General features: G+C 40.5%; 1 protein-coding gene and 1 long non-coding RNA gene across 2 annotated transcripts; both read right to left on the minus strand.

Moving 5' to 3' along the window:
- Positions 1-7,059: 7,059 nt before the first annotated feature.
- ST8SIA6 (ST8 alpha-N-acetyl-neuraminide alpha-2,8-sialyltransferase 6) lies at positions 7,060-68,666 on the minus strand. Its single transcript, XM_037060779.1, has 6 exons — positions 68,578-68,666; positions 48,729-48,815; positions 16,620-16,764; positions 13,076-13,188; positions 10,506-10,598; positions 7,060-9,298 (listed from the first exon to the last, which is right to left on the minus strand). The coding sequence occupies exons 3-6, from the start codon at positions 16,686-16,688 to the stop codon at positions 8,830-8,832; spliced, it is 744 nt and encodes a 247-aa protein (XP_036916674.1). The 5' UTR covers positions 16,689-16,764; positions 48,729-48,815; positions 68,578-68,666; the 3' UTR covers positions 7,060-8,829.
- A 35,550-nt stretch (positions 68,667-104,216) lies between these two features.
- On the minus strand, positions 104,217-123,484 carry LOC118997143 (uncharacterized). Its single transcript, XR_005068621.1, has 3 exons — positions 123,413-123,484; positions 111,319-111,324; positions 104,217-104,227 (listed from the first exon to the last, which is right to left on the minus strand). It is a non-coding gene; the product is annotated as an uncharacterized LOC118997143 (long non-coding RNA).
- Positions 123,485-144,179: the final 20,695 nt, after the last annotated feature.

Genomic DNA, 144,179 nt, shown 5'->3' on the forward strand with positions numbered 1-144,179 from the left:
TATAAGGAAGACACCAAATGTCAGAAAGTATTTTGAACTGAATGAAAATGAATACATGAATACATGAAATTTGTAGGAAGCTGCTCAAGTTTTTATAGGAAAATTTACAGCATGAAAATCTCTGTTAAAAATGAAAAGAAGTCTCCCATTAATTTCCTTAAAGAACTATAAGAAGAAAGGTAAATGAAACCCCAAGAAAGAAGAAGGGAATAATAAAAAGCAGTGCAGAAACTAAAGAAGCTCAACAGCTGCTTCTTTTAGACCAAGAAAATTGATAAGCCTCTAAGCATTCATCTAAGGGATAAAAGAGAGATAACAAACACAAATAACTGAAATGAGAAATGAGATGGGAGGCATCACCGCAGACTCGGCTATATTGAAAAGATAAGAGAATATTAGGAACAACTTTATGACACTGAAACCCAGACCTTCGATGACTAGGATAAACTCTAAAAGGCACAAACTACCAAATCTCAGAAAGAAACAGACAACCTGAAGGGCTTCGTATCTGTTAAAGAAATTGTTCATAATTTAAAATCTTCCCTCAAGGGAAATTGCAGAGCCAGATAGCTTCGCTGCTGAATTTTACCAAACATGTAAGAAAAAAAATGATTAACAATTTTATACAAAGTCTGCCAGAGTAGCCCCTTTCCTTTCCCCCCAGAAACACTTAGTAAAAGAATAAAATTGGAGGAGTCACACTGTCTTAGTTCAAGTCTTCTGATAAAGTTCCATTAATTAAGATAGTATAGTGCTATGAGACATGAGGACATATAAATCAAGGGAGCAGCATAGAGAGTCCACAAATAAGTAAATATAAATCCGTTGATTTTCAATGTAGATGCCAAACCATTACAAAGGGGAAATTTTCTTCAACAAATTGTACTTGAACAATTGGATGCAAAACATAAATTTTGACCTCTGTCCCACATCATAAACACGCATACAGAGTAACTCAAAATGACTCATAGGACTGAATGTTAAGGGCCAAACTATAAACATTTTAGAACAAAGCGTAGGAGAAAATCTTAAGTGACCATGGGTTTGGCAAAGATTTCTTCAATTTGACACACACAAAATTTAAACATCAATAAACTAGACTTCAAGAAAATTGAAAACTTTTGCTATTCAAGAGATGCTATTAAGGAAATAAAAAGGCAAACCACAAAGAGAACATAGTTGTAAAACATATACCTGACAAAAGACTTGTATCGAGAATGTACAAAGACCTCTCATAACTCAATTATGAAAAGACAATCCAATTAAAAGTGGTCAAAGTAGTTGAACAGGCCACAAAAAAAGATATGCAAAAGGCAAATAAACATATGAAATAATCATAAGGGAAATTTGAGTTAAAATCATGAGACATACATATGTCCCACGCAATTTAAAGACTGCCCATAACAAAAAGACTGCAGTTACAAAATAAGGGTGTCAGTACAGCACAGTGAATGCAGTCAATAACATTGTAATAACTGTGTATGGTGTCAGGTGAGTACTAGACTTATCATGGGGATCACTTGGTAAGTTACATAAATGTCTCACCACTGGGCTGTACTCCTGAAACTAATGTACTGTATTAGTGACTGTCAACTCTAATTAAAATATTTTTAATTTAATTTTTATTTTCAGAGAGAGAGTGAGGGAGGGAGAAAGAGGAAGAGAAACATTGGTTTGAGAGAAGAACATTGTTTGGCTGCCTTCCATATGCTCCCCAACTGGGGACCAAACCTGTAACACAGGCATGTGCCCTGACCAGGAATCGAACCAGCAGCCTTTTGGTTTGCAGGACAACACTCAACCAACTGATCCACACCAACTGAGGCTATAACCAAAAATTTTTTAAACAATTTTTTAATATGTAAAACACTGACCATACCAAATTTTATGCAAGATATGACAGCTGTAGTAGGTATGCACTGTTGATAGAAACGTGAAATGTCACAAACACTTTGGAAAACTGTTGGTAGTTTTTAAAAAGTGTTAGACATATGTTGACCATGTGCCCTAGGCATTTCAATGCTAGATATTTGCCCCCAAAGAAATGAAAATAGGTGTCCACACAAACATTTGTACATAAATGTCCATGATAGCTGTATTTGTAATAGCCAATACCTGGAGACAACTGGAATGTACATCAACAGGTACATGGACAAATTGTGGTCCATTCGTATGACAGAATTCTACTCAGCAAATAAAATAATAAACTAATGATATACAAACATGGATCTTATGCTGAGTGAAAGCAGCACATGAAAACATTTTTGGGGCAATGGAATGCACATTGTTTATATAAAGCTGGTTTCATGGGTGTGCACGTTTCAGTAGAGCCAGACAAATGTGAGTGTGAATGCCAGTTCTGGTCCTATAATGTAACCTTACAGAAGTGACTCACCCACCTAAATCTCAGCTTCCATATTTTTGTGGTAGTAAGACTATTTTATATATGGATAACAATATGAGGTCTGTCCAGAAAAAGTCCAATCATAATTAACACAATAAGAACATTTGTGTGACATTGGTATAACCTGGCAGCCAAGGACAGTGGGCTGGATGCACATGCATGAACAATGATGACTTCACTGTACTAGTCAGTGGGGGTGGTAGATGCCATTGAGTGAGCATGAGTACTGTGTGGCTGCCACATTCAAAATGACTGAGTGAGTAGAGCAATGAATCTGCATCACATTTTGCATTAATCTTGAATGTTTCTCTATGGAAATTATTTGGATGACTCAGAAGGTCACAGCTATGGGCAACTGGTGATTGGCAGCTTTATCACAACACTGTGCCCCCTCATGCATCATGTCTCAATGCAGAGTTTTTGGTGAAACATCAAATCACCCAGGTGACTCAGCCCCATTACAGTCCACATTTGGTGCCCTGCGACTTCTGTCTTTTCCAGAAACTAAAATCACCTTTGAAAGGGAAGAGATTTCAGACCACTGATGAGATTCAGAAAAATACGATGGGGCAGCTGATGGCAACTGGGAGAACTGTGTGAGGTCCCAAGGTGCCCACTTTGAATGGGACTGAGGTGTCATTGTCCTATGTACAATGTTTCTCATGTCTTGTATCTTCTTCAGTAAATGTCTCTATTTTTCATATTGCATGGCTGGCTACATTCTGGACGGAACTCTTACATCCAAAGGCTTCCTCTATTAAACATAACGACACATACAAAGTACCCTACATAGTACTGGCATAACACAAATGTTCATGCCACATAGTATGTATCTTCTCCTCTTGCTCATTGGCAGCACCTCTCCGCCCTTCTATCACTGACCTCCTCAGCACCACCACCGCATGACATCTGTCCTATCCCCTTGGAAAACAGAAACTTTACTTTGATGTGGTTTTAAAACGTCTGCTCCTTTCAAACTAACTTATGTCACCTTATTTTATTTTATTTTTGCCTCATTTTGAGAGGTGACTTCATCATTAGGGTCTTTGTTCATGGTATACTCAGTAGCCATCATCTCCATAGGCCCTTTTCTTGTGCTACTATTTATCTTTCCCTTTATCCCTAAAATCACTTCCCCCTCCCTCTCCTAAACGGGCACTCTTCTAGTGTTTAACATATGTTCTCAAATATGCATATGTATGTATGGACATATGCCTGTATAGACTTTAATGTATTTAAGTGGCATTATGCTCGGGCTTATTTTCCCCTTTCTGCTATATGTGGAGGACCTGTCCAAGCTGCTCTACACACACCCAGTAAGTCCCTTCTAACTGTAGGTATTCCACACTACATCTTTGTCTGAGCGAACTCATTCACTCCCTCAGAGATGGACACCAGTGCACCCAACTTCCTGCCACCGCTAACAGCAATGAAATCAGCATCTCAGCGTCAGTCTCCTGTGGACCTCTGCCAGAAGTCCCCCGGGGCATGTATGTAAAACGTGGATGGCTGGGCCACAGGACAGACACATAATTCACTTGACTCAGTACTTCCAGACTGAGGTTCAATGGTTCAGTCAGTTTATACTTCCACCAGCATCTCGAATTAATGATCTTACTAATTCTTGCCAATATAATATCTCCTCTTAATTTTTATTTCTTAGCTACTAGTAAGCTGAAACATCACTCTCTATCTTTTTAGCTACTTAACATTTCCTTTTGTAGACCACATTCTCGCTCTCTGTTCATTTTTATATTAAGATTCCTGTTTTCTACTTCTTGATTTGCAGTTTCTAATATTGTTTCTATATTAATGTCATCAATTTCACACACTGTTAAAAGCTACTTCAGTCTGTCATCAGCTTATTCCCTTGTTTAAGGTGCTGTTCATTGACTAGAAAATATAGTCATGGACATAATTTCTTAAGTGATGTTTTAAAAAATTATTTTAGGGTTATATTTAACAAGTACAGTCTCTCACTAACATTTAGTTCTATTAGCCTTACAGTTTACCCTTGAATCCATCTTTAATCTACCTCTCGTCCAACTTTTTCTATCAGGCACTGTAGGAATTTTTTTCATATACTGAGCTAATGTTCCAATACCACCAGCCAACGAGTTTGTCTTTTCTCCATTATATGAGCAATGCATCTTTATCATATATCACTCACTTCTTTGTGTTGTTAAGAGCAGAATAGTATTGGAAAGGTGATGACCCAGATAAGAAAGGGAACATGTATAAAGGACCCAGGGACAAGTACAGGGAAGGGACTGTCTTTGGGAGCAGGGGGTGGAAAGGGCAGGGGAGAGCAACAACAACAAAAATGGGGACAACTGTAACTGAACAACAACAAAATGTTTTTTAAAGGTACAATGGACAAGAGAAATTTCCCCGCCCATATGTCTTCAGGAGGGTCACGGTGACCCCACCATGGAGTCAGCCTTTTGAAGCCTGGAGCAAACAGGAAACCTGTGTTCACCCAGCAGCTCTAAATGCCTTTTTAAAAGTAAAGATTAAGAAAGAAATAGTCTCATTTAGGTCAAATGCTTCAGATATTTTATTTGAATTCCTGCAATTCCTATAGTGTTTAATAACATAACAATGGGTTTTCGTGTCATGTGAAATAAATAAAATGTTTTGTTGTAACTATCATTCTATAGTAGCTATTTAGGATGTGAACGGACACATCATCCACAAAATTTTCCAATTTCCCAAAGCTTCCTGAGATTCATGGAATGATTTAGGGTACTTGACATGATATAGTATCTAACTGGTAAATTTTTTGTAAGCAAGGGAAAAAAATCTAGCCCCAAACAGGTCTGATTTATGGCTTAATTCAGCATTCTATACATAGAAAGTCCTCAAAAAATGTCCTTGGCTGATTAACTGGCTGAGAGCCCACAAATTTACAGGGGTGGAATTTACATGCAGAAGGAAATCTTCTCTCATGAAAGTGACAATCTGTTTGCCTTTTCCTTTTGTTAGGAGAGAAACCCTAGAGACTTCAAGGACTATTCTATCAGGTAAAACTTAAATCTCTACAGTTGTTTATGGAGTCCTTTCCAGGGACCACACAGCAGTTTGCAAGCATGTATGCTCCACTGGCCATTTCTGCTTACCTTTGTATTTGGATGGAAATCCTTTTAGATTCTTGTTATTCAGTTACATTGACCAGTGATGCTGCACAATAAACAGAAAATAGAATCCAGAAAAAACAGTATTTTCCTTAGAAACTGGTGGCATGTGGTGTGAGGAGCGGGAGTATGAACTAAAGATTTAGTACTCTCCTGCACCTCAGACTCAGACTTTTCTGAGTCTCAGTACTCAGACTTTCTGTTTTCAATGCCCATGGATGCACTTGAGGTTTAAGAGCAGAAGATCAAACCCAACCCACCTAACTACATTTAAGGAATGTTCATTATGCCCAGAGATTTCTTGAGAATATCACAGTCAGACTTGGCAGTGGTTCATCTATAATTATAAGAGGTGGAGTAGGTTTTTCTTTTTGTTTTTATCTTAGTGACAAAACTTGTAATAATTCACCAACAGAGAACAAAAAGAACCGTGACTTATGACTTACAATTTTCATAGCCGACATGTTACATTATAAAAAATCATGTTCTATTTTATTTAAAAAAATTTTTTTAAAAATTCTGTTCCTAAACAGGAAGACATTATTGGCACATCACAATGGGACCTGGGGAAGGTCACCCTTTGTCAGGGAGGAAATGCTACAATGTGAACTAGGCCACCCACTCCTGTTACTTCTCCACAACCTACTGACTACACTAGAGAGTGAAGCAGAGTGTCAGCTCATAGCAGATAAATACGAGTTGTTGAGGTTTCACAACAGCTACAGACCCACTTGGGAAACAGAGACAAAGAATGCACACGTGCTTTTTGACAAAAGACTTTGGCAAATGTGAATCTAGCTGGGCTTGTTGTGTAATTTCAACAAGATTTTAGGATGGCAATGCAAATGTTAATGTAAATGTTAAACAAGAAACCAACTTCAGTTGTTTTCATGTGGATAGGTCTACAATTTTCTCTACAACTGAAAAATTTGGTTTCTACTGAATTTTTATTGGAATGTGGGTGTTGTAGGGCATTGCTTCTTAGTCTCATGCCATTTTGAATGTTCCTGAAATTGATCAGTGATATTGAAGATTTCGTTTTTATATTCTAGAGGAAATTTCCAAGTTAAAATAGGAAGTTATATGGGAAAAACTTAAGTAAGTGCTAAATGTCCTAATCATATGCAATTTTTATTAAAATAACTAATAAAGTCTCCATATTGTATATTTAATTATTTCACTATATTACTTTTACTCATCAATTATAAATTTCTAATACCATTAAAGAGAAAAGTTTAACTTCTTATGCATAAGGAAGTATTTTGAAAGAAACATTTGACTAATTGTAAAATATTGGAATGCTGTGATCTATTTTTGATAATCCATTGCTAGTAACATGATAGAGACATTACCAATACTGCTAGCAGATTTTTAAAAGCTAATAAAACTCATCAGAAGTAGTAGAAATCAGCTACTTATTCATCACCATAAAATGAAGGATAAATGAATTAGACTTTATATAACTAAAAGCATGCTTCCTTTGGAAAATATTTACATATGAGCTTTTAATCAATTTATGGAGCTAATAGGTTTCATTTGTTACAGAGGAACAAATGTAAAAGTGAACTGAGAATAGCATCACAAATGTCATCTACTATCAAACTAAAGATGTACTTAATCAAAATAAGCAATTTACAGCAGAGTGTTCTCACAAGTGAACGTTTAGTAAAACAATAATCTGAGGTAAGAATTTAGAATTAAGAGTTGTAATTAATTTGGCATGCTTCCTAATCTATTCCACTCATATTTCTGCTCACCTTGTGATGGCACAAAGACAAACAGGAAAGTATGCACATAATTAGTTAAGTCAAATAACTTATTCAGTAGATGCAGGGACAAATTTTTTATTGTTGTTTGCTTGTTTTGTTTTGCTTAATCTCTCGCCTTCTCCACCCAGCCCTGCCAGGGCTGACCTATATTAACAGGTATCAGCACAGTGTAAGAGAGTGTGGTGAAAATGCTGAGATTCAATATCTACTCAGGCTTCATTTTAGATTGATGTTTAACTGATCAGTATTATTTCTCACGTAAGTACACACCTTTCCTTATGAGAAAGAAGATTTAGTGTTTTAATCCTTACAACTTTCCTATGAAAACTGCCAGGTTGGTATTATTCCCATTTCTCAGATGTGGCCCCCGCTAGCACCCTCAGACTCTGGAACCTACCCTCATGGGGCAGTTTTGGGGGGCAAAGACAGTGACCTACCTTCCAACGTACTAGTTTTGACGAATCAGAATCCAGTGGACAGCTCGCTCCCCTGTCACAGTTCCTCTCCCTCGAGTTGTCTTCATCTGATTAAACCTAACTCAGCTGGGTCCAATCCAGAAATCACCTCTTCTCTCAAATAGATTCTGCTGGGGTAGATTTAATTATTCCTGCACAGTGCTTTGTTCATAACTCCTGAAATAACATGTATCGCACCACATCACAGTGATGCCATGAACGTGTTTCCTCCTGCAGGACTCTCGGTCACCTTTGTATTCTACTCCCAGAGCTTGTTAGGCAGAAGCAGCTCTCCGGTGATTTTTTTAACAAGAAGTCGAGTGAGCCCACAGACAAGTCAACAAACAGGAAGAACTGGATACTGTAACCATTCATATTCTTGAAGTACATAGACTCTGTCAGTGGGAGAGGAAAGGGCTTAAGAGTGAGGCAGGAAGTTAATAAAAAAGTGATTTTAAAATGTTTTCTCCTTTAAATGATAAAGGAGAAAACAAATTGGCCTAAAATCTAAACAACACAAGTCATTGCAGGGAATGACACAAGTGAATGTAATCAGTAGCAGGCACATTACTATACAGAAAGAAGGATGTCAGTCCTGAATAATCAGGGCTCCTGCTTAAGTACCTAATGTTCTGGTTCGCACTCTGAGAGGCCTGCCAGAGAAAGGCCCCCAGTGAGTGCTGGCAATTCAGCTGCTCTCTCCAGAAAGGGTTTCCAAGACAAAACACTTTTTATTATCAGTCTGTTGAGGGTGGAAATTATCAACAAGGAGAAGGACTTTGAGTCCCTGCCTCAGGCAAATACTTTGCCAAGAGTTTTCACTGAGGCTCACATTTTCCTAATATGAGTTAGGTATCCTGGTCCCCATTTTACAGGCAGGGAAATTGAAGATCGGAACAATTGAATGGGTTGCCAAGGTTCCACACTTAGTGGGGAGCTTTGATCAAACTAAGTTTTGTGGGCTGCTCCTATTATACCCTACCACCACCAGTTTTTGTGTTCGGAAACATTGTTATTCACCCATGGGCATGACATTAAAACTGTTCTCTCATTTTCAGTCATTTTGCTTAGGCTATTTCACATTTGTTAAACTGTAACTGGAGGATTCCTTTCACGTGAAGTTGGAGGATCTGGCTGTATTCTTTGGGCATCTCATGGAAACCACGTTTGGGTAAGTTGTTGTCATAGTAGTGGTGGCTGACGGGGGTGTCCTGCACAGTTTTGGAGAAGGGCCAGAACCCATACAGTTTCACGTTCTCACACAGCTCAACAGCCGCACTAGCGATCATGAAGCCGGAGGACAGGCGATACTCAATCAGACCTTTAGTTCTCCAGAAGAGGGCGAGATTCTTCAGGTACCTGGGATGGAAGTAGATAACCTTTTGCCTTGCGTTAGATTCTTTCAGTGTGTTGTACACTTTAAAAGAGGCACCGGTGTTCGCCCTGAAGGAAAACGCTGGCAGGAGAAGGAATGCGTCTCCATAGGTTGCGATGTCCTCCAGAAATTCTGCTTTCTTTTCCTTTAAGTTCCTGTATCTGCCAATTAAAAATATGCATCATAATAATAATAATAATAATAATAATTATAAGAATCAAAGCAGTGGTTTTGGAAACACAGGCTAAACTTACCACTGGCCAAAAAAACTGAATCACGCATATCACTGCATATGAAAAAAGAAACACGATGGATTCGGAGGAAACTCAAATCTTGTAAATATCAAGGGCTAGGCCTTCATCTCTCTTGGTATTTCTAGAACCTCATTGCTACTTTCTTACTGGCCCATACCCTAACTGGACATACATTTCTTAGCGTCCTCGATCTTCAAACTCAGTAATTTTTTTCTATGCTTGCTTTTTGGTGATGAAACACCTTCCAAGTTTATAATGATGAAATGTTTTTCTCAAACATAGGACACTCTTAAAATATCTGTACATCTAAAAATTCATTGAGCTGTAGACTTGTGATTTTGTACACCTTTGGTACATGTGTGCTTATAATAGTTTTCTTTAGAAAAGCCCAAAATATATATACATACACACACACTTTTTAAATTTCCTCCATGTATTGTGATAGTTCTCTACACTTTTGACTTAAATAATAACTACACAATTTGTGAATTTTGAAAGTAAGCTTTTGGGAGGCAGATATGATCTTTTATATTCTCTTAATGGATACTAGAATTACCTGAAGAGTGTATGCTATTAATGACTTTTGATTAAAATAATACAGTAAAACTATGTACAGGACTTTCATTATCCAGCAAACATTTCATAGCAATTACATAATGGAATATAAAGCGTGGCAATTATGCTTTAGTAATGCACTAGCCAAAGTGAAAATCAAATATTGCTAGGTTCTCCTAAGGTTTGCTCTCTGAAGTCTCCCAATGGATTAGGTTTTATTAAGAAAGTATTACCAAGATGAAAGAGCAACATTAAAATTCTGAAAGAAAATTGAAAAAAGTAACTTCACTATTGTAAAAGAAGATGAAGAAATGGTAAGTTCTCCTTTGATGAGCAACGTTCAGCTTGTGTCATTAGAAGTACAACTGGTCATACCACTTATGAGCCACACCTTGATAGAAATTTAAAAATTACAGCTATATTCTTATATCTTCTCCCAGAAAGTCATTCCCGCTGTATGTCAAGTGAGCCTCAGCAGTGACACCGAGTGCTCCAACTAAGAAACTTGGTGAGCAATGGACGGGTCTCCCAAACTGCTGTGTGACTTGGACGCACTTACTTGAGTCTTATGATACTGGGGTTTACGGTCACAAGATTGGTTTTACTGCCAACGTCTTCACTGACATTCCCTGTCGTGGGGGGCAGGTTACACCTGAAAGTTGGAAAACAACTATTTTCAACATACAGCTTAAAAAAAGAGACCATACCCACAAATACATACATACACATGGGATCATTGTCATTTTTTTGAGGCAATCATTGCTGTTTGAGAGTGCCTCAGAATTCATCCGATTTCCATTTAAAACTGTTTGCTAAGTACTGACCTCTCAGCAGGTTCAGTGTTGCCCAAAACATACAAATTTGATAAGTGGTCTCGACATTGATTTACACGCATAAGTAATAAAACTAGAAATGACACAGCTTGCCTAGCTTTTGAAGAGTTCATACTCCTCTTATTAGAATTATTACTTATACTGATTCTATTCCTACAGTGGGGGGTATGATCACCAATTTATAGATTTCAAAACATGGGGGCATTGTGACGAAGGTGACAGAGTATGCCAGAGACAAGGACTACATGAAAAAAGCAAAAATCTCCTGATTCCCTTATAGATAGTTTTCCCAGCAATTTCTGCTGTTAACTAAAATGCTTATGTTCTTATAATGATGTTTTTATATTGACATTTCCATCCCCTTTTGAGTACTGATTTGTTTATAAATTGGAAAACAAGTTAACAATTGTAATTCTGAGCAATTATATTCCTGTCACACAAAAAGGGAAACTTGGTTAGGACTCCATAATCATCACTTACAGATTTTCAAGTCGACCAATTCTTTAAAACCATACACAGAAAAGAAGCACCCCTGAGTATTTCCTTAAGGAAGGCTGCTTCAAGTTCATGTGTTGTGAAGTATGAATGAAGTTGAACTAGTTTATTCCGTGTTCTGGTAAACATGCAAACAAATAAAATACATACTTCCCACCTTGATACAAAAGAGACATCTGAAAGTAATTAAATACAGCCCTTTGAAGAAAATACTAATCATAGATGACAGACCAGAAATGCCCTCATTAGTGGCCTTATTATAACAGATCTACATTCTAGCACAGTCCCATATTCTGTGGAAGAACAAAGGTTATTTTCACGTAGTATCAAAGAGAAGGAAATATTGGGTGTTGTAGATACACAGTAGCATAGGAAAGCCGCTCATTGCCTATTTTTGGTCCTTACACTCTTAACTGACAGCTCCCAATCGTTTGAAAGGAAATAATAACAAGAATAATAAGCACTTTCCACATTGTTTTATAAAATATGAACATGTACAGCAAAAATAGGTACAGACTTAAAAATTAAAGTTTAATGACACCAATCATGTCTAGCTCTCATTTGCCTTTCACTTTGAAAGGCAAACTTCAAAGGGAACTCTATATGCAGAAGGATACCTGGTATCAGCAAATGTAGAATCCACAGATGCATGCATTTAGTTTAAAGTTATAAATTAAATAGCTTGTGAGATTTTAAAAATTTTTTTGAAATCTAAACTCGTTGGATTTCCTACATCACATAGTTGCATAAAGTAAAATGGATGTGTAGGCACCATACTAGAGATGTTTTGGGAATTTTTAAGTTTATAAAAGGCCCATTAAAAGAATGATTTACCTTGATGATTGCTTTTTAGTACTAAGTGCTTTAACCAAATGGCTAAATATTCAGGTTTTAGCCATTTTGACACTCATTGTGAGGAACACATCCAGTAATTGTTGGGCTGATGGTCTGTTGTTCTGTCATTGCCTTCAGCAGAAACATTTTAAGTGACATTAAAGTGAGAGGGGAACGACTGATTCAAAAAATTTTTATTTGCTGAAAAGAGCAACATTGAGTAGATAAGGATCAAAGGACCTCCTCTGGTGTATAAAATCAGTGTTCCTGAAATAGGAAGAAACAGATTTCAATTTACTTCTTAAAAAGGTGCATTTCAATTGAGCTCCATCCTTGCGGGGACGAATCACCTCTCCTTTAGATTCTGAAAGCGGAGATGCCCTAGACCATGTCATGCGAGTACAGGCACACCGGGAAACTGTTTCCGTTTCTATTTTCCCAAGCTGGCTGGTATCAACACAGAAATATTTTAAAAGATCATAATTTAGAAGCCTCACAATTTTTTTTTTTAATTTAAGTGATGCTGCATGGCTGTGTAGCGCTGAGCTCAGCAGCTCTCAAGTATTAACTGAGAACAAAACTTCCTTGAAATACTCTTTTAAAAAACCAAAGTTTTCAAGGCCAGGTGAACCCAGGCGATGTTGCTTCGGAGAGTCCTCCCAGGGAGGCGTGCTGTCCTCCTCAGTGCACCGCGGGCTCTCGCGGCCCTGCACGCACTGCGGACCCTCTCTCGCCATGACTTCACCCAGAGCTTCTGGAAATTAAATGATCACAGCGCATTTTCCTCCTGGTGTCCACATTCAGAGGAACTAACGATCCATTTAACACTGCAGGAAAGCCTACCAAAATAATTTGTTGACTTTAACGACACAGCTCAAAGGTCGAAATTTACAGAATATCTTTACACCAACCCTGTAAAATATCCAGCTGGTCTTTGGTTCAGAGAAGCCAGATGAACAGGCCTTACCTAAAAACGAAGTCGGATTTATCTATTTCAGCTCCACAGAGAGACTTACTCAGAATCCCCCCATTTCCAACCACTGCACACTGATTGTAGCGGTGCTCCACGAAAGGCTGAGACTAGCAGGAAAGAGTGGGAAACTACCATGAGATATCTTTAGTTTTAGAACCGTAAGCATCATTAACTAAATTCAAGTACCCTAACTTTTACACATACTAAGGAGAGAAAAAGAGAAGTAGCAATACCATACCATGTTGATCAACTTACGACATAATAAAAAAATCTTCTAAACCCGTTATTTTCCTAGAAAGAAATACACTGCACATCACACACAATATAATGCAATAATACAAAATATAATATACTTGTGTATAAAATATAATGCAGTTCACATCACATAATTAAATAGAGAATGGCAAAATCCCACATTGTGCCTTACCAACAGGAATGTTTTCAACAAAAAAGAGAAAAAGCCATTGGAAAGTACCATAAAATCCTCTATTCTGGGGATTAAAATTAATAGCCAATTTAGCAAACTTTCCCAAGCTTCTTAAATAGTTAGACCTTCAGGCTCAGTGATGATAGATTTATGCCTGCCATCTCTGCAAATGACCATCCAGGCATTTCAGGGAGGCCCACTCACTCTGTGGTGACATATTTCAAATTAATTTCCCAGGCCTGGATCTTTTACATTTTTTCCAAGGACCCATCTTGCCTACTCTGGACGATTCCCACTTTCACCGACCCCTCCCCATTCTGAAACATAACTCTTCAGTTCAACACTACACTTTTCTTTCGCTGATCACTTTCCCCGAAAGAATGACATGACCTTCCCCAGCAACACCGGTGCCAGCTCACATTCTACAGTGACAGGGTCCTGATTCAGCTATTTTTTTCTCTCTCTACAATTGGAGTGTAAGTCCTCAAGGCAGAGAGCGTGTTTATCACTTTTAGTTGTTCCTCATCTTTCACTGCAAACCTAGCACAGTGCTTTGTATGCAGTGACTGCTAAATAAATGCTTGGTGGCTCAACGTCCCATGCTGGTGCAGCCCCAGCACTGTGCTGAAACCCACCTGGGAAGAGTTTGGAAGAGTCAACCGGTAAACATTTAGGAATTTTGTAAGGGGGTTGTTAAATCACTGGTAAATTAGAATCGGCTGTGGTGGGGTATTTGCACCACTAAAATTGGCAAATGCTGCAAGCTGGGCACCCAACTCCCCAAAGCCCGTTTACCAGCACTACTAGCAACACCCAGGGCCAATGTGGTTGTGGGCAGCCCAGCAGACCCCTGAAGCACCGTGATGCCATCTGCTCCTGATGGTGCACATGAAAGATGCCTAACGAGCAAAGGAGAGCTCTATTTCAGCACTTTTAGGTTTGTCTTTAAAAATTAAAAATCATATAGTCCATATTATGCAAGGTGACCAAGTGTACAACTTACAAAGGCATTTAGTTCACACAGGAACCTCGCAAGCATTTTACAGATGGGAAGCTGGAGGCATGAGTTAAATGTGGCAGAGCTGGGACTCAAACCCAGGCAATCATTGCACCAGAGTCCATGCTCTTAATTCCTACACATTATGCAGCTCCTCGTGTTCAATGCATAAAATGTGAAGTACCTGCCTTATTTCTCTTTATATCTGCAATGCATAGCAGATTGCCTGGCTCATAAAATGAATGGTTCTCAGATAGCTTGAGACATCTTCAGACAGTGCTTACTAACCAGTATCACAGTGAATTCTGAGTTTTATAGATAGGGTAGAATGCAAATACGCTCTTTGTGACACAATAGAAAAGATTATGGAGGGAAGCATATCTCCAATTAAGCAGTCAAAATAATGTATGTTTTTCTGTGGCTTTTTGGTCAACTGGGGAAATACATCTATATGCTTTGGGATCTCAGTGTTCAGTAAGAGTTTCAATAAATTATAAACATCAAAATTCCCTAAAATAAACCTCGAAGAAAATGTAAATTTGTGCAATTCAACTGTCTGTACATTGCTCAGTCTGGTTCAAAACCAACTTTGTTCTTTTCCTTTGCAATTTACTTAGTAAAGTTTTTGGAGAAACTGGCTTCACGATGTTTAATCAAAAGCATCTATTGAGACCTCTTGCTGTGTAGCCAGCAGATCTGAGCTGAGCTCAGCAGAGCAGAACTGAGCAGGGTGGGCATGTAGGAAAGCAAGATGGGAAAGAGGTCATCTCTCTCATAAGCCACATGCATGGAACTGGCAATGTTTAAGCAACATTACCTAGCTTTGCAAATATTACTGGATTGACTTCATAATTTTCTCCTCCCAAATTTTAAAAATCAGTGTAAATTTGGGAAGTGAACGTTGTTAATTACATACAGCATTATCCAGCCTCTGGTAAGATATTCTTTTCAAGGTGTCAGTTAGAAGCAGAAAAATATCTGATACTCCTCTGTTCTAGTCAGTCTTAAAGCAAGAAAAACACTAGCAAAAACTGCACGGGTGAAAGACTTGCTCATTGTGGAACCCTTCAGAGCTGTCCTTGGTAGGAAATATAAGTATTTTTCAGTTATCTTCCCAACTACTGACATTTCAGTGCATCAGGGGGGCATTTTAGAATGCTGAGTGTGAGTTATTTTTTGCCCTCCTTTTCTTTCAGAAAGTGTGTAATATTTTCTTCTATTGTTCTCTGTTTTTCATGCCTTCCCAGAAAATTATTCTTTCTTTTAGTTGTAATGTTCTTTAAAAATTGGAGCAACTGACTAAAAATAAATTAGTTGTAAGAAGTCAAAAGTTCACAGAAATTAATTCTAAGAATCTAATAGTTTACAGTCGGTAAATTACGTATAGCAAGTGATCCCATTTTGACCATAGTGACTCGGCCTAATTGCATTTATTCAAATCAGTTACAAAAGATTCATGAGAGTGTATGTTTCTAAGCAACAAGATGTTCTGCATGACAAAAATTTCCCCTGACTTTGGATTTCTATTAAGGGACATGTTTCTTCTTGTAATGATACTGAATCATTAATCACTAGTTTATTTAACAAATATGAGATGAGTGCATGCATGTACTAGGAAGTGTCCCAGGATCTTGGGGCATATTGGTAAATACATGAGATTAAAAATCTGTCTATGGGAGTTATGTCTATTGACCAAAATTTCTTAGATATTTACTTCCCAAAGATTAATCACACAAACCTACAGTTCTTTGTAAAGGAATGGACTCAATTACCCAAACTGGTAACTGGAACAATCTTATTCCAGGTGAAAAATGGTCATCTCCCATGCCCCAGTAATTCCTATGCAGGAAGCCCAAGTACCTCATCTCATTCAAGGATGAGTCATGGAGACTCAAGAAGTAGGAGAGCTTATCATTTAAGATATAAATACCATCCCCTGCAGAGCCATCATGCATTCAAAATTGCCTTTTTAAAATGGAATGCTATACATCTTATGCAACAGGGAATGGTATTTTAGTTAATTAGTTCTGCCATTATTAAAAGTTATAACTTGAAGTGAGAGAAAATTCACCTGGAAGGATGACACAAATAAACCACAATAAATCTTTACTCACCACTGGAAACATATTAAAAATGGCCTTTCTAATTAGGATTTCATTTTTACTTTCCACCTCATAACTCATGTTAGTTCCAACTGGAGTGTTATTTTGAGAAACAATGAAGTTCTGGACAGCATCACAACAGGAAGCAAGTTTTGCTCTACCAAAAAAAAAAAAGAAGAAGAAAAGTGAGCCATGAAATAAGATTAAGAAATAAACAAACAAGAAAAGAGAATACATGGGAAATGCAAAAAAGGATTTTGCCGTATGACTTTCAAAAGGAAGAGAAATCATTCACAAAGATGACATTTTTATCTCATTTCATTCTAACGGGCCCTGGATGGTGTAGCAAAGAATGGAAACAGGCTTATGCATAGGTAGGGACCCACTCATCAGCAGAAAATACTCATTAACATAATAATTTAAATATAAAAACTTCCTCTTGAGGATAATGTTGTAACTTTTTAAAAGAGAAAAATGACAAAATATATTATAATTATTTTATAACAACTATAAAGTACAGAAATAAATTAAGAACAGTGTTATAAATAGTCAACAAAGCAATATGCAATAATTTATTATGAGACAAATCCAATGAAAAGAATATTTGCAGGAATTTTTTTTGAGCTCTAGAAGCATAATTCACAAATACAAATTGTATTTAAAGCATATAACTTTATGTTTTGATATGTACATACATTGTGAAATAATCATCATAGTCAAGCTAATTAATATATCCATCACCTCACATGGTTATTTTTTCTTTTTATTTTTTGTGAACACTTAAGATCTACCCTCTTAGCAAATTTCAAGTATACAACGCAATGCAGTCACTTTGATGTACATTACTAAAGTGATTTTTTCTTTTGCTTTAAATTCATCATTTATTGCCCACAGTTCATTAGTATTACCTAAATCACAGAGATGGAGAAACTTTCTGAGAAGGTTAGGAAGACACTGCAAAGCACTCTGGGTATGACTGAGGCGTGTGCGCTGGTGCCTCACTCGCCGCAGCCCAGGGCTGGAGAGCCTCCGTGCCTCTGTCCTCTGGCCCTTCTCCCTTCAGGACCCCACCAGAAGGGTGTTCTCTCAGGCTCCGGACTCCTGCCCAGCCCAGGCTCAAGGCTCAGCACAGGACACAACCCCCCTACACCCGACAACAGGATGTGGAAAGGGGTCTGTTGGCTGTTTTCATTCAGCAGCATCTTGACAACTTGGGCTCTTGNGTATGACTGAGGCGTGTGCGCTGGTGCCTCACTCGTCGCAGCCCAGGGCTGGAGAGCCTCCGTGCCTCTGTCCTCTGGCCCTTCTCCCTTCAGGACCCCACTAGAAGGGTGTTCTCTCAGGCTCCGGACTCCTGCCCAGCCCAGGCTCAAGGCTCAGCACAGGACACAACCCCCCTACACCCGACAACAGGATGTGGAAAGGGGTCTGTTGGCTGTTTTCATTCAGCAGCATCTTGACAACTTGGGCTCTTGATCCCTGCACCCACAGACTGTTCTCTGGAAATGGGAGAAGGGCAGCCCCCAGCCTTCGGGAATGTTTAATGTGACCAGAGGAGGGCCGGGCAGACACACCAGAGCCAGAGAAACAGCTGCAGGTGTGTCCTCAGTTCCAGCACTGCTGGGCCCGCCCTGCCCTGCCTTGGCCTCTGCCCCAGTCATGGACCAGTCTTCCCATGGGGCTCCTTTCTTCTGGCCTCAGCCAGAAGGGGATGGTGGCAGGCCAAAAGCTTCCCCTTGTGGTGTTCCCCATATCCAGACTAGGGTGTGGCAGCATGGCTTGCTCGCTGGATCTCTGTCACCACCATGGTCTCTGTCATTCGTAAGCTGTAAGCATTCTTTGCCATCACCACCCCTGCCAGGAGAAGCTCCCTAAATGGAATTTTTAAGTGAAGCAAATTTAAAGTTGCCATTTTTTACATAAAGCTTAGAAAAAATGTAACTTAGTACTGAGCTATACTTCAAAACTATTACTGTGGAGTGAAACATTATCATTAGAATGCAGACCCAAGTAAGGCCCTGCAGGGCTCAGCTGAGTTTGCCCCACCCTCTGGCAGGTGAAGGTAGAACCACAGGGGGCTTTATATTATATTTTCGTAATTCTACTGGGATGCAGATCCTACGGCATCTCTTGATAATTATACCAGACCCAAGATGGCAGAGGGGTAAGTGGGAGCTACACTAACATCTTCCCAGGACTGATCTGGAATTACAACTAAATTGTAGAGAAATCATCCAGAATAACCAACTGAACACTAGCTGGAGAGAAGCCTTATAACCATAGACAGACAGAAGAAACCACCTCCTCACTGTGGTAGGGAGTGTGGAGGAGGCTTGAGAGAGTTGACTGGGGTCCCATGAGTGGTAGCTGAAGTTCCAGAGGGATATTTCAGTGGCTGGGGGGTTCCCCCTGAGAAGTGTGGGGTCTAAACCCCAAGCTGGGTTCCCAGCCTATAGCACCAGAACCTGGAAAGGAACCCAGATAATATACAGCTGTGAAAAACATCAGGGCTACTGTCTACCAGGGAGAAATGTCTAGAGACTCAGGAAGCCTGTTAAAGGACCAATGCACAATATTTTGTTTGTTGTCAGTTACCTGGGCCCTGAAAGAGGAGGGGCAGAGTGGACTAGAAACACATAAGGGGAGTCTGGGGCTTGTGGCTCTGGGAGAGAACTGAAGGAACAGCCATCAGGATCCTTGTGCTGAGTCATTCCCCATTCTTCAGAGGCCACCTTTCTCAGGCAGAGCACTGCCCTCCAAGAGGCAGGAGCCTGAGGGGAAGCAAGAGCCCCACCTTCAGGAATTACTCTGCTCCACCCTGTGGAGCTGTGTACCACTTGAGGCTATATCATTGATTAAGTTTAACAACTAAGGTGGATCTCTGGGAGCTGTGAGATTTTAGTTGACCTCGCCCTAGGCACTGTGCTGGTAAGAGTCGGCCTTGGTGTACAGCCTGGTTATTTCTGCACACAAACAGGCCCAGCCCAGGGAGCCACATAAGTGGATCACTGGTAGCTCCAAACAGGTTGCCCAGGGCCAGTCACAATGTTTGACAGAGTCCTGCACCAGACACTTTGCAGATCTACCTAATACATAGAAACAAAACAAAGAAGTAGCCAAAATGGGAAGACAAAGAAACAGATCCCAAATGAAACAACAAGAGAATTCTCCAGAAGGATAAAAAAAGATATTCCATGCAAACAGAAAGAAAAAAAAACCTGGGGTAGTGATATTTATATCTGACATGATAGACTTTAAAATCAAAGCTATAGTAATAGACAAAGAAGGACACTACATAATGATAAATGAAAAAATCCAACAAGATGATAATAAACATTAACATACCCAACACCCAACACAGGAACACCTAAATATGTAAATCAAATTTTGATGGGCATAAAGAAAGACAGCAACAGAAATATAGTCATAGTTGAGGATTTTAACACCCCACTTTGACTTTGGTGGATAGATCTTCCAGACAGAAAATCAACAAGGCAGCAGCTTTAAATGACACACTAGATCAAATGGGAACCATTGATATCTTCAGAGCGCTTCAGCCCAAAGCAGCAGAATATGCATACTTTTCAAGCACACACAGAACATTTCTAGGATAGATCACACATTAGGACACAAAACAAGTCTCAATACACGTAAGAAGATTGAAATCATATCACACATCTTCTCTAACCACAATACCATGAAACTAGAAGTCACAAGAACACTGAAAAACACAGAGAGACATGAAAGTTAAACAACATGTTATTAAACAATGAATGTGCCAACAACAAGATCAAGGAAGATATCAAAAGGTACCCGAAACAAATGAAAATGAGAACACAACTATTCAAAATTGGCTGGGCACAGGGAAAGCATTCCTAAGTGAAAATTCATAGCATTATAGGCCTGTCTCAAAAAAATAAGAAAAAGCTTGAATAAACAACCTAACTTTACACTCAAAAGAACTTGAAAAAAGAATAGCAAACAAAGCCCAAAGTGAGTAGAAGGAAGGAAATAATAAAGTTCAGAAATAGAGTATAAAAAAGCCACAAACGGTCAATGAACCCAAGAGCTGGATCTTTGAAAAGTTGAACAAGATTCACAAACCTTTAACCAGATTCATCAAGAAAAAAGAGAGGAGCCAAATAAATAAAATCAGAAATGAAAGAAGAGAAATAGCAATTGACACCAAAGAAATACAAAGTATTGTAAGAAAATATTATGAATAACTATATGCCAATAACCTGGATAACCTAGATGAAATAGATAAATTCCTACAACCTTCCAAAATTAAATCAGGGAGAATCAGAGAATCTGAATAGGCAGATTACACCTAATGAAATTGATGCAGTACTCAAAAGTGCCCAACAAACCAGAGCCCTCAACCAGATGGCTTCACAGAGGAGTTTTGCCAAACATTCTGAGAATTAACATCTCTCCTTCTCAAACTCTTTCATAAAATTCAAGAGGAGGGAAGGCTCCCAAGCTCATTTTACAAGGTCAGTATTACCCTAATTCCAAAACCAGATAAATACCATAAAAGAAAGAAAATTATAGGCCAACATCCCTGATGAACATAGATGCGAAAATCTTCAACAAAATATCAGCAAACTGAATGCAGCAATGTATCAAAAAGATCATGCACCATAATCAAGTGGGATTTGTTCTGGGAACACAAGGTTTGTACCACATTTGCAAATCAATAAATGAGATTCGTCACATAAACAAAATGAAAGATAAAAACCATGTGATCATATCAATAGATGTAGAAAAAGCATTTGATAAAATCCAGCACTGAATTATGATAAACACTCTCAGCAAAGTGGAATTAAAGAGAACATACCTAAACATAATAAGGACCATATATGACAAACTCCCTACTGGCACCCTACTCAATGGGCAAAAACTACAAACGTGCCCCTTAAGATCAGGAACAAGACAAGGATGTCTGCTTTCACCTCTCTTATTCAACACAGTACTGGAAATCCTAGCCACAGCAATCAGACAAGAAGAAATAAAAAGCATCCAAATTGGAAATACTCTACTATGTAGAGTATCATGTCAATGACATGATACTCTACATAGAGCACCCCAAAGATTCCACCAAGAAACTATCACAGATGACAAATGAATTTGGCAAAATAGCAGGATAAAAAAATTAACATCCAGAAATAAGTTGCATTTTTATATGCTAATAACAAACTAACAGAAAGTGGAATTAATAAAACAATTACATGCACAATTACTTCAAAAACAATTGCACTCACAATTACTTCAAAAAGAATTAAATACCCAGGAATAAACCTACCCAAGGATGTGAAAGACCTGTACTTGGAAATTATAAGACACTGAAGAAACAAATAGTAGAAGATACAAATAAGTGGAAGCACATACCGTGTTCATGGATAGAAAGAATTAACATCATTAAAATGTCCATACTACCCAAAGTAATCCATAGATTCAGTGCAATTCCTACCAAAATTCCAATGACATATTTCACAGAACTAGAACATACATTTCAAAAAGTTATATGGAACTAAAAAAGACCCTGAATAGCACAGTGATCCTGAGAAAGGAGAACAAAATTGTAGGAATTGTGCTACCTAATATCAAATTATACTATTAGGCTATAATAATCAAAACAGCATGGCACTGGTATAAAAACAGACACATAAATCAATGGAACAGAATAGAGTTCCAAGAAATAAACATACACCTTTATCATTATCTAATATTCAACTGAGGAAGCAAGCACACACAATGGATTAGAGATAATTTATTCAATAAATGGTGTTGAGAAAACTGGACAGATAAATGCAGAAAAATGAAACTAGATCACCTTCTTACACTACACACAAGAGTAAATTCAAAATGGATTAAAGACTTAAATGTTAGACCCAAAACCATAAAAATCCTAGAAGATAATATAGGCAGCAAAATCTTGGACATTGCTCATAACAATATTTTATTGGATATATCTTCCCAGGTAAGGGAAACAGAAGAAAAAATAAACAAATTGAACTATACATCAAACTAAAAAGTGTTTACACAACAAAGGGAAACATCAAAGATAAAAAGACAACCCACAGAATGATGTTAGTATCGAAAATTATAAAGAACTTACAAAACTCATCACCATAAAAACAACACAATTGAAAAATGGTCAAAGGACCCGAATAGACACTTGTTCAAAGAGGACGTGCAGATGGCCAATAGACATATGAAAATATGGTCAATGTCACTAATCATCAGAGAGATGCAAATGGAAACCACAATGAGATATCACCTCACATCTGTCAGAATGGCTGTCTTCAATAAATCAACAAATAACAAGTGCTGGCGAGGATGTGAAGAAAGGAGAACTCTTTTGCACTGTTGGTGGGAATGTAGACAGGTGCAGCCACTATGGAAAGCTGTATGGAGATGCCTCAAAATGTTAAAAATGGATCTTCCTTTGGACCCAGTGATCCCACCTCTGGAACTATATCCAAAGGAACCCAACACACGAATTTGAGAAAGCATAAACACCCCTATGTTCTTTGCAGTGTTATTCACAATAAAAGCAGCCCAAGTGTTTATCAGTAGGCGAGTGGATAAAACAACGATGGGAATTTACACAATGGAATACTACTCAGCTGTGAAAAAGAGGAAGATTTTCCCTTTGAAACAAAATGAGTGGACCTGAGACATTATGTTAAGTGAAATAAGCCAGTCAGAGAAACACAAACACCAAATGTGGTCTAATAAACAAACTGAACTAACAAGCAAAATAGTGACAGACTCATAGAGAGCACGATGACAGCTAAGGGCTGGGCAGGGGCAGGTGATGGAGGGACTGAGCAAAAAGGAAAAGGGATTCAGATTCATGGACGTGGACAACCATGTGGTAATTGCAGGGGGGAAGGTATGAGGACTAAATAGTAATAGAAAAAAATACAATAAAAATTAAAAGAAATAACTTCCATATGGCAAAAAATGGCATTATTAACTCAGTATTTCTGAAGGCCAGTTTCGCAAATTTTATCAAAACTTCAGTAATATATTTTTGCAATATGATTTTGTATCTAGAAATTTATTCTATAAAAATATCTTTGATATAGCTAAAAGTTTGTGTACAAACACAGATTTTACAAAATTGCTGTAAAAATTTTTGTTTGGTATTATATACTTATCTGTATTTACTTATGTGATATATGTGTTTTATAATTTATTTTCTTGAATTCTAAATATGTCTCTAGGATATATTGATTAATTAACTATCTACATGTGCAGTTTTAACACTATTAGCCATTTAAAAGTGTGTAATAAATACTAATGTACTAACAACGGAAGGTGTATGATATAGATTAAGAAAAAAAAATGACTGAAAACATTCCCTGTAAAATAAGAAGACTTAGAATAATTCTATGTATTTGCCCATGAATATTCTCTCTCTGTGTATGGGGAATTTTCCAAAATATATTTAATAGAATTTACCTGTTGTAGTGGTATCAAAAAAGTAGAGATGATTTTTCCAGATTTTAATCAGCCTTGAAGTTAAGAGATTCTTCCATTTGCACAACTGAACTAGTACTTAACCTAAGTCCATTTCCTGAGTCAGTTTTTCAAACTCTTCTTAGGAAAACACTGCATGCAGTCAAAAGTGGCAAGTGAGCAAAACTTGGACCTTTTCAATCTTAAAGAGTTTCCTCTCCCCTCAGCTTTTCCTCACAGGAGCTGTTTTTTACAATTTTAGTCACCTTGTTTCTCTTTGAAACGTTACATATTTCCACATATTACTTAAACATGAACTCTGGGCCCAATGACAGCAGAAGGGACAGTGACTATTCCGTGAGCTGCACTGACTGTGGCGGGGCTGACCCTGAGATTCGTTCACGTCTTTACGGCTTTGTGCTCTGAGGGGTACATTTCTGTGCATGTTCCTACTGAATTTCGTCCCTTTGAAAATACAATGCTCCAATCTGTCACAGTCATTTTGAATTATAATCCAGGCCTCCTGAATTCCATAATTCTCCAGGTAAAAAAAAAGTCAGTGCTGTGGTATTATTTGTACCTTAAAATCAAGATTTTCAACAGTACTTCTTATCTGTGAACTTATTAAACTAGAACATTCTTCTTCACTGAATCTTATCACTTGCTTATTATTCCTCTTTGTATTTCAGAACCTAGAGATTAGCAACAGAAGAAGCTGAAAATGAAATGATGTACAGTCAAAAGATGATACTAAGTAATTTTTAATTATAAACTTCATTTCCTAAGCACTCAGATGACAGATTCTAAATTCAGAAATTCTTAGGTGTTTTATGGCTTCACTTATATGTAGAATCTCGAGAACAAAACAAAGGAACAAACAAAATTAAAACAGGCTCAGAGACCCGGAGGGCATCTGGATGGCTGCCAGAGGGAAAGTGGCCGGGGGGGACTGGTGAAACAGGTGAAGGGATGATGAAGAACAAACTGGCAGTCACACAACAGCCACTAGGCTGTGCAGTAAAGCACAGGGGATACGGTCGGTAATACCATGAGGACTGTGCATGGTGCCCGGTGGGTACCTGAAATATTGGGGCATTCACTTTGTAAAGCAGATGATTTTCTAACCACTCTGCTGTATACCTGAAACTAATGCAGAATAATACTGAATATAAACTGTAACTGGAAAAAAAACAGAAAGCCTATGTGTTTGTAATTTTAAAAGTCTCTTTTAGACAGCACTCTGAGAAAAGGTAATGGAATAAATTCTCATTTAGTTTTGACAAGTAATTTAATTTCTCTAAGGATAGTCACTGCTTAAAAGAACATTATATCACCAAAAACACTAACCACAGTACCCTTTGCAGTTTTTAATATTAATAGGCTTTGTTCTGAAATTATATTTTTAACATTGTGTTATAAAATTTTCAGATCTACAGGAAAGTTGAGGGAATTGGACAACGTGCACTTGAATAACCACCAGCTACCCTCTACAATGAACTCTTTCCTCTATTTGTCTTATTATCATTTATCCAGCAATCCATTGTTGTAGTTACTACAATTCAAAGTAAATTGCAGGTATCAGTACACTTTATTCTTACATGCTTCAGCGTGTACATCATTATTTTGTTTATATTTTGGAGTAAAATTTACATTCAATAAAATCACAAGTACATTCGATGAATTCCGAGATGCATGTATCCCTGTTACTAGTCTCCTATATCAAGATGTAGAAAATGACTAACCCCAGACGATGCCCTCCTACGGCTTCCAGTCTATTTTTTCAGCACTCCCTCATTTCGAGGCAACCACATTTGTGATTATTTTTTTTTACCAAAGTTTAGTTTTGTCTGTTCTAGAATCTATAGAAACAGAATTATATAATATGCATGCTTTGGGGAAAGGCTTTTCCCCTCAGCATAAATGGTTTTGCAGTTCATGCTGTTGTGTGTATCCGTGTTTGTTCCTTTGTGTTGCTGGGGTAGTATTGCCTCGCATGGGCATGCCGGGGTTGGAGTTAGCCATCTCCCTTGCTCTATAAAAAAAATCACTATCAAAATCAAAGTTAAATGCCAAATCATTCATAATAACTTCCCAGAAAAAAAAGAGAATAATTACCCAAAATGTTATTTCTGAAGCCTGTATTGTTTCACTAACTAATGGGACTTTTTAAGCCTCAGTGGCAGAATTATAAATGTATGCTCTTCGCCACTTCCCAACTCCTCCATGTGGTGGCGCCCCATTAAGAACCAGTGTTGGTATAAAGCTGAGCTGCTTCTAACAAATTACACAAAATGAAATTTTATCTATTATTCCACTTCCCATCATGTCCCCAAAGTCAATTCTGATCTTTGTTCACAATAATGGGCATGGCAATTTCCCCCCTCTTGTATAAAAAGAGGAGACATTAAGAAACGGACATACTATTAATTAGATGTGGTAATTTTATGTCAACTTGACTGGGCCAAGTTGATGGCCAGAGAGCTGATCAGACATTATTCCTGGGCGTGTCTACAAGTGTGTTTCTGGAAGAGATTCGCATTTGAATCAGTTGACTGAAGTAAGATTTCCCCCCTAATGTGGGTGGGTATCATCCAATCCACTGAGGGCCTGAATAGAACAAAATGCAAAGGAGGGCGAACTTGCTCTTTGCTGGAGCTGGGACAGCCGTCTTCTCTGGTCCTCAGTCGTTCGTGCTCCTTGTTCTCAGGCCTTCAGACTCAGACCGGGACTTTCACCATCACCTTTCCTGGGTCTCCAGCTTGCAGATGGTAGATAATAGGACTTAGTCTCCGGAATTACATGAGAGACTAATAAATCTGATAATAAATCTCTTTCTGTACATGCCCAAGTGGTTCTGCTTCCTCATAAAACCCTGACTAAGAAATATGGGTCCAGAGAAGTGTGGGTGCTGCTATAACAAATAACGAAAAATGTGGAAGTGGCTTTGGAACTGGGTAAGAAGTGGAGATTGGAAGAGTTTTATGTGCATGCTAGAAAAGATCTATGTTATCATGAAAAGAACTTTAAAGGCAACTCTGGTGATCTCTCAGAAAGAAAAGAGGAGAGCTGTAGACAGACTTCCATCTGCTTAGAGAAAACCTAAGTGATCCTGAGCAGAAGGAACACTGGGAGACATATGATGGTGAAGGCCATTCTGATGAGCTCTCACCCCGAAATGAGGAACACATTATTGAACCATAGAGAGAAGGTGATTCTTCTTCTAAAGTGGTAAAGAACTTGGCTGAGCTGTGTTACAGCTCTAGTGTTTTGTGGAAGGTGGAACTTGCGAGCAATGAAATTAATTGGATGCTTAATTGAGGAGGTTTCTAAGCAAAATGTTGAAGAGGAGGCTTGGTTCCTCCTGACTGCTTGCAGTAAAATGAAAGAAGAGAGAAATGACTCGAGGGAAGACCTATTAACAAAAAAGGAAGCAGAACTGAGAGATTTGGAAATTAGAGGATTATCCGTATGGCAAAAATGAGAATGTATGCTGTGGGGAGAACACTAAACGTGTGGCCAAGTTTATGTTTCGTAAAGAGATTAAGGTGGGTGTGAAGCACAGATTTAATTAGCCACAACTGCAGAAAAAATGCCAATTTGAACTGAAGAGGAATTAGATGAGAAGAAGTGAAGGAAAGCTGTTTGACTTCTTTAACTTGTAAGCGTGGGATCACAGAGCTATTTGACAACAAATGTGTATTTTTCTGCAAGACAAGGGCAGAATGACCTCAAAGGCGACTCAGAGATCAACAAGGCTGCCTTCTCAGTTACAAAAGGGAAGACCTGCTTCCAACAGGCCAGATGGCCTCTGCCCAAAGCCATGAGGGCAGGCCCACCGAAAACCATGGTGATAGGGATGCCCAGCAAGCTGTAGGGCAAGACCCACATCACCGAGGGTCCAGAGGTGAGCATTAAGATCTCATAAAGTTTGCTTTACTGTGTTTTAGACTTGCTTGGGACCTGTCACCTCTTTCTTCTTTTCTATTTCTCCCTTCAGGTATAGGAACATTTGTCCTATGCCTGTCCCACCATTGTATTTTGGAAGCACATAAATTGATTGTTTTCATGAGTGGACAGCTGGAGAGGACTTTGCCTCAGGATGAATGGTACCTAATTACCCACACCTAATTTAGAGGATATTTAGATGAGACTTTGGACTTCAAACTTTGGACATGAGGCTGGAACAAATTTAAGACTTTTGGGATTGTTGAGATGGAATAAATGGACTTTTTGTTTGAGAAGAAAATGAATTTGGGGGGCAAAGGGCAGAATGTCATGGACTAAATATTTGTATCCTCCCCAAATTTATATGTTGATATTCTATGTCCTGTGTGACGGTAGTTGGTGATGGGGCCTTTGGGAGGTGTTCAGAATTAGATCAAGTCATGAGACCGAGTCCTCATGCATGGGGATAGTTTCCTTATAATAGTCAGGAGAGAGCTTGCTTCCTCTTTCTGCTCTCTGCATTGAGGACACAACGAGAAGGCTGCCATCTGTAACTGGGAAGAAGGTGCGCACCAGCACCCAACCATGCTGCCACCCTGACCTCCCACTGCCAGCCTCCAGAACTGTGAGAAACAAATTTCTGTTGTTTATTAGCCATTCCATCTACGGTACTTTGCACTAGCAGCTAAAACAAACACGCTGGAAGCTATGCTGTGACTGCAACCCCTAAATTGTCTATAATGTGTAGTCTTACATTCCCCAGTAATAAATGCCCACGATCAGCATTTACTAGGTCAGCACGCACAGAGCTTGTGCTTGTGAAGCACTGCGCACTTTCCAGAACATTCTCACACCTGTTACCTCATCTGACTCCCCCAACAACCAGAGAGATAGAAAATATTATTAACTCCATTTTAGAGATGAGAAAACTGGTGCTGAGAGGGGCAAAGCGACAAGACCAAGGCACACAGGTTGTAAATGACTCAAGCTTACATCTTTTGACGTAATTTAACTCTCCTTCGCAGTTTACACCAGAGTACGTACGTTAGAGTCGGGGTGGAGGGCGTACTGCCCTTACTTGAGCCTCTTCCCTGTAGGATGCTCTCCAATAATGGCACCCCAACAACTCAGTGGCTCCCAAAATAATGCAGGCAGCACCTTGCCGACAACTTGCCCAGACACAACTCAAAGGCTGCAAAACATATATAGTGCATGTAACTGCTTCAAACCCTACCTAGAGCTGAGACACTCGAGGCTCTTGTTCTACATGGAGGAGATACAGGACTCCCCACGGGGTCAAGGATATCAAGTGGTCAGGCCAATGCACTCCATATTAAATGGAAAAGAATTCCCTGGATTAGTGATGACCTAACTCCCCTGTGTCATGACTTCAGCAACTTCCTGCACATAATCCAGATTCAAAAGGTGAATACTCTATGCTCCCTTCTACCGCCAGGAAAAAATAGGAACCCTCTGCTTGCATTGAATTCCAGAACTTAAGAATCCACATACTTTCAAAAGTGCTTAACTCTCGAGGAGTAGGTTGGCCCTGGGAGAATAGGGCTTAATACATTTAGCCTTGATCTATACAGATGAAATCTGAAAATGTGCAAAGTCATCTTTACGTCACAGTTGGTCTAATAAGTGTACTTTTGAAAAAGGGATTTTTGTTAAAATTGTGAAATTTTTTTTCCCTTTTACTCTGTAGGAGCTATTGCCTTTGTTTTATTTTTTTTGTTGTTGTTTTGTTTTCTTGATTCATTTCAAGTCTCAGGCCAAAATCCTTCCTTAGTTCTAAATGGGATGCTTCCTGGAGTTCCATGAAATATTAATAACTGCGTAAGGCTTGCAGCGCGCACACACTAGAGGCCATTCTGAATATTAATAACCTAACTGCCCAGCCCAGAGCTCACAGACATCCCTTCTGTCCATAAGACTCTCTAATGAGCTGTGGGGCAGTCAGGGTGAGGTGGAGGTTACAGACACTTTCCAAGTATTAAAGAGCTTCCTTTTGGGGGAATCCATCCTCTAAGATTGTAATAAGCCTCCTAAGAAAAAGAGTTTTAAAATATAAGCACCTTCAGAAATTCAAGGGACTTATTTACCACCCTAAACATTTCTAACAGTCAAATTTCTTTCTCTTCAGCAAAATCACAATGCCTAGACTGAGCAATGCCTAGACCACCAACTACCTCTGACTACCTCTCTCCTGTGGATACCCCCTGTTTTGCTTTTTTCTCTCCTATATTATATAATTCATTAATTGACTGATAATAACAGTATCAAATATTTAGTGTATTGTCCCTACATGCTGAACATTTCACATATATTATTTCACTTAAGCCCTGCAATAACCCTACAAAACAGGTGCAACTGGCACTCAGTTCTTGGCTGAGAACAACTCAAGCCTATAAAAGATAAGTAGGTCTCATACATATCACCTCATTCATTCATGTGCATTTAGTTAGCACCTAGGTAGATGGTAAGCCCTGTGAGATGGGCTGTCTATCTACTGGTGAATAAAATACAGCCTCTGCCTTTATGGTGTTTCTGATCTAGTAAGGAAGGAAAGAGAAAGGTTTATAAGAATGAATTTTAAGGTTAGCAGGATAGGCCACCCGCCCCCAAATATGCCACTTGGTATTACTGATTATTTTGAGCCCAGGCAATAAGAAAAGAACAAATGCAAGAAAGAGCGTTTCTCTGAACCCACTCTGTCTGCCAGAGGAACCCAATTGTCACCAGTTCGCTGCTGAACAGTCTTATCAACAGGAAGATGGGCTCTGGTCACAGGAGAGAAGACCGGAAGTGGACACCACACCCAGCAGACTTTATCACATGCTGTCATACCTCCCATCTGTTCCTCTAAGGACCCTCATCTTTCCTAAAAATCATTTACTGTCTCCTAAAAAACTCCTACTATCCCCCACCCCCTTTCACGATTAGGATGATCCTGACACCTGAGCTCTAAGCCACCTCAGGGAGTTCCTCATCTTGCATGTATACCTGAGATCTTTGTCTCAATAAACTCATTTTTCTCTTGTTATGTTACTCTGTCTTTCATTACAGGGCTCTCAATGAAGAACTCAGAAGGGTAGAGACAAATTATTTTTCCTCCCCCACAAACTGAAAGATAGTGAGTGGTACAGCCAAGATTCAACCTAAGATTCAAACCCTCACTCTGAAGCCCACGCTCAGTCGATGGCCCAGAAAGCACCATGGTGGGCAATGTTCCCGACAATGTTATTGTTTGAACCACCCTATCTTACTGCCCAACAGACTTTTATAGAATGCTCAAGTTCATAATTGGAAACATATTTAAACATAAAAAAGTACTATGGGCTCAAAGTGCCTTTATATCATGTAGATGTTGCTTTCACACTGTGTATTCAATAGGACAACCCCAGGCAGCCTCCATGCACAGTGGTCATGCCCCAGTGACCGCTAGACTCTGGCTGAGTGTGTGTGCTTGCAGGTTTATTTTAATTCACTCGATAAAACTCAGCTGTGTGCACTGGCTTATGAAAATTCAAGTGTGGCCTGAAACAATATAACTAAAAGAATAGTGGCTGGAAGAAGTGGGGAGAAAGACATTCCACTCTGTGTTACTCAAACTATACTCCGTGAGCTTGAGTCTGTTGTGGAAACTTTGCTTCCAAATGTGTGTTAGGAAAACAGGGCCTCTCGGGAGGGAACATCTACATTGGTAGAAGAACTGAAACCCATGACAGGTGAAAAACTGATAAAGCCCAGAACAGAAAAGAACAGATTTGGGGAGATTCAATAGCTATCTTTGAGCACTATACACACTTAGAAGGAGTTAGATCTAACTCCTGTAACTTCAAGGTTTGGCACTAGGACTAACACACAGAACAATTCAGCACATATTTAATGAGCACCAATTGAGTAATGACCATGGGTCAAGGTCAAAAGGATTATAAATTAATAAATACAAATATGAATAAAATGTGGATGGGTCCTACCCTCCAAGAGCTTATGGACAGGACAGATGCAAAATGTAAACAGCTTTTCAATGTCACTTAATATATTGTTTTAAGGTCTGAAGAAGTTATGATAAGAGCACAAGAGAAGGACACTTGAACTCATCTGGGGAAAAGTAGAAGGTTTTATGAAAGTGTTAGTTCAGTGCCTTGCACATAGGAGGCGTGGGATAAATATTTATTTAATGCATGAATAAACCTGTGTTTGGCAATGATCACTCAGATAGTGGAGAATGGATGGTAGCCAAAGGAGACCAGAGCGAAGAAGGATGACTGTTGGTGACCAAGCATCTGTTGTAGAGTTCACCTAACTCAAGATTAAAAGGGCCCATACTAGGTAAGTGATTTTAGAGTGAAAAGGGCAGGGGTGGAGTGGGGAGGGGGAGACTTGATATCTTTCTACTAAGAAGTGAAAGAACAAGAAGGTTTGAATGAAAGCTGCCTAGGGAATAAAACAATGGCTCTGATTCCCAGTCAGGGCACATGCCTGGGTTGCAGGCCAGTTCCCGGCAGGGGACACACCAGAAGCAACCATACATTGATATTTCTCTCTCTCTCCTTCCTCTCCCCTCTAAAAATAAATAAATAAAATCTTTAAAAAAACAATGGCTCTGAGACACGAGCTTTTCTCCATATGCCCCCAACCCTCAGCATTCCCCAGTAGAATTCATTGATTTCACCAGTATTCACCAAGAGGATTCTGTGTTCCAGGTCACACTGTGTGAGACCCTGAACTACGGCAAGGAATAAGGGACCCTGTCCCTGCTCTCATCCTGTACCTGGGGCAGCACAATTTAGGGAAGAAGAAAATAGAAAAAGGCTTCAGAGTGATGCACTAAAGGTGGTTAATGGTTTGTTAACTGTGTTCGAGTAGGAAAGTTTAGCAACGTAGAGGAACCTTTGTATGAAGGGTCACTGAACTGCCAGGGAAGAAAATTCATACAAAGTTGTAGTAAGCAAAGAACAACAGAATCTATTGTATTCATAGGGTTCTAAAACTTTGGAAGGAATAGAAACTCTTTAATGAATTTGGACAATATGTTTCAACTGTTAGTTTGTGTATTATGGGTAACTGCAGATGAGAAGTGAAAAGGTGAAAGAGAAAGAGCAAAATACCTGTAGAGAAACCCAGAAAAAAACAACAACACAGAAACAGATGGACATGGCACAAGATGAAGAAGAAAAAGAAAAGAGATGGGCACATAAAACTGAAACCCAAAGGACACAACCCTGAGAAAAGTGGAGGAGATAAATACAGAAAGTAACAGTCACACGCAAACCACCAGGTTGGAGAGGCTCATGAAATACCCAGAGAGAAATGTGAACACTCCCCTGGTCACACAGAAACCCAGGTTATGGAGACAGCTACTTGACAGAAAGAGGCCAGAAAGAGAGCCAGGGAACAGAGGCCCATATAGGAACAAAAAAGCGAAACATGAGTTTGAAGTCAAGTAAACTAATGCATAAACAATAACAGCAGATACGTGCATGGCTCTAACGATGTCCCAGACACTCTTCTAAGCACTTTACATAGTGACTTACTTAATCTTCCTCAGAGCCCTATGAGGAAAACATTATTATCATCACTACTTTTTATTTGCATTTTGCAGATGTGGCAGCTGAGAAACAGAAAAGCCAAGTTACTTCCCCAAGGTCACACAGCTGGTAAATGACATGACTGAGATTTGAACCCAAATCTTAATGTCTGCATGCTCCTAATCACTGCCTATACTCCCTGTAAATGTTGCCTCATTATACATAAACAGCCCACGTAACAGAGATACACAGAGGAAACAAAGCCACTGACACAGCCCCCACAGCCTCCTACACAACACGTGGATGAACTACCCAACCTTCATGGAAAAATATCTGCCTCTGGGATATTTTATAAATTGTGATGAAATATTTTCAGACTGCAGAATTTTCACAGCTATATGCATAAAAGGGTAAAACAGTGTCCAAACCCCTTCCTTGGAGGGTGGAGGAGGGCTGGGAACCAAGACAACTCCCAAGAAAAAAAGACAGGGTCTGTCACTAAGGAGAACAGACATGAACAGCATGGACCAAGAGGGTAGAGTGAGAAATCAAGGTTAGTAACATTGAACAGTGTTCAGGATAAATTCATTCATAGGTACATTTATTCAGCAAACCAACTCTTACGCCTTTTCTAAGTACTAGGGCTATACCAACAGAACGAGATATGTATTTTAGGATGTGCACCCAGGCTTCAGTGAAGAGCACAGGTTAGGGGGGTGTGATTAAAGGTGGTGTGATCAGTTAGAAGGAGAGGGCAGTGACCGAGTGTCATAGACAGTCCAGTCTCCAAGGATGGCCACCATCAACCCCTTCTCTCCCCATACACGCACGTTACTCCTCACGAGAACAGAAAGAAACTCAGATGCAGAGAACAAATTGATGGCTGACAGATGGGAGAGGGCTTAGAAAGATGGGTGAAAAGGGGAAGGGATTAAAAAGCGCAAATTGGCAGTTAGAGAATAGTCATGGGGATGTAAAGACAGCATAGGGAACACAGTCAATGATACTGTAATAATCATGTCTGGTGTCAGATGGGTACTAGACTTATCAAGGTGACCACTTCATGAGTTATGTAAATGTCTAATCACTGTGCTGTACACCTGAAACTAATACAATATTGCATGCCAACTGTAATAAAAAATATTTTTTTCCTAAAACAAAAGACTAATGTTACTCCTCACATCAAGAAGTGAGAGTTAAACTCCTCCCCTTGAACCTGGGCTGACCTTCATGACTATTGTGACTAAGAGAATGGCACAGACGTGGTGTCCTCAGGCTTCCAAAGCCAGGCTGTAAAAAGTCCCAGGGCTTCTGCCTGGATCTCTTGAAGTACTCACTCTTTAAGTGCTGCCTCAGAGAACCTAGCCACTGCCATCTGTGAAGCTCAGGTCACATGCAGAGGCTTTTTTGAAGGTGCTTTCCACAGCAGCCCTAGCTGAACTACAAAAGTCAACATCAAATGCTAGCTATGTGAGCCAGCCATCTTGGATGTCCAGCCCAGGCAAGCTTTTAGACGAGTCCAGCTCTAGTCACCTTTGGATTGCAGTCCTGTGCAAGCCCCCAGGTAAGAGTTCCCCAGCTAAGCTCAGTCGGCCCAGGAAACTGTGGAAGAATATCAAATCATTACTTTAAGCCATCAAGTTTTTCAGCACTTTATCATACAGCAGTAGATAACCAGAATACTAGCTAAGGCATATTTAGATAACAGGTAAGAGATATGCTGTATATAATGCCAACCCATGTTTTTGGCCTGAACTTTCAGGGAAAAAAACTTTCATTTTAATTTTTTAATTCAATTATTTTTATTTATATTTAGAAACAAAACCAATTATCGTATTCCAGGTTATTATTTGGCATACGGATATCATTATTGCCTCCTAAGGTTATGCTTTTCATGCATAAACACAAATAAAAGAATTAAAAACACTTATATAGATACAGAATTAGTACTACCTATGTGTAATGCACATCTCTATTTTTCCCTTGGAAATTTGGGCCCAGAAGTGCACATTATACACAGCAAAATATGGTAATTAGAGCAGTGAGATTGGGCAGGGCTCTCCAGAGGAAAAGAACCAATAGTCTACTTACCTACTCATCTCTCATCTACCTATCTATCTAGTCTGAAGATGCTCATTAAAGAAATTGGCCCACACAATCTGGGGGCTGCACAGTCTAAAATGTGTAGGGAAGTCAGCCAGGCAGGCAGGCTGGACACTCAGGCAGAAGGTGATGCTGCAGTCTTGAAGCAGAATTTCTTCTCTTCTGGGAAACCTTAGCTTTGCTCTGTAAAACACTTATCAGTTGATTGGATGAGGCTCACCCACGAGATCCCAGGCAATCTCTTTTACTTACTGTCCACTGTTAACCATGTCTACAACAGTACCTTCACTTGAACAACTGGATAAGCATTTGAATAAATAACTGAGTACTCCAGCCTGGTCAAGTGGATGCAGAAAATTAACCATCACAGTAACTAGACTAGAATAGTGGTGGGGGATAGAGACAGTAGATAGATTTGAAACTGCCAAAGTTTGGTGAGTGACTGGAGTGGGCACTGAAGGAGATGTCAAAGGTAATGCACAGGTTTATGATTCGGGCCTCGGGGAGAGGGTGGTGCTTTCCCCGACACAGGAAGGAAAAGGCCTTCTTGTAAAGAAGTAGTGAGTTGTTATCATTTTAACTCATCCTAAGGCTCATAAAAGAAAAATGGGATCACACTGCAGTAGTAGAAGGAATCTAGAAATCACATTGTACAAAAACAGGGCTGTGAAGTCTCTGAACATTGGAGAGCTATTCACCCACTTGGCTGGCTTAAGGTGCCATTTGGAATGAACACAAAGCTAGGACCACACTGACTTCTCAAGGTCCCTCCTACTGTTCTAGTTGCATGATTGAACCATGCCTTTTTTATTTTTAAAAAATACATTTTATTGATTATGCCATTGCAGTTGTCCCATTCCCCCCCCCTTCATTTTCCTCCACCCGGCACACCCCCTTTAGTTCATGTCCATGTGTCACAAGTTCTTTCAATTCTACCATGCCTTTTTTAAATTGTTAAGTTAGATTCAATTGTGCATTACATAAGTGTGAACAACACAATTTCTAAAAATACAAAATCAACTGTTAAGATGACTGCTAAGAGTTCTGAATATATTTTACTTTTCAGACAAAAAAAAATCCAGGTCACTGCCATTATTGTTCAATGTGTGAAGAGGATGTAAAGAAATCATTTATACCAAACCTCTGCTGACAGAGTTTATATTTCTCTTCAGTTAGGTATTTTGAAGAGAAGGAAAAGAGAGAAGTAAGAAACTATTTTTTATTCAGACATTGTCTGGAAACACATTCAAGATCATGAATTAACACTCTGAACCCTGCAAAAACAGAGTTTTATCATTATAATGCTGAATCAATTTTACGTGTAATTTGCACCAACATGTCACTCTGGGAAACATTTCCTAAGGAAAATGTTTGCAGTGTATTTTGTGTTTACACCCCCTTTTTTATAAAAGGTCTCAGTATTTCCTGTTCCTTACCTTACCAAACCAAAGCTTAATTGTATTTTTCAGTAAAGTGCGATGCATATGGATACAAAGGGCTCCTTCTGTCCTGCACAGATGGAAAGACAAATAGGAGGCCTGTTCTGCTCAAGATCATTTAATGAGTCTGGTTCACCTGCACAAATGGGCCCTAAGTGCTCCTAGAAAGCACTCTGGGCCACCTACATCTCAGGCACTTTTCCAGGACAGCTCTCCTGGCTCACGGTGAAATTCATCTTCTGCTTTTTGGCTTCAGCCCCAAACTCAGCTTCTGTTTCTGCCTGGACTCTAGGAACTATGCAGTTAGTTTTCTGCCTTTAGCATCTGGCTTCCCTCCACAACCTGACTTTTTATCTCTGGCCTCAGGCTTCACCCAACAGATCAGAATGATCCAGTTCTACCCTGAGCTGCCAGCCCTTAGTTAGTCCCAATGTGGGTGCTAAATAATCTGGAAAAAGGGTGGGATGTAAAACTCTTTGCTCTGTCTATAATCAGGCTGATTAATTTGGGGGCAACTCTGAGTCATTCCTCCTTGGAACTCAGAGCAATGTTGACAAACCCAATTTGATCAAACCCGATCTTGAAAGGGGGAAGGGGGTGGGGGAACCAGCCATAGATTGTTTAGATAAGTGTAAGTCCTTTTCTACTGCAAATAATGTACTGGAAGATTGTAACCTAGAAAGCTGAAGCTTAATACTTTCTGTTCTCTGCAACCTACTTCCCATACAAAAAAGATCAATGAGTATTCAAATAGAATAAACTCAATAGGAAGCCCGGGTCCTTAGCAAGCACATGAGATAATCAGCACAAAAGCCAGACTGGGGCTTAGAGATGTTTACATGACTCCAGAGGCACCGGATTGGAACCGAACTGATTACAGCTTCATTGCTAGTCAGGAACTTGCTATGTTTATTACACATGCCAAGAGTTTAAACTATTTTTGGTAACATATTAATTGTTAGTCAGAAAAATAATGTTGAACTGAACATAGTAATAATAGCAATATTTTATTGGCACTGTAAGACATAACTAGACTCTGAACTGAACATTTTACAGACTACTCACTAAAAACTCACAAAGGAAGTATGATCCTCAGTCTACTGACGAAGAAACTGGTTGGGTAATGTGGCTTAGCCTAATAATAATAATGATGATGCCACAAATAGCCAACTGCCCAAATGCTTCCTCTCAAAGGGAAAATGATGTCTTTAAGATGTTCTAGTGAGAACTCAGCCCCTCATGGGAAAGATCAAATTTAAAATGAGATCAAAGACTATAGAAAACAAACAAGAAGGGTCAATAATAAGATGCCTGGGGCCAACCCGAGGCTGAGCTTATGCTTTGGAGCCCAGCAACCTGACTGTACTTTCCATCCCTTATTCCCGTGCTGAGTCTCGACCCACTTTAGGACTTTCTAGAAAGATTCTGAGTTCCTCCTGATGAAATATTTTCCCATCATTATTTTGCACTCTATAAAATACATGGGTCACAGATTATCTAGGTCTATAAATTAATCACACACAAAATGGAAATTCATCCTGTAATTCATGTTGTGAAGCATTTCATCATAGGGTAGCAACGACTCGACCAGGTTGGTCAGGGAAGGGCTTCCTGAAGAGAGGATGACTGACTTGGGAACTGAAAGATTAGTACCCATTAACTATGGGAGATGGGGAGACAGAAGGGACAGTGCTGTCAACATTCTATGACAGAAGGAAGTATAGTACATTTGAGGAAGCACAAGACCAATGGAGGCAGAGCAAAAGGAGCCAGAAGGAGTGCAGTGTGCCATGAGGCCAGAGAATTAGGAAGTGGACAGGCAACACAGGGCCTTGAAGGAATTTAGTTTGGGTTTTGAATACAATGAAAAAATAGATTCCACATTGGTTGGGATGGGAGTTGCAATGGCGGCAATGAGTTGTGACCACACACCATTGTCCAATTTTCATTAGAAACAAACAACAAAAACATCCTCCTGGCTGTTGTGTAGAGAATGGATGAAGATGATACCAACTTGGGGCATGATGACCAGGGAGCCAGTAACCACAACAGTTCAAAGGAGAGGTAATGATGGAGCAAATTCCAGCAACTACAGTCAGCCACAGGGTGCCACCTATGTGCCAGCAGAGATTCCCATGTTCTAGAGAGAGCCTTCAATAATACACACAGGACTTGAGGATGGACTGACATGGGCAGGAGGAGACAGGAGCTGAAAGGTCAAGTTGAAGTGACTCAGAAACCAAGTATGAGAATCTTTCAAGCAATGGGGAATGGTCTATATATTCAAAATACTGACAAGAGGTGAGAGGTCAAGCAAAATGGGAATAGAAAATGTGTTTTGGATTTAGCAGTGTGGTTTCACTGCTGACCATAGGTGAAATGTTATAGTTAAAGAGGTGGGTGGAAGACAGAGTAAGTACAGACAACTCTTTTCAGAGTCTGGCTACGTAGCGGAAGAGAAAGAGTCATATAAGAAGTGAAATGAAAAAAATCAGACAGCATTACAAAATAATGAGATTTTAGAATTAATTGGCTCACAATGAATTTACGTTTCAAACTAAAGGAATAGTTATTAAGAATACAGTGATCTGCCCTGGCTGGTGTGGCTCCGTTGGTTGGAGTGTCCTTTTGTACATTGAAAGGCTGATGATTCAATTCCTGATCAGAGCATGTGCCTAGGTTGTGGGTTTGATCCGCAGTCAGCACGCATGTAGGAGGCAACCAATTGATATATCTCTCTCACATCTCCATCTCTCTCTCTCTCTCTCTCTCTCCTTCTCCTTCTCCTTCTCTCTCCCTCCCCAACCCCTGCCCTGACAAATAAGAATAAAACAACCCTTTTTAAAAAGGGTACAATTATCTCAGAATTTCAGTGATTTACTGGGATTCCAAAGGCATAAAAACATTGTGTCAGCCCTAATAGACCAGAAGAGTTAAGGGCTTCAAATAGACACTACATCTTTTTAGCAACATGCCTGTGACTAAATTAAAATACAGCTATCCAAGAGATTAGACTAGCCATGTAGAACATTGAGAGAAATTCCAGCAACCCAGAGGGGATTTGCTACTTGAGTTTGTGACTACTGGGCTGACATCATAGAGAAATGCAGGATGGGGCAAGGGTAGTTGTCCCTGGTTCAGGTTAATTTATGACACTAACCACACAGAAAAGTTTTATCTTCAGCTTCCTGGCTCTTTCCCCAAATTAGGGAGGTGGGATGGCCTATACATTCAGAATTTGAAAGTCAGACTTCGGTGATTTTTCTTAATGAAGCCATTGAGAATGGAAGACATGATATTCAGAAAAGCCACTGGTCATTCACATCTTAACTTGAATTGGCACAATATATCACGTGTCAGTGGAGATCCGGCAAAAAGAAATCAGAGTTTTGAGAAAGGATGAGAGAGAAAACATTGAGGAACATAGAAACTTGACGTCATGTGGTATCCCTGGCTCCTGGAGGCACTGCACTGAGAAGAAAGAGAGACAAAGAACCTGGAACAATTTACATAAAATCAGAAAAAGGAAGCTGGGGGAAACCCTGCTACCTTCATGTTGAAATACATGTAAAATATAAAATAAATGAATGAATGTTCACACACTCTGCAAAGTTGCTGAGGGCTCATCCTCACTAAATCTCACCCACTCAAAGTTCTGCTTCATAAGTTGGCAGCCATAGAAAACTCCAGAAGGGTACGTGTTTCACTGTTCAATATGGAATCGGCACAAGTTTCAGACTCAGGGAGAGAATGAATAAAGACCCAGTTCAGTCAGTAAGTCACATGACTGAGTTTTCCCTTTGTTGGCTCATGTGAGCACCAATATTTTTAAGTTTATAAAAAAGCAGCCCATGTTTTGAGTAGAATGTAGTAACTAAACCAAGGTAAAATAAAATACAAAAGAACATGGTTGTCACAGCAAAGGACAGGAGGGCAACTGAGACATCAACTCGGAAGTAAAGGAGCAATGCTCCAACACTGGAGAGAGCTCTGTATGCTGAGACTGTGTACCGGTGCTTAGCCCACATAAGGTGCCAGTGAGGACAAAGCCAGCAATGCAATAAGGAACAGAGGGTTTGAAAGGCACAGCAGTCTACAAGGAGGCTTGTCTGACCCAGGAGCTTAGAGCAATATAGCTAATATTGTGTACAACTTGGGAGATAATTTTTGAAATAAAATTTAGGAGATCAGTGAATCCCATGTGGGTTGGATGCATTTTTATGGCAANCTTTGTTGGCTAATGTGAGCACCAATATTTTAAAGTTTATAAAAAAGCAGCCCATGTTTTGAGTAGAATGTAATAACTAAACCAAGGTAAAATAAAATACAAAAGAACATGATTGTCACAGCAAAGGACAGGAGGACAACTGAGACATCAACTCAGAAGTAAAGGAGCAATGCTCCAACACTGGAGAGAGCTCTGTATGCTGAGACTGTGTACCGGTGCTTAGCCCACATAAGGTGCCAGTGAAGACGAAGCCAGCAATGCAATAAGGAACAGAGGGTTTGAAAGGCACAGCAGTCTACAAGGAGGCTTGTCTGACCCAGGAGCTTAGAGCAATATAGCTAATATTGTGTACAACTTGGGAGATAATTTTTGAAATAAAATTTAGGAGATCAGTGAATCCCATGTGGGTTGGATGCATTTTTATGGCAAAGTTTATATTTCGAAAACTAAGAGAGGAACCAGTCCCTAAATGTGCAAGAGCCAGTCTCCATTATTAACTATGGCAGGCATAATGACATGGTGAAGATTTTGTTGCTTTTCTAAATGCACAGGCATGCTGTATGGCATGACAAATGGGTGGTATGACAGGATATTAACAGTGAAAAATGGTCAGGATGCAGAGGAAATGAGGAAAAGAAAGCTTTTTCAATCTGACAACTGACCCAAAACACCTATCATAAAGTACATACATCTTCTTAAATTTTAAGAAAAATATGTATTTTTTGAGACATCATCATAGTCACCCTGTATGAATCATAAACAGCAAACATTTAAAGGGCATGAGGAGGAGGGGAGTTCTGCTCAGAAATATAAACATGGTCTTGTAAAAATCAAAAGAACCCCTTAAGACAGATGATTTATGCTTCTCTCCAGCAAATCTGTGCTATAAAATAAAATGCCTGAGACATAACCATGTTTGGTAAGTTGTTTGAATCGGAAAAAAGCACAATTGCATAAAATGCTATCCCAAATCAAACCATGACTATTGCTTTTAGAGAAATATATCCAAAAAAATTGTTGATTAAATGAAGTTTGGTTGCTTGTTTCTATAATTTCTCAAAAAAATTTATTTGCAGAATGCATATCCCTTCACATGGCTAACTCATTAAATGTCAGTGTTTTAATCATGTCAGTGTCATATAATAAATATTAACACATGTGATAAAGTATGTAATATTTTGTTTACACTGTATTTTTTCCAAGGACCTCAAATAAAAATGAAAGTAACAATTTGGCTGCTATTTTAGAAATAGCAGTGAACCTACTAATACAGTATTGGAATCTTTTCCTATATATCCAACAGAAAAAAAAATTGGCATATCTTTCAAGAAATTTTAATCTAATCTAACCCGAGGAGATAATTTGAGATTTGCTAAAACTGCTGTGATCTGATGGCCGTCGGTAACAAAGTAATCAGGCACCAAGCACCTGCCTTACAGGCCATTTGAAAGGTTTTTCATGCACGAGTCTTAAAATGCACACGCGCATTTACATATCAGCATGGTGTTCAGCCACTAAGTTTTCAATAATTATGTTACTGATAATATTGCATCACTTTGGTGTCAAGCTCACAATTAGGAACCATGGGGACATCTAAAGAAATCCAGTGGTATTAAAGGGTCCAAAAGAAAATAAAAAACAAGTTAATGGTGTGGGTATTTCTGGGGAAAGATGAAAGTAAAATGGAAAGTATGTCCTGTTGCTCGTGTGTCTATTAGTTTTCAGTAATTCATTGCAAATATAAACACACTTCTTTTAAGGCAGAAAACAATTCACGAAAGCTAATGCATTAGTACCTGGGGAATCTAAGACTAATTATTGAAGCTCAAAGATCTTCTGCTTGGATACAACCTGCTTACCAGAAGTCTGAAGAGCTTTACAAGGAGCTTTCAAGGAGAAATAGAAGTGAAGAAGAGGAGTAAGGGGTGTTGCATATCATATTTAATTTAAATGTAAGCATCTCTATGTAATTCCCAGATATCTGAGTTCAAGCAAATGATTATCCATCAGTTTCTAAAAATGAGAGGAAGAGAATGTGAAGAACAATAATTTCTTTAGCTGAAGGGGATCAAGAGGTAAAAAGTAAAAAGAACTCCTACAAATCAATAACAAAAAGCAGGCAACTTAATAAAACATGGATTAACTACTTAAACAGATATATCATAGAAAAGAAATACAAATGGCCAACAAACACATATAAATATGTTAAATATTATTAGTTATCGAGGACATATCATTGGAAATACCATAAAATAGTAGTTAGGTGAAAATTTAAATGTCTGACAATACTAAGTGGTAGTGAGGGAGTGGGACAATGAGAATTCTTTTACACAATTTCTTGCAGTGTAAAATGTTACACTTATTTTGGAAAATAATTTGTCAATTTCTTATAAAGTTAAATATACAACCTCTCTATTAAAAATTGCTTAAACTGAAATGTAGGTAGATTTTTCATAAATTATTATATGTATATCAGCTTGTGTTTAAGGAAAACACTGAAATAAAATCCATTTTGATTTTAAAAGCAGAAGTCAGACATTTCAACATTCTTAACTTTAGACAGCTATATATAAATAAAATTAAATGACAAAGAAAAACCAGGGGGTTGGACATCTTCAACTCTAACTTGCATTGTTCTTTAACTATGTTCAACTAAGATCTCACAGAAACACCAATTCATTACTGAAACTCAGAATGTACAGATGTTAGGGAGAGAGAAATCTGAGGGAGGGCCACACCTAAGCTTCTGATAACTGTCCCTATGGGGAAGGTGAAACAAGCAATAAAATCCCAAAGTAGATAGTCCCTTGGGTTCAGATGAGTTCTTAAAAATATTTTAGTCCCTTTGGGAATCCTAGGCCCCTTGGGAATCTGATGAAAGTAGAGGATCTTTTCCCAAGACACGTGCAATTTCACATACAATTTCAGGGGCTCTGTGGACACGCTGATGTGAACCTCAGCTGTTTCCAGGGAAAGGCTGTGGAAAGTTAGGAACACAAATCCCAGCTACAAGTTCTCAGATGCACAATTAAGTGCTGAATGAGTAAAAGCTTAATAATCTATACAAAGAGGACAAACACTGTTAAGTGGGAAAAAAGATTGCTGAGCAGATAGACTTTTAAAGGGCCATATTTCTTACATAAAGTAACTAAACAGCACTCATCTTTCTTTTTTCTCTTAACATTTATATTGACCCCAAAGACAACGTCTTCTGCATCTGGCTGTGCCAAGGGCAGCTCAGACACAGCCTGTCCAGAACAGACTCAACTTCTCAAAAGCAATTTCTGTTTGAAATCTTTCTGCTTGTCACTAGTACCACTATCGTCCCAATCAACCGGGCCCAACAGTTCCATTTGTCTTCAACTCTTTCTTTTCCTTCTCTTTCAGTTAGAAAACTAGGAATTAATAACTAAGTCCTGACAATTCCCAGCCATGTACATGACAGCTATTACTGTCTATGGGATGGGCACCAGAGATACAAAGATAAATAAAACACACCCTGACCCTGAGGGCCTCACAGTCAAGTGTCTCTCCCTTGATATTTTTCCATCCACAACTGACGTTTTAGAGCGTCATTCTACAGTCACCTTTCTACAATCTTCCCCTGACTGCTCTACCTTCCGTCAGTCTATTCATTTCTTTCTAAGACTCCAATTAGAATAACATTTTGCTGACCACAATGTTCTCTAAAATAAAAAATTCATGATGCAATTCCCATGCTAGAAATATCTCTGTCAGATTCTGCACACATTTGGAAAACCTGTGGACTTTACTCTGATAATCAGAGCCCTGTGTACCAATTGGGAGCACCCCCACTGACCTATAAGTATCCCCTTCATTGCTAACACCGTCTAGTATGAATAAGTTCACTGCTTCAGTGAAGCTGGTCTTGAAACGTATGCAAGTTTATTTCTGGGCCCATCACTCCTGTATCGTTCTCTCCCTTCCTTTCTACCCATCCTCAGAGGCACAGCACAAGTCCTGCCCCCTCCCACAAAATGTTTCAAAAAATGATATCTTGATATAATCCTGATATAGGCACTGATCATGCCCCTACAAACTGAGGGATTCATACAAATCACTCATTTTGACACAAAATTCTGTATCTCTTCGTAGCTTTATTTTTTGTCTCTCCAAACTGGCTACAATTTCTTTGAGGTCACTAAAAACAACCTTGCATTCCCCTTGTTTGCTTCCATGCATTTATTCTTTCATATACATTCCCTGGGGTCTTACACTGCACCCTGCCCTGAACCAGGCTGAAGGGTCTGCTGTGCTCTGACGTGGCAAACCTTAAACAAATCCTTGTTGATAAAGAAAATGTATCCCTTCTGCTAGCAAGAGGCATATTTATTTAAGAAAAATAATTCAAAAGAGCTCTCTTATTTTTACCTCATGTTAGCACAGAAGTTGCATAATTTTTAAATAGCCCCCAGGTTTGCTGCTGAGAGTCTGAGCAGTCAGGCTGCAAATGAATTTAGAAAATATTCACTCGCTTATACTCTTCAGGATTTAAGGTATTTTCTGTAGTTCCTACTAAATGAACATTACCCTTATTTTTAAGCCTCACATTTTACTTTTCTTCAATTTGGTATAAAATCCTAAACATAAATAAAATAGAAAATGATTTAGTTACTTCACATTATAACAATGAAACATTTCTACAATACCAGCTTTATAAATAAGCTATAAACTCCAGATTTGGCCAGCTGTATTAGTGAAAATTTAGGGAAGTGGGTGGTTTATTATGATTTACTTGCACAAACTTCTCTTGAGGGTTTTTATAATTTAGTTTACTAATGGGCCCATAAAATACATTACAACAAAATAAATAACCAAGTAAAAGAATAAATACCATCATGACCCTTCCCTTGAATAACAATAAGCAGTGAGTATAGTCCCAGAGGTTTACTTTAATAGGGCCTGAAGGGATAGCTAGGCCATTGGGTGATTGGCCACCCTGGTTACTGACACACTTTCTATACTGAGATGATACCAAATGGAAAACAGCCATTCTATCTGCATGCCATCCGTCATCCACACAGCTTCTAGCTACCGTAATTTGTAGTAGTGACTCTTATGCATGATGTTTTGGAGTTGAAGTGACTCTTGATTTTTATTTTGAAAATAAAGAAAAATAAGAAAAGAAAAAAAAGTCTTTAAAGGGTTTTTTTTTTTAATGGAGTCAGACATCTCATGTGCAAACCTGCAGAGGAAAAGCAGCTGCAGATGATGGGCTCTCCTCCCTCAGTTTCTTCTCCTTCCAGATCTTCTGTACATTCTCTATGCCTTGGTAGGGCTCACCAGTGCCCTCCAGCAGGCATCGAGTATGCTTTGTTTCATTTGTCTTATTCTCAGAGGCTTGGTCTGAATCAACTTGAGAGCTGGAAGTAGAAAATCCTTTCCCCTGACTTTGATCATTGCTGTCACTACTCATCCAGTCTTTCTAGCTAATTATACTGGACTGGTTCTCAATAGCTCAACACCTCTCTATCTTCCTCTTCCTTTTTGGCCTATTCTGCACATGTGGAAAGGTCTCTCAGGGACAGGTCTTTTGCCACTCTTTGGCCCTGTGATTGTTTAGGTTATAGTTGCCGGTGCAACTTTCTATCTGGACTCACGGTCACCAAGATCTCTCAAATCTAGTCTCAAGTAGGACTACATTTTAGTCTGTTTGACCTGCTATAGCAGAACACTATGACTGGGTGGCTTACAAACAACAGAAGTTTATTTCCACAGTTCTGGAGGCCGGGAGGTGACAGATTCAGTTGCTGGCAGATTCGGTATCTGGTGAGTACCCACTTCCTCGTTCACAGGCATCTGTCTTCTTGCTGTGTCCTTATGTGGTGGAATGTTGGAGAGAGCATTCGGGGGTCTCTTTCATGAAGTCATTAATCCCATTCATGAGGGATCTACCCTAATAACCTAATCACCTCCCAAAAGACTCACTTCCAAATACTATTACATTAGGTGTTAGGTTTTGGATTTACAACTTTTGAAGGGACACATTCAGAATACAGGGTCTGGCAAAAGTAAGCTTACAGCTGTGAGTACATGAAACACAGAGTTTTTTCTTGCATTATTATTTATTAATTACTGTAGTATTTTAAACATGAATAACTGTGAACCTACTTTCCCCCCACTCTGCATAATAGAGTGTAGCATAAAACAACCTGGAAATAAAATAGCTGAACAAGAATCCCCTTTCCTTCCCTTCATCTTGAATGACAAGAAAGATGCTTGTCATCCAACAGGAAGTCACAACATCCACATGTCTACCATTGGAGGGAAGATATTCTTTTTTAGCTTGGACCCAATCAGGAGGTTTCCTTTTTGCCCAATGAGAGCTGAGCAAAATCCTTCCCAAAATGGCAGCAGAATCAAAGGCTGCTGGTGCAGTGTATACTCACTGGGTTTGGGACAGGCAGAGCCACGGCACTGTACAAACAAGAGGAGCTGCCTCCCTTCAGTAAAGAAAGCCAAGCAGCAGATACCTCTCAGAGGATCTTCAGGGAAAGCAAAGTGTCCTTAGTAAGATTTTTAAAAGACATGATACTTCAAGTAAGCTTTGAAAATATGAACCAGTACAAAGGAAAATATATTGCTGGATTGTAACAGAATAAAAAACCTTGGAACAAGACAAAAACCTGTGCTGATGCACAGCAAAGAATCAGAATGTGTATAAAACAGAGCCGAGCAAAGTAGACCAGCTAAGCACAGAGACTCTGGCCTAGCACCCCAATACAAGCAACGGCTGGGGGAATGGGTTCCAGATGTGTGCCCAGGCACACTCCGCAGCATATTACTGTAACTTAGTTTATCTCTGCCTGGGTGGACTCCAAGTCGTCTGAGCACAGGACAGTTCGACCACTGACAGGCTGGTCTTGTCAGGTTGATGGCTCCTTGTTATTACCTGGAGCAACTCACACTCCTGAATGTTGCTGGTATTAGAAAAGTAGTGGGAAAAATGATAAAAGAATGTGCAGAGAAAAAACAGAGTTTTTGTTCTAAAGTGGTGAGATTATAGATATTTTTCCCTTCTATGTTTTCCAAACATTTCTAATGCTAATTACATTTTATTTACAAAATACATAAATAAGTGCCAAATACAAATGGTACAAAAAAAGCAATATTCTCTAAAACACAATACAAAGCATTAACAGAAACCTTCTTTTTAAACTTGGGAGTTTTATAATTAAGTCCAGGAACAAAATTACAAATGTCTATATGTAAGTGATGGGGATGGAGTGCCACGCGCCTTGTGAGAGGGTCTTAGAATGAAATCATCCTGATTCTCACTAGGCTCTTTCTACTTTTCATTTGAGCAACATGTTGCTTATTTTCCCTACAAAACAAAGGTACATTTTTATCTCATATTAATTACGAAGAAAACTTTTACCTAAAATTCTCATATTCTTCTACTTGTCGTTTCCATGGACAGCTCTGTATGTTTGTGACAATCTGAAGATAGTCATCCTCTGAATACCTAAGAGTCAAATGTTAATGTGGTTAGAAAACAAAGGTCTCACAGACTGCTAAACAAACATACACACGTGCTAAAGAACACTTTTCAAATATACTTATTTTAACCCTCTATATATTTTCTATAATAAGTGAAATAACAATAAGTAAATATCAACCCACTTCAAAACTTCTAGGAACGTAAAATTCACAAGGAATTATGCTGATTTAGGAATGTGTGATTTGCACGTAAGTCGCAGCTAGTATCACAAACAAACTGTGAGAGCATACCAACTCACATTCACGTCTTATGGCCACTTCATCTTAGCTTTAACTCACTGACAAATATACTTTTATAGATGTTTATCATAAGTATATAGTTTATCACTTTTTCAGAGTCTTAAGTTGATACATTTACCTTATGATATATAGATAAAATTTCCCCCAAATAATTATTTTCAATTTTAATTCTGAACAGTACACTAAAAACCCAAGTTGGGCTTAATGAAGAGAGTTGTAGATTGGCATAAAAATCTATAGGCACTGTGGTACAGTTTGGCAGAATCTCTGTTCCCAATAAATTTCCTTCTACCTAAAATTCCATCATTAAGTATTAATTCCTTTATTCACAGAATAGCCTGTAGTTTTTAAGGGTTACCATTTAAAATGCAAATATCCTTTTGGGTAATAAAAAAAACCATAAATAAAGCTACACCAGCCAGGGCCAGGTAGGTAACTATTTTAAAAATACTCAACCTTTACCTCATTCCATCTATAAATATGAACTCAAATTACACCATTAATCTAAATATAAGGGACGTCCACCCAAGATGGAGGGATAGGTAGATACACTTGCCTCCTTGCACAACCAAAAGAAGGTCAACAACAAATTTAAAAACAAAAATAACCAGATTTCCAGAAAATCGAACTGTGTAGAAGTCCAATAACTGAGGAGTTAAAGAAGAAACATTTATCCAGACCAATAGGAGGAGCAGAGATAGGCAGATGGGATGGAGAAAACTTGCCAAAAAGGTGGCTGGAGGACCAGGGTGGGCAAGGAGGGGACTGGGGGACCAGGAGGCCTCACATTTGCATGCAGATAAACTGGATGGAACAACTGGGGAGTGAGACAGACTGTGCAACCCAGGGTTCCAGCTTGGGGAAATAAAGCCTGAAAACACCTGTGGGGGTTGAGGTGGCAGGAGAAACTTCCAGCTCACAGGAGAATTCATTGGAGAGACAGAGTCCTAGAATGTACACAAAACTACCCACCCCAGAATCAGCACCAGAAGGGCCCAATTTGCTTGTGGGTAGTGGAAGAAGTGACTGAAAGCCAGCAGAGAGCTGAGAAAGTGACATTGTTCCTCTCGGACCCTCCCCTACATACAGCACCACAACATAGCTATGTGGGCTGCCTGCCTTGGTGAACACCTAAGGCTCCACCCCTTACCACATAACAGGCAAGCCAAGACAAAAAATTATGGCCCAAATGAAGGAACAGATCAAAGCTCCAGAAAAATACAACTGATGAAGAGATAGCCAACTCATCAGGTGCACAGTTCAACACTGTGTAATCGGGATGCTCACAGAAACGGTTGAGTATGGTCACAAAATAGAGGAAAAAGTGAAGAGTATGAAAAGTGAAATAAAGAAAAATGTACAGGGAACCAACACTGAAGGGAAAAAAAACAGGACTCAAAACAACAGTTTGGACCAGAAGGAGGAAATAAACATACAACCAGAACAGAATGAAGAAACAAGAATTCAAAAAAATGAGGAGAGGCTTAGAAACCTCTGGGACAACTTTAAATGTTCCAACATCCTAATCATAGGGGAAAAGAGGAAAAACAAGAAATTGAAAACTTATTTGAACAAATAATAAAGGAGAACTTTCCTAATCTGGCAAAGAAAATAGACTTCTAGGAAGGAAGTTCAGAGAGTCCCCATAAAGTTGGACCCAAAGAAGCACATACCAAAGTACATCATAATTACATCACCCAAGATTAAAGAGAAGGAGAGAATCTAAAAGCAGCAAGAGAAAAGGAGACAGTTAACTATAAAGGAGTTCCCATAGGACTCTCAGTGGATTTCTCAAAAGAAACTTTGAGTCAAGAAGGGACTGGAAAGAAATATTGAAAGTCATGGAAGGCAAGGACTCACATCCAAGATTACTCTATCCAGCAAAGCTTTCATTTAGAATGGAAGGGCAGATAAAGTGCTTCCAAGATAAGATCAAGTTAAAGGTGTTCATCATCACCAAGCCCTTATATTTGAAAAGTTAAAGGGACTTACCTAAGAAAAAGAAGATCAAAAATACAAACAGTAAAATGACAACAAACTCATGACTATCAACAACTGAACCTAAAAGAACAAAAACAAACTAAGCAAACAACTAGAACACGGACAGATTCACACAAATAGAGATCACATGGAGGGTTATCAGCAGGGAGAGGGAAGGGGGGAAATGGGAGAAAAGGTGCAGATAATAAGAAGGTACAAAATAGATGGGGGGAGGTTAAGAACAGTATGGGAAATGGAGAAGCCAAAGAACTTAATATGTATGACCTATGAACTAAGGTGGGGGAATGATGGTGGGAGGTGGGGTACAGAGAGGAGGAAAATAAAGGGGAGAAAAATGGGACAACTGTAATAGCATAATCAATAAAATACATATTTTTAAAAGTTTGAATGTAAGAACTAAAATCAGAAAACTTCTAGATAAAAACAAAAAATTTTAATGATCTTGAGTTTTGTATATATATATGCACAAAATGTACAAAGTATATAAGATATCTATAAATTAAACTTCATCAACATTAAAAGGTTACTTTTCAAAAAAACACTGTAAAGAAAATGAAAATACAAGTCACAGATGAGAAAAAATACTTACACAACACATACCTGATAAAGAACTGGTACCCAGGGTATATAAAAAGCACTCAAGAGACTGTGCTTTGGGCAATTGGCACCAAATGTGGTATACAGATGAGGTTTTACTGAGTTGTACACTTGAAACCTGCATGGTTTTGTGAACCAATGTCACCCCCCAAGATTCAATTAAAAGGATAAAATAAAAATAAAAGAAGAACTCTCTATTTTCTAAAAATTACTAGATAAAAACTCAAGAATAGGACAAAAAGACAATTAAAAACTGGACAAAAGATTCAAATATACTCCATTAAAGATGATAATCGAGTGGCAAATCAACACATGAAACGGTGGTCAATAACATTAGTTACTAGGGAAATGTAAATTAAACCACAATGCGATGCCATGGCATGCTTTATATGGTGAAATATGGTAACTAAAATGGAAAAGACAGACCATAATGAGTTTGGCAAGAAGTGGAGTACCTGGAACTCTCCTACACTACTGGTGAGGATGTACTTTGAGAAACCATTTGGTAGTTTCTTCAAAAGATTTACACCTACTATGTAAGCCAGCTATTCTACTCTTATGTATTTATTGAAAAGAAATGAAACTTTATGCCCACACAAACACTTGTACACTAATGTTCATAGCAGCTTTATTGGTAAAAGCCTGAAACCAAAAATAATCTAAATGTCCATTCGGAGGTGAATGGATAAACAAATTGTATATGCATGCTATGGAATATTGTTACTTTCATTTGGTGATAAAAGGAATGAATTATTGATACCTACAAAAACATACATCAATCTCACATTCATTATGCTAGATTTAAAAAGCCAGGCAAAAAAAAAAAAAGAGTACTCAATATAGATTTCATTCCAGAAAACGGAAACCAGTGTACGGTGACAGAAGGTAAATCAGGAGTTACCTGGAAATGAAAGCTGGCATACGGTGGTAGGAAGGAATGGATGAAAACAGCATGATAAACTTTTGGTGGGGGGTGGGTATGTTCATATTTGATTGGAGTGTGTATACCAATGGGGTTGATGTACATATATGCCCCAAGATTCTTCACATTGTACATTTAAGCTATAGCTTGTTATACATCATTTATAACTCAAGAAACTTTCAAATATCCATTATTGGGCTAAAAATTATAATTTCACTGGTGATAAAACTAAGATAATAGGCCATATCCATCAACCATTGTTAAGGATCAAATATGTGAAATGCAAAATTCTACTTACCATAAACCTACAGTATATTTAAGTAAATATGCTACTTAAAAATTTTATTTTACAATTACAGTTGACATGCAATATTACTGGATTGGCTAAAAAGTCCATTATTTTTTCCATAAAATAAAAGACACATTTTTCATTTTCACCAACAACTTTATTGATTTGGATATTTTCAATATGTTGGCATTCTCCTGTGTGGTATAACACCAATTATTCTCTATGTCTAGATTTGATCGCTATTATCTTCAACTAGTCTACCAGACCAAGGAGCATTGTCCAGTGAGAAATCTCCAGCAGAAAACTTTGCAAACCACTTTTGACACATTTGATAAGTCATAGCACCTTCTTCATACACTGCACAAATCATTTTTGCATTTCAGTTGTTTTTACCTTTCTTGAAATAATAAAACATAATATCTTGAAAATGTTGCATATTTTCTCCCATCTTCAATATTGAAATGGCTACCTCAAAATTCACCAATTTTGATAAGTTTTTTTAAATGCACACTAATATGACAACTCTCACAATACAGTTTAACAAAACTGTTTTGAAGTTAAAGACAACTAAGCACTACTAGAGCCATCTTATGGAAAAAAACCAAGTGAACTTTTTGGCCAGCCCAATATATTAATCGTAGGTGAACAATGTAGTGATTAGATATTATGTACCTTCAAAAGTAATCACCCTGATAAGTCTAGTACCTATCTGACACCTTATGTAGTTTTTACAATGTTATTGACTATATTCCCTATGCTGTACTTTACATTCCATGACTGTCTTAATAACCGGCAATGTCCTTCTTAATCCCTTCACCTTTTTCATGAAGAATTTTCTGGATAGCTAATAAGCTGTGACTTCCTATATGCTCTCAGTGCCTTGACCAATACTTCTATTATAGTCTTTCTCACATTGAATTTTATTTTGTACTTACATGTTGGCTTCCATTTCTCTACTGTCCCTTTCCATCTAGGACCCTCAAAGACTAAGGATTTCTAGTCTAAAAATCTCCAGCTAATTGTTCTTGCTAACACAGGGAATACATGCTTAAATATAATAAATATGAATTATAATGAGGTCAAAAACTACACTGAATTAGTTCAAAACAACATTTACCAAGTCCATGGATCAAAGCTTCCAACTAATAACTTTCCCCGGTGCTGACTTTTACTCAGTCTTCCTATTCACAACTATAGCAAAGACCTGCCCCTGCTCCCTCAGGGGGTTGGCTGAGAGCACTCAGGTTAGAGCTCAGCAGCTACTCAGTCACTTCAACCAGTCCGCTAACCCAACTTTTTCTTCCTACTTCCCCAATTTCTTAGCATAAACTAAAAGGGGCGTTCATGTCTGTGTATCCTGTTAAACTTTTACCCTTTGGTTAATGAGGAACCCATTTTCATCTTTGAGCTCCCTCAACAGCGATGAGTGTTGAATTTGCTAGTGATTTCACACAGGAAATTGAGGAAAAGGGTTTCACAGCTAGGTAGTAGAGCTCTAACCTCTGCAACTTTTAAAAGCAAACAATACAATAATTCCCTATGTCGCTTTGACCAGCTCTTGAACTTGAGAGCAACCTCTTCTCTCAGCCTTCTTTGTGGGCGCAAGATGGGCGTGAGATCCTCTCTTCCTTCCCTCCATACTTTCTGTCTCTTTATTGTGCTCAAGCCAGTTCACAGAAGCTCCTGCGAGCTGCCTGTGAAAGTTTCAAGGTGTTGTGAGCAGGTTGTAAAGCCCCTGGTAGCTTGAAATTGGCCAGGGTAGAAGTATTTACACTACAAGAATCGGCAAATGTGACAGGTCAGGGATCCCTTCTCCCAAAGACACTCGTTAAACGTGAACCAGGGTGGTGCTGCTCTGACACATCACCACAACTGGGCAACCTGTTGGCCTGACTCACAGATTTTCACTCTTCCCCCAGCTGGAGCCTCATGGAAGCCTGCCAAGAAGGCCGGGTGAGACTTGGCTGCCACCTGCCTTGCCAAGCAACACGGCCCCAGACTGGCCCTAAGTTTCAGTCAAACAAAACTGTCATTTTAGCTTCAAATAGCAACTACTGTCTCAGGAAATTAAAGGTATCTTTTTTCAACCAAGATTTTGAGAGAGTTCTCTTACGTATGTTATACTTTTACTTTGGCTTCTCCGAAAAGCAGAGTTTATGTCATTTTGAAATCACTCTCGCCTTTATATCAAGCTCAGTCTAGAATATTCAAATGACCATACACTGCCAACTAGAATAAAGCTGTATTGTAAAATATGGATAATCTTTCAAACATTTTGTCTTAGCAATATACATCCCTCTATAACTTGTAGGTGGCTCAGATTTTACTTAATATGGAAAGATGCCAATCATAATATATCTAATGTTATTAGTAGGTTAGCTGCATAAAGGGGCTTATGACTTTACAGCCTCTGATATTGAAAACTAAGTCAGTGGATTATAGTAAGCATAACTGTTACAAAAGAAGGATTATTCCTGGCCAAATTATAATTAGAAGTTAGCACTCAAAACTACTTACTTCCTGAAGTTTCTGTATTCAAAGAATTTTTTAATGTTCAATTTACAAATAAAGCATTATCCTCTGATACAGTAAATGGAAGATTAAAGAAGAAATAACAAAAGGAATTTTTTCTAGATGCTTGCTCTTTTCTACTGAAATATATATATATATATCACCAACCAGTTATTTTAGAAAATTGAGATTGCCACACTTCCATGGTGATTTGTAAGGTAAGAAAATGGCTGGGTTGAAAAACCATCTGAGAAGGAGAGATCACATGTACGCTACAAGTGTGAGCTCGTTTGCGGGATAAATGTGTCTCTATAAAAGTTTCCTGGTAAGTAAAATGCTCTAACTCACATCATACTTTCTTCAAATTTACATTTATAAGTGGTTTTCAGTTATAAAGTATAGCTCCCACCCCACAATCTTGAAGGGCAGTGATTCCTATGATATTAGCCCAGTTTTTATGGATGAAAAAACTAGAAGTTCTGAGATGACAAACCACTTCTCAATATTGTGTTGTAAGTGGATAAGCTGAGAATTAATTCATGTATTTTGATTCACAGTCTGGCTCTCTTGCTAGTATATCATGCCGCATCTCATCTATTTTCATAATGAAACTGAAAATTAATTCCATCACAAACATTTTCTCGTCCTAAGACATATAATACATCATACTAAATAATGCAGTAGTTATTTCCAAAAGAATAAATAATGTGTATTTAAAACATTATTAATAATAATCAAAATGGGATACAAATTATAAATAATATACTAAATGATACTAAGTAAATATTATATTAAAATTTAAAATATTTTTCTGGAAACTTCTCTTTGGAGATGAAGACTCACATGCTGTGACTAGTTTTATCTCAATTAAGATATAAATAGGGGTTTTTAAAAACTGTAATACATATTTAATTAAGTTAATCATTAAATATGTACTGGGTACTCATTAGATAGATGCCTAGAAGTTATCTTGAGGATATTCATTCTTTAGTACCATTTAAGCAGCCGAGATAGTGATTTAGTTTCCTATAACATCTCTTCATGGTGAAAGCCAACCTCTTTTGTCTACTGAAATGGGTAGGGTTACTCCAATATCCTTAAGTCAGATTTCCAAGCAATGTTCTGTGTAGATTAAATAGCCTTTTGTAGCTAGCCTTTGAACCCCCTGAAGAGCATAGATCTACATGAAATTCTTCAAATTAATATAGCCCTATAAGATTTTCAATCAATATAGCCAATCATTTCCACTAAGAAATACTTTTTAAAGAAAAGGTTTATGAGTGTCTAACAACTAACAAAGAGAAGTCTATAGCAGGTTGACTGAGCTGAACTATGAATAGTGTTGACACACTGACATTTCATCCACGAAAAGCAGAAGGGTTCAATTTACATTGTTCTCAACTCTGCGTGACGGTAACTTCTAATTAGAATCCTGTGGTTATCATCCACTGGCAGAGGAGAAAGGAATCTCAAACTTTTATTCATTCCACACCTTTTTTAAAAAAATTTATTTATCTTTAGAAGGGAAGGGAAGGAGAGAGGGAGAGAAACATCAATGTATGGTTGCTTCTCATGAGTCCCCTGCTGGGAACTTGCCTGCAACCCAGGCATGTGCCCTGACTGGGAATCGAACCACGATCGTGCGGTTCACAGGCCCGCGCTCAATCCACTGAGCCACACCAGCCAGGGCCCATTCCACATCTTTTAGTGTCCCTTCGACAAGTCAAATGCCCCAAAACTGCTTTAGGAACTAACTCCTACCTACAACGCCAATGTTCTTCAGAGCCCCAGTGAAATCTCTCAATCTCCACATTTGAGAAGGCAGACAATGATCTTGCTTAAAGAATACTTTCTCGGCCCTACACAACTAGCCTTTGGGGTTTTTATATTAATTACATGTTTGAGATACATGCTATGAAATACTACAAGCAGAGATTAACCTTAGACTGCGAGAGAATGGGAGCGGGACGTGGAAAAGGAAAGATGGCGCAGGTTGCTGCAGGTCGCACACCTGGGCTGGCAGCAGGGCCAGAGCAGGAAAGCTGCCACCACCCTAAGTCAGTAGGCCACCCCGAAGGAGCTGGCGCTCTGGGCATAGGAGAAGGCCGCTGGGCAGGAGTGACAGTCTTTTGTAAAGGATGCAGTCACCCCTAAACCAAGCCCACACTAGGCAGATTTGGAGGTCTAAATACCCTAACCTTTTCTGTTTCTATAGGGTGAGCATAACCAGAAGCCAAAGGTCATGAGTTCAAATACTGTAGCCCCAAAAGTCAGCCTACTACAGCATGCGATACGAACAAAGGGGTAGCAAGCAGGTCTGAAAGGTTAAAAAGGAATATATTCCACAAGTGGAAACTTATTCATGATTCATACTTACCAGGATGATTCAGAGTAACTGAACTTACTTCACTGGACTAGTTTCACACAATGCCAAAGCAAGGTAGTACCTCAGAGGAAGAAAAAAAGGATCTGCTTCACGAGAGTCAACAATGTGCAAATACATCACCAGGACAGGAAAGAGTGAATAAACAAAGAATGAAGTGTCATTTAAGATTTTCACATTTCCTCTCCAACACAATCGCTGTAAGATTTCTGAAGAGAAGATGAAAAAATGATTACCCACTGTTCAAGCCTACAGAAAGAAATCTCCAGAAATAAAAAGATATCCAGAGAGGAAAACACAAACAGGAATCTGATACTATCAATTTTTAAACATAGGATCCCATAGATTAAAAACTTTGAAAGAACCAATAAATTTAGGGTTCCTCTATTTCTTTAAGAGTCATATTTTACAGAGTGAGTTACAGTAGTGAAGGAGCTAGCTGTGACAGTATACTTGGTAAGGTTTCTAAGCCATATATGAGTGGCTATAACTCTTTGCTTTTAAGTTCTTCTGACTGACACAAGCAGAGTTGTTCTCCCCCTCTTCTGTGCCCTTTGCACCATCCAAATCAATTATATATCTCTCAGCACTTATCCTCTTGTTTTCACATACTCACTCCATAAATACTTATCGAGCATCTGCTATGCGCAAGGTACTGTGCTAGTAAGCAATAATACAATAATGAACAAAATAGATTTTCTAAAAACATGCTCTCAAAAAATTTGTATTGTATTAGGGGATGATTGACAATAAACAAAATAGATGGGCTAAATTGTCTTCTCCAAAGTTCATGTGTTGAGGACCCAGTACCTCAGAATGTGGCTCTATTTGGAGACAGGGCCTTTGAAAAGGGGATTAAGTTAAAACGAAGCCATTAAGGTGGCCCTAATTCAAACCGACTGATGTCCTTACAAGAAAAGGAAATCTGTAGGTGCAGAGAGACACCGAGAGTGTGGCCCATGTAAAGCGAACTTGTGAGGACACAGTGAGAATGTAGCCATTTACAAGTGGAGGAGAGAGAAACCTTAAGAGAAACCAAACCTGCCAACTCCTTGATTTTGGACTTTTAGCCCCCAGAACTGTGAAAAAATAAATTTCTGTTGTCTAAGCCATCTAGTTTGTAGTAATTTGTTATGGCAACCCTAGCGAGCGAATACACCAAATAATATGTAAATTAATAGCAGGGGGAAGTACAATGTAGTTTGTATGGTGAAGAAAAAGAGGGAACAGGAAAAGTATGCAGGAAAAGAGGGAACAAAAGTAGGCAAAATCGGTAGGGTGTCAGCAAAGACCTCACATGGAGCTAGTAGTTGGGCACAGCCTTGAACAAGGTGATCAAGTAGGCTGTGCACATATGGGGGTGTGGGGATGGGAGAGCGTTCTTGGCAAAGGGAATGACAAGTGCCAAGGTCTGAGGTAGAGGCAGGCATGGCATGTCCAAGGAAAAAGTAGATCATTAGGGAGGCTGGAAACATCCACTACTCGCTAGTGAACCCACTCATAAGGGTGTTCGGGGATGAGGTCAGAAAGGTGACGAGAAAGCTGATGGGCTAGGCCTTGCTCTTCAGAGTGTGGACCTCAAGCTGGCAGTACAGGCATCACACAGTCGGACTGTCAGCCGGGCAGAGTCTCAGCCCCTCCCAGACCCACAGAATCAGAATCTGCATCAAAGTAAAACCCCAAGTGATTTCTAGGCCATTAAGGTATTTAACAGCTTTATGGAGGTATAACTCATATACCATACAATTCATCCGTTTAAAGCACACAAATCAGTGATTTTTAGAGTATTCACAGGTGTGTGCAGCCACCACTACAGTCAATTTTGGGACATTTTTATCATCTCAGAAAGAAAGCCTGTATACTTTCATGGTGACAAAATTGCTTTCTTTATTTCTATTAACATTTTTGTGGTTGTAGTTTCCAGGATATGCCTTTTCTCATACTTTTACTTTCAATCTGTCTGTATCTTTGAATAAAACTGTATCTCCTATAAGTAGTATAGAGCTGGGTCATGCTTTTAATCCAGTCTGACAATCTCTGGCTTTCGATTGCATGATTTAATCCATTCACATTTAATGCTATTGCTATGTAGTTATTTACCTCTGACATTTTACTTTCTGTCTTTACATGTAGCAGGTGTTTTTTGTTCTTCTAGTCTTCCATTGTATCATTCTTTTGCCTTATTTGAATATTTTCTAATGTAGCATTTTAGTGTCTTTAATAATTTTCAACTACATTTTTACTGGTTTGCTTTAGAATTACCATATATGAGGTCTGTCCAGGAAATATCCAGCCACATAATATGAAAAATTGAGACATTTACTGCAGATGATATAAGATACAAGAAACCTTGTACACAGGACAATGTCTCCCCAGTCCCCTTCAAAGTAGGCACCTTGGGAGACCTCACACAGTTCTCCCAATCACCATCAGCTGCCCTGTTGTATTTTCCTGAATATCATCATGGTCTGACATCTCTTCCCTTCAAAGGTGATTTTAGTTTGGGGAAAAGCCAGAAGTCACAGGGTGCCAAATCTGGGCTGTAGGGGGACTGAGTCACCTGGGTGATTTGATGTTCACCAAACACTCTGCATGAGATGTGATGCATGAGTGGGCATGTTGTCCTGATGAAGCTCCCAATCACCAGGCGCCCATAGCTGTGGCCTTCTGCATCATTTGAATAGTGTCTATGAAGGAATGTTCAAGCCTAACACAAAATTTGATGCAGATTTGTTGCTCTACTCGCTCATTCATTTTGAATGCAATGGCCACACAGTATATATGTTCACCGAATGGCATCTACTGTCCCCACTGACTAGTACAGTGAAGTCATCCTTGTTCACGCATGCACACTCCAGTCCACTCTCCTTGGCTGCCAGTTTACATTGATGTTGTGAAAACCCTTCTCATTATATTAACAGTGGCTGGATTTTTTCTGGGCAGACCTCATATATAAACTGTTCTGAATCAGCTTCCAATTTATACAAGTTTAATTGTACTGATATGTAGAGATATTACTCTTATACACCTCTATTCCCTTTTATTTGTTTTTTTGTGGAATCTTTGTTACATAGTACTACATCTATTGTTATAAACCAAACTACAGGTTGTTATGACTATTACTTTACCATCTGTAGTCAATTCCTTCCCCCAATACAGCTTTGCTCCTTTATTTTGTCATTGGCAAATAGATTACATGTATATCTGAGAAGTGCCTGCAAGGACCATGAAGGCTACTGTAAGAATTTTGTCTTGTATTTTGAGTGAAGTGGGAAGATATTGAAACAGAGAAGTGACCTGATCTGACATATGTAAAAAGGTTCTCTGTGTACATCTTGTTAAGAATAGTCTCTAAGAGCACAAGGGTGGATGCCAAGAGATCAATTAAGAGATGCCTGCCACAATTTAGGCATGAAATAAAGGCAGCTTAGACCAGATTGGCAGTGGCAGAGTTAGGGCAAAACGATTGGCTTCTGGGTATGATCTGAATGTAGCCAGTGACATTTAGTGACCGATATTAGGATGGTAAAAACAGAACGTCAGAATAACTCCAAGCATTTAGCCCTGAGCACTGGAAGAAGAGGCTCCCCATTAGCTGAGGTGGGGAAGACTATTGGAGCTTACGGTTTAAGGGGAGGTCCAGGAGACGCTGTGAGCTGTGTTAGGTTCGAGATTCTTTATAGGTGTTTATTGGGCAGAGGTTCATACAAATCTAGAAATTACTTCAAGCAGGAACTCTAACCTTAGCAATCATCACAATGTAGGTGGTATTTAGATGCATAAGACTCAATGAGGTCCTTGAGGACTGAGAATGAAGAATGAAGAAAAGACTAAATTTGGCCTGAAGACTGAGTTCCGGGACACCCTGGCATCAAAAAATGAAGGGAGATGATGAGGAATCTGCAAAGAAGAATGACAACAAGTGAACACGTTGTAAATGTTTGACTCTCTGTATACCTTGTGAGCTGCTAAAAAGTAGAAATGATTTCTTTATGACTCTGTCCCTTACATAAGAGTTGCCCGTCTCCTGTTCTCAACCATGTGCTCTGCTAAAGCTCCCCGTGAGCCCGATACCCACCTCCAGGTAGAGAATAACTGTCCCTGAGTCTGTCCGAGAGCTGGGCACTTAGAAGTTGCTGTGTGTTTATGAAATTGAAATTTAATATATGATTAGCACATAGAAAGCCCCAAAGGTTCCCAACATTACTTTTGAATGATGACAATCATTAGCCTTCAGCTGTGATCTTACCAAGAGAAGCCACAAGGATCCCTAAGTTGTGACCGGGGTGACTGCTGTGCAAGCCAACGCTGCCTGGGCATACTTACATTACAGATGCTTCAGTGAAATATATAATGCAGGAGAGCAAAGGGGGTAGTGTTTGTGGAGATGGGTCACTTTTAAGTAGCTTCGCATTATAAAGTCAAATGCCTTCTCTTCCTATATTTGTGACATGTAATTGTGCTCCCGTGAAGAGCGGTAGCACCGAGTGAAAAGAGAACAGTCAGAATTTCTTTCAAATCCTGGCACCACCATTTGTAACTGTCTGATGTTCAGCAGGCCACTTAATCCCTCTGGGCTCATTTCTTTCCCTTGTGGAATGAGAATAATGAATCCTACTCTGAAAAACCATTGCAAGACCATAGATACATTTAAATTACCTCACATATAGTAGGCCCACACAAATGGTAGTTGTTACTATCACAATATAACCTAAAGAATTATGAATTGAATAGCCAATTACTTATCCACAGCCATGTAATAGATGTACTGCAAAACTTAGTGGCTTAAACCAACAATAAACATTTACTATTGCAAAGTTTCTGTAAATCAAGAAATCCCAAGCAGCTTAGCTGGTGGTTCTGGCCTAGCCGCTCTCATTAGGATGCAAAGTCAAGACGGTGGTCTGGGCCAAAGGACCTACTGCCAACGAGATTCACGCACATGGCTGATAAGCTGGTGCTGGCTGCTGTCCAGAGCCCTTAGTTCCTGCCATGTGGACCTCTTCATGTCCTCATGGTGGTAACTGGCTTCTCTCAGAGCTAGCAATCCAATAGACAGCATGGCAGATTATCAAATTCTTTCATGACCTAGTGTTAAAAGTCACACATCATTCTTTCTGCAAGAATGTATTGGATACACAGGGTGGTCCCCTTCAGTGAGGTAGAGGGAAAGCATTTGAATGACAGAAGGGGATCACTGGGCACCAACTTGGGAGTTTGGCTACCACAAATAATAACTAAAGTACACCATTAACATTTGCCTGTTACACTATTTGAAAATATTGAACAACAGTAAAATTTGCTTGGTTTCGCTGTGCCACTTCTAAAATTGCAAATAATTCCAATTATTTCTTAATGATTTTAATTGTGTGTGATTATTTTTGCTGTCATTCTCTTTGTATTAAAGGTTTCTTTCAAATGACTAGTTATTTGAGCAAGCATGGGGACAGCTTCTGATATGAATACATAATCGACATTAAGTGTAACTAGAAACTCAGTGTTTCAATTTTCCTGAGGGAAAATGAAGTTTTATTTCCACTGATGAAGTTATAATAATATAATATACTATCTCAATCTTGCAGCATGGTAAAAAATAACACTAAGAAACTCTTATTAATTATTAAGAAAGTCAGATTAGTGAAATAAAGAACAAACTGACAGTGACCAGAGGAGGGTTGGGAGGAGATAATGGGGGCAAAAGGGGGAAGGGTCACAAGGAACATGTATAAAGGACCCACGGACAAAGCCAAAGTGGGGTAGGATGGAGAGTGGGAGGTGGGAATGGCTGGGGTGGGGGGAAGTGATGGGGAAAAATGGAGACAATTGTACTGGGACAATTCTTTTTAAAAGAGAAAGAGAGAGAGAGGGAGAGAGAAGAAAATCAGACTAGGATTATGCTGGTTATCTTCCAACCTCAACAACCACAAAACAATTATTTCCTACCCTCCCACTAACCAGTTGCCTGACATTGAGATTATGAGTCATAATCTCATTTTTTATGTTTAAACTGAGAAAATTGGAGTTTTGGAGAAAATAAAAATCATACATTCTCATTTTAAGAACATGAAGGTATATGAATTAGAGCAATTTATTACTTCAAGTTCTTAAATTATATGATTGTTTATTTCTTATGCATTCTTTGAAGTATAGAATGATGGATAAACCACCTTTAAATAGATTTGGCATAATTCTTATTTTGTAAGTACAAAAATAGTTTTGGGGACATCTATCACAGCCTTGTTATTAGTTCATCTGCCCCTAGTTAAAATTTTATATCAGCAAACACAGCCACTGCCTCAGTTACCAAGAGAAATTTCCCAAGATATTAGGAATATACCATGCTGGTATGAATGGCAGTTTTGTGTTAACATCTTCGTTCTGACCTCTACACCAAGGAAGGAAGGAATGTTAGATTTTGAAGCTCTTAAAAGCTGGCAAGAAAAGGTAAATTAAAGGGTCAGAGGAGAGCAGAAAAAAATAGTGATACCACTTTCAGAAGCAATGAAAGGAACAAAGATTGAAAGCTGAGTAGAAACAAGTAGTATATTATTCTGTGTCGAGAAAATCTCATAAATGGCTGAACTTGTTTTTCCTGACAGACAGGCTGGAACTTAGGAACCTGCTTTGTTAGCAGGCTGTCAAATGATATGCTCATATTTGGGTTTTCTGAAGTTTTATCTGCCATAACTTATACTTTTTCTCTTCAAGCTGCAATTCACTCTCCAAGATAATAAGTAGTGAAGAGTATTTAGGGCAAGTATTCGACTCACTTTGCCTTTCACCCTGCCAAAGGATGCCTTCTAACCAGCATCTTTATGGTCCTCCTTTAAGATGTTACTTTCAGAAGATTCTATTGTTCTAGGTCATTTTAAATGGTATCACATGAAATAGGTCATCAAGCCTACACACTCACCAACTAGTGTATGGTTTAAGCCACACCTAAGTCAAAGTTTATGGGTTTCAGGGTAATTTTCTAAAAGCTAGAAATTAGAGATGGTAGAGAAAATGCTTCGAAAACTTAAGAATTATATTTATTCAACAAACTTACTGAGCAACTAGTATGTGCTGAATCTGTGATAGGCACCAGGGATAGAAGTACTATGTAGAGTTCGGTGTTCTTAAACAGAGAATAAAAAAAACAAACAATACCCCTCTCCCCGTGAGACACAGTATCCTAGCCCACTAGTCCTCAGAATGGCAACAGCTTTTCTCTGACTCAAAACCAGAGTCAAGGCTAGTGCAGAAAAAGAGCAGCTTCTCTCCCACTACAACTCCATCTTCCTAATTCCGCCTTAGCAACCTGAAAACGACAAAGTGGCTAAAGAATGAGAAAATTCTAAGACTTCAACAGACCATGACGAAAATAGAGCTAAATAATTATTTCTAAGAAAATAACGTTACTTTTTATCACCACACACTGAATAGCTTTTCTGATTGTCCCCTGTAAGTCTGTAATAGCACTGGTTGCAGAATGCCCGGTTTCTGACAATAGACAATACGACTGAAAAAATTAGTTTCCTATGTGCAAAATAACACTTTCATCACAATGGGCTATTCGTGCCTGCTCTCTCTGGACCTTTGCAGAACAGAGTGCCAGTGCAGGCTAATTACAGGAGCTAGCTGAAAATTGAGTGTGTATTGGAAAGCCATCCCCCTAAAGGGTAGACGAGAAAAGGTCTTAGCACCAAGCACAAACCCACAGGAAAAAAGTGAGAGGGCAAACATGACGGCATGTGCAGAGGCATTCTGATTAGCACGCTGCCGTTAATCATTTTTGTGGATGCACATAGGAGAGTTGTACGATTCTCTGCCATAGAAGAGAACACGTCCAGCACAACTCACTTGTGAGCTCACCCGCATCTACTCCAACCCGTATTCAGTGCACAGGGACGCAGAGAGCAGCAGCTGCAACAGCTCCCCCCGGCTCACAAGTCCATCTTCCTAATTACGAAGAAGTCCAGCTTCCTAATTAAGAAGCTGGTCCTATCTTCAGGAACCTGCATCCTACCCTCTTTTTCTCTATCTAAATAAAATTTGCTTTGGCTCTCAAAAGAGAAATGAAAAAGAAAGAAAGGAGGAAATAGAGAGAATGAAAAAAAAACCAACACTCTCCAGGATGAAAGAATTCCCCTCGTGCTGACTCAAATGCTTTACTCCTATGCGCTGCTGTGGATCAGCCTTAGGTTGAGGACCTCTGTCACTTTGGGGTGCAAAACGACTTCATGTCAGGAAAAAAGTTGAAGAGTCAAAGGCAGTCCTGGCCAGGTAGCTTGGCTGGAGCATCGTCCTATTCATCAAAGGGTTTCAAGTTCGATCCCCGGTCAGTGTACACATTGGGATTGTGGGTTCGGGTCCTTGGTTGGAGCTCATACAAATGACAACCAAACAACATCTCTCTCTCTCTCCCCACCCCCCTTGTTAAGCATATCCTTGGTGAAGATTTAAAAGGAAGACGAAAAAGATGCAAAGGCAACTTTCACACACCGCTTCACATGTTGGCAAGGAGTACAGCTGGCGAGCAAGGGCAAATTGTTCCAAATTCTACTCTTCGTGGGGCATGATGCCATTCATCCTGAACAGGTTCAGAATTTGAGTCCTTCAGAAAAAATTTCAGGAAGAGCTCAACAAACAACTGCTCCTCATGGTCAAAACAAAAGTGTAGTGTCATCCATGATGCATGAGCCACTTTAGGTCAACACCCAAATCCAGTGACTTTGTCGTTCAAGAAGAAGCACGGGCTAGTGAGCAAGGGTCCCAGCAGGAATGATGGCCTGAACTGTGTCATTTCAGGGACTCTTCTTAAAGGCCTGGGCCAAATGTAGGGAAACCCAAGTACGATATCAGTGAATTACTTGTAGTTTATTCCTAAACTAAAGGTTCAGAGGGAGGGGAAGGAAGGGTCCTAACACAAGTCATGGCCTTCATTCTGGATGCAATGATATCCCTCAGTCAAGGATGTAACTGAGCTGGAACAACTCCACAGCTTTTCCTTCTTCCCTTTTTCTGATCAATTTCTAGTGCTATTCTCTGAGTCAAATCCAAAGGGAACCAGATGACAAAGGAGCCTATAGATGACGTCTCTGTGAGCTGGCCTCCCAGAGCAAAGAATGACCCAGACTGAACTGTAGTGAGGAGAGAAAAGTGGATCAGACACGGCAAATTGAAGGTCCTCAGCACAGTCAATTTCTCCAGGAAACTTGGGGCTCGTCAGTTGGGATTTAAGGAAAACAAAAATTTTAGTAGGGCTATCCTTTTGTGATAAACAGAGCTAATGCACAGGATTGGATGGTCAAACTAGACCCACTCGGATCAGAGATCTCACCCCGTATCAGGTTTTCCCAACAATTTCAAGGATAGAGTCAGTCAAGAGTCCCAGTCAGGCAAAGAGGAGAGTTGCCTGGGACAGTAAGGGTGGCCTCCCTGGCCCTGTCTTCCTGCTCTGGACATGCACCTTGGCCCAGAATAGGAGGTGAAGTCTCAAGGTGAGGTCTGTGAGGTTCTTTGCACAGGAGGAATTTTTAAACCATGAAGCACTGCCCTTCATACCTACTGACTTGGACGGCTTGGGTGCCACTCTCCAGGGAGATGTGCCTCATAAATCCTGGGTTCTGTTCATGATATGTAGTACTTTAGCCAGGGAACAGCCTGCTGGGGACTTTCGATGGATAAGGTCTCGTTCTCTTAACAAAATCATTAGTCTATAACCCAGAGGTACAGTGAAAAAGAAATTAGACAAGGTCGCCTACCTTGCTTTCTCCCCACCCCCACACATACAACCTCCCATACCCTCAAGGAAGGGAGTGAATGGATTTTAGTCATCTTTTTAAACTCTCCTTCCTTAAACACTGTATAAGAGGAAGAAGTGTCTGTGGGTGGGGGGTAGGAGTAGTGAGAGAGAGAGACAGACAGAGGAAAAAAGGAGAGGGAGAGAGAAGAAGAAAGTGGGGGAGGAAGCAAACAGAGAGGGGGAGAGATTTTTAGGAAGAGAAAGAAAATATTAAAATATGGAGGAGAGAAAGTTACTGGTGTCTCTTGCATGAGACTAGCATGAGGAAATCCGCGATGTCTCTTACCCTGAAGAATCTTCCTACTTTGTCAGGCAAGACCACGGTGAAATGCAACTCTGATTAGTTTTTCTGAGGGAGACTGCAGATGTCACCACATGCCCCCACCCCACAGGCTCCTCCTGGCCAGCACTGTCAGCCCCTGCCCCATCCAGACACGGGCAAGGCAGTGCCTCTGCCCTCTGACTCTTAGGCCACCAGGGCCTCCTCTACGTCTGAAGCTTTGTGGCTTTTAAATCTCCCTTTCCTAATGTGGAGAAGACGGTGTCACAAACTCTCTAAAATACAGGATTGTAGGTAACTGCGGGCAGGTTGGGAGTGAGCCACAGGTGGGACTTGGGGTGAATTTGTCAACTTTCTGGGATTTTAAGCAATTTAATACAAGGGTGCATTTTTGTAAAATCAGGTCCAGAATGTTTGTAAGATTCTCAGGAAGATTGAGGGCCTAGAAAAGTGTAGCCAGAGAAACTACACACAGTTTTTTTGTGAATATGGACCCAGGGGCAAACTGGCAGAGTCCCCACTGTGGGGTCCAATCCTGGGCTGCACTGGTCAGCTGCTCTTCCAATCTCCACACCCACAGGAGCATCTCCAAGCTCAAGGTCAAGCCTGAGCAGGAACACAGTCTCATTTTTCAGATAATGTCAAAGCTGCTATAAAACATTTTGAATATAAAAGGGTTATGGTTAAATTAAATCACACACAAAGAGTAGAACTTACCTTCTCGTTTTGTTGGATAACTTCTGGAAGCCAAGGTGCAGGCTTGTGCATCCCTCTGCCAGTGGAGGCGGCTTCTCACTCAGAGAGGTGCTGTTCCATGAAAGAGATTTCACAGAAAGATTGATTGAAAAGGAGAGCTTCTAAGATGATGTTAACAAAAAGCAGATTTAACTGCTAAAGTGTGCCCAAACGAAGTCTGGGTTTTATTCCATTATTAGATTTCTGCACAGAAAAGGAAATTAATGTTTTCACCTCTGACAGATCTAAATTTTTTTTAAAAAAGCTCACCCTATAAAGTCAAAAAGGAAAGGACCGCCTATGGAAGACTTTACATTTTCATATTTTGAGGTTATTATGTACAATGAATAGTTATTGAGTAGTTTTAATCATCGCGTGTGTAAGCAGCGTTCGTTTTTAACAGACGTTGTCTCTGGTGGGAAGCATGCAGACACAGGAGATCAATAGTTCCCCCCAGAAGAACACAAGGTAAGTCTGGCCTTTGATTATTATAGTAACTGTGATACGGGGCCTGTTGCTTTTGCTTTTACGAACCTGAAAAATTGGAGTTGGAACAAAACCAAGTCAAAAAGCGAGGCGTTATGGGGTTGGGCTGCCTAAGGAGCCTCATGGAGGTAGGCAAGCTGGTTAAACGCCCCAGACACCAGTCATCCTTCCCAACGCCCCAGAACGCCCTCATCCTTCCCTCAGTGTCATTGTCCGGATGTATACAGTGACAAAGAAAGCATGTAAAGCAGTTGGTACCACACCTGATACAGGAAATGGTCAAAAAGTATTACATATCATTTCCCTTAGACTTCAAAATTGTGCATTCAACTCTGACTACTGTTAATTCGTGTATTTCACCATCCTGAGGGCATTTACTGAAGACAGCCTAATAGGGGCTGGGGGCTGGGCCCAGGATGCTTAGGATATTGGAGGTGGATAAAACAAGCACTGTCTCTTTCCTTAATGGAGATTACAGTCTGGTCAGGGAGAAAGACACATCAAACCAAACACCACACGAGCGAATATAGCGTAGAACTGTGAACTGTGATTCAGATCATTAACACAGCAGTGGGTGCCTTGGAGGAGTGTAATGGGGAGACCCCTGCACACCGAGGGGCCTCTGAGATAGTGTTATTTAGGTGGTGATCTCAAGGATAATCCCAATGAGCGAGATGGACTTTGGGAAGTTGGGGCGGGGGTGGAGGCACTGCAGGCAGAGGGCCCAGAACGGGGAGTAACCCAGAGTGTTTGAGGCGCTGAATGAAGGAGGTGGGGCTCACAGCTGAAGGCTGACGGGTGTGTGGAGCACCGAGTAGGGGCCAGAGGGCATGGGCCTGATAAGGCATGTTGTGAATTTATCCGGATAAGAAGGAGAAGCAATTGAAGGTTTGGGGTGGGGGAGTGGTGTGACCTGGTGTCTGCTTTAAGAGGTTCACTGCATGGAGAAATGAAATGAGGGAGAGCAGGGCTGCAGGAAAAGGAGAAGTTAGGAGGCGTCCACAGGGTTTTAAGAGAGGCATGATGCCAACTTAGATATGATGTCATAAAAAACAACACCCAACTCACAGTTGTTTTACATCACTGAGTTCTGGTACCTGCTCATGAAATGCCCACTGCACGACTGCGTGGCTTTCTAGGGCAGCTCTTCATGCTGTTTACAGATTCATACGTGACGTGTGCACTGGCTCATAGTGCCCGCAGTGTCATGGATGAGACATGAGACAAATTCATACAGACTACCAAGTCCTGTGGAGGAAAAGGACCGCACGGCTACTCCCTCAAGGGGGGAGTGCCTCGGAGCAGTCTGGCAACTCTCTCAAGGGGAGAGTGCACTGACCCTTACCTAAACAGGTTTTTTAATTTTTTAATTTTTTTTTTTGCGCAGGAGTTCAGGTACAACTTATTAATCATCATCAGGCAGTAAAATGTAGGTAGTATACAAAGAACCATTAGGGCTTCTTCTAAGTCAGGGTCTATTAGCTAAAGGGCTACAAGGCTTTGGGAAAACACACTCATTTTCTGCTCGGGCCTTTATCACTTAACTAAAAACATTCTTAGCAAAGCGGGCTTCACAGGATTGTTAGGAATTCTTTCTTTTGCCAGATCACCCTGGATTCCTCTCTAGCTGGCAAGGGGCTGCACTGCCTCCCCATCACAGGTTTTCAGGCTTAAGTGGATTAGAGCCAGGAAGTGCTTCTCCCAGAGGACCTGGGGACTCAGGCTATGTCAGAATAGCCGGGGGCGAGGGTCCATTGCTCCCTCTTTGTTGCACCCCCCCCGAGTCCTTCCATGGTGGCCTCCCAAGTGATCGTGTCTGGCTTAGGTTGCCCCTCCTCCGAGGAGTCGTACCTGTCATGGTCATGAAGTAACCGACCATGCTTTGGGGGTAGGGGGATGAAGCAGAGACAGTGTTTGCTACCAGAGACAAGCTTTGTCTCCTTGTGGCCCACATTCTGGAGGTCGCTCACTCAGCCTTATGTATGGGGGGTTTACAGCTCCTGAAACGAGGCAGGGTGGTTCCCAAGGGTAGTCCTGGGGCACCTTCATTCCAGCAACCTGCTTCCACTACTGCTGTGGCAGAAGGAGAGCGTGCTGGGGGCACACTCTGACCCTGCATCTGAACGCTCTAGTGCCACCCGAGCAGACCCAGGCCCCACCCCGACCTGACTGCCAAGTGGGAGTCAGAAAAGAGCACCCACCCCGAGTGCCCAGAAAGAGAGGAGTTTGGGATACAGGTGTGGACGACGGCACCACACTGTCCATCAGCCCCAAGAGAAGCTTAGAGATATAAGTTCTGTTCTGGAGATAAGTCTGACAGGACTTCAAAATAAATTGGATGTGAGGGAAGGTGAGGGAAGAGAAGGTATACAGGTAGAGATATAAACGAGAAAGATTCATAATTAATTCTCCAATATGGCTCGGAAATACCTTTTAAGAACACTGTGCACAGAGTATATATGGGCTCATAAAATACCTCTTTATCATGATAGGATTTTCTCCCCCTTCCCCACTGCCTTCTTCTTTTGCCCTCCTCTGTCTATATGTCTCACCTTCTCTGCTTCTGGAATGTACTATCGTACTTTCCCAGGATTTGTTTGTTTCTAATTGGCTGTGTATTTTATTCAGGCAACACCGTTAATGAAGGGAATTACCAAGCCAGCAGTGCTTTGAATTATGATGGCTTTGCAATACTGAATTGTAAAACTGTGATGAGCAGGCACCCATAGGATTTAATGCCATAAAGCTTTCCTTAAATTGGAGAGTATATTTGTTAATAAAAAGTCAAAACAGGTTTTCCCAACTAAATCAGAGAAGACTTTTGGAAGGCAAGGGAGAGTGCTTGGAGGATGGTCGCTAGGAATGAATGAAGTCACAGGAAAAAACAGGGTCAGTACATGTCAGCAGGACCAGCCTTTGAATCCAGGCTCCATGCTCTGACTGTCGTCTTTGAACGTAAGGGTTTCCTTTTTTAAATCTTTGCTCAATAAAGTAGCTATAGGGATGCTATCGATGGAATGTTTGTGTCCCCCAAATTCCTTTGTTGAAATTCCCCAAGGTGATGGTATTAGAGCTTCTGGGAGGTGATAAGGGGGAGGCTTCAGATGGGACAATGTGGACTCCAATAAGGCCCAGAGGGCCCAGCTGGAGTCCTAGCTGCTTTTGGCAGGCTGACTCAATGGCAAGGACTGCAGACATTTTCTAGCAGCTGTCAAGAGTTCTTTATCTCAGGGACGCTTCTTGCTCTCCTTGTGGAGGTACCAGCTGCCTTTAAACTCGTTGCTGCTGAAAGGCACCGGGCTGCTGGTGGGCTGACTAGCCCAGGCTGGGCAAATCCCTGGTGCGCACAGCCAGAAAGAAGCGCCTGCCTCACCACTCGGGTTCTTTGAAACATTTGGAATTCTGTAAGAATCAGGAGGCACCCCTTAGCAGTAGGCATGACTCAGTGACAAGAAAAAAAAACCAGTTCCCCAGTGTGGAGTTTGGTTGGGGTGCTCTTTCAGTTTGGATTTGCTTACTTTTTGCTTTTCTCATTGCATACAGCTTTGTAATTGTTAGTTTTGTTTCTTTGTTCCCCAGTGAAAGGAAGTCTTTCTCTCTGTCTGTCTGTCTTGGTTAAGAGTTATTCTTGGCTTTCTTATCCTTTGGAGACTTGGTTTGATCTTTGCTATTTTGTATACACCAGGAATTTTCTGTCTCCACCATACCATATGGACCTTGTAAAGGTCATTTCTACTGGTTGCCGTGAGATAAAGTCTCTGCCATTTGGCTTTCGTGGCACTTGGACCTCGTCAGGGTCATTTCCAGTATGAGGTGGTGTGAGATTAAGAGTCTAAGGCTAGTCTCAGCCTCTCCTTTTAGAGGCAGTGTTTTAGAATACTTGCTTGCACTGTGTGCTTTAGATTTTGGTTCTGCTTCTGTTTTGAAAGGAGTGGTTTGGTCTCAGTTCCTTCAGAGAGTCTATTAGATTGCATTTTAGATTAATTAGAACTTTTTTGCTAGAGGTTTGGTAAATAAGATAAGATCTCTAATGTGCAAGCTTTCAAGTTGTTACATCATGAGGATTCTACTCAGCGTAGGTTAAAATTAATGGTTTAAAGAGGCGTAAAGGACTTCCTACCAAAATGGCAGCACAGGTAAACAGAGCTCACCTTCTCACACAGCCACATCAAAATTATAACTAAAATATACAACAACCACCACTCAGAACCATCAGAAATCGAGTGGAATGGAAGTCTGGCAACTACAGAACTCAAGAAGCAACGTCTGTCCAGACTGGTAGGAGGGGTGAAGACGTGGAACGGGCTGGTCCCACATCCACATGTGGTGGGTAAAAATTTGGGAAGGATATCTCGGGAGTGAGGAGTCCCAGCCCAACACCAGACCCCCCGGCCAGGGTTCCAGTGCCAGGAAGATTAAATCCCCATAACTTCTGCCTGCAAAAACCATCAGGGATTGAATTGGTAGAAGAAACTTCAGGAGTCCCGAGCAGTTCCTCTTAAAGAACCCATACTCAGACTCACTCCCTCTGAGCTCCAGCACTGGGGTAGCAGCTTGAAAGGCGCCGGTGGCATGCAGAGAGGAACTGGAGCGTCTACCATATCAAGGAGACAGCTGGGGGACAGTTTTCTCTTAGACAGAAAGGCAGACATAGGACATTGTCCCTTCCTGTACCCTCCACCCCCAGAGCCACAGAGCAGGAAGGCAAGTGCCACATTGGAGACTCCATCAACCTGGCTCACAGTTTGCCCCACCCCAGAGATCCTCTAAAGGGAAAAGATCCCACTCGCCTCTCAGAGAGTAAAACTCAGTAAGATAAGGAAAAGGATAAAATACAGACACTTCTAAAGTGAAGCACCTCAAGCTGTGCCAAGCCTGGTATCTCCCCCACCTCTTCTCCAGCCTCCTACGAGTTGTCAAGGTCACTAGAGAATTAAATAGCTTGCTCTTGAGCACACTAAAGGAATGCAGCCATCACTGGGAACCCAAATAAGCATTTTAAGTTAAAATGATGTCTTTCGAAGTTATTAAGATAAAGTATATTTGTTTTTGCCTGTGCTTATAAAAAAGTTCGTGTTATCTCTATTATGCCTTTTAAAAATGTAAATGTATTTGCAAATGGAAAAAACTGTTTCTGAAAGTTATTAAATGTATTCATAAATATGCTAATCTAAGAGAATGTTAAATACTTACTTTTAGTTGTCACTAAAAATTGAGAATTCTAATTAAGTTGGGAAAATATATGGTTTTGGTAAAAAAAAAAGGCAATCTATTTTGAAGGAAATAGAATTGGAAGTGGGTTATTCTAAACCGGTTATTTCTGGATGACTTAAAAAAGCAAACGAAAAGGGACTAGGAAAGTTGCAGAAGGACTGTGTAACTTGTAGAGGGTTAGAGTAAGTCCAAGGGGGTCTGTGCAAATTAAAGAAAAATTGTGAAGAGGGAAGGAGCAAAAAGAGAAGAAATTGAGGAAGTGAAAAAAGGCGAGAAAGGATGACGGGAAGAGACATGCAGAAAGGAAGGGCAGTGGAGAAGGACTTCTCAAGAAGGGAAATAGAAGCGGGCAAAAAGGAAATAAAAAAGGAATGAAAGGCATACACAGAGACAGTAAAGCAAGGTGATAACTTTAATGACAAATGAAAAACCCAAAAGCTCCTTTTGATTTTCGAAAACCAACTATTATTTCCCAACAGAAACTCCAAGTAAAATTGACAGTGGTGAAAAATGAATTGATTTCTTAGTCTGATGTACTTTCATTCGTAGTTCTGATTGTTATCTTAAAATGTTACAAAAAAAGCGAATTCCTTTGTCAACGGCATCATCATCAGATATATAACCATGTCATTTTAAATGTGCTTTTTGTCATTTAGAGACATTGTTTTACTCTGTTGCATTTGCAAAAATATCACATTTTTCAAAAGATCCATGGAAAGGATTTTGACTTATTATAAAATATAAGTTTCTCAGAATAAGTTTTCAGACCATCCCTTTGAAACAGATGGGGATTTATGGAGCTCTTGGGAATGAACCGAGTTTGTAAAGATGTTGGTGGATAATCAGTGTAAATAAGAATTGATTGTGGGACTTAAATAAACTGAGGATAACTATTGTCCTTGTGAATTTATTCAAAATATTGCTGATAAAAAACCATGTGTTTTCCTAGAGCAATTTGGTAAATTGTAGCAATATTGAAACATTTATATTTTTCTCCCTACTTGATTCCTCCAGAATTTAGAAACTCAATGTGTATTATTATTTTCATGGCAATATGTTTATTTGCATGAAATCAGATCCAATTTCTTCCAGTTTCTAATGTAGGTTTATAGCCAAGACTTCGATTGGAATGTCACATCTAAAAGAGACACACCTAGACTCTGTGGCAAGTGCCACATTGGAGACTCCATCAACCTGGCTCACAGTTTGCCCCACCCCAGAGATCCTCTAAAGGGAAAAGATCCCACTCGCCTCTCAGAGAGTAAAACTCAGTAAGATAAGGAAAAGGATAAAATACAGACACGTCTAAAGTGAAGCACCTCAAGCTGTGCCAAGCCTGGTATCTCCCCCACCTCTTCTCCAGCCTCCTACGAGTTGTCAAGGTCACTAAAAGCTTTATGGTATGAAGACGGACTTGGGAAGCCAATGGAAGCCCCTTGGAGGACGGCCTGGTGCGTTGCTTATACATGTGGATCATGGCAGTCTTTCCGGGTGAGGAGCGAAGGTTGATTTCCTGGGAGATGGAAGGAAAGAACCTCAAGACATTTTGGGGGCCGTGAGAACTGGAGGAGTTGACCCACATCTGTAGGTATCGCACGCAGGACCCGATGGCAACTGAACGGCTTGGCTTCTCTGCCCTGCATGGCTACTTAAAGTCTAACCTGAAAATTCCTTGTCACACTCCAGCAAAGCAGATTTCAGAAAGCCGATTCGATGAATCACTGTTCCCGGTGTTCGTGCAAATAATCAGGTCAAACTGAAACTGGACCTAATGCAGTAAATGAATTGGTCTTGACATGGCTCTTTGATGAAAATGAAGGTGATTTTAGGAGAAAAGTTATGTTTCAATAGAACCTACTATACAGTTATGAACATTAAACTCTAATTCAGTAAATTGTCTGTTAAATCTTTTTTTTAAAGATTAACCTATAAACAAGACTGTACCATAAATTTTTCTAGCTTTCTTAAATGTTTTGGCTAACACCTCCTAACTTCCATAGAAATGGAAGGAAATTTGACAGTGCAGATTTGTAACAGCGGAACATTGTGTCGGTGGTAAATGTTAACCCAGTCTGCCATTCTTTTGACATTATTTCTGTAAGTACTGACTCTGACTAATACGTAGCTAGCTTGTATATGAACAGGCAGGCGTGTATTCGAATCCTAGGAATTAATATCAAGAGATACAGACTCAGACTTACGGTCATGCCAGCTTCAGGAGAATTGCTGACCTTCAATCATGGAGCCAGGATGACGTGAATCCAGGATGACTAAACCAGGATGAGGCACACCGGACCATCACTTGCCTTATTGGAATGGACTGTGCTTGTCTGCACGTAGAGTACTTTGCAACTCCCTCCTGTGATCTCCTTGTTCTGTCCCCCTCTCCCTCCTTATAAAAACCTCTGCCTCCACTGAGAGATGGAGATGGGCTTCGAGACATGAGTCCCTCATATTCCAGGTTGCTGTTCTTGAAAATAAACCACTTTCCTTTACCTCAGCCCCTGCCTCTCGAGTATTGGCTTTGGTAGTGGCAGGCAGCGGAACATGTGTTTGTCACACTATGAGGAAACAGACCCCAGATCTGCAGGGGCCATGATATTGAATTTCTCAGCCTCCAGAATTGAGAGAAATAAATGTTTGCTGTTTATAAACCACCCAGTTTATGGTATTCTGTTACAGCACCCCTAGGACTAGGGATTATATGGGATGTACTTTAAAACACCTGGCACCCAGAACACGAAAGTCACTAAATAAATGCTGTGTTCTTACTCTCCTAAACACATCCTTGTATTCTTTCTTCAAACCAGTAACTGTTCTTACAACAGACTTAGAAACTCCTCCCACCCACAGAAAGTCATTTCCTGGTGAAAGGAAAGGAATAGAAAGGGAAGCCTCTTGGGTTTCCTCTCCTTTCTGTTTCTCTCATCTCCTTTTCATGAGTCTTCAAAGAGTCTTCATGGTTTTCTTCTTTTTCACATATTGCCAGTGCAACCTTCCAAGGAAACACTGAAGTGCTTGCATGTGGGATCCGTAAACGTCAAACATCTGTCTACATTAAACATCTCACCACCACGCTGCCCCTGAGGCAAATCCCCAGTTCATGTGGTTTCAACAATGCTTGTTGTTCCATGACAGAAACACAGATCAGTGGTGTGACCACCATGTTGTGTTTTTCTTTTAAGATTTTATTTATTTATTTATCTTTAGAGGGGAAAGGAGAGAGGGAGAGAAACATCAATGTATGGTTGCCTTTGGTGTGTCCCCTGCTGGGAGTTGGCCTGCAGGGAACTGGCCTGAAACCCAGGCATGTGCCCTGACTGGGAACCGAACCTCGATCCTCTGGTTCGCAGGCCCACGCTCAATCCACTGAGCTACACCAGCCAGGGCGCCATGTTTTAAAATGTCGGAGGACCTGACACTGCAGGGATGTCAGGAGTCCCTGGAGAAGGGGAAGGTATTAATTTCCCAGTGAGTAGGCTAGATCACTGGGTTAGACTAGTCAGCCACTGGTGTGTGAGTAAGGAAGAACTAGATGTTTATTCAGTCTGAGTTCCTGAGGAGATCCACAGTGGAGTTACTTGCTCTTGAAAGAGGAAAAGAAAAATCTCACTTCTGAGTTGAGAGAGACCACGACCTGTGGGCAGATCCAATTTGAGAAGTTGGCACCTACTGTGGATAAAGGCATTAGATGGAATCCTCCTTTACTTCTAATTTGGGAACATCTCTCAGAGACATCAAAGAGGGTGGTGAGAAATTGACTGAGATGAAAGAGGAATTTCCAAAGACCTGGAGTCAGAGGCAACCTGGTGGAAGGAGAGATTGTACAAGAGTGTGGACCGGCCTGTAACTTCAGGAAGGCTTACTGGGAGTCCGGTTGGAAAAGCCCATCTGAAAGGACAGGATGTCAGGGAGAACTTGAAATGGCATAGGAAGCTATGAGATGAGGCACACCAGAGCCTGCTGCCGGGGAGCTCACATCCAGGTGGAAGTCCAGGAGATAAATGGAGAAGGATGACCCCCTAAAACTAACTAAAGTTGACGGTATGAGCACTTGGTCTTGGGAGGAAAAAAAGCACAGGAGTAAAGGGGGCTGCTAAGTAGGCTTAAGAACCAAAATCCCTGGGGCCAGACTCATGTGGGCTTAAAATAACCATTATGTTTCTGCCGGCTCTGGTGCTTTCTTACTACTGTTTGAATCTTCTGATGAAAACCCCTTGTTGTTATTTGTTACCAGAATTAGCTGGAGAAGAAATGTAAGTCCTTATGTGCTCTACCAAGCTCTGCAGTTGAGAGTGCTCCTGCAACGGGTCATGGAAGGGACAGTGGCCGTCCTCTCAGAGATCTTCTAGAACGAGGTGGGCCACGTTAGCGCTCGAAGTCTCCCAGACCAGACTGCTGAGACGACTCTAGCGGCCCTGCCAGTGCCTCTTTGTTTGCTCCGTTGTAAGATCTCAGTCTCTGCCCACTCGTCACTACGTAAGGTTGCTTGTCTGCTCATTTGTAGCATCTTGCCAGCGCTCTCAATTCCCAGCTCCCTTGACACTTAATCACACTCACCTGGCAAATCTGTGCTAAGGGAGCAATAGAACCCCTGGAACAATACGTTCCTATATCTAAGCCCCCAGGACTGCTGGGGGGAAATCACACTGCAGGTGGGTTGCTACCTTGGTAACTCATGGTGTCCAATTTGCTTGGCCTTTTGTCCATCTTGACAATTGTATTACATGGCACTAGCTAACTCTTGCTTCCATTTCCATCTAAAGCTATTTTCCACATTCACTGTTCATCTGTCCTCACTATTCTGTGCCTTCCTAACTTATTTAATCATGCTTCCTATTTCAGACAAAAAAAAAAAAACCACACCGCTGCCTGGAGTGAATTGACTGCTTGTTATAAGCCATCCTCATTTCCAGTCTCAAAGAAAAAAGTGTCTCTCCTCTTAAAAAAAAAAAACACACACAAGCCACCTGCCATCCCATCCCACCCCGTGTCCTCTAAGATCCAGGCCCATCCCTTCATTTTTCTCTTTATTGGATCTTCAGCCTTTCCCTTCCACCCTCTCCTTCTTATGTTCAATTCTCTATCAACTGAAAGTCATAAGCAAGCCAAATAATTGATTCTGCTATTCCCTTCGACCTAACTCCTTACTCTTCCTTAAAACTGCAGTCTACCACTGTCCCTTTCCTTTACCCACGAATCCACTAAACCACTCATGGAGAGCATCTCCAAATTCAGGGCATATTTAAGTCCTCTTCCTTCACACCTCAAGAGTATTTGAACCACTGACCACTCACTCCGCACCTGTTCCCCATCACAGTCCTCTCTCTTTGTTTTTCTACATCTGACTGCTGATCAGGGTCCTTTTGCAGGTCTTTCTTGGGCCAGTCCACAAATGTTGGTGTCTCCCATGGTTCTACTTTTTCTGTCTGTTACTTCAAAGCAACTGGTTGCTTTGGTTGGTATTCAGTTACATTATTTCCAAGGACTCTCTCCTGTGAGACAGTCTTCACAGACTGCCTATTTTCTAAACATCTTCACACCAACCTATTTTCTCTTCTGCTCCATCCTCACTGCCCCCAAGGTAAGAGGCCTTGTGTGCATTTGATCATGTCCTGTCCCTGCTCCAAGACCTTCCATGCCCCCATCGCCTCAGGACATGCTCCACACTCCTTAGCTGGATGTACAGAGACCCTGACCGTGACTCATCTTTTATTGACAGTTTGCTAAACATTAAATGCTACAAATTCCTCTTTCTCCATTCCGTGCATGTTATGAATTCTGACTGCTCTCATTATTTAATTATAGAATTTATTTGTTTGGTCCTGGCAACCAACCCTTCAGGCACATTTTTATCACTTCAGCACACAAAATCAATCATCTCTACTATCATTATTACCTGGATGGCTGATCTGCTTTTAAGAAATTCTCTCTTTATAGGTCAGTCTTGAGTTGAAAGTGATCAGTTTACAAAACCTCCTGGCAAGATTTCACAGAATTGCAAGAAGAGATTACAGTGACTTGTGAAAAATAATAAAAATTAAGACTCTGATAACACGAAGAGTATCTCCAAAAGAGCAAGTGATTTGATCCTGACAAAACCACTGTTTCTATGTTATCAATAGTGATCACCCACCAAGATCTCTAACACAGAGTTTACATCACCTACTGAGCATGACTTGTAATTAGTGTAATCATGCAATCAGTCCTCTGAACAGGTAAAATGTCCCCCCAAATAATCAGCCTGTAGGTGACTAAGAAGTTTCAAGAACATCCAAATTCTATTTACAGTGGCCATAAAGGGGGGAAAACTAGATTGTGAATCTCACTGAAAAGCTTAAAATTTAATCAATGATAGTCTCTCTGAAGAAGGACTTTCTTAACAGATGGGAAATGAAGCCTAAAAATGGAAAGCCCAAAGAGTAACAATTCTTCCACATACTTCTGATGCTTCTTCCCCTTGCTGACCCCCAGCAGAAACCCCCCTGTAGACAGGTGTTAATGGACTGGCCGACCTCGAACACTGGGGCCACAGTGGCTACCTGTGTTCTGACTTCAAGCTCATCAAGCAAATTGCTAACTATGATGTGCCCTCTCCCATGTGGTTTCCCTGAGGGAGGCATGCATCCAGCCTTTGCTCTCTTCAGTTGACTAATATTGTGGTTTCTAAATCACCTGCCTACGAGCTTAGTTAACACAAATCTGCCTTTGAAATTCCAATCACACGGAACTAAGAAAACCAAGTCTTGGTGCCTACAGGGACAGGCAGACCCTGAGGGCCTGTCTCTTTGTTCAGTCATGCATGGAGTATCAGTAGAGCCCATACCACGAGCCACTGAGAATGGTGGCTGCAGGAAATAGGACAGTGAACAAGACAGTGTTCCTGCTGCCTTGGAACAAAGAGTCTGAGGAGGACAGACAGGTAAACACACGCTTACCATGCTGAGTTGGCGCAATGAATGCTGCCTATTTTCTGTCATCATATTAATTTTTTTTAAAAACCATGAATCTGTGCTTTGGCAGTTATCATTTTATTCAAAATACAGAAACTGCTTTTAAAATGAGTACATAGTAAAATGAGTGAGTCTTTTGGAGCAGACAGGAAGCATTAACTCACTTGAGAAGGTTGAAGTGAGGGTTACCACAGGGATAATTCTGATATAGAGATTTATTAAAATTTTAAATCCATGTGGGCAAGAGTAGGATCCTAAATAGGAATGGAGCCTTTAGCAAAGGAAAGATAAAATTTAAAAAGGAGCTGACTGGGAAAGAAACAAGCGACAGACATTGGGGCACTCGTGTTTCATTTCACTGGTCCTTACGTGGGAGATCCCTGGGGGCTAGAGAAAAGCTTAGTAGTGAGGGTAGAATGAGGGTAGAATTCATCTACAGTGCAGTTTTCTAAATTTTTTAACCCACCTCCAACAACGCTTTCTTATACTCCACAGCCACAATTGTTTTGAGCTCTCTTTAAGGTGCTTTGAATTTGAAAACCTTGGATAAACTAAGTATATTTTTAGTATTCATACCCACATTTCTTAATGCAGAAATTCTGACATGCCTCCTGGTTAAGGACAAAGATCGCAGTTACATCTCCTGGATGGTCATTAGGTGTCTGGTACTGTTCGAAACACCTTACACAACCGTCATCTCATTTATACCTCGCAATGAATAGAAAAGGTAGGCACTGTGTCTGTCTTATAGATGAGGAAAATAAGACACTGTAAGATTAAAGAATGTACCTAAAACTACTCTGCTAGTTAGAACTGGAGTCTTGAGCCCGAATACTATGCTTCTCTGTTCTTCACTATTATGCTATTCTACCTCCCCTCATAGGGAAAAATTCCTCCTTCAATGGTGAGCTATTCATTCTTTAAAGCATTCATCCCATGTGCCCCTTTAAGTAAACTGACTCTGAGTCTACACTTGCTAGCAAAAATACTTTCTTTGACCAATCTCTAGTCACTCACCTCTGAGCTCTTTTTCAACTAGGATCAATCCTTGGGCATGGCCTTAAGAGCCCAGATTGAGCAAGAAGCTTGCTGAGTCAGTTTACCCATAACTCCTCTTCCCCCACATATAATCACCCTCAATATCGGATCAATTTCCTCCCTCATCTTCCCAAGGTGACATCTGATCACACTGGCCTGCCTTCATTCAGCAAAAATCCTGTCAGACCAGATTAGCTGGAATCCCTTCTTACTCTTGATTCTTCCTTTGAGTAGTTTTCCATTGTTAAAAAGCAAGTAGCAGCCCCAAAATGGAGTCACTTGTGCTAAGCCCCATCAGCAAACCAAGACCTAATAGCTAACCTAACTGCAGTTGCAGCCTCTATCCTTAAACCAGTCATTCTGGAATTACCTGGTCAGCACTAGTAAGACCATTGGCCTTATAGACCCATTCCATCCCCCAGAGGAAAGTGAGTGCAATCCACTTTTTGCACTCTTTATGAGAAAACGTCCTTGTTCCATTCTCTTCTTGCCTTTAAAAGCCTTCCCTCTTCCACAACTCTTTGAAGCACTTCTGTGTGCTGGACAGGATGCTGCCCGATTCCTGAGTCATTGAATACTTCAAAGCCAATAAGATCTTTAAATTTTATTCAGTTGAATCTTGTTTAAGCCCATCCATTGACCCCTGCCCTGCTTCTTCACCATACATTCCCACATTTCCTTGTTGTGTTTAGGGTAGGGCTCAGTCTCTGCTGCACCACTGTATGGTCCCCACACCTGTCACAGGGGAACTGAATAAAGTATGCCTTACCATTTTAATGTGTGTCAGGAATAATTTTTTTCTTTAACAGAGCTGTTTTGCAATTATATAAATTGCATTAGCTATAGCAATACAAAATAATTCCTGTATATAGGAAAGAAAAAAATTATGTCCAGTGGGGAGACAACTCTCCCCCACACTGAGAAAATTAGTTTGCCTCCATTTGCACAGTCATCCCAGTATCTTTGATCTATGAATGTGTCCATTCCTTTCATCTGACCTTACCAGTTTTCTCACTGAGTTAAATAAAATCTTTAAAAAGTATTCATTTTCATATCTGTATGAGACACTTGATTTTGTTAAAATTATCTTTTAACACTCTGCATGAGAGTGTTGGAAACATTTCCCAGTTGAATAAGCAGGTTACCCTGATCAAGAGGGAAAACTTGGGTGGTAAACTGACCATACTTCAGATCCCTGGTCTACCACACACTAGATGATTCACTCCAAGAAGTTATTTAACCTCTCTATACGTTTAGCTTTCAAAAAATGGAGATACACAGTACTATCTCTGTGATAGATTTGGTGCAATTTATAAAAAATAATGCATGAAAATGCTCAGCACAGTGATTGGAACAGAGAGCTCACTTAAGCAGTTCTCAGCACGAGTTCTCACAGTGGTCATCATTTTCATAGTGGGACTCTTAGTCTGTGCTACTTTATTTTTTTCTTTATTTTTACTGTTCAATGACAGTTGTTTCCATTTTTCTTCCATTACTCTCCCCTGCCCTACCCACCCCACCTCCCACATCCAGTTCTCTCTGCCACCATTGCCTTTGTCCATGGGTCCTTTAGACATGTTCCTTGACTTGACCCTCCCCATTCTTTCCCCAGTTGCCCAAATACCCTCTCCCCTCTGGTCACTGTTGAGTTTTTTCTCTCTTCTTTTCTTTAATTTTAATTGTTTTTCAAGTAGAGTTTTCTGTCTTTTACTATCCCGGCCCACCTACCCAGCCCTCCCCACCTCCCTCTCATTTCTACCAGTCCTGTTTTGCTCAACTTGTTTGTTTTGTTGATTAGGTTCCATTAATAGGTGAGACCATATGGTACTTGTCTTCCACCACCTGGCTTACTTCACTTAGCATAATGCTCTCCAGTTCCAACCATGCTGTCATGAAAGGTAAGAGGTGCTTTCTTTCTGCTGTGTAGTATTCCATTGTGTAATTGTAGCGCCATTTTTTGACCCACTCATCTACTGATGGGCACTTAAGGCTGTTTCCAGCACTCAGCTATTGTAAATTGTGCTGCTAAGAACATTGTGGTGCATAGGTGCTTTTGAATTGGTGATTCAGGTTTCTTAGGGTATATTCCAAGTAGTGGAATTTCCAGGTCAAAAGGCAGTTCCATTTTTAGTTTTTTGAGGAAATTCCATATTGTTTTCCACAGTGGCTACATCAGTCTGCATTCCCAGGAACAGTGTACTCGGGTTGCCTTTCTTCCATAACCTCGCCAGCACTTGTTGTTTGTTGACTTGTTTATGATAGCCATTCTCACCGGTGTGAAGTAGTATCTCATTGTGGTTTTAATTTGCATCTCTCTGATGGCTAGTGTGTTTTCAGGTCCATTGCCCATTTGTTGTGAATCATGTGAGTTCTTTATATATTTGGGAAATCAAACCCTTGTTTGAGGTATCACTGGCAAATATGTTTTTGCATATAGTTGGTTCCCCTTTCATGTTGCTGGTGATTTCTTTAGCCATGAAAAGCTTCTTAATTTGATCAAGTCCCATTTGTTTATTCTTTCCTTTATATCCCTCGCTCTAGGGGATATATCAGTGAAAATATTGCTGTGTAGAATATCCGAAGTTTTCCTGCCTGTGCTCTCCTTTAGGATTTTTATGGTGTCACAAGTTATATTTAAGTCTTTTATCTAACTTGAGTTTATTTTTGTGCATGGTGTAAATTGGTGATGGAGTTTCATTTTTTTTAATGTAGCTGTACAGATCTTCCAACACCATTTGTTGAAGAGGCTATTTTTACTCCATTTTATGTTCCTGCCCCCTTTGTCAAATATTAATTGACCATAAAGACATGGGTTAATTTCTGGGTTCCCTGTTTGGTTCCATTGATCTATGTGTCTGTTCTTATGCCAGTACTAGACTGTTCTGATTACAGGGGACTTGCAATATAGTTTGATATCAGGTATTGTGATCCCTTCTACTTTGTTCTTCTTTCTCAAAATTTCTGAGACTATTTGGGGTTATTTATGGTTCCATATAAATTTTTTAAATGTTTGTTCTATACCTGTGAACTATGTCATTAGTATTTTGATTGCATTAAATCTATAGATTGTCTTGGGTAGTATGAATATTTTGATGATGTTAATTCTTCCAATCCATGAACATGGTATATGCTTCCATTTATTTGTGTCTTCCTTAATTTCTTTTTCAATGTGGGGTAGTTTTCTGAGTACAGGTTTTTTACCTCTTTGGTTAGTTTTATTCCTAGGTAGTTTATTTTTCAGTTTATATAGCAAATGGTATTTTTTCCCTAATTTCTGTTTCTGGTATTTCATTGTTGGTGTAAAAAAATACCTTTGATTTCTCAATATTGACTTTGTATCCCACTGTTTTGCCAAATTCATTAGGTTGAGTAGTTTTTTTGCAAACAGTTTTGCTTCCTCCTTTCTGATTTGGATGCCTTTTATTTTTTTTTTTGTTTGATTGCTGTGGAAGTTTTGTTTAAAACTTCCAATACTATGTTGAATAGAAGTGATGAAAGCAGACATCCTTCTCTTATTCCTAATCTTAGTGGGAAAACTTTTAGTTTTTGCCCATTGACTATGATGCTGGCTGTATGTGTCTCACATATGGTCTTTATCATGTTGAGGAATGCTCCCTTTACTCCCACTTTGCTGAATGTTTTTATCATAAATGGGTGCTGTTCAATATCTAATGCTTTTTCTGCATCTATGAATATGATCATATAATTTTTTTCCTTTTCTCTGTGATGTATTACATTTATTGATTTGTGAATACTGTACCATCCTTGCATTCCTGGGATGAATCATACTTGGTTATGGTGTATGATCTTTTTAAAGTATTGCTGGATGCAGTTACCAATATTTTGTTGAGGATTGTAGTGTCTATGTTCATCAGCAATACTACTCTGTAGTTTTCTTTCTTTGTTGTGTCTTTATTTGGATTTGGGATTAGAATGATGCTAACCTCATAAGAAGAGTTTGGGAGTCTCTCTTCTTGGATTTTTTGGAATAGTCTGAGAAGGATAAGGGTTAGCTCTTCCTTAAATATTTTGTAAAATTTTCCTAAAAAACTCTAGTGTAGGGCTTTTGTGTGTTGGAAGTTTTTTGATTACTGCTTCAATTTCATCTGCTATTATTGGTCTGTTCAGGCTTTCTGATTCTTCTTGATTCAGTTTTGGTAGATTATATGTTTCTAAAAATTTGTCTATTTCACCCAGGTTTTCACATTTCTTTGCATATAGTTGTTTATAGTAATTTCTTAAAGTCCTTTGTATTTCTATGGTATCAGTTGTAATTTCTTTTCTTTCATTTCTGATTTTATTTATTTGGGTCCTCTCTCTTTTTTTCTTGAGGAGTCTGGATAGAAGCTTGTCAATTTTTCTTATCTTTTCAAAGAACCAGCTCCTGGATTTATTGACCCTTTGAATTGTTCTTTTAGTCTCTATTTCATTTAATTCTGCTCTGATCTTGATTCTTTCCTTTCTTCTACTGGCTCTGGGCTTAGTTTGCTGTTGTTCCTCTAGTTCTTGTAGACGTAGAATGAGGTTGTTCATTTGAGATTTTTCTGTCTTCTTTAGATGGGCCTGTATTGCTATGAACTTCCCTCTCAGTGCTGCCTTTTCTGTCTCCCCTAGGTTTGGGGTTGTTGTGTGTTCATTTTCATTTGTTTTCCAGAAACTTTTTGATTCCTTCCTTGATCTCATGGTTGACCCATTCATTGTTTAATGACATATTACTCAGCCTTCATGTGTATGATATTCTTGAGTTTTTTCCTGTGGTTGGTTTCTAGTTTCAATCCATTGTGATCTGATCAAATGCTTGATACAATTTCAATTTTCTTGAATTTGCTGAGGCTTGTCTTATGTCTTACAATGTGGTCTATCTTTGAAAATTTTCCATGTACATTTAAAAAGAATGTATATTTTGCTGCTTTGGGGGTGAAAGGTTCTATAAATATCAATCAAGTTCATTTGATCTAGAGTGTCATTCAGTGCCACATATCCTTGTTGATTCTTTGTTGACAGTGTGGTGTTAAAATCCCCTACTCTGTGTTGGTGTCTATATTTTTCTTGAAGACCTCCAACATTTCCCTTATGTATATGGGTGCTCCTATGTTGAGTGCATATATATTTACAATGTGTATGTCTTCTTGATGAATTTTTCCCTTGAGTATTATGAAGTGTCCTTGTGGGTTTCTTTTTATGGCCTTTGTTTTGAAGTCTATTTTGTCTGATATAAGTACTGCTAGCCTGGCTTTTTTTTTTCCTGTCCATTTGCTTGGAATACTTTTTTCAACCCTCCACTTTCAGTCTGTATAGGTTTTTCTTCTGATGTGGGTCTATGGTAGGCAGCATATGTGTGGGTCATGTTTTCTTATCCATTTAACTCCCCTGTGTCTTTTAATTGGAGCACTGAATCCATTTACTTTAAGGTTATTACTGAGAGGTATTTATTCATTGCTGTGTTTCCCCTTTGTATCTGTGTTCCTCTTTCTCTCACTCTTTTTCTTAATCTGCTCAAAGCAGTCCCTTTAGCATATCTTGCAATGCTGGTTTGGTGGAGATGTATTCTTTTAGCCTTTTTTGTCTGGGGAACTCTTTATTTCACATTCCATCTTAATTGAGAGCCTTGCTGGGTAGAATAGTCTTGGTTGCAGGCCTTTGCTTTTCATTACTTGAAATATTTCTTGCCCTTCCTTTCTGGCTTGTAGTGTTTCTGTCGAGAAGTCAGCTACTAGCCTTATTGGAGCTCCCCTGTATGTTACTAGCTATTTCTCCCTTGATGACTTTAAGATTCTCTCTTTGTGTTTGAATGTTGCCATTTTAATTACAATGCATCTTGGAGTGGGCCTCATTGGGTTCATCTTGATTGGGACCCTTTGTGCTTCCTGGACCTGCCTCTTGGTCTGTGCTTCTCAAAGCACAATGTGCCCACAAATCACCTGGAAACTTTACTAATATGCAGACTCTGGTTCAGCAGATCTAGATGGAGCCTGATGCTCTGCATTTCTAACAAGCTCCCAGATGATGCCAACCCTGCTGGGCTAAGGATCACACTCAGAGTAACAAAGTCTTAATGTCCTCATGGATCAAGTTTTTCTGCTGTGATGAGTTTTTCATAATAGTCTAGACCATCAAGAAATGTGGGACTGTCTTATGGCCAGAAGCATTACTAGAAAAAAACAAAGAAAATATTTGAAAAACTGGAAGAGTAAAAAGAGCTAAATTACCATGTTGCTAATAAGTGTTTGTTGTTGTTGTTGTGTTTTTCTTAATTCTCATATAAAAAGCTTAACAAAGGAAATAATTTAAGAGATTTGTGAGAATGAGAACATTGAAAATAATTGCTTTTCTGAGTCAGGTGCAGGGCTCATCCTCCCCAGAGCTTTGCTACAGAGAAACTACACAGGTAGCCTCCATTATTGTTAACACCCTCACTTGACCTGCCAAAAACAACATTGCATTGGGCATTGTTCAAGCAAACTGGAAAATAGTGAAGGATGCCAGCCTTTTCTAGAAAAAGCCACTGGATGTGAATTGGAAATGTTTCTTACATGTCAATTAAAATCCATGCTTAAGTATCAATATTAGCTCTGCAATCCAAATCAAAAAGTTCCTCATCCCAACCAAAAAGTGAATAAATTTCTCTGTCAAGTAAATATTTCTTCAATCAAACTTGGGGTGAATTCTGAGGTAAGAACTGTAATGAAAAAGTAACTTTTATCTTTATTCTATGTTGACTCTATGGTAGTGTTTGAGATAATCATATAGTCACTGTATAACATCAATTTAAAAATACTTAAATATTTTGAACCATAACAATAGTTATAAAATAAGTTTAGTCATCAAAGAGTGAAAACTTTCCTATAACCTATAAGTCAATTATTTATTTTTTCCATATTCATATTTCACAATCAGTTTCAAGAAAGCATTCAGCTCAAAATTAGGGACCTCATGTAGAAAATTGTATAAAATCTTCTTACAAAAAAAATGAAAATTTAATGGGATGGTACAATGGTTTCTGATCATCAGAGCAAAGAAAAATTGAAGCAATGAAAACTGGTGCCAAATGGAGAAGCTGCTTAATCAATATGGAGGCTCCAGGGAAATTATATACTAGCAAAACATAAACCCTGCAAAAGCTCATCACTAAACACATGTGAACAGTGACAAATATCCTCCTTTACAAACCTAACATTCAAAACTGGTAGATGTTCATACTACTTATAAAGGCTGTTTGGGTTTACTTGTGGAATTCCAGTGAGTGGCATCAAAATGAAAATCAGTGCAAATATCTTACAGAAATTATGTCCAAACACTTGGGGACACCTTAGATATAAAATAATCAAAAATATGTAATAGTAGGATAAAAATAACAAGTGGCCATCTTATCTTACTGTGGCAATTTTATAAATTTGAAAAGAGGTAAAAGACCCTGTCACAGATTATGATGATTTTCCAAATTCTCAGATAATAAGACTGAAATGACTTTATTCACTTAATAGGAAGCACACCAAGATCTCCTTACTAATCAAGATTTTTTCCCCAGTGACCTATCTTTTGTAAGGCAATGATGAAAAAACGACAAACTAGAATTTGTTCAAAAAGAAACTTCTAGAATTTGCCCTTGGCTCACTGTCACACTGTTTCCACGTCTGTCTTTAACATAATCGCATCTTTCTCATGTGTTAATAACCCCACAACAAAAATTTTTAAAGTGGATAAATGCATAAGTGATAAATGAACCTGAGATACTTCAATATCATACTTCATCTAGGTAAATACAGATTCTCAAGCTGATCAGATTATAAAGAAAAATAAAATTCTAGAAAAAAATATGAACAGGAAGAATTTGAACCAGACAGGTCTTTCAATCAACCCCCAGCTAATTATAATATTCAATTGACCAGACAAACCAATCTCTGTTCATTCTATTCAATTGAGATTGTACTGTATATAAAGCACCATTGTCTAAATGTTCTAATATTGAATGAAAGTATAAGAGAATTGGCTAACCAAATTTACTTTGTTTAGTAAAACTGTAATAAGGAAAGGTTACAAAAGTGCCCAAGAGACCTGTCCATCACAAAACAGAACAACATAATTACAGATGAAATTCAACAAGGAAACAGCATAATATAATAATCATTGAAAAGGAGAAATATTCATATGTAATGTCTGAACACTGCAGTCAATCAATCCTCACTTCACACAACCCAGGAACAATAAGCCTACCCAACAAAACTGAATTCTTGATTACATTAAAGTGTATTGATCTCCCACTTATGTAGCCACAATTTTCCAGCTGATAAAATGCCCTGTTCTTATTTCACTTAATATTTTGAATAATCTGAAATTAGCTAAATCAGAGCTACTTTGTCTGGATACAAATTTTTTGAAGAGGCAGGGTGGATGTATTCTCTTTGCTTTGCTGTCTTCCATTTGTACTTGACAAAGCCATTGTGTTCTGTCTCCATTTGCAACAGAACCTCTTTCCCCGGACATCTCAGGTTCTTTAAAGTACAGTGAAGGATAAAGCCCCTTAAAGAATATTCCTTTGTGCTCTTTAACTAATTCCTAGCCCATTTTCTCATCTTCTGAAAAACTAGTCTTTGTGAATAGAGTCACACATGCTAATGTGTTCTAAGAAGTTTTTTAAGTATATTTTATTAATTTTGCTATTACAGTTGCCCCCTTTTTCCCCTTTAATTTCCCTCCACCTTTCATGCCCCCTCCCATCAGCATTCCTCCTCCCTAGTTCATGTCCATGGGTCATACATATAGTTTTTGGCTTCTCCATTTCCTGTACTATTTTTTTTTTTAAAAAAAATACTTTATTTATGTATCTTTAGAGGGGAAGGGAAGGAGAGAAATATCAATGTATGGTTGCCTCTCCTGTGTCCCCTGCTGGGAACTGGCCTGCAACCCAGGGATGTGCCCTGACTGAGAATCGAACCGCAATCCTTTGGTTCAAAGGCCCAAGCTCAGTCCACTGAGCTACACCAGCCAGGACTCGTATACTATTCTTAACTTTCCCCTGTCTATTTTGTATCTGCCTTGTATGTTTCTTATTCCCTGTATCTTTTCCCCAATCCTTCCCCTACACCCTCCACACTGTTAACCCTCCATGTGATCTCTATTTCTGGGATTCTGTTCCTGTTCTAGGTGTTTGTTTAGTTTGTTTTTGTCTTTCTTTTTTAGGTTCAGTTGTTGATAGTTGTGAGTTTGTTGTCATTTTACTGTTCCTAGTTTTGATCATCTTTTTCTTAGATAAGTCTCTTTAACATTTCATATAATAAGGGCTTGGTGATGATGAACTCCTTTAACTTGACCTTATCTGGGAAGCACTTTACCTGCCCTTCCATTTTAAATGATAGCTTGCTGGGCAGAGTAATCCTCCTTTGCAGGTAACTGTATCCTTTCTTCTTGCTGCTTTTAAGAGTCTCTCTTTATCTTTAATCTTGGGTCATATAATTATGATGTGTCTATGTGTGTGCCTCCTTGCATCCAATTTCTTTTGGACTCTCTGAGGTTCCTGGACTTCCTGGAAGTCTGTTTCCTTTGCCAGATTGGGGGAGTTCTCCTTCATTATTTTTTGCAAATAAGTTTCCAATTTCTTCTCTTCCTCTTCTCCTTTGGGACCCCTATGACTTGGATGTTGGAAGGTTTAAAGTTGTCCTGGAGGTTCCTAAGCCTCTCCTCATTTTTTTTGAATTCTTGTTTCTTAATTTTGTACTGGTTGAATATTTCTTTCTTTCTTTCTTCTGTTCCAAATTATTGATTTGAGTCCTGGTTTCCTTTCCTCCAGCACTGGTTCCCTGTATATTTTTCTTTATTTCACTTTGCATAGCCTTCAGTTTTTCCTCTACTTTGTGACCATACTCAACCACGTCTGTGAGCATCCTGATTAGCTGTGTTTTGAATCATGACTCTGCATCTGAGAAGTGCAGAGTCAACTTATCAACTCTGCATCTGATAAGTTGGCTATCTCTTCCTTGCTTGGTGGTTTTTCTGGAATTTTGATGAGTTCTTTCATTTGGGCAATATATATTTTTTCATCCCAGTACTCCTGTTATGCTGTTAGAGGCAGAACCTTAGGTATTTGCCAGGGTTGGGCAACCCACGTTGCCATGTTGTGGCGCTGTATGTGGGGGAGGGGTCAGACAAGAAACAATGCCACTTGCTCAGCTCTTGGCCAGCTATCAGTCACTTCCCCCACTACCCACAGGCAACTTGGGCCCTTCTGATGCTGACTTCTAGGTGGGTGGGTTTGTGAACATTCTAGGACCCTGTGGGTTTCTCCAACGAATTCTCCTGTGAGGCTGGCAGTTTCTCCTGTCTTTGCAACCCCCACAGGTTTTTACACCCAGAGGTTTTAGGGCTTTATTTTCCTGCACTGGAACCCTGAGTTGTGCGGTCAGTCTCACTCCTCAGTTTTTCCTCCCAGTTTATCCAAACACAAATGTAGAACTACCCAGTCCTCCAGCTGCCACCTTGCCACACATCTCTATCCTGGCTGCCCATCTCCACCCCTCCTGTCGGTTCTGGTTGTTGTTCTTCTTCTTTTGGTTGTGTTAGAAGTCAAAGAGTATCTACCTGTGCCTTCATCCTAATGAATTTTTAGTGTATCACGATTCACAATGAACATATTTGTATCTCAAAAATGCTTTTAAGGAATGTTTGTTCTACCCTCACACCCAACCCTGTCACCTTAAGCAGAACCAAGGAGAAACTCTCTCTGGTCTAGCATAAGAATTGCAATTACTTTGAGCCTCTGGCTCCTTTGCCTCTCTAATCTATGCCTGTGCCTACTTAATTCTCAACTTCCCATCCCATTCCCACTGGATAGATTTGCCTTTTCTGGTTTTTACATTGGGGATCACTCTTGGCCACACTTAACAATCACTGTGACCATCATCATATCTCCAGCATTTGGCTCCCATTGCCCCGGATAACACCTTCTCTTCTCCTACACCCTACCCTCAGCTCTGGCCTCCCGGAGCCTCATCTATCTCATCATCCCACCATCAATCAGGCCAGCCCCAGCACTCTTGATGAGGGCTCAGAAAAATTAGTTGTCCCATCAAAGGCCCTGAAGTAAATTCCATCTCTGACGCAGGGCCCTCATTTTGGATGGCTTCCTCAAACTGTCCTACATGAGACATCATTCCTGCATTAAGTGTCAGACAATGGGCAGAGGCTAAGGTGTGACCTAACAATGCCAGCACAGGGATGATCCTAAATAAGGACAATTTGCCGTGAGTCCTTAATTTCAACCTAGGGGATCCAGCCACTGCTACATCAACACAGCTGAATCAGGGCGTCCTCCTTCAGCCTGAACCTCCGTTTTCCTTTTACACAGGACTTTCAGGCACTTTGTCTACACAGGTTTTAGAGGAATGGGTCTGTCATCAATGTTAAGTGCATATATATGTGAGAAGTAAGGAGAAGCTGAGATAAAGGCACACACAGTGCAAGCATTTTGTTATCTAACACACCTCGTTTTTCAATTCTATCAAAAAATTGAATGCATTTTTAGTTCAAGGAATATACTATTCAGAATGATTATTTTTGTTACAGCTGTGGCTTTTTCCTTAGGCAATGAATGCTTCCATCTAATTCAACTACTTATTATCTTTATTCTTAACTCTTCTATTTCTTTCCCAGTAATAATATACATTTTTCTCAGCTTTTAAAATCTTTATATTAGATGCAATTTTATGTAATTTGGAATTTACAAGTCTTATCTCATTCTCTTTCTGTCTGAGCAATTCCAGACATTAAGAAATACGGAGTGAATACATTTGTTCAAAGTTCCTGTAACTTTTTGCTAAAGATTTCTGAGATAAAAATTATAGCATTGGGACATCTTTTCCATATAGTCATTGCTGGCATCTGGAAAACAAAACAAAACCTTACTTATCCAGGGTCCTACTCTAAAAACTTCTCACTCAAGGACTGTCTGACACAGAAGTACTGACCATTTTGCCAAGGGAGTTGGCACAGAGCTAAAAAATAAGAAGAATCAACCATTTTGATGCAATATTAAGCCATTCATAAATTCAATGTATGAGTGACAGCTATAGTGGAAGGAATGCTTTAAGGAAATCAAGATATATCTACTGCATTACTTTAGTTTACCAGGCTGACAATTCACCTTATAGTTTACCGAGTATTTTCATTTGGTCCTTAGAATTATCCTGTGAATGCCACTTTCATACAATAAATATAAATTATTATTTTTAATTTAATACATTCTATTTGTCCAGCTTACTTATTCTACTATGTTCTCTGCAGAAAATTTTAATTTCATTGAGAGTCTCTACTAATACACATCTCATATCTTCATTTCACTCTCCCAAATTCATGCCCTCCAGACCATTTTTAATTCTCTCGTCTCTCTCTCTATTGCCCTTGCCTGGCAAATTCTAAGCCTCAAATACACCCAACTCTCTGCCATCTGGGCCTACTCCTGAATAGCCAAATACTGCTGGAGAAAGATCATGTAACTCTGCTAAACAATTTCACTTTATTTATTTTTTAAGCATTTTATCCATTTTTTAAATTTAATTATTTAACAACTTCACTTTAAATGCACCTCTATAAATGGGCATTTACCGATACCTGGAAATCCTGTGTTTTATTAAGGAAAATTAAGGAAAATTATGTTTCATTAACAAATTTCATTCTTTTCTCTCAAAACCATTGCTTCATTTCTTCTCCTCTGCTCCAAGTTTCCACCCCCCTCACCTGCTCACTCACTTTCAGCTGATGGCTTTACTTCATACTTTACTGAAAAAACAGAGGCCCACAGAGGGAGACACTTTTATATGCCTTCTAGAATATCTAAAACCTGTCCGTTTCTGGGCCTCTTATCTGCTCAGATTGCCAAAACAAAATGTCACAGACCAAATAGCTTAAACAGTGAACATTTATTTTCTGGAGGCTAAAAGTCCATTGGTGCTGGTTTCTGAAAAGGTCTCTCATCCTGGGTTTCTCACTGTGCCTTCACAAGGCCATTTTTCTGTGTGTGTATGTGGAGAGAGAACTCTCTTATGCTTCCTCCTCTTTTTTTTTTAAGATTTAATTTATTTATTTTCAGACAGAGAGGGAAGGAGGGAGGAAGAGAGGGAGAGAAACATCGATGTGTAAGAGAAACATCGATTGGTTGCCTCTCACACACCCCCAACAGGGGACCTGGCCTGCAACCCAGGCATGTGTCCTGACTGGAATTGAACAGGCAACCTTTTTGGTTCACAAGCCAGTGCTTCATCCACTGAGCCACAACAGCCAGGGCTCCTCCTCTTTTTATAAAGACCTTTCATATAGGGACAAATCCTATTGGATTAGCCCCCATCTCAAGACTTCATCTGACCTTAATTACCTTCATAAAGACCCTGTTCCTAAATACAGTCACATTGGGGTTAGGACTTCAGCATATGCATTTTGGAAAAGACACAAGTCAGTCCATAAAAGTGCCCACCTTCTCTGTCTTACCAAGTGTTAAACAGAAGAAATGTCCCTGCTCCCAACATGGTCCAGATCCCAGCCTTTATTACCCTCTTCAGGACATCACTGACCAAAACCAGAGAGAGACTCCCTCTCTCAGTCTCTCTCTCTCTCTCTATGTATCTTTCCTCTGGTCATTCTCACAGCATTCAGACATGCTCCTCCCTTAACTCTACAATCCTTCTCTACCTCTAAACTCATTTTTCTGTCTTTGAAACAACAGTTATCTAAAGAATTTTCTACAATCACTACCTTTCCTTCCTCACCAATTTATTCTCTCATCAGACCACTCAAATCTCGCTCAAACTGTTTACCTCAAATTCCTCCACATCCTCCAAGCTCCAAAGTCAATGGAAACTTCTCTCTTCTTAATTTTTCAGCAACATGTGACCCCATTAACCACTCTCTTCCCTGAGAACTCTCCTCTGATTGCGTCATGACATCACACTTCTGCTGCCTTCTACTCCTCTTTCAAATCAGTAAATACTAGAATGCCCTAGACCTTGCTCCTGGATCATCTTCTCTTCTCCAGTTGTTTCCAATGCTAAGTGATCTCCTTCCAGTTCCCAACTTTGACTGCTGTCTCTCTGGTGGTAACATCTAAATGTATGCGTAGCTCTGACCTGTCCCTTCAGCTCCAGACTCATTGGTACAGAGCAAATGCCTATCCAACAGTTCCACTTAGATGTCTGTCCAATGAAGCACATCCAAAATGTAACCCTTAACTTCCTTCTCCCTTTTCCAGTCTTCCTATCTCAATAGATGACAGTGAGCTGCTGAAGCCAAAAATGTATCATCCTTGATTTCTCCTCTTCTTATTTCCTACATCCAGCATTTTGGCAATTCTGCCTCAAATGCATTCACTTCTCTTTATCTCTACTTCTATCCCTCTGGTCCAAGGCACATCATCTCAGGTCTGCACTGGAGCTGTGGCCTCCTAACTAGGTTTTCTGCTGCCTTTCTCACTGCACTGCTATTCACTCTCTGTGCACTCACCAGAGAAATCTTTACAAAACTTAACTCATATTTTGTCATTCCTTTGCTCAAAACCTTTCAGTAGTTTTCTATTATTATTATTTATTATTATGAAATGCAAAATCATCACCAAGACTTGTGTCCACAACATTATCTGACTTCCCAGGCCTTTGTCTTAGTAGCCTTCTTGCTCTCTCTGTCCCATTTCCTTTTTTATTGAATTTATTGGGGCAACCTTGGTTAAAAAATGATATAGGTTTCAAGTATACAGTTCTATAATATACCAACTGTATATTATACTGTGTTTGCCATCCAAAGGCAGTCTCCTTACATCACCATGCATTCTTCCTTGTACCTTCTTCTACCTCCTCCACAACCCCTTTTCCATTTGGTAATCACCATACCCTTGTCTGTGTCTATGAGGGGTTTTTTGGGGGGGCGGGGAGTTAGTGTGCTTAATGCTGTCACTTTTTTCACCCAGTCCCACATGCCCACCACATCCCCTCTGAAAGCTGTCGGTCTGTTCTCTGTATATATGAGTCTTTTGTTTGTTAGTATTTTGTTCATTAGACTCCATGTATAAGTGGAATCATGTACCATTTGTCTTTCTATCATTGGCTTATTTCACTTAAAGTAACACACTCCAGGTCCATCCATGCCATTATAAATGGTAAGATTTTATTCTTTTTTATAGCTGAGTAGTATTCCGTTGTATATATGTATCACAGCTTCTTTATCTACTCATCTACTGGTGGGCACTTGGGCTGCTTCCAAATCTTGGCCATTGTAAATAACTCTGTAATGAACATAAGGGTGCATATATTCTTTCACATTTCTGTTTTGGGTTTCTTCAGATAAATTCCCAGAAGTCGAATCACTGGGTGATAAGGCAATTCCGTTTTTAATTTTTGAGGAAACTCTGTAATGTTTCCACAGTGGCTGCACCAATCTGCATTCCCACCAACAATGCACTAGGGTTCCCTTTTCTCTACTTCCTCATCATGCTTGCTGTTTGTTGATTTATTAATGATAGTCATTCTGCAGGTGTGAGGTGATATCTCCTTGGATTTTAATTTGCATTTCTCTAAGGATAGTGACGTTGAGCATCTTATCATATGCCTATTGGCCATTTGTGTGTTCTCTTTGGAAAAGTGTCTGTTCATGTCTTTGCTCATTTTTAATTGGATTGGGGCTTTTTTTGGTGTTGATTATATAAATTCTTTATACATTTTCAAGATTAACCCCTTATTAGATGTAACATTGGCGAATATGCTCTCCTATTCAGTGGGTTGTCTTTTCATTTTGTTGATGGTTTCTTTGGCTGCAAAAACTTTTTAGTCTGATGTAGTCCCATTTGTTTATTTTTTCTTCTGTTTCTCTTGCCCAAGGAAATAAAATATATCAGATAAAATATATTGCTATGAGAAATGTCCAAGATTTTACTACCTATGTTTTCTTGTAGGATTTTTATGGTTTTGAGTATTACATTTAAGTCTTTAACCCATTTTGAGTTTATTTTTATGTATAATATAAAAAGGTGGTCTAGTTTCATTTTTTCCCTGCACTTATCTGTCCAATTTTCTCAACACCATTTGTTGACTAAATTATTTTACCTCATTGTTTGTTTTCACCTCCTTGGTCAAATATTAATTGACCATAAAAATGTGGGTTTATTTCTGGCCTGTCTATTCTGTTCCATTGATCTCTATGCTTGTTTTTATTCTATTTATGCTCCATTCTTTCTGCTGTTCAAACATGCCAAGTTCAGGGACGATCTAAGCCCTATTCCTTCTGCCTTAAACATTCTTTCTTATCCTTCAGATGTTAACTCAAGTGTCAAAAGACGCTTTTCCTCCCGTCTGTCTAACTAAAGCTGATCCACACCCAGCACCAACACTGACTTTCTCTTGCTTTCATACAGCTTATCATCACTCATCTGCCTGAGAGGGCAGAGCTTTTGTCTGTCATGCTCCCTGCTGTATCTCCAGCACCAAACACATATCGGGCACAAGATGAAAGCTCCCTAAAAGAATAAAATTGATTACAGACTCCCTCCCTCCCCCAGGCTCAGAAAAGAAGCCCATAATTGCCTTCCCCAATTCTCCATTTGTGCCCACCCCATCTATCTCTTAAGGAGAGCTGTCTCAGCAACAGATTGGTCCTGGGCTCTTCATACATCAGTCAGAGAATGGACAGGGTATTAATAGGAGGAGATAAAACCTAAAAAGCTTAGGAAAGAAAATACTTGGAGAAACAGTTGCCAGTCAAAAATAATAAAGAATAGAAGTGTGGATGAGTTGATGGGGGAAGGGAGCATGGGCAAGAAAGAAAAATCCATCTGGTCTCGGTGGAAGTGAGAGCTCTTTCGCATTTGTCAAATCTGAGTCTTTCAAGGAAAAGGGAGAGAAAAAAACTGAGAAGAGTAACTGGGATATGAACGGCATCACTGAAGATTCTGAATTGAATTCTTTTGTACCTATTTTAAGAGAAAGGAAAAAAGGATGCATATTGAGTTGCATTGCTTTAAATGTCAGCCTGGGATTGAATTACATGGACCCATAATTCCAACAGAGTTATGTATATGTGAAGAAACTGAAGTTCTGAGAGATTTTGTGACATGACCACAGTCTCACTTCATAGTAGCAAAGTGAGGAGTCAAAGCAGGCTTCTGCCTACAGGGCCTCAGTTTATATTCCTATACCAACTGCTTCCTTCCAGAATAAGATACGAGGTTAATTGGGTGTGTCTTCCTTCTATAAACAACATGGTCTGTTGTTACCATTTCCCCTTCTAATTGATCACAGCAATTTCAAAGTCCCCAATTTACAGTCTCCAGAATATATCTTTATCCTCCCCTCAAATATCAAAATAACGTGCTCCATTTTCAGTTTGCTATCACCTCTCCTCTTCTCTGTCATTCCTTTGGGATTACCAGTAGTGAATATCCAATTACACGTGTACAGAACACTTAGCTCCTGGCAGAAAATTTGTCTATATCTGGATAACTGAATTCATTTCAAGTGACAAAGTGATCTCGGAACTAACTCTTCACCTGTCATGGGTTTCCATTTTCTCTCTACTCTGCAAGATGTTTTGCATTTAAAGACCATTGTTCTTGAAAGAGAAGTTGGAAACCGAAGAAAGAACACAGCAGGTTTGATTTCCCCACTTCAGTGATCTGCCCCAAACGATAAGCATATCCTTTTCCTGTTTTTTTTCTTTAAAAAATGGCTATTGAAAAACATCAGCAGTTCCTTGTATTCTTTAAGCCTTTTTTCATAGCCTTCTTTTTTGCAAACATCTTTTGGTTATACACCCTTACTTTACCTTCTCTGACCCCGAGATCATCCAGTCATGCTACTTTATGAAATGCTTCCCGATTTTTTCATTTGCATTTATATCCTCAAAATTTTATTTTTAAAGTGTTTTTCTGCCATGCAAGGCTTAAACAGACACAGATGTTTTCCAAGCAGATAAGAATGAAGTTTTAAAATAATAACTATGAGCACTGGCTGATATAGCTCAGTAGTATAGAGTGCTGTCCTGTGAAATAAAAAAGGTTACAGGTTCAATTCCTGGTCAGGGCACATGCCTGGGTTGTGAGTTCAGTCCTGAGTCAGGGTGTGTGCAAGAGGCAATCAATCGGTATTTTCCTTACATCAATGTTCCTTTCCCTTTCTCTCTCCCTCCCTTTCTTTCCTTTTCTCTCTTTCTCAAAGAAGATAACTATGAGTCCAGCCAAGGTAAAGACATAAGTGGAAATACTGTGCCTTCTCGCACAACCAAAATTAAAGACAACAAATATTTAGAAACAAAAACTCAACCAGGACAGACAGAAAATTGAACTGTATGGAAGTCCGACAACCACTCAACCAGACGGGTAAGAAGGGTGGAATCGGCAGCCAACAGAGAGGGGTTGCGGCAGGAAAAGGCAGTGGCAGCCAGACTTGGGAGCACAGGCGATGCGGGGCTGACCTTGGTCACACATTCTCATGCAGATAAACTAGGCAAAAATGAGCAGCAAGACAGACCACACAACCCAGGGCCCCAACAATGGGAAATAAAGCCTAAAAGCACCGACTGAAAAGGTGCCAGTAGAGATTCCTAGCCTCACAGGAGAGTTTGTTGGAAAGACCCACAGGGTCCTAGAATGTATACAAGCCCACCCACCTGGGAACCAGCACCAGAAGGGCCTAGTTTGCTTGTGGAAAGCAGCAGAGGGGGCTGAAATCTGAGAGAAAGCAGAACAAACGCCATTGCTCCCTCTCTGACCCCACCCCCCACATACAATGTCACAACCCAGAGACTTGGTTGCCCTGCCTTGATGAACACCCAAGGCTCCACCCCTCACTATATAACAGGTGCATCAAGACAAAAACATGGCTCAAATGAAAGAACAGATCAAAGCTCCAAAGCTAATACAACTAAGTGATGAACAGATAGCCAACCTATCAGATGCACAGGTCAAAGCACTGGTGATTAGGTGCTCACAGAATTGGTTGAATTTGGTCACAAATTAGATGAAAAAATGCAGGCTACACTAAGTGAAATAAAGGAAAATGTACAGGGAACCAATAGTGATGGAAAGAAAACTGGGACTCAAATCAATAGAGTGGACCAGAAGAAAGAAAGAAACATCTAATCAGAAAAGAATGAAGAAACAAGAATTTAAAATAATGAGGAGAGGCTTAGGAACCTCCAGGACATCTTTAAACATTCCAACATCCGAATTATAGGGGTACCAGAAGGAGAAGAGGAAGAGAAACAAGGTGAAAACTTATTCGAACAAATAATAAAGGAGAACTTCCCCAATCTGGCAAAGGAAATAGACTTCCAGGAAATCCAGGAAGCTCAGAGAGTCTCAAAGAAGTTGGACCCAAGGAGGAACACACCAAAGCACATCATAATTATATTACCCAAGATTAAAATGAAGGAGAGAATCCTAGAAGCAGCAAGAGATAAGGGGACAGTCACCCACAAAGGAGTTCCCATCAGACTGTCAGCTGATTTCTCAAAAGAGACCATGATGGCAAGAAGGGGCTGGAAAGAAGTATTCCAAGTCGTGAAATCCAAAGGCCTGCATCCAAGATTGCTCTATCCAGCAAAGCTTTCATTTAGAATGGAAGGGAAGATAAAGTGCTTCTCAGATAAGGTCAAGTTCAAGGAGTTTATCATCACCAAGCCCTTACTATATGAAATGTTAAAGGGACTTATCTAAGAAAAAGAAGATAAAAAAATATGAACAGTAAAATGACAGAAAACTCACAGTTATTAACAACCACACCTAAAACAAAAGCAAACTAAGCAGACATCTAAAATAGGAGCGGAGCCACAGAAATGGAGATCATGAGCAAGGTTAGCAACAGGAGAGTGGGAGGACAAGAGAGGGGGAGAAGGTACAGAGAATAAGTAGCATAGATGGTAGATAGAAAATAGACAGAGGGGAGGGCAAGATAGTATGGGAAATGTAGAAGCTAAACAACTTGTGACATATGGACATGAACTAAAGGGGGGAATGTGGGTGGGAGGTGGTGTGCAGGGTGGAAAGGAATGAAGGGGGGAAAGAAATGAAGGGGGGAATGGGACAACTGTAATGGCATAATCAATAAAATATATTTAAAAAATAAGATAACTGTGACAGAGGAAAAATTATAATCGCAAAGATTGAGTATTTGCAAATGCTCTGTAAAAGAGATAGCGCACTTTTTTATTATGGTGGAAGTCATGTGGACAGTAATGTAAACACTTGTATTACTTGTAATCATTCCCAAAAATCTTTCTCCGTGGGTCATCCTGGGAACAGATACTGAAAAATACCTCTGGGAGTCAAATTAGGTCCTTAAATATTTAAGAGTTTATACTTCCCAATTAACCCAACTTCCAACAATTCTTAATTCAATAGAAATTGTATAGTGTGTAGTTTAATTCATCTGTACTTTTGGTGTGTAAGAAAAATCATGTATATAAATTGTACAATTAACTAGACCTGACTGAGTAAGATCCAAGAATCAAAAGGGTGAATACAACATTAGGACAAGTCTTCAATGAATTTTGTTTCCTTTTGTGGGGCATTTTCCATAAGTAGATGGCCCCTGAAGTATAAAGAAAGCAAATGGAGAAATACAAAGGCTGGGCAATGTTCTCTTTATATCTTCCTTTTCAGAATCTACCAATATTATAAATTATATTATAGATTTATTAATTATAATATCATATAATTTATACTTTCATAGATATAAATCGTTTCAATGTTAAACTTTTACATAAAGTAAGAACATGTAGGGGAGAAAATTTCTGTCACCCCAAAATGCATCTCTTTGGCAATAAGGATTATTTTAGGGTGGTTATTCTTAAGAAACAGAAGACTCGGGAGGTTTTTTATTTTACTCCCCCATCCTTAACTGCCTAAAAATTTTTTAGTTAGGGAGCCTGTGCCAGGAAGAGAGCTGGGACCAAAGATAACTTCTGTTACAGCAGAGAGATTTCTCTGTGTGGTACGGCGTGATTTGCACAATGTTCGCCAAACATTTCCTCTTCCTATCTCCTTACAAACTGCCTTCCTCCCCTTTGAAACTCCCAACTCAGGGCAGCATATACACATCAATAACCTTGACGTTTGTTCAGGAGCCACTCGTGTCTTTGTGCTGCGCCCTTATATGCAAAATTAAATTTGGCTCTCTCCTGCAATGTGTCTTACATCAATTTAACTATTAGGCGAGACGAACGAACCTAGAAGGGCATAAGGAAAATGTTTCTTCCCCAACGAGCACCTAACAATAACACTAAGTACCTCATCTCATTTTTAATCATGGGAACACAATATTTAAGCCAATAGAAACAGTCTTAAATCATGCCACCAGAAGAGAAACTTAGTATCTAAAAACAAAACAACTTTTTTTCCAATACTATTTATCCCTCCTATACCCTCTTCCACCTCCACCCACCTCCAGCAAAACAAATTTAAAAACAAGAAAAAAACTTTGGGAGAAAGCGCACATTTGAAAGCATCAACTACTCTAAAACTTCTATGAAATATAATTTTTAATCTCCAGTATATTGAACTTATGCTCTAAGTTTTCTGGAAATCAGCTCCCCACAAGAAGAATTGTTTTCTGGCACCGAATTTAACCAGTCAGAGTCAATTACTATGAATCAAAAATACAAAATTCATGTACTCTGTCTTCCCACAGTGCTGATTTTCTCTTTCCAAAATGGTAGCCAGCAGCTACTTTCACCATTAGCAGTGGATAATGCACGACTCCACAGCCAGTGGAACCTTAAATAATTCTGTCCCTCCCTCGTGCCGTCCCAGGACTGAGCAAGGAAAATGCATTGACGTTGTTATGACTCGAGACACGTTGATTAATCGGGTAATAAACATTCTACATAGTGAAATGGACTGTAGGAAAACGATTTGACTGACTCCTAGGGAAAACAATATATCTTTTCCTACTTTAATGACAGTGCTGTGTCTATGTCTTTATAGTCAAAAGTACTTAAAAATGATCTGAAATGCCTGGGTTTGATAGATTCCACCCCATTTAAAGTCCACTGAGTTTAGCTAAAATATTCCAAAAAAATCTATCAACATTAAGCATGCTAAGAGACAGAAAAGGAAATGATGGAAAATATAGAAGTTGTTTAACAATATGGGCTAGACAGGATGATGGACCATGGTAATTTCACTTTGAATAGAGCCAACTGGAAAATGATAAAATTCCCTTTCAACACAACGGGAAATAAATGTACATGGGAGCAATTCTTAATAGTATACTGTTGCCATTCATTTGGCAGTGCCGGAGACAACAAGACTCGGAGAGCGCTTGGTAACCAATATGTGCCTGATATAGCATGCAGCCAAATTAGCAAGTAATTAGATAGAAATATTGAAACTACACCAGAAGCAGCAGCCATCCCACAAATTCCAACCACATAAAACAAGTACAGCAGAAGCCTGTGAAATCAACTGTCTGTACAACTGCTCATTTCTGTTTTCCCAATGTACTCATCTTCTCAGGGGACCTTCCTCAGTCCTCTGGGGTGGACCCCCCCACCAACCCCAGGGCTTGTCATGAGTTTTCTTAGCACCCTATTTTCTTCCCCTTCATATAACTGTAAATTGCAGTAGTTCTGTGCTTAATAATGTCTCCCTCCCCCAACCGGACTGTCAGCCCCACGAGGACAGAGACCCCATGGCTGTGTGCTTCCCTACATGCCTAGTGCAGTGTGTGATACATGGCAGATGCTCTAAATATACTTTTTAAATGAAGGAATAATTTTCTCAACACATCAAGGTTTTCTCTACATTTTCTGGTCTCTTTTTGGTTGTTACATGCATTGTTCTCTAAATACTCTTACTTTCTCTTCTGCTGAGAAATATAATAGCAGACAGCACCACTAGAACAAAGTGACATTTACGGGAAAGGGACACTTTCCTCCCACCCAGCCTTTGTACTACGCATACCAAAATAGACCACTTGTTCAGGAGCATTCAGGCCTCTGTGATGGAGCATGAAATACACAAGCAGTAATCTTAAAAAGAATCTTACATCTTCAGAATGGCACAATATATATTCTACCAGGTCCTTTAGACATAAGTATAGTCATGCAGAATCATGAGCATTAATTGAGCACCCACTCTGGCCAGTTATTACAAAATTATCCAAAATCCACAAGAGAGATATAACAAACTTGCATTGGATTCTTTAGTCCAGCTATAGTCATTCTCACACCTCCCAACTTCTTGTTTTGAAGCAACAATCCCCCATCATCCCCACCTCAGGCTTTACCCTGATATCTTACCCTTAACAACTTTTTAAAAAGATTTAATTTATTTATTTTTAGGGAGAGGGGAAAGGAAAGAAAAAGAGAGGGAGAGAAACATCAAGGCGTGGTTGCCTCTCATTCACTCCCTACTGGGGACCTCGCCCACAACCCTGGCGTGTGCCCTGACTGGGAATCCAACCAGCAACCCTTTGGTTTGCAGGTCTGCACTCAATCCACTGAACCACACCAGCCAGGGCACCCTTAACAACTTTTATAGCATTATTTCCAAGTTCTGCTTTTGCTTGTCATTGTAACAGACTCTGTATTTCAAGTCTTCCTATACCCCCAAATGGTGTGTCTGTCATCTATTAATGTATTCATTGTAAGATTTGGCCCTTGTTGTCAATTATAAAAGAAGGAAAATTTGATTTTCATTATACAAACATTTTGACAGGTCTGACAGGAGAATTCTTTTAATTCTATTTATTCAGAGTTATTTCATTATCTCAGTTTTTTACTTGTAGTTTGTATGTATGAAGTATTAATTTTTTGGTTTTTCTTTTAGAAAGACATAATCTATAACATTACTAGTGTTATCATAAATAAGTGGTGATCTAAAGAACTACGTTACTTCACCACCAGTTATTTAAGACTTAGAACTGGAGTAATAACTTAGGAATGTTTTATAAAATGAAATGGCTTTCAGAAATTAAAAAAAATCACTGCCCTGACCAGCATAGCTCGCTTGGTGGAGTATCATCCCACAAAGCAGGTCACCGGTTCAATTCCTGGTCAGGGTAAATGCCTGGGTTATGGGCTGATACCTGGTTGGGGTGCATGTGAGAAGCTACAGATCAATTTTTCTCTCTCACTTTGCTGTTTCTTTTCTTTCTTCCTACCTTTCCCTATCTATAAAAATAAATAAATTAAATCTTTTTAAAAATGAAGGGAATTACTGAGCAGTATGTTGGTGCTCCACCAGCAGGACATCAGCAATGTCTACCTATGGTTGTCTTGGTTCAGGTTCTCACAGAAGAAGGCCAGGAGACAAGAATGCACTATGAACAGATTATCTGGGAGGCGTGCCCAGGTGAGATGGGAGGAGAGTGAAACACTGCAGAATAAGGCATAAACTAAGTGTGTGTGCCTTGACATACAGGGAAAACTCAGGGGGGACCTTGAATGGCCCCCGACAGCTGCTCCTTGTCCATAGTGTTCCCAAGCACAGCCTCTGTGCAGCCCTGTGTGATACGCAGTGTCCTCCCCTGCCAGGCTGTGAGTATACGTGGCGAGGAGACCGCTCTCCATCTCTTCTATCCCATGTCAGGTGTTGTGTGTCTGGTCATCTCTATAACCCAAGGGCACGAATCTCTCCCTTACCAATGGGCTGAAGAAGAGAAAATTAAAACAGATACAGAGAACAAGCTGATGGTTGCCAGATAGGGGGATGTAAACTACAGCTTAGGTAATAGAGTCAATAATATTGTAATAACTATGTACATTGCCAGGTGGGTACTGAAAATATGGGTGGAATCGCTTTGTATATTATATAAATGTCTTACCACCAAGCTGTACACCTAAAGCTAATTTATAAAATAATATTGAATGTCAACTTTCATTGAAAAATTTTAAAAAATAGATACAGAAAGAGATGCAGCTAATAAAATGTGTATTATCAAGCCAGTTACTACCACAGCTACTGGGTAACTGGAGCTAAAACCTTCTGGAGAGTTCTGGTAGCCAGTGGAGAACCAGCCTCAGAGATACCCCTTCCTCATGTGGTAATAGAGCTGTGGTTTTTAAAGCCAACTCTTGTCAGTCACAAGTTGATGCCTCCCTCAGGGCCATTCATTCCCCCACACCTCTGGCATGCTCTGAGAGGGCAAAGTGACCCCGACAACCAGAGAGGGCCCTCAGGCAAACTGCTGTAAGGCCTGGGGGTAGAAACAGGCCTAGAGCGCTGCAGCTGTGAGGCCTGAGGGGCGATGAGCCTAACCCAGCTCCCCTGGGAAAGACATGGCTTACACCGACAGTTCCCCATTTCTTCCACAAATTCACTGATCCTCACACAAAAGACTTCACCTATTAATACAGAGAAAGTTCTATATGTGAAAAGAAGATTTTTCTTAGTTTACTGATTGATTTTTAGAGAGAGGGGAAAGAAGAGAAAGGGAGAGGGAGAGAAAGAAACACCAATTTGTTGTTCCACTTACTTATGCTTTCATTGCTTGATTCTTAAAAGTGCCCTGACTGGGGACTGAAACCTCAATCTTGGCCTATTGGGATGACACTCTGACCCACTGAGCTACCTGGCCAGGGCCAAAAACGATTTTTAAAGGAGAAAAAGGGACGTGTTGAATGTCATGGTTTGATAAAGTAGAGTGACCCTCCACCTCTCCTACTTCTGGCATTTAGAAAGGAGGTGCTCTAGGCTGGTGGCTCCCAGGTGTCAGCACGTGTCAGAAGCACACGGAGGGTATGGGCCTCGATCCAGAGTCTTTCACTTAGTCTGGGGTGAGGTCTAAGGATCTGTACTTCTAACCAGCTCCCTGGTGACGCTGATTCTGCCGGGCCAGAGATGGCACTTGGCTCTAGGCCAAGGCTCTGCCCCTGAGGTCTTCAAATGTGGAGCTATTGAGACCCATGTTGAGAGATAAGGATGTGACATAGTCAAATGATGTCAGAACAGGCCTGTTCTACAGTGGGATGGCCCATCAAAGCATGGGGTTACATCACAGAGGAAAAATCAGCAGCTTTGTTTTGCAGTATTATCATTAGAGGTGGTAATGAGATTTCCTTTACATAGACCGAAGTCAAGAAGACCATGTAAAAGCATGTAAGGACAGCAGCTGAATCTGCATTCACATGAGGTCCTATTTGTACATGGGCCTCTTCTCCATGCACAGAGTGCCAATGGGTTTCCAAAGGAGATGATACTGAAAACCAGAGTCAGGTCACTCTTTTCAGGCAATGCCTGGGCATTTTATATTCCTTTATCTTTTATCCCTTTATTCCCCCCTCTTTCTAACCCCCCACTCCTTTATCCCTTAGTCCAACAAAATTCTGTTTTGCCTTTGGAAATAGTTGGTGTCTTGGTCTCATGGAAATCCACTTACTCATGAAAAGAAGACAACCCTGACTAGCACTTTATCTTTCTGCTTCTTAATTCGAGTGCTCAAGAAGCTATTACCAAATCAATATTGCTTGAAAAAGAAAGAAGAAAACCCTGGAATCTCACCAAGAGGTGACTTGTGAGAGCCCATCACAGTGGTACCCTGAGGCATGAGAGAGCACACTGATGCAAGATAGTAGGGAGGAAGTCATTCCTCCCCCAAAATCTCTGCTAATACTCAGAATTCAGTTCCCAAAGAAGTTTGACTTCAGAAGCTCCATCTTCCATATTATTTATCAAAAGAATCAGTCCCATCATTCATATGGTTTTCATTTCCACAAATGCTTATGCATGCCTCTTATATGACAGGCAATGTGCCCTCTACAAGAGAGCATTCAGAACACACAGTCTAATAAGATTAAGAGGCTCTTGCAATGGTCTGTGTGTTCTAATAGTTCCCACCCCATTTGAAACTCTATGATTTCAGATTCACTGCTGCCCAGGGAGGAACAGGATCCTGAAGGGACTCCTGATGAGCTGTAATACAGCTGGCAAGGACCCCAACACTGAGCTGGAATCCTGCAGACACACCTCGGTGGAAATAGACATATGATACTATTTGCCAAGAGACAGATGGTATTATATGGGAAAGGAAATGTTGATAGTGGAGAACATGGGGCACAAAATATGAGTACAGCAGTGAGAAATCGGGAGAAGGTGAGGTGCTTTAATGCGGAACCTGGAAGGCAAGTGGGAAAGAGTAACACACCAAGGTGATGGGTGGCCCAAGGAGTATGGGGTGCTCACAGTGAGCAAGGAAGGCTCTGGGTGACCTATTTTATGATGTTGCCTACAAATCAGAGGTGAGGCTGTACGTGTGTGGGGGGCCCTTCCTACTGCTGCCCCCATGGAGACAAAGCCAGACACTTGTAGGAGGTCAGTCTGAAGGTAGGCCAAGGAGAAAGGGGATCAGTAGGAGGACTTTCTTTGTGCCTGTAAAACAGCTTTCTCTCATAAAAAAAAGAGAGAGAGAGAGAGAGAAGCAAGATCACTTTGCTTATTACCAAAGTATTTCATGGTATTGTTTTGACTTCATTTTAAGCTCTATTAACTTTAGCATTACTCTTTCAAGTTCTCTTCACTTACTAGTCCAGTGACTAGATCTCTCTGAATGTCTATTTCTTTAACACAAATGCTCTAGCATGTATTCCACAGGCTGATGTGAGAATAAAGGAAACAATACGTGCGAAGGGTCCAGCTGGGCCTGTCTCACTGTGGCGGGGTGCGAGCTGCCGTCACTCCTGCCCCGCCCCCCCCACACCTTGTTCCCGACTCGGTGATGGTTTCTCTCTGTACAGCTGGAGTGCATTATAAATTCTAACCAGCTTTCATTCATTCACTCATTCATTCAACGAAGATTCATACTCATTTGTGATGTGACATTCAGTAAATGCTAGAGATACAAAAATGATGGGCAGCCACTGCTGTGCATGGATTTCAGTCTCCCCAGGAGATGGGCAAATAAAAAGTCAATTTACTCGAGTGCCATAATGAGCCAGAGAAACACAGGGGTGGGGGGTTAGAAAGAGGGAGGAAAGGCCATTGGGAAGGGAGAAGCCAGCTGAGGTAGATCCGCAGGGAAGGAAGACTGAGAAATCAGTCATGAGGACAAGAGGCAGAAAGAACAGCAAGTGTGAGGGTACCAAGGACAGAGAGTAAGACACCTCTGAACACCAGGAAGGCAGCAGTGCAGAAGGGGGTGGGGCAACAGTGAGTGAGAGAGGCAGGATCGCCACAGCGCTGGCACCGTGGGAGATGAGGAAGGAAACCACTCAGAGGAGAAAGGAGTGGTCAGATCTGAGGAAGCAAGCAACACATGGACAAAGTGTCGTCCGCTGTGTCGCTGATGATTGCAGCCCTGAGAGTCAGAGAGCGGCCGGGGCCAAAGTCAGACTGCCAGAACTTGGGCGGTGAACTGATCTGAGCATAAACACCTTATGTGGCTTTTGTGGCCCGAGTTGCATTGCCACTCCCAGCACCTCTGCTGTGCTGGGGGAGTCACGGTTACTCCAGTAGGCGGTATGTTATTAGCACAGAGAGCTCTGCTGTTGACTTACAGCTAGTACTTGCAGATATCTCTTTATATATAAAGTCGTATTTTAGAATACATCTNAGAGAGGCAGGATCGCCACAGCGCTGGCACCGTGGGAGATGAGGAAGGAAACCACTCAGAGGAGAAAGGAATGGTCAGCTCTGAGGAAGCAAGCAACACATGGACAAAGTGTCGTCCGCTATGTTGCTGATGATTGCAGCCCTGAGAATCAGAGAGCGGCCGGGGCCAAAGTCAGACTGCCAGAACTTGGGCCATGAACTGATCTGAGCATAAACACCTTATGTGGCTTTTGTGGCCCGAGTTGCATTGCCACTCCCAGCACCTCTGCTGTGCTGGGGGAGTCACGGTTACTCCAGTAGGCGGTATGTTATTAGCACAGAGAGCTCTGCTGTTGACTTACAGCTAGTACTTGCAGATATCTCTTTATATATAAAGTCGTATTTTAGAATACATCTATTGCCCTTGCAACTTATGACCTCTTCTGCATTTACGCTGCTGGTTTTTCCTTTTAGAGATATACCGCTACCACCACTAATCCCACTACTGACACCCCGCATACTCCTGTGCACTTCTTCCACGTCCATCTAGGTTTCACATTTTTACAGTTTGAGTCTTTATCAAGCATCTTATCCTTTGCTCTGCAGGTACCTCACCTGTCCAGGTGGCTATATTCTTCCTAATAGAGTTACGCAAAATACTTGCTCCATGTGACCAGGGGCTCTACCTTGCGTCAGACAGTGGATCAACAGTCTCAAGGCCCTTTCCTTGGTTTTCCTCTAATGCACAGGCAAGAAAGCCAGAGCATTTATCTTTCTAGACATCCTTGGAGCCCAGTTGGACATGTGACAATTACAGCCCAATAGATTTCAGCAGAAATCTTTAGGTAGGGATTTCCTTTCCAGCAACAAAAGCAAATCCTCATTAAGAAAGAGCCTTTTGCCCTCAGCCTCTTACTCCCAACTGCAATGCAGACGGTCCAGGGGGCAGCCACTATTTGAGATGTGAAAATGAGGAGGTTGGTGGAGATGAGGGATGAAGGAAGTGGGGATTCTGGCAACTCTGGGGAGCCGCTGCACCAGTCTGGACAGCTACCTAAGGATTCCTTGCTCAGTGAGAAATGTAAACCCGGTTGGTACTTGCTCTGTTGCTTATTGCTAAAGATGTTCTACTCCTGGAAGCATCCAAAGCAGACGCTTGGTTGGCGCTCATTGTTCTGTGAGGCCCCTTGAGTCCTTAAAGCTCTGCTGTCTTCACAATACTCTCAAATGACCTGCCACTTGGCAGCTCCAAGTTTATACAAATGAGAGGCCCCTTGTTGCATTGCTGCCTCTAGTGCACCCACGCGGACTGCTGAGAAGACCTGCAATCAGAAACCCCTGAAGTCTGATTGATAGGTTTCTGGATGCTCCTGACTGCTGGACAAAAACCACAGAAGGACCCAAAAACGTGCCTTGGTAAGACAGTATACAGATGCCTGGGCCACACCTACAACAGTGTATGTATCCCCTGCTGAGTAATATAAAATTGCCAAAGGAGAGGAGAAGTAGGGGAGGAGGACAGGAACAGGGAGGAAAAGATGGTCTAGTCCTGGTCAGGGAAGGATCCTGAGGCAGGCAGGATCCTGAGGTCCTAATAACAAGGGAGCGGCCTGTGAGTCTGATGAGGGCAGTACTCACTGGAAGAAAGCACCAGGACGTAAAAGGGTGGGTGAAGCACAGCACAGATCATTTAGAGATACTGTCTTCTGGGACCTAGCCCAGAGATTCTGATGCCATAGATCTGAGGTGGGGCCCAGAAATTTTCATTTCTAATGAGCACCTCGGCCTGAAATCTTTGCTAATGTCCATAAAACCACGAGTTAGTGCAGGAAGCCTGGGGCTTAGAGTTAGAGAAACCTGGGTGAGCAGCCTCTTGGGGCCTCAGCTGTAACGTGACAGAACAAACGCATCTCAGACTTTTTTGCTATGAAACCCTTGTTTTTTACTAATAAGATTTAATGCAAACATTTCATCTGTCAACCTGATGACAAAGATGCATCTCTGACTAAAGGAGAGAGGGACACTGAGGGGTTCCCCTGGTCCCCCTCACTGCGCCACCTTCCTCTGGGGAAGCCCGGGGCTCTCGGCATACCATCAGTCTGAGTGGCCTCCTGAGTCCATTCCAGGGAAGACATGTGACTTTAACAGAATGACACGTAAATTAGAGGAGATCTTTGTGGTTCCTCTTCTGAAGGTCAGTAGATTCCCTCTTGGTATGGAGGATAAAGGAAAAGAAAGTTGGGGTATGTATGCTGAAGCATATTTGTAACCTTTACACAAAAGGGATTTCTCCACAGTGCAGTTTTAGAGGTATTTTAAGCACATCACTCTAAGGTGTGACCAGAATAATCACACACTGTTTTGAAAGTGACATTTTAGGGAACAATAAGAGTTTGGTTCAATAGGCGGATGGGTGGGATCCCAGTTTAGATTGTTTGGATTTTGGAAATATATAAGCTATCCTGCTACAATGCAGAAAGCACAGACTGGAATAACAGAAGGGCCCACTGTAAAAACAGGGGAGAAATCCAGAAAACCAGTGTTGAGGCCCTTTCTGTCCTGAAAACAACCCTAGAAGAAGGAGTCCTGGCCCACGTCCCAAATCTTACACCTGCTACCTGTGCGGTCAGGCAAATCCTTTCAACTCTGTGCCCTTTTTCTGTACTTGTAAGGCATAACTTCACTCAAAAAATATTTTCCAGGTTCTGAGCTGTACCCAGAATCATTCCAGGCAGCCATAGATGCAGCAGGCAGAGAGCCTGCTGCACGTGGAGCTTACTTCCTAGCAAGATGAGACAGACAAAATGACTGAAACAAAACTACCTTAGGTTGTACCGTGGGAAGTGGCGCAGAGAAGAATAAGGCAGGGAACGGGTAACTGGAGTGGGATTAGGAAGTGGGGGCTGCAGGGTCATCGAGTCAAGAGGTACACCTCAATGAGCTGCCAACTTGGGAAAAGGCCTAAATGGGGGGAAGGAGCAGGTTAGGTCGATGTTAGGGAGCAAGGGTCAGGGAGCAGTCGTTCAGGTGGAGGACGCCACCTGAGAAAAGGCACTAGAGCACAGCATGTTCTAGAAACAGCTAAGTGTTCTGTGTGGCTGGGGCACAGCTAGCTAGAAGGAAACTTGAAAGAGATGAAGTCACCGTAGCAGTGAGGCTGGATTTTATCATGACTCAAAGCCACTGAAAGGACTTCTGCTTTTTCTCTGTGAGGGAGAGGGAGTTGCTAAGACAGTGACGTGATGGGATTTACATTTTAAAGGACTGCTCAGCTCATTGTTTTGAGAATCTGATCATTCACTCTAGAAGGGCTGTAGTCGGTTCAGAGGCAATTACAGCCATCCAGCCAGGCAGGTGCGGATAGACTTTTTCCGCTGGGCAATGCTCTGTGACATAATGCATATGAATTTAAGCTTCAAAACACTTGCATTTAAGGCTTATTATTATTGTCACGTTCTGACTTTTATACTAAAAAAAATGCTACCCGGAAAAAATATAGCCAACAACTACCATTTTGTATTATGAGCTCAACGTTGATGAAGTTGCACTTTTCTGCTTGTCAAAGAATCGACACCAAATTGGTGTCCATTTCAAGCCCACTTAAGGCCCCAGAGAACTGGTGTCTGAGACTACAGACAGGTCACATAACTTTCTAGCTTCTTCTTTTGACAGAAGAAACTCACAAACAACCCACACCTGGAAAAACAAATTGTAACTTTTACCTTTTTTTCTACAACTTGAATGCACACACACACACACACATGGAAAACCTTGCTTTAATGATTGTGAAAACACCAATGGCAAAAAAAGTCACAGAGCAACATTAACTTATTTGTAAGGTCAAAGCACTAAGGTATAGCTTTACATTTCAANAAGTGTGAGGGTACCAAGGACAGAGAGTAAGACACCTCTGAACACCAGGAAGGCAGCAATGCAGAAGTGGGTGGAGCAACAGTGAGTGAGAGAGGCAGGATGAACACACACACACACATGGAAAACCTTGCTTTAATGATTGTGAAAACACCAATGGCAAAAAAAGTCACAGAGCAACATTAACTTATTTGTAAGGTCAAAGCACTAAGGTATAGCTTTACATTTCAATGACTAATAATCAAAGAAATTTAAATGAAAACAAAGAAATACCATTTTCACCCATCAAACGAAAAAAATTAAAACATACTAATGTATGAAGAGGTATGATGAAAATCAAGAATTCTTCTGTATAGTATTAGGAGTCTAAATTGACATAATCTTTTCAGAATTGACAAAATATCAATATATATCGAAGCTTTAAAATTGTTAATATTTGTTGATCTAAAATTAACCCTAGAAAAAAGGACTTATAAAGTAAAAAAGGTATGGGCACAAATATGTCCATTTATTCATTCATTTATTCATTCCACAACACTTAGTGAATATCTCCCATGTAGCAGGTACTGTTCTGCAGGCTGAGTGCAGCCCAGGTGGGGTGGTGGCGGGGAACACTGAACTTCAACTCCTGCCCCCGTGGTGCTTACATATAGGGTGAAATAGACAATCAATTATCCAATCATCAACAAATATATAATGTATCTTATGTTGATAAGTGGTATGGAAGTGGAGTGGAGAAGATAGAGATCTGTATTATAATAACAGAAAAAGAAATTGAAGAGAGTGAGTCAGTTATGGAAGTCTCAGACAAAAGAATAGTAATAATTTAGAACAAATTTGTGAGAAATGTTTAAATTCCTAATTAAGTGAACAAGGAATATAGAAAACTGTATTTATATATGTATATAATACATATATGTATGTAATCATATGTAATGCCACCTATGTTAAGTGTGTACACACATGTATTCTCAAAGAAAATATACCCACATGACAAAATTAATATATTATCTTTCAATAATAAGATAATAGGTCATTTTCTTTTTTTACAGTCTTTGCTATTATCTAAGATTTTACAATAAATTCATAAGATTTTCATAATCAAAACTTTAAAAAAATACAATTTTAAGGGTGATTTTAGAGTGGTTTATAGTAGCACATGAAAGAGAAAATAATGCCAATGAAGAAATTGTTTTGCTCAGAAAAGCAAAGTGGGCACATCTCAAGTCATAGCTCTGAGATGCCCAAACTTTTGGCTAAACATATTCGGCTAAACAGCTACATGAAAGCTGAAGACAAAATAAAACTGTTTGAGCCATGGTGTCTCAATGTCTCAAGGATCCCCCAAATATGATCCTCAAAGGACCATGTGAGGGCCAGCTGATTGGAATTCTCTGCTGCACTTGCTGCTTACACAGGGCTGAGCCCTGCCCCATGGCTCAGCCCTGCCCCATGGCTCAGCCCTGCCCCATGGCTCAGCCCTGCCCCATGGCTCAGCCCTGCCCCAGGCTGAGCCTCTGGAAGGGGCCCCACACTCTGCTCCATTAATTGGCTCCCGAAGAGTTTCCTGTGGGGAAGTGAACTGATCCATGCTCTAGTCCTCAGAGCATTCCCTGACTGATGTCACAGAGAGGGAATCCTGGGACAACAAAAGGATTTACCCTGCTCCACATGCTGTTCTATTTTTAACCACAAAGTCCCCAGTGTGTCCTGTGTGGGCAACATCCTTTTTGAAATGACATCTAGGAGAATAAAAAGACAATTTTGACCAGAGAATCTAGTACCCTTTTTGACATTTTCCAAGACAACAAAAGACACTATTAGTACCAAGTCACCAATGTAGTAAAAATGTTGTCTTAATCTTTGATGTTAAATTGATATAAAAGCCCCTATTGTATGACAACATGAATGTTGCCTTAAACAATAAATTATTGAATTTTTTGTGTAAAATCTATTTTAAAATTAATATAAAATCATATAATGTAATAAAAGGGAAGGCCCTACCTTGAGCACAAGTTCTGACATAAAACACATTTCTCTGTATTTTGGACAGTATCTTTAGAGTGGGTAAAGTAAGCCTTAAGTTAAAGCTATATGCTTTTTCTTATGCCCATCAGGAAAAATGTAATCATTAAATGAGGGGTGCTACTTTAAGACATGTAATTTGGCATTTAATATATGAAATGTTATACTTTTTAAAAACTGGGAATGGTCCAATAATCTGTTTTGAAATAAAACTGTATATATGGAATTCTGGCCAAGATGGAGACATAGGTAGATATACTTTGCCTCCTTGCACAACCAAAAAAAGAACAACAACAAATTTAAAAACAAAAAGTAACCAGAACTGCCAGAAAATTGAACTGTATGGAAGTCTAGCAACCAAGGACTTAGAGGAGAAACATTCATCCAGACCAGTAAGGGACACAGAGACAGGCAGTCGAGGTGGAGAGGACTCATGGCAAGGCGACGGCTGAAGGACTAGACAGTACCGCATTTGCATGTGGATAAACCAGGAGAAACAATTGGGGAGCAAGACTGACTGTACAACCCAGGGTTCCAGCATGGGGAAATAAAGCCTCAAAACCTGGAAAAACCTGTGGGGGTGGCAACAATGGGAGAAACTCCTAGCCTCACAGGAGTGTTCCTTGGAGAGATCCACAGGGTCCTAGAATGTACACAAACCCATCCAGCTAGGATCCAGCACCAGAAGGGCCCAGTTTGCCTGTGGGGAGTAGGGGAAGTGACTGAAAGCTGGCAGAGAGCCAAGCAAGCAGCATTATTCCCTCTCAGACCCCTCCCTCACATACAGTACCACAAAGCAGGGTTACCCCATCCTGGTGAACACCTAAGTCTCCACCCCTTACAGTCTCCACTCTACTCTGTGTGTCTACAGGCATGCTGAGACAAAATATATATATATGGCCCTAATGAAAGACAGATCAAAGCTCCAAAAATAGAACTAAGCAATGAAAAGATAGACAACTTATCAGATGCAGAGTTCAAAACACTGCTAATCAGCCCTGGCTGGTGTAGCTCAGTGGACTGAGCACGGGCCTGCGAACTAGAGGATCGCGGTTCGATTCCCAGTCAGGGCACATGCCTGGGTTGCAGGCCGGTTCCCTGCAGGCCAACTCCCAGCAGGGGCCGCACAAAAGGCAACCATACATTGATGTTTCTTTCCCTCTCCTTCCCCTCTAAAGGTAAATAAATAAATAAAATCTTTAAAAAAAAAAAACACTGCTAATCAGGGAGCTCACAGAAATGGTTGAGTATGGTTGCAAAATAGAGGAAGAAGTGAAGGCTATGAAAAGTGAGATAAAGAAAAAATATACAGGGAACCAAGAGTGAAGGGAGGGAAAGTGGGACTCAAATCAACAATTTGGACCAGAAGGAAGAAATAAATATTTAACATAACCAGTACAGAATGAAGAAACAAGAATTTTAAAAAATGAGGAGAGGCTTAGGAACTTCCAGGATGACTTTAAACATTCCAGCATCCAAATCATAGGGGTGCCAGAAAGAGAAGAGGAAGAGAAGAAGTTGAAAACTATTTGAAAAAAATAATGAAGGAGAACTTCCTTAATCTGGCAAGGGAAATAGATTTCTAAGAAGTCCAGGAAGCTCAGAGAGTTCCATAGAAGTTGGACCAAAGGAAGCACACAGCAAGGCACATAATAATTACATTACCCAATGTTAAAGATAAGGAAAGAATCTTAAAAGCAGCAAGAGAAAAGGAGACAGTTATCTACAAATGAGTTCTCACAAGACTATCAACTGATTTCTGAAAAGAAACCTGAAAGGCAAGAAGGGGCTGGAAAGAAGTATTCCAAGTCATGAAAGGCAAGGATCTACATCCAAGATTGCTCTATCCAGCAAAGCTATCATTTAGAATACGAGGGCAGATAAAGTGCTTCCCCAGAAAAGGTCAAGTTAAAGGAGTTCATTATCATCAAGCCCTTATTATATTAAATGTTAAAGGGACTTATCTAAGAAAAAGAAGATGATAAAAACTATAAACAGTAAAGTGACAATAAACTTCAACTATCAACAACTGAACCTAAAAAAACAAAAATAGACTAAGCAAACAACTAAAAAAGGAGCAGAATCCCAGAAATAGAGATCATGTGGAGGGTTATCAGTGGGGAGGGGGAGAGGAGAGAATGGGGGGAAAGGCACAGGGAATAAGAAGCATAAATAGTAGATACAAAATAGACTAGGGAAGGTTAAGAGTAGTATAGGAAATGGAAAACCAAAGAACTCATATACATAACCCATGGACATGAACTATGGTGGGGCAGGAATGCTGGTGGGAGGAGGCATGCAAAATGGAGGGGAATAAAGGGGAGAAAAAAATGGGACAACTTTAACAGCATAATCAATAAAATATATTTTAAATAAATAAACTGTATATATGCTTATTTTTAAAAATGCCTATTCATTTAGTTTAAAGTTTTGGAAAGATATGGTATAATTTCTCACTAAACATAGTAGAATAAATTACTCATAGAGTAATTGCAGATCTATGCTTTCTTCTAACTTCATATTAAAATGATTTTTAAGTGAATAATGAAGATGCAAATCCATAAGAGCAAAGAGTTAAAGAGGAATAATAGAAAATGAGAGATTTAAACAATGTTTTGGAAGATGAAGAGTTAACGGATGAATCACAAGTGACTTCACAAAGTAAAGAAAGCTCAAACCTACGTGCTTACAGAGGGGAGTGCCAGTAAGAAACATGCTGGCTTGAACCACAGACTCTCCAAATGGCACAGGAACTGGTAAGCATGAGGAACCTCAGAAAACAAGGGGCTGGCTATCAGAGGGTCAGTTAACACAGACAAACATCAGCTTCTCTCCAGCCTCCCCTCCTGCACACCAGCAGGAGACAGGACACATCTTTTCTGCAGAAATTGAATCAGAGAAACTACAAACTTAAAGAAATCAGTAATAAAAGAAGGAGAAATGAGGTATTCTAGTAAAAACATGGATGATTATGTGAAAGTCTATGTTTACATACCATTTGGGACACTCTAAGACCCCCTGCCACTGGACTCTTAGAATGCCAACCACCAGGATATACACCCAGGTTGGAGTACCATCTAGAGAGAAAAAAATAGGTCACATACAAAAGATCACAAAGTAAGCTTTATGAATGAAGTCAGAACTTCTATCTGTGTTGTTCTGGATACCCATAATGTAGAAGAGCACCTAACACAAAAAGAGGTGAAGAAAATAGTTCCATAGGTATCTGTTTGATGAGTAAATAAATAAATGCTTGAATCAATATATAAATCAGCAATCACAATGGCACCAAATTTTCCAACAACATTGGAACCTGGAAGATAGTTCAGAAATGTCTTTAAAATTCTAAGTGAAAGTGATCTTTAGCCTAGAATTCTAGTCTTACATTAACTTTCATGAAGTGGGAAGGTAGAATTAAAATGTTTTCAAACATACAAAGTCCCCTTGAACCCTTTCTGAGAAAACTACTGAAGAATGTGTTCACCAAAACAAGGGGAGTATACAAGAAAGTTTGAGATTCAAGAAACAGGGCCCTCAGTTTAAGGGAGAGACTAGGAGAATTCCTGGAATGACTCTGAAATGAAATTCCAGTACGACACTGAGGCAGCAGGCAGTGTCGAGAGGGAATGGTGCAGAACAGTGGAGTCTCTGAGATGTGTATTTTCTAGAAAACTAAATTGCACTGATAGATTAACGGACTGTTAGACTCTATTGAGAGAGATTTTGTAGCTCCTTGGGAAAGTTTAGAATAAAATTTAAACAAAATAATAATAATAATGAGCAGGAAAAAGACCAAAGAGACCACACAAAAACTTTCATATGACATTAATAGCAACTTTCATTTATAATGCCCAAACTTGGAAGCAACCCAGATGTTTTTCAATAGGTGAATGAATTAATAACCTGTGGTACACTCAACATTAGAATATTATTCAATGACAAAAAATGAGCTATCAAGCCATAAAACAGCATGAGAACACTTAAAATCACGTTACTAAGTGAAAGTAGACAATCTGGAAATGCTACATACTATATGATTCCAACTACATGACATTTTGGAAAAGGCAGAACTATAGAGGCAGTCAAAGGATTAGTGATTACCAGGGTTTGAGGAGAAGGAGGTATGAACAGCCCGAGTAAGGAGAATTTTTTAGGCAGTGAAAATACTCTGTATAATACCATAATGATAAATACACATCTTATACATTCGTTCAGACCTATAGAATGTACAACTCCAAGGGTGAACCCTAATGTAAACTATGGACCTTGGTTAGTGTGATGTGTCAGTGCAGGTCCATCTATTGTAACCAGGGTACCACTTGGGTGTGGGATGTTAACAGTAGGGGAGCTGCGTGTGGGGGCAGATGGGAGGTATATGGAAACTCTCCGTACCTTCCTATCAATTTTGCTGAGAATCTAAAATTGCTGTAAGATATAATGAATGCAGAAAGAAAACACAAGGAGAAAAAAATTGTAATCACAGTTCACTACAAAGCTTGGCTGTGAACAATATATACAAACTCAAAATAAACTGAATATTAGATTAATTTAAAAGTTAATAAAAGTATATTATAAAAGGGAAAGAAATGAGGTGTGAAGAGGCATTTGCCTTTTGGCAAGGGGGACAGATATTAAGAGGAGTAAATCTGTTTCTGCAGTAAGTGGACTTCAATATATAATTAAATTTAAAAATTCAATTACAAAATAAAGTTAAATAAACTTCAAAAATTAATTAAATTCTAAAAATCAAGAAACAGACATAGAAGTACATGATTAAGAAATATGAAGGTAAATATTATAAAAATAGAGCTAACAGGGTTTAAAGTTATTGCCACAGGAATGGGAAAAAAGGGCAGAGAATTGCAATTTTCTGTGTCTTTTCATACTGAGAAATGACACACTGCGGTTACTAGGTGACAGGTACTAACACTAGTCTAAGGCACATAGAAATATTTTAGAAAAATTATTTAATACAGACATATCTCATTTGATTGTGCTTCACTTTATCGTACTTCACAGATACTGCATTTTTCACAAATTGAAGGTGTGTGGCATCCACACATTTACTAAATCACTTAGAGCCATTTTTCCCACCGTGTATGCTCACATCATGTCTCTGCATCACATCTTGGTAATTCTCGTAATACTTCAGATTTTTATGCTGATCTTTGATCAGTGATCTTTGATGTTACTTTGTAACTATTTTAGGGCACTACAAACTCAACACAAAACAATGAACTTAATTTATAAAAGTCAAGTGTTCTGACTGCTCCACTGCCTAGTCATTCTCCCAATCTCTCTCCCTCTCCTCCGGCCTCCTTATTCCCTGAGACACAACAATATTGAAATTAAGTCAGTTGATAACTCTACAATGGTCTTTAAGTGTTCAAGCGAAAGGAAGAGCCCACATCTCTTACTTTAAATCAAAAGCTGGACATAATTAAGCTTAGCAAGGAAGGCGTGTCAAAAGCCCAGAAAATTCAAAAGCTGTATTTCTTGTGCCAAACTGTTAGCCAAGTTGTGAATGCAAAGGAAAAATTCCTGAAGGAAATCAAATGTGCTACTTCAGTGAACATATGAAAACGGCACAGCCTACTGCCGGTATATAGAAAGTTTTAGTGGTCAGGAGAGAAAATCAAACCAGCCAGAACATTCTGGTAAGCCGAAGCCTACTTCAGAGCAAGGCCCTGTTTCTCTTCAATTCTAGGAAGGCTGAGAAATAGGAGGAAGCTGTATAAGAAAAGTTTGAAGCTAGCAGAGGTTGGTCCATGAGGTTGAAGGAAAGAAACCATCTCTATAACATAAAAGTACAACGTGAAGCAGCAAGTGCTTATGCAGAAGCTTCAGCAAGCTATCCAGGAGACCTAGCTAAGATTAATAGTCAAAGGCAGCTTCACTTTAACAGATACTGAATGCAGAGTAAATAGCCTTATATTGGAAGAAGATGCTACCTAGAATGTTTAGGGTTAGAAAGATGTCAATTCCTTGCTTCAAAGCTTCAAAGTACAGGCTGACTCTCTCAGTAGGGGCTAATGCAGTTGGTGATTTTAAATTGAAGCCAATGCTCATTTACCCTTCCAAAAATCCTGGGTCCCTTAAGAATTATGCTAAATCTACTGGCTTGTGCTCTATAAACAGAACAACAAAGCCTGGATAACAGTACATCTGTTTAGAACATGGCTTACAAATATTTTAATGCTCAGAAAAAAAATATTCTTTTCAAAATAGTACTGTTCATGACAATGCACCTGGTCACACAAGAGCTCTGATGGAGATTAGTGTTGTCTTCATGCCTACCAATACCACATCTATTCTGCAGCCCATAGATCAAAGAATAATTTCAAATTTCAAGTATTATTAGTTAAGAAAATTATTTCAAACTTTTATAGCTGCCATAGATAGTAATTACTCTGATGGATATGGGGAAAGTAAATTGAAAAACCTCTGGAAAGGATTCACCATTCTAGATGCCATTAAGAATATTCATGATTCATGGGAAGAGGTCAACTTACCAACATTAACAGGAGTTTGGAAGAAGTTGTGTCCAACCCTCATGGGTGACGTTGAGGATTCTAGACCTCAGTAGAGGAAGTAACCGCAGGTGTGGTGGAAATAGCAAAAGAACTAGAATTAGAAGTGGAGCTAGAAGATGTGACTGAGTTGCTGCAATTACATGACAAAGCTTTAACCAATGAGGCACTGCATGTTTACATGAGCAAAGAAAGTAGATGGGACCTACTTCTGGTGAAGATGCTGTAAAGATTGTTGAAATGAAAACAAAGGATTTAGAATATTACATACACTTAATTGAAAGAGCAGCAGGAGAGTTTGAAAGGCTTGACTCCAATTTTGAAAGAAGTTCTGTGGGCATAACGCTATCAAACAGCGTTGTATGTATGTATCAAACAGCATCAAACAGAGGAATCGTTCATGAAAGGAAAAGTCAATTAATGCAGCAAACTTCATTGTGGCCTTATTGTAAAAGACAGCCACCTTGACATTCATAGCAACCACCATCCTGATCAGTCAGCGGCCATCAACATCGAGGCAAGAAAGCTCCACCAGCAAAAAAATAACATGCTCAGCTGATGGTTAGCATATTTTAGCAATGAAGTATGTTTTAGTTAAGGTATGCACATTTTTTTAGATGTGATGCTATTGCACACTACAGCATCATGTAAACATAACTTTTTATGCACTGGGAAACAAAAAAATTCATGTGACTATTTACTGTGATATTCACTTTACTACAGTGGTCCGAAGCGGTCCAAGGTACACCTGTACTACTCTTTGGCTTTTTAACTATTTAATACACTACTTAGCACAAAATAACAATTGACTTAAAAATAGCCACAGCAGTTCTCAAACTGTGTAATTTAATTAATTATACACAGGATTTATGGGTTTATAAATTACAAATATAAAATTCAATTTTTATTAGCGCACATATCATTAATAATCTGGAACACCATGGACAGGCGATGCTGAGGCAGAATATGCTTTAAAGTTCTACTGAGATACAAACAAATTTATTGATTAAATATTTTCTCTGTGCTGGACTCTGAGTGCATTACATTATCTCTTTTAACACACCTTGAGCAATAGACACAGGATGTTAGTCTGAAGGAGGTAAAAGTTCCTAGGTCATACAGGATGGTGTTATGATTGAATGTTTGTGTCCCCCCACAAAAAAAAATTCACACCCCCAGTGAATTGGTCTTTGGAGATGAGGTCTACGAAGGGTTAGATGAGGCATGAGGGCGGGGTTCTGATCTGGTAGGACTAGTGCCCTTATAAGAAGAGACACAAGAGACCTCTTTCTTTTTCCTCCTCTCCTCCACTCTGTATCCATCTGTCTCTCTCTGCCATCTGCAGGGAAAAGGCTGCCACCTCCAAACAAGAAACATGTCCTTGCCAGAACCCAACAGTGCTGGTACCTGATCCTCGAAGTTCAGCCTCCAGAGCTATGGAAATATATATCCATTGTTCAAGCCACCAAACCTGTGGTATTTTGTTATGGCAGCCTCTGCTGACTAATGGGCTGAGGGAAGATGGGAGTTTAGGCTCATCTATTTCCATTCTGCCTCTTAAGCCCTGTTATTTCTCCTGGCTCAAAATAATCCAGCACACACACACACACCATCCAGAGCTCCAACCACGAGACCACAACCACTCCAGCAATATCCTACGTGAACCCACTGACACCTAGTTTCTCCAGACATCAGCTATGAGAAGCCAAAGAAGTTGCACTCGTCTTAAGAAAACCTGAATTTCCAAAACTGTGTTAAGATCTGCCACCTCAGCTTAAGTCAAAGATCTTTTCCAGAGAAGGTGCCCTCCCACCTTGTAAATCACACACACTGATTCCGGTCGTAGGAAGTACAGGCCAACCCCATTATATGTTTCCTCAGAATGAACAAAGTCACATCTACATTACAGGCTGAATTATGTCCTCCTGCTCCGAAGTTCACATGGTGAAGTCCTAACCCCTGCACCGGGGGTTAGCATATTTTAGCAATATCCAGGAGATCTAGCTAAGATAAATAGTCAAAGGCAGCTTCACTTTAATAGATACTGAATGCAGAGTAAATAGCCTTATATTGGAAGAAGATGCTACCTAGAACGTTTAGGGTTAGAAAGATGTCAATCCTTTGCTTCAAAGCTTCAAAGTACAGGCTGACTCTCTCAGTAGGGGCTAATGCAGTTGGTGATTTTAAATTGTTACCCCAGAATGTTACCTTATCTGGAGACAAGGCCTTTAAAAGGTTACTTCAGTTACCTCAGCTTCAGTGAGGTCATAAAGCTGAGCTCTAGTCCAACACAACTAGTGTCCGAACGAGAAGAGGAAGCGGGACCCCGACAGGCACAGAGGGCAGACAGTGTGAAGGCACAGGGAGAGGATGGGCATCGGCAAGGCGAGGAGAAAGGCCGGGCATGGACCCTTCCCTCACACCCCTCTGAAGGAACCAACTCTGCCAACACTTCGATGTCACGTTTCTAGCCTCCAGAACTAAATTAAATGAAAAAATAACGAAAAAATAAATTTCTTTCGTAAAGCCATCCAGTCTGTGGTATTTGGTTACAGCAGCCACTGCAGGCTAACACAGTCCATAACTGAATGTGCCCAAGACCTTGACTGGGCTCCTCTCGCCCCCCAGTTCCATTCAATCACCAAATCAAGGGTTCACTCTCCTCATGTTTCTCCTTAAATTCCCAACTGCTCCTATCATGTGGGTTTTAACTCAGACCTGACCACAATAGTCTCTTGTTTGGTTTCTCAGTCCCTGCCCTTTTCAATCCATCATTTGCACAGGGAAAGGCTGACAACAGAGTCCAACCACACAGAAACAGATGCTGGGCCCGTGTACAGGAACCTGCTGCAACCAGGTCGTTTCCTCTGGTGACTCGGGGAGAAGGGCAGGGGGCCAGAGCGGCCGCTCAGCCACTACTTGAATGACTCGCGAGGCTTCCCAGTTAAACCTCAGCCTGCCTTACGTCAGCCCCAGGGCCTGGCCACCCCTCCAGAAAAGCCCTTCAGTGGGCTCCCCCAACTTAGTGAGATAACACCAGAATTATTCAGCTAGGAGCACCCTCTGTTTTCTAGCAACTGTCTGCTTTTGCAATAAGGTTCTTTACTTCTGGAATTCCTACTTACGCTTTGAGACTCAACACCAGAGCCCTCCCCTGTCCAGCCTCCACTGGCTGCCTTCTCCTGAGCTGCCCCACTGCCCTGGACACATCTCTATAACAGCAGCTACACTGGATTGTCACCCCAGATGCCTGTCCCTCCCAAGGCTGGAGACTCCTTAACAGCAATGACTGGTGGACACTTATTCAGAGCTGTCACAGATCTGGGACCTCTGGCTGACCAGAGCGGGGCCTCGGAAAATGTCTGGAGATGAGAGGATTGGTGTGCTTTGCCAGCAAACACTGAGCTGAATTTAGTAACTTCTTTCTTAAGGAAAGAAGGCTGTGTGTACCCAAATCAAATTAGGTACCACCTGCCTCTTGACCTTCCTGGCTCCCAGCTCTAAGATAACAGCACCTGTTTCCTGCAGCATAAATATTCACTGACTGGGTGAAGGAAGCCATTAATAACCTTTGTGCCAGAATCAGTACTGCTGGGAAGAGTATGTTCAAAAGAAAAGAAAATCACTTTTTTAAGTGCATCAGGATAAAATCATTTGGATACAAATTGATCCTTTTCTTAGTAAACTTGGTCTTAATGAAATTTGTGGTGGATGTGTGGGTCCCCTGGGCCTTCCTCAGTGTGAGTGCAACCGCACAAACACGGCCTGGGGCGGGCAGAGCGGTGAGCCCTGGCCTTTGACTGTGGGAGGACGCCTGGCAACTCAATCGACCGCGACCGCGCAGAGGTGAGCTGTCTCAGCCGTTTACTTCCAGTTTCTCTTGTTACCTGAGAAGGCGGCTATTTTGGAGGTGGCCCCGGAAGATGGCTTCAGCCCTGGAGGCCAGACAAAGACGGTGCTCACTCACACAGCTCAGGATGGCTCTAATGTCCCAGTCGGCCAGGGAGTAGAGACTGCGTTCTGAGAAGAGCTCTCTGGGGGTTCAAGAATGGGATGGGGACTGGATCAGCACCCTGGACAGCAGGCCGCGGGCTCCCGGCCTGCCCCTGACACCCTCTTCTGCGCGCTAGGTCTGTGCTGCGTCCTGTGGCCGCTGCTGCTCTGACTGCACTCATTCTGACTCTGTGGTCTGAAGGGGGGCAGAGATCTCCTCCGGGCTGCCCTCTGCCTGCAAGGACAGAGTGTGGCTCCCAGGATGTCACGCCTACAGGTGCTGGAGGTTCTCCATCCCTGCGAGTCTGGCGTTCATGACCACTCCCTGCCATTCTCTCCAACGGCTCCCTAAATGGGAAGATCCCCTGCATTTGACACAGGATAAAATGAGTTACCCGTGTTTCTCCATCTGGAGCACAGCCTGGGAAGTCAGTCAGCGGACTGACTGACTGTCTTTTTCAGCTATGGGGCCTGGGACAGTGACTAAACCCTCTGGGTCTCAGTTTCTCCTTCTGTAAAGTGGGGATCTTGACAGTCCTACAGAACAGTGTGGCTTTGAGAATTAAATGGAGTTGTACATACCAAGCTGCTAAACCCAGCACAGGGTAACGGCTCAGTAATTGCTAACCCTTGTTGGTTTTGCTGAGCTTGACACAACGCCCCACTCACCTTAGATGTTCATATCTGGGAAACTGTTCTGTATCTTGAATAATCAGCGTGTCGAACCTGACTGAACTGCTTAGAGAACATTTTTATATGTAGGAAATCTGAATGCTAATGGGGAACTTTGCCCATTTTGTCTATTTCTCACCTCGGGATATTGTTGATGATTATGTACACTGCCTAAAAAGGCTTTTTAAATTTAGTGTTTCTCGAAACTACTGAAGTCCTCTGCATATCCCAACAACACAACATTACTTCTATCCATCAGCTTCCTATACTTGAAACCTACCCACTCACGCACACACACGGCACAAAAATTACACAAAGCAGAACCATGGATGCCGACCTGTGTTCCCTCACAAAATCTCCTGCATATAACGAGGTCAAGTACACAATTCAATAATGTTTAATAACTTCATAGATTTACACAGCCTTTACCATAATTCAGTTTTAGACTTCCATGGCCCCCAAAAGACCCCTTGTACCCAATTTCTACCACACCCTCACCCACAGACTCAGGCAACCACTAATCTGCTTTTCATGTCTATTTCACACAGTATTTTGTGTCTGGCTTCTCTCATTTAGCATAACATTTTTGGGGTTCATCCATGGTGTGCATGTATTCATATTTCATTCCCTTCTGTTGCTGAATAGCATTTCATGTATAGATATACCACACTTTGTTTATCGATTCACCCGTTGATAGGCATCTGTACTGTTACCATGGTTTGATGCTTATAAATAATGTTGCTATAAAGGTTCCCATACAATGTTTATATTTATATAAACATGTTTTTACTTATCTTGGGTAGATACCTAGGAGTGGGGTTTGTGGATCATATGCCAAGTTTATATTTAACTTTCCAAGAAATTATCAAACCGTTTCCAAAGCAGTTGCCCTTGCACTTCCACTGATGACTGATTAGTGCCAGCAATCTCTATGTCTCAGCTCCCACCTGTGTCCTTCGCCTCCTGCACAATCCTACTGGGACTTACTCCAGCAGTGTCACCAACTCACTGTGTCAGCAGGGGGGCTGTGAATGAAGCAGAACTATCACTATCACTATGTGGCCTGCTGAGGCTCATCCCCCAGGGGAAATGGTTAATTAGAATACCAAGAGCATCAAAAATCTTTGCAGCTGCTCCTGCCTTTGATTCTGCTATAAAGATCCAGTTATTCTCAGGAGCTAAAAATCAAGTGTTAAGCAGCCCTAAATGTTTTACCCCTTCACCTACTGAGGATCCCAAGAAAACGAAGGCACACTTGAGCCAATGCAAAGGTCATTGACAAAGATTATAGGGTTCTCCTAAGTGCTCCCACATTTCAACAAATGACCCAGAGTAATAACTCAACCCCCAACAAATGACATTGAGAATCCTAAGACAAGAAGACTTTCAAACACAGATGCTCTTTGATTTATGATGGGGTTATGTCCTAATGAATCCACTGTAAATTTAAAATATTGCTAAGTCAAAATGCATTTAATACACCCTCCCTACTGAATATCATAGCTTAGCCTATAACCACTTTTTACTGAGTGTGAAAACCATCAAAAAGTCAAAACCATTACTTTAAAACCATCAAAAAGTCAAAAATATTAAGTCAAATCATTGTAAGGTTGGAGACTATCTGTATCATCACAGGAATAATAAATTCCCCAAGGCAGACCCTCCAAATTATTGGTCTAGCTAATGTTTTAGTTTGCCTCATTTCTCCAGCATCACAGCCATAATTTGCACTTGCCTATGAGGTATTCCAATATACCTTCACTAAACCACCTGTAGGGCACATCTATATCCCCACGATTTATGCAGACACAGCCTTCATGGGCTCGTTCTGTTCCTAAGCACCCATCAGTGGCCTTATACTGATAACCCTGGGGGGGGGGGGGCAAAAGTAGGTTCACACTTGTTCATATGGAAAATAATAAAATACAATAATTAGTAAATAATAATACAAGAATATAAGCTCTGTGTTTTGTGTACACACAACGATAAACCTACTTTTGCCCACCTCTGTATTCTACTGAAGGGAAAAACTCATGAAGTTACTTCATAAGACATTCATACTGTGGTCCAGACTTTGACCACCTGTAGCTGGGTCATCATACACCCAAAAGATCCACCACCTCAGTTAGATCTGGAAGCTTCATTTGATCCCCAGGGGCCATCTCCAGTCAATATCCTTAACACCAGCACTCTCAAGCAAGCCCAACATCGACTTGCCTATTTGGCTTCTAGAAGCAACACATTCCCTATGTACACATTTCATTAAAACCTATTTAGGCAATCACAAGAAAATCAGCCCAATCTGAGCAGATGTCACCCCAACAACAAGCTCTTGAGACCACCAAAGAAACCACCCAGGTTAAGTATGCCATTAGTCCTATCCAGTGATTCCTATACTGTGGGAGCCCTAGCCACTATCCTTGTGCTTTCTGGAGTCTCCTTGCCCAAATTAATGGATCCAAGGAGGAGCACCCTCAACTGGTTTTATTGGCCACCTGCAGGGTCCCCTAAGTCCAGAAGAAAGGGAACCAATTTATTTTACAGACAACAGCACCACCACCACATGTGACGGAACATACCAGAGAACTTCTTTCCTTTCTATTACCAAGACGTCCATGATAAAAGATGAGACCCAAGTGTCAGTCATTTCGACACTGGAGGATACCCTCCAAAAAGGTATGTTCATGATCCATAGTTTACAGACTCCTGGGTGCTAGGTAATGGCCCCACTCTTCACTATAAGGTATGGACCCAACACAAAATAGATTTCCCATTCAGGATTTGGCACTATGGGACCTTCACAATGGGAATGTGTTTGTGCTCTGTGCTCATGTGTTATAATTCAAGTCTCTCAGGCCACCGCTCCTACTACAGGTCCCACGAAAGAGGCTCATTTTAACGCCATAACCAACCAACTTGCCCACATTTCTTAAGTAACTTCATGTAGTATCCCCATTCTTCTGGCTCCCATGGCCTGGCCATTATGGCCTTAGGACCCTTAAACATGGGGTCGAGCATGATGGCATCCCACTGCCACTGGCCCTAGCCCAAACTGTAGCTTCCCAATGTGGCTTTTGTGCCCTGTTCCACCCCAGGGTCATGGCCAGTAAGGATCATGTCAAGGAGAAAATGCCTTTTCTCTCACTAGCAAACTGGCTTTATTGACTGCTGCCCCAATCTACAGGCGCAAACCATTAGGGCCTCATGATGATTGATACCAATGTGGGTCTACTTGGGTTTACCCTCTCCAGTATGCTCCTGCTGACACCACTACTGTGAGTCTCAATGAAACGTTGTTACTTCCCTTTGGGTCCCACGATATTATCTACTCTGACCAGGGTCCTCATTCAGTGTCAGCATGGCCCTTACAACAAGGCATCATTTGGAAACTATTTTTTTCTATTGTCCACAGGCAGTAGTTCTAATAAAGAATCCTAATAAACATATATAATAGCATACCTAAAGACACCCTCTTAAAATTACAAAATGGACAGTGGTCTCCCAAATGGATCTTTCTTTTGCTCTCTGCTTTAGTTACCTCGAACTACTGACTTTTAGGTGTTATGAAATCCAAGATGTCACTAGGGTCTCTCTTCTTCTCATCCTAGCCATAAAAGGGACTACTACTCACCTATGGATCTATAAAACCCCACCAGAATGCCCTCTCCAGAAATAATACCCCCCCATCCTGTCATGCCTTCTCAAACATGGAGCCCAGGTAATACAATGGGGTCCATAGACAGTGAGAGCCCTAACCCCCAAGCAGGCTCTTCCATATGCTGAGGGAAACCTGTCTGCCAAAGCCTGCCGTCCTTCCCTGATCTGATGGCTTTAAAGGTTGATGAATTGGAGATTTCTCTTTGTAGGAAGCAGAAATCTTGGTGCCTCCTTGGAACTACAACGGTGAGTCTCACCACGGTCTGTGGTATAACAGACACGCGTTTGTCATTTTCACTTGTGTAACACAGACTCGACACTCCCTATAACTGTGCGGATCTTTCAATGAGGAATGAAAGATCTCGAATTCACTTCTCAACACCAACATTCTTAAATAGGATGGCAGCTCCACTCCATTATGGTGATTTAAGTGTGGGATTGCTCCAAGATTCAGGATGCAATGTCCACAGCTCTCATACTAATCAGAAATAAGAAATTACTTAACAACTTCTGAAGTCAAAGGAATTCTAATGTTTAGTCACTCTCAAATATACTATGTACTATTTTCTCAAATATAAAACTTTGCTCCAAAGTCTTAGGGCTACTCATGGACTCACAAAGGGTCTACAAAACTCTTGTGCACTCGCTACTCTTTCTCTCTGCATGCCAGGTCCTTTCCTGGAGAACCATCCTCCCTTACTGCCACCTCAGGACTTCTCTGCTTGTGTGAGTAATACATCTTTCTTCAGCTGTACCAAAGCACCACTCCCATGAGCTTCACAGAAGAACCTAACCTTAGGAGGGATCTGCCCCATGATATGGCAGAGTCGCTGGAAAAGCCGTCATGGAAGGTGTGAAGCGCTTCCCTCACTCTGGTATTTCCATAATGACTAACGATGTTATGCATTTCTCTCAAATGCTTATTACCCATCTGTATGTCTTCTTTGGTGAAATGTTTATTCAAATCTTCTGCCATTTTTAAATTTTCTTCTTGTTATCAAGTTCATTGTAAGACTTCTTTATATATCCTGGATCCAACTCTTTTACTGCTATAAGACTTTCAAACATTTTCTCCTAGTCTATGGTTTTTATTTTTATATTCTTAGTAATGTATGTGGTAGCACAAAAGTTTTAATTTTAATAAAATGCAATGTGTCATTTTTCCTGTATTGATTAAACTTTAAGTGCTGTTTCTTTTTACCTAATCCAAATTCATGAAAACTTCTGTTTTCTCCCAGAGGATTTATGGAACACTAGACTTGAGAATTATATATTACAGAGGTCTAGTGTTCTTACAATAACTAAAAGCTAATGGAAATTACAATAATTTCAAAAGCACAGGTTATGCCTATAAAGTTACCTTTAGAAATCATTATGCCCATAGATACAAATTTCCCCAATGACTGAGTATTGACAGCACATACACAGTATTCTTAGTACTTCATGCAATAAAATTAAGTTTTTGAAATAGGAAAGTATAGACTAGATAGATTCAACTTCTTAAGTGTGTACACATAAAGATACTAAAGTAATAACCATCTTCCTAATGGCAAAGAAAGCTATAAAATAAGACATCAGGACACAAGAACATTTTCCTCGAGTTTACCCACGGCTCTATAAAGAGCTTCCTTTCTGCCCAGTGGGAGCCTGTAGCACCTCTGCAAACCGAAACCACAGAGCAGCCAAGCCCAGTGGCTCTAAAAAGAATCACTGGAGCTGGCAGTGAAGACATGTATGTATTTCCTCTTCTTCTCTTTATCTTCCTTCCACTGCGTCCAAGCCTCTTTCTCACTGTTTCCTGTTAGCACTTAATCTGACAAAATGTTTGCAATTCTCTATAATCCACGCTCCCCCCCACCGAGAAATCATTCCTCTCACCAGACAGGCAGTCTTTTCTTTGTTGCTTCGAATTCACCCTAATGCCTGTTGGCTCAGGGAAAATGTCTACCTAGGGCATGGTAAATTAACACACAGGCCAGACCATATTAAGGCAACCTAGCTTTACGTTTCGATGGCCCCACCTTCACTTTCGTATGCACATGTGAATAGCACTGTCTGCTGAATGTTGCCTCTCAAGTCATAAAGAGAAACCCCCTGCCTCTTTGTGAGCAGAGGCCCTGGAATGGGAGGAGTGGAGTCGTATGAGCATAACAGAGAGTAAAAATTTCACCTCCACACAGTGAGTGGGGCCAATCAGACACCATCTCTGCATGAACTTCTATCTCCTCACCCACCTACGCCACAAAGCAAAGAGCAGGACATTTCTTCCTGTCCTTCGAGCTCATCCTGGCTTTGCTGTCCACATGGCAATGCGCCCACAGAAGCCCGGCAGTGACTGCAGTCCCCATTCGGAAGCCCTGCCCCGGGGCCAGGTGGCCTGGACAGTGTGTCCTCCTGCTCTCATCAGCAGAGCAGCTGAAGTGGGACATCAGCAGCATAGAACAAAGGGATGGAAAGTGACAGTCTGGGAGGCACCAGTGAAACCCGTTTCCCAGCAGGGAACACGAGGAGACTGACCCCAGAGCAAAAAGAGAGAACTCTCTCTAAATGTTGAAAGAGAGGGACAGCAATTAAGGCACAGGATTCTGAAGGAGGAAAAGAGGTAGAATGTGAGATTCAAAGCCTCATTTCAAATTATTTCAGAAACCAGACCAAAGGCAACTTAAGGCAGACTGATTTTTTAATACCGGGACGTGTATAATACCAATATTTCTAAAAGCAAAGAAGTAAAAATATAAAGTGAATTCAATCATCTTCAGAAGTAAAATTCAATAGCTTTATCAATCTGGAGGGAGGGGGGAGAAGAAAGGGAAAAGAGGGTGAAAATTAGCTGTTCTAGAGTTCTCTTCAAGCTCAGATCACACTCATCTTGAATTTTCTGAAGTTCATAGTTATGATCCCAATGTGAACATAGACAACAGAAAAATGGCGCATAAAACATTACAGCTTCCGCTGTAAGACAGTAGAGAGTAATCAGTACCCAATTCTCTCTCTTCTGACTACATTCTTATGAAAGTACACAAGTCTACACAAAATGACAACCTCACAGAGCTGCTTCAGAAGTCAGTCAGATTTGGGGAAGAAATGCTGGTAACAAGAGGGCACATGGAACCACCTGGAATAATTACCAGCAGCTGATGTCACATTAACCCTGTGAAACAGAGCAGGTCGAAGGAGAAAAGAGAGAGAGACTTTGATCTTCCTCCCACGGTCTACCTTTCTTTAAGCAGAGAGGCTGCCCAACCAGAAAATCCAGTGGACCATCCCACGCAGGAAGGACCTGCTTCCTGAGGCTGCCTGGGTGCCCCGGCTCATTCACTGCGCTTTGTCTACACCCTTCTGAGATTAGACCTCTATTGTATTGTAAAGCAACACTAAAGGAATGGAAGGAAAATCAGTCACTGCACCCTGGAACATGAAGGGGACAGGCAGATACGGCGAGAACCCCAGGACCCCAGTCCTCCCCTGATTTTGGGTAACTTGGTCATGCACCATTTCTGGCAGCAGCGGAAGTCCAGGTTCATTACCATCACCCATGCATAAATGTAGTTTCTGACTGCTATGAGAGCAAGACATGGGAGCAAGAGGCAGCTTTGAGGTCCAGTATTTAAAAACTCAAATAACATAGATACCGACAGCAGTATGGTGACTGCCAGAGCAAAAGGGGTATGGGGAGAGGTAGAAGAGGGTATAGGGGTGATAAACAGTGACGGAAAGAGACTTGATTTTGGATGGTGAACGCACAATACAATATACAGATAATGTATTACAGAATTGTACACCTGAAACCTACATCATTTTACTAACCCATGTTACCCCAATAAATTCAATAACAAATAAATACTCAAATGAGTAAACTTTGTTACCTATATTTACCACATTTTTAAAAGCTCAAATTAGTAAGTTTTACATTATATGTATTTTATCACAATGTTTTCAATTCAAAGTTTTTAAAAGCAGACACCTGTTTAAGGGCTATATGGTTCATACTCTCATGTGGTTTATTCTTAAAGAAGGGAAGTTTCTTCCTAGTGGAGACCCAGGGAGTTCTAAAGTGTCCTATCTGAGATCAAAAGGCCAGAGTGAGTATTCCACATCTCTCTCTCTCTCATCAATACACATATCTTCAGGTGAGGATTAAAAGTAATAATAATAAAAAACAAGGTCCTCCAAATCATAAAACTTACAAAAAAGATTCTATAACTTAAGGGCAAGTATTGTTCTTGAGATATGGAAAGATGCTACTTTTGAAAAGTATGTACCATAAGAAACAGGAAAAAGCCCTGGCTGGTGTGGCTCAATGGATTGAGTGTCAGCCTGTAAATCAAAGGGTTGCTGGTTCAATTCCAAGTCAGGGCACATGCTTGGGTTGTGGGCCAAGTACCCTGCAGGAGGCATGCAAGAGGCAACCATACATTGATGTTTCCCTCTCCTCTCTCTACCTTCCCCTCTTTTAAAAATAAATAAATAAATAAAATTTTAAAGTCTGTATCTTTAAAAAACAAAAAGAAACAGAAAAAAATACCCTTTAGAAAGCATTTACTTCACATCCTCAAGAAAATATGAAGAAATGGAAGGTGGAATTTAAAAGATTACTTAGATGCTAAGTTGTAAACTGATATGATAATGTACAGCATAAAACATAAAAATAAACTGCAAAAAATAAAAATGTAATAGATTTACTTTTTTAGATAGGGCAAAACAGAGTTAACACTACAGAAAAATAATTCAGTGATTATTTAGAGGACAAACTTGAGGAGCCATTCCAGAGGGCAGAGGAAAAGGATAAATTAAGAAATGATTAGTAGACGAGTGAATAAAACAACTATGGGACATTTACTCAATGGAATACTACCTGGCTGTAAAAAAAGAAGACAATTTTATCATTTGCAACAATATAGTAGATCTGGAGAGCATTGTGCTAAGTGAAATAAGCAAGTCAGAGAAAGACAAATACCATATGATCTCACTCATATGTGGAATGTAATAAAAAAACTGAACTCACAAACAAAATAGAGACAGACTCAGAGAGCAGGATGACAGCTACTGTGGGAGGGAGCTGGTCAGGGGGTGAAAGGATTGAGTCAAAAGGAATAAAGACTCATGAACGTGGACAACAGTGTGGTGACTGCAGGGGAAGGGGGTATAAGGGGTTAAATTGCATTGAAAAAATACAATAAAAAATTTTAAGCAAGTATAATTTATTTATACAACCAAGTAGTATAGATTAAATTTTGCACACCTGCTATATAAATCATCAAAATCATATATGATAGAGATATAAAATATGTCAAAAGATAGATTTTAAAAAACATAACAGAATGATATAAATGTTTAAAACTTAATAATATAGACCATATTCAGGAAAAATAATATGAATTACTTATATTAGCTCAAGAAGTTTGCCAAATAGAATAGAAGTATGCCAAAAGAAGCTGAAAAATTCATCACAGAATTACCTCGAAAAAGGCCTAGGACCAGATAATTTAATTAGTATATTCTCTCAAAGTTTTCCCAAGGGGAAACCCCAGAAAGTGTAACAAATGGTACCCAGACTTGGAAAAAGATGGAATACTCCCAGTTCATTGGAAAGCTAGGCCACCTATAGTACACAACCCTGCGTAAAATAAAAGTATAGGCCAACATTTTTCTCAAAAGGTTTGTTATTCCAACATTTCCTGGTGCCTTTCCTATGCTGGGAAATTCTAGTAGGAGGGTTGTGGGAGGCAGTGTTGTTCCCCATTTTAAGATTTCTTCCAGGCTCCCCAGACCATCTTACGACCAAGCAGAAGACACACGGGACCCTTGAATCATTCAATCAGAAGATTAAGATGACCTAAGAGCCAAGAATATATGAAAGAATACATAGAAGGAAAGAGATTCACAAAAGATATATAGAGGAAAAGAAGAGGAAAGGGAAAATACACTGCAATATACAAAAGTGCAATCGTAGCAATGCTGGGGCATGAAGCATATTCTGCTGGTGAAATGTAATTTGATTCAACTTTTCTAGGAAGCACTTGGCCACATGGATTTAGAACCTAAAATACATTCACTCTTTGATCAAATAATCCAACTTCTAACAGTCCATCCTGGAGAGTTGATTTAATATGAAGATTTACATACAAGAATGTCATTGATAGAATTATTAATAGAAAACAAAGCAACATAAAAACAAAACAGGAAACCATCCAAGTATCTAAAACTAACAGCAGTTAAGTGGATTGTGGCACATTCGTATGAGGAATATGCAACAGTCAAGAGCAATGACTGGAAAAAAGAAATGATATGTGTGTGTTTAATTGTTTAGGATAAAAGGTAGAATACAAACACAGAGCATAATCTTAAGTATATTTTTAAATACCTATATATAGGAAAAACTATTGGAAGAATATAGACCAAAAACTTAATGTGATATCTGGGTGGTGGGACTCTGGGTAAATATTATATTTACACATTTCTCTTATTATCTAGCTTTTTGCACCAAGCATGTATTACTTTCATAATCATAAAATGATTAAAAAAACAAAGAATTATTACACATGGCTAAAATACTCATGTGAGAGAAAGAGCAATTTAAGTCTCCATTCACTGAGGACAAATACATTCTCGCCTAAATGTCTCTTACACGGGTGTACGTGAAAGCATGAGGACAGAAGGCAAACCAACCAAATGCCCCAGTAAAGACAAGCTGAGCTGCTTCTCCCAAAGGTTTTCATGAGCAAGAGGGGAAGTGAACACCCATTTTTTAAAGTGCAGCTGCTTTCGGATATCCCTTGGTTTCGAGAACCAAAGGAACAGCCTTTACAGGGAAGATTCAGGTAGTGAGGAGTTACACGCTCAAGTGTGCACACACATCCTTTCTTTCTTTTCTTCTCTCCCTCTCTCTTTCTTAACAACACTCTCTCTCTCTCTCTCTCTCTCTCTCTCTCTCTCTCTCTCTCTCTCTCTCTCAATCCTGTCATCCTCGCCAGACAACTCAAAGCGAGACCTACTGATGCAGACGCGCCCCATCCCCGCACCGCAGGTACCTGCTTGTGGCGCTTGGCAGCTGGGTCTCCGAGCTCTTGGGCGTCCTCAGCGCTGCGGGGCTGCCGGGGGTGCCGTGGGTGGCCTCCCTGCTTTCTTCTACCATGGGCCTGCACAGCCAGGAAGGAAACTAAGTTATTAACACCTCTCGGGGAGCAATAGATTGGCAGGCTGGGTACCGCGCTCGCTGCCTGGCCCGGACCTCCCTGCGCTTTCTAGCTTCTGGAGGTGGGCAAGGGGTGGGGGCGGCGGTGGGGTGGGGGGGCGGGGAGGCCTCCAGAGCCCTGGCGTCTGAAGAGGCTCAGGGCGGGAAGGGAAAGAAAGCTCCAACTGGCATGGACGGCCCCTAGGACACTGATGCAGAACCCGACGGCAGGTCCTTCCCTCGCCCAGAACCATGCACGCTGGGGCCCTCACAACACAGACCCGTCCCTCTCCACCCCAGCCAGTGCCCAAGCGGTCCAAGTGTCGCCACTCTGGTACCACCCTCCAACACACACTCACCCGGCCTTGCCTTCTGGACTCTCCTATCCCACTCCACCCTCCAGCCACTGCTGCCCCTGGGCTCGTCCTCCCAGCAGCCAAAAGTGTGCGCTGCCCAAGTCGAGCGAATCGGAGGCTGGGGCCCCGGGAGCGCACAGCAGGGCGCACAGCGGGGTGCTCGGAGGGGTGCTCGGAACCCCGCGGTCCCCGGAGAGCTGTGGGTGGGTTACCTGGGGCGAGCAGGCGAGTCAGTCGAGCCCGAGAGCAGGCGCAGCAGCAGCAGCAAGCTGGCCAGCAGGGCGAACAGCGAGCCCCCCGGCCGCATCCTGAGCCACGGGCGCGGCCGCCGCCGCCGGTGCCCCGGCGACACACAGCTCAAGCGGCCGCGACTCGTGGCTCTTGCCGCGGCCGCCGCAGCCACACACACCTCCAGTGTTCACGGGCGGCTGGATAGGAGAAGACAGCACTCAGCTCGGCAGCACTCTCAGCGCCCCCGGCCCAGCCTGCACGGTCTTTGGGGGGCAACGAAGACGCTGCGTCCAGGCTCTCCCACTTCTCCCCACGGCCCTAGACCGCCCAGCTCAGCGCTCCGGTGGCTGTGAGGATTCGCCAAGCTCGCTTCCTTGCCTCCCGGAGGCGCTCGGAGCAGCTGCCGGCTTTGGTCGCCGCTGCCGCTGCCGCCACCGCCGCCGCCGCGCGGGGTCACCTGAAGGTTGGGGCGCAGGAGCTCGACTCTGTGCTGATTGGGCTCTAACTTTTCTGTGCCCTCACGTGCTCCTGAGTGCCCGCGTGCTTTTCCCCGAATCCCACGCAGTCCATCTGGGCGCTCCGCAACTCTGCGTCCGTGCGGTTGACAGTCAGGGCTTACAGGGGGGAAGAGAGGGGAAAAGGGCCGACTTTTAGAACTTTGAAAACTGTCGAGTCGCTCTGCTGGATCGTCCCACGCGTGAAGACTGCCAAGAACATGGCAGTTGTTGGATAGATTCCGGCGCCAAATAGGAGTAACCTCCCCTGGCTTAAATGCAGAATCGCAGAGAATGGATGTCTAGGGCCAGGCAATCTTTAGCAGACCTCAAACTACTGCCCGAGGCCTGACTTCCGCCCCTGACTGTTTTCATTGGTTTACTGGAACACCCTCCTGTCCACTACTTTGTATCATCAATGACCGCATGTGACTGTATTACCTACGTCAGGTTTTATGTGTGGTACGAGGGCAGAGTTGAGTAGTGGGACAAAGTTAACACATTTTTAATAGCTGTCCCTTTTCGGAAAAAGTTGCCAGACCCCTGATCTCATCTGTTATTAGCATCTCATATATTAACTCTCATTTATTTCAAGAGTGATCCAATGACAATGATATAACCCGGCTCCCCAATTATTTGAGGGGGGAGTGGGCTTCTCCTCTTTGAGCCCCATGTACACATCCTGTCTACATGTGTAGCCCACAGACTCCCCAAGGCCCCGTTGTCACTGCCCCAGGTTTTGCCCTAACTCTGGGCCCTTGAGGGACATCGATAAACCCTAACCCCACCCGCCCCGCCCGCCACACCCAACCTTTACGTGGGAGCTCTTTAAACTTTCAGTCTGCTTTTGTAGAGCTTTTAAGAATTTTCAGAAACAACCTTTGGACTTTACCTGGGGCTTTGATAAAGGTGGTTTGAAAGGCTTTAAAGAGTTAACTTTCCTAAGCAACGAAAACATTCCTGTTTCAACTGGAGTCTCCTCGGGGTGTGAGGTCTTTAGCTGGAAGGCCAATGTGAGAGTGTTTTGGGGGATCGAGCACGCCAAACGGCTCAATAAAGCTGCTGCCTGCATTCTCATCATCAACCTTCTCTTTTTGCTAATTCTGCATTTGTTCTAATTAAAAATATTTATTTGAAAATATGCCAGAACTTTGCACATAGTAAATGACCAATAACTGTTTGGTCAGTGAATAAAACACCTCAGAACTGAATAAAAACAACAAAGAAAACACTCCAGAACTAATGCTATTCTTTAAAAAAAAAGGGAGCATAAGCTGAAAATACCTGTTACTGGAGATAGCTCACTATTGCTGTTGAAATATATACAAATCAATTAAGGAAATGTTACTGCTTTTATGTAAGACTGATGTTTTTCGGGATCCAGCTGCTTATCTGGGTGTGGTATTATAAAGTAATGCTGTATTCGGTGCTAAAATAATAAAGTAATCCAATTCTACATGTTTGAAAGTTTAAGCATTCTGTTAGATAAGTAGGATAGAGCACAATGATCTTGAAAATGAAAGTCTGGATGTGGAAGATAGTCTGAATGAAAAAGTTGTCTGGATCAGGAAGATAGTCTCAGTTTTATTTCCGGTAGACTAGAAAGGAATTGTGCAGACAGCTCACACTGAAGATGGTTGGTGGAAAAATAAGAGAGCATGATTGTATCAACCAGGAAGCAGCAATTTTACCTAAATTACTAAAGTTTAATATTTCAGCACAGCTGGGCTCGTGGCAACGACAAAAGAGCCAGCCTTACACTGGGCTCCCTAAACACTTGCTGAAAATGAAGTAACTTTTTATCAAGCCAATGGCTATCAGCAGGGGACTCACAAAAGCCCACTTTAATTGGAAAATCAAGTGTAAATTTGCAATGGGAATTCTGAACTGAGTGCTAAAATTTGACAGTAGGGAACTTTACCACAAGCTTTGAAATTGAAGACTTGGGTGGGTAAAATACGAATTATCTTGCTTATCCTTGAGAGATCCGAGAACCTGACAAAAACACATTTCCTAAATATTATCAGCCACTGAACCAATACTGGAAAGATGTACACTGAGTAACTTAACATTTGCAGGTTTACCTGCACCGTGAAGATCTATGCCATACAGTAATTTGAGATACTCCAAGGCTTAGAACAGACCCAGAGAGTCGGCTGATGTGCAGAAGCCTGAGTGGGTGCATAAACCTGCCTTATGTACCCACTCTGCCCAGCATTTGCCTCTCATTTTTCTCATAGTATCAAGAATGCCTTCAGCTTTATAAAATAACTTTTCATCACCAAGAATGGCCTCAGTTTTATAAAATAGCATAACCAAGGCTACATATTTTCAATAAATTGTAGGCTATAAATAAAAGTAGAAATAACTTCAAGAAATCAATAACCTTCCGTGGGGGTATGTTTTTAAATATGTTTTATTCAAATTAGATTTTGCCCACTGCTAACTAAATATAAAAAATAGAAGCAATTTTGTATGTAAAGCAGTTTTCATTTTAAAGATAGAATATCTAGGAAGACATAAATTCTATACAGGCCTCATGTATATAAGAAATCTAATTTGTAGAATAACTAAAATTACAAAACAAAAAAAGAATCATTATTCTGATAATAAAATAGATCTTTAATGTAGAAAATGCTCCAACTTCTAAAACTCCTCTCCCTGAAGTCACTTAAAAGATCATGAAGGCCCCTTTATGGGGCTCAGTTAGTTGAGTATCGTATGTAAACTGAAAGGTCATGGGTTCAATTCCTGATCAGGGTTCATACCTAGGTTGCAGGTTCAGTCCTGGTTGAGGCACTTATCAGAGACAACCAATCAATGTTCTTCTCCCTTCCTCCCCCTTTCTCTAAAGTCAATAAACGTATCCTTGGGTGAGGATTAAAAAGAAATCACAAAGGACCAAAAACAGAAGTAGAAACTATATATCCTGAAACTACAGAATGGCCCAAATCCCTTTCCATAAACTGCAAAAATGCCTCCTAAAGGTAAACCAATTGGAGAAGAATGCCATGTTCAAAGCATATCTCCGCAATGTGTGACCTTAGATTTGGGGAGGAAAAAAATGAAAAAGTTTTGAAGACCCTACTAACCCTCAATTTGGAAGAACAAAGGTTGGAACAACAAAAACGAGTAGCAAGCAATGTGTTCAGCGAGGGCTACGTAGCTGAAGGGGAGATGGCGACGCATGTTTCTGTTTTCAGTGAATCCAGCTTTCCAGCCAGAGGAATGATGACCTAGAGACAGTACTGTTACAGGAGAGACTCTCAGAAATTGGGTTCTTCTCATTGGTGCAGTAAAGAATTACAAGACAGCAAGCCTATTAGCATGTATACAAAGTTCATTAGTGCTGAGTTCTCATGGGAAAGCAAAAGCAAAGGTGACCAGCACCCTGATGGTAAGGGTTCCCCCCCCACATGTGGCATAAAGAAAGAGCCAAGAGGACCAAGAGGCCAAGAGACCAGGAGAGTGAGTCCTTTGTTCTGAGGACTTATATAGTTGGGGGGGGGGGGGGGGAAAGTTATATTTTGATTGGCAGGTAAAGGTGGTGCCAGCTTCCCCTGGCAAGACATGACTACCCAAATATAGGTATGTGTATGTGGGGGGGGGGGTGGTTACCCAAATCCTTATCTTGCTCCAGACTTTGTTCATATTGCATACATGACGGGAGGCAGGCAGTCAACCAAAACTGTTTATGGGCTCTTTCTCTGGACACTGTACACCCCTCCTTTTTCCTGCTTCCAGGCTTTGGGATGAATACACAGTCTCAAGATTTTCCTTTCCCAAGCTAGTGGAAATGATACATACAGACTTTCAAGGCCTCACCACTCCTACACTATCATAGTTTCACTTGTTGTTCAGAATACCTGGTGGCCTTAATGGACCAGGCTCAGGATTACTGGGTCAACATGTGAGATTTTGCTTCTAGTCTCCTGTATGAAGTTCTTTGTTAGATTGCAACAGTGCCTTTATTTCCCCTCTGGCCACCCATTCCACCATAACCGATGTATATCATGTAGATATTAGATGCCCTTCTTTAAAGCAAAAATATTAAATATTATAAAATATTAAGGATATAATGGAAGAAAACTTTCCTGAAGTAAAGAAATATGTGCATTTGTGGGCTTTTGTTTTCTCATTGTCTGATCTCATTAGGTGAACTCATGGTGTCTCAGAGGACTTTAATAGGAAATGCTAACTTCATGATTTATCTTCTTGAAGAGATCATTCAAAGACCAAAAACACCCTGAAAGCATCCAGACACAAGAAATAAGTCATAATTACTCTTGCTTCTAAATTCACTTCAGCAACATTAGACTAAAAACAAAATAAAACTACATATTTACAGAGGTTTAAGCAGAAAAGATGTGACCTGTTAGAGTGGTTGGTGATGTGGGCT

This window comes from Sturnira hondurensis, unplaced genomic scaffold (assembly GCF_014824575.4).
Source record: "Sturnira hondurensis isolate 20B ecotype Veracruz unplaced genomic scaffold, ASM1482457v3 Scaffold0012488, whole genome shotgun sequence".
In the NCBI taxonomy this organism is placed as follows: Eukaryota; Metazoa; Chordata; class Mammalia; order Chiroptera; family Phyllostomidae; genus Sturnira; species Sturnira hondurensis.

Excerpts from the sequence above, each read along its gene's own strand:
- ST8SIA6 (XM_037060779.1), bottom strand. The coding sequence starts at position 16,688 with ATGAGTTATGAGGTGGAAAGTAAAAATGAAATCCTAATTAGAAAGGCC. Across the intron at positions 10,599-13,075 it reads AAATCCGACTTCGTTTTTAG|GTGTAACCTGCCCCCCACGA; the intron begins GTAAGGCCTGTT and ends TCCAACTTTCAG. Across the intron at positions 9,299-10,505 it reads CCCAGTATCATAAGACTCAA|ATACAGGAACTTAAAGGAAA; the intron begins GTAAGTGCGTCC and ends TTTAATTGGCAG.